This window comes from Halichoerus grypus, chromosome 7 (genome assembly GCF_964656455.1).
Source record: "Halichoerus grypus chromosome 7, mHalGry1.hap1.1, whole genome shotgun sequence".
NCBI lineage: Eukaryota > Metazoa > Chordata > Mammalia > Carnivora > Phocidae > Halichoerus > Halichoerus grypus.
The window spans coordinates 2,788,208-2,931,854 of NC_135718.1; the positions used below are offsets into that span (position 1 = coordinate 2,788,208).

The 143,647-nt window shown below is 47.4% G+C and overlaps 1 protein-coding gene, 2 long non-coding RNA genes, 1 other non-coding gene and 1 pseudogene across 7 annotated transcripts; 4 read left to right on the forward strand and 1 right to left on the reverse strand.

Annotated features, from left to right (window-relative positions):
• The first annotated feature begins 2,573 nt into the window (after positions 1-2,573).
• LOC118553644 (actin-related protein 2/3 complex subunit 3 pseudogene) lies at positions 2,574-3,412 on the forward strand (annotated as a pseudogene).
• Positions 3,413-7,032: 3,620 nt separating this feature from the next.
• LOC118553647 (uncharacterized) lies at positions 7,033-15,976 on the forward strand. Its single transcript, XR_004926133.2, has 3 exons — positions 7,033-7,414; positions 11,688-11,862; positions 15,761-15,976. It is a non-coding gene; the product is annotated as an uncharacterized LOC118553647 (long non-coding RNA).
• On the reverse strand, positions 14,822-46,662 carry GLRX3 (glutaredoxin 3). 2 transcript variants are annotated; one of them, XR_013449550.1, is made up of 11 exons: positions 46,523-46,662; positions 40,807-40,915; positions 31,717-31,791; positions 30,781-30,982; positions 25,506-25,678; positions 25,216-25,277; positions 22,657-22,714; positions 20,946-20,998; positions 18,320-18,359; positions 18,134-18,246; positions 14,822-15,062 (listed from the first exon to the last, which is right to left on the reverse strand). XR_013449550.1 is itself a non-coding variant. In XM_036120733.2 (11 exons), the coding sequence occupies exons 1-11, from the start codon at positions 46,609-46,611 to the stop codon at positions 15,012-15,014; spliced, it is 1,005 nt and encodes a 334-aa protein (XP_035976626.1). In that variant the 5' UTR covers positions 46,612-46,662; the 3' UTR covers positions 14,822-15,011. The 2 variants fall into 2 exon arrangements, 1 of the variants encoding a protein (XP_035976626.1); XM_036120733.2 differs by having other exon boundaries at positions 18,134-18,226.
• Positions 46,663-61,348: 14,686 nt separating this feature from the next.
• Positions 61,349-98,452, forward strand: LOC118553645 (uncharacterized). Its single transcript, XR_013449551.1, has 4 exons — positions 61,349-61,771; positions 83,698-83,805; positions 83,913-83,975; positions 97,894-98,452. It is a non-coding gene; the product is annotated as an uncharacterized LOC118553645 (transcript).
• Positions 98,453-100,666: 2,214 nt separating this feature from the next.
• LOC118553646 (uncharacterized) lies at positions 100,667-119,380 on the forward strand. Of its 3 annotated transcripts, none has more exons than XR_013449552.1 (4): positions 100,667-100,781; positions 115,376-115,591; positions 118,974-119,168; positions 119,264-119,380. It is a non-coding gene; the product is annotated as an uncharacterized LOC118553646 (long non-coding RNA). The 3 variants fall into 3 exon arrangements; XR_013449553.1 differs by lacking the exon at positions 100,667-100,781 and adding an exon at positions 106,293-112,526; XR_013449554.1 differs by lacking the exon at positions 100,667-100,781 and adding an exon at positions 113,860-114,455.
• The last annotated feature ends 24,267 nt before the right edge of the window (positions 119,381-143,647 follow it).

A 143,647-nucleotide genomic window follows, 5' to 3' on the forward strand; every position in this document is an offset into this window, starting at 1 on the left:
GATACCATAAGACGAAAGAATATTAGAATAATTGGGATCCCAGAAGAAGAAGAGAGAGAGGGGCAGAAGGTATATTGGAGCAAATTATAGCAGAGAACCTCCCTAATTTGGGGAAGGAAACAGGCATCAAGATCCAGGAGGCACAGAGAACCCCCCTCAAAATCAATAAAAATAGGTCAACACCCCGACATCTAAGAGCAAAACTTACAAGTCTCAGAGACAAAGAGAAAATCCTGAAAGCAGCTTGGGACAAGAGGTCTGTCACCTACAACAGTAAAACATTAGATTGGCAGCAGACCTATCCACAGAGACCTGGCAGGCCAGAAAGGACTGGCATGATATATTCAGAGCACTAAACGAGAAAAATATGCAGCCAAGAATACTATATCCAGCTAGGGTGTCACTGAAAATAGAAGGAGAGATAAAAAGCTTCCAGGACAAACAAAAACTAAAGGAATTTGCAAGCACGAAACCAGCCCTACAAGAAATACTGAAAGGAGTTCTCTAAGCAAAGAGAGAGCCTAAAAGTAACACAGACCAGAAAGGAACAAAAACAACATACAGTAACAGTCACCTTACAGGCAATACAATGGCACTAAATTCATATCTTCCAACAGTTACCCTCTATGTAAATGGGCTAAATGCCCCAATCAAAAGACACAGGCTATCAGATTGGATAAAAAAACAAGACCCATCGATATTCTGTCTGCAAGAGACTCATTTTAGACCCAAAGACACACCCAGATTGAAAGTGAGGGGGTGGAAAACCACTTACCATGCTAATGGACACCAAAAGAAAGCTGGGGTGGCAATCCTTATATCAGACAAATTAGATTTTAAACCAAAGACTGTAATAAGAGATGAGGAAGGACACTATATCCTACTTAAAGGGTCTATCCAACAAGAAGATCTAACAATTGTAAATATCTATGCCCCTAACATGAAAGCAGCCAATTATATAAGGCAATTAATAACAAAAGCAAAGAAACACATCGACAACAATACAATAATAGTGGGGGACTTTAACACCCCCCTCACTGAAATGGACAGATCATCTAAGCAAAAGATCAACAAGGAAATAAAGACTTTAAATGACACACTGGACCAAATGGACTTCACAGATATATTCAGAACATTCCATCCCAAAGAAACAGAATACACATTCTTCTCTAGTGCCCATGGAACATTCTCCAGAATAGATCACATCCTAGGTCACAAATCAGGTCTTAACCGGTACCAAAAGATTGGGATCATTCCCTGCCTATTTTCAGACCACAGTGCTTTGAAACTAGAACTCAATCACAAGAGGAAAGTCGGAAAGAACTCAAATACATGGAGGCTAAAGAGCATCCTACTAAAGAATGAATGGGTCAACCAGGAAATGAAAGAAGAATTAAAAAAATTCACGGAGGGGCGCCTGGGTGGCTCAGTCGTTTAGCGTCTGCCTTCGGCTCAGGTCATGATCCCAGGGTCCTGGGATCAAGTCCCACATCGGTCTCCCTGCTCCGCGGGAGGCCTGCTTCTCCCTCTCCCACTCCCCCTGCTTGTGTTCCCTCTCTCGCTGTGTCTCTCTCTGTCAAATAAATAAATAAAATCTTAAAAAAAAAAAATTCATGGAAACAAATGAAAATGAAAACACAACTGTTCAAAATCTTTGGGATGTAGCAAAGGCGGTCCTAAGAGGAAAGTATATAGCAATACAAGCCTTTCTCAAGAAACAAGAAAGGTCTCAAGTACACAACCTAACCCTACACCTAAAGGAGCTGGAGAAAGAACAGCAAATAAAGCCAAACCCAGCAGGAGAAGAGAAATAATAAAGATCAGAGCAGAAAGCAATGAAATAGAAACCGAAAGAACAGTAGAACAGATCAACGAAACTAGGAGTTGGTTCTTTGAAAGAATTAACAAGATTGATAAACCCCTGGCCAGACTTATCATAAAGAAAAGAGAAATGACCCAAATCAACAAAATCATGAATGAAGGAGGAGAGATCACAACCTACACCAAAGAAATACAAACAATCATAAGAACATATTATGAGCAACTATATGCCAGCAAATTAGATAACCTGGAAGAAATGGATGCATTCCTAGAGATGTATCAACTACCAAAACTGAACCAGGAAGAAATAGAAAACCTGAACACACCCATAACCAGTAAGGAAATTGAAGCAGTAATCAAAAATCTCCCAACAAGAGCCCAGGGCCAGATGGCTTCCCAGGGGAATTCTACCAAACATTTAAAGAAGAATTAATACCTATTCTTCCGAAACTGTTCCAAAAAATAGAAATGGAAGGAAAACTTCCAAACTCATTTTACAAGGTCAGCATTACCTTGATCCCAAAACCAGACAAAGACCCCATCAAAAAGGAGAATTACAGACCAATAGCACTGATGAACATGGATGCAAAAATTCTCACCAAAATACTAGCCAATTGGATCCAACAGTACATTAAAAGGATTATTCACCTCAACCAAGTGGGATTTATTCCTGGGCTGCAAGGTTGGTTCAACATCCACAAATCAATCAGTGTGATACAATACATTAATAAGAGAAAGAACAAGAATCGGCCTACCCCGCCCGGGCCCCCGGACCGGAAGCGCCGCGCTTGAACCCCAGCCTCCTCGTCTATCTTGAAGCACCAGCGCCGCCAAGATGCCGGCTTACCACTCTTCTCTCATGGACCCTGACACCAAACTCATTGGAAACATGGCACTGTTGCCTATGAGAAGTCAGTTCAAAGGACCTGCCCCTAGAGAGACAAAAGATACAGATATTGTGGATGAAGCCATCTATTACTTTAAGGCCAATGTCTTCTTCAAAAACTATGAGATTAAGAATGAAGCTGATAGCACCTTGATATATATAACTCTCTACATTTCTGAGTGTCTAAAGAAACTCCAGAAGTGCAATTCCAAAAGCCAAGGTGAAAAAGAAATGTATACGCTGGGAATCACTAATTTTCCCATTCCTGGAGAGCCTGATTTTCCACGTAATGCAATTTATGCCAAACCTGCAAACAAACAGGAAGATGAGGTGATGAGGGCCTACTTGCAGCAGCTGAGACAAGAGACTGGACTGAGACTTTGTGAGAAAGTTTTTGACCCTCAGAATGATAAACCTAGCAAGTGGTGGACTTGCTTTGTGAAGAGGCAGTTCATGAACAAGAGTCTTTCAGGACCTGGACAGTGAAAGGAGCCTGAGCAGACACTTTCCACAGCCGTGGGCAGCATTTTACAGCAAGATGTACACAGTTATTTGCCTTTATTTGATAAAGTTTTATACAGAAGAGAGAAGAGAGCATGTCTTCACTTGAAGAGCTCTTTATCAAGAATTTGGGTGAGGGAGGGAAGAATGGGTGATTTGAAATTTTCTGCAGTATTAAGCTCGTGCTTAATAAAAATAAGAATAAAGAAATTTCTAACAAAAAAAAAAAAAAGAACAAGAATCATATGATCCTCTCAGTAGATGCAGAAAAAGCATTTGACAAAGTACAGCATCCTTTCTTGATCAAAACTCTTCAGAGTATAGGGATAGAGGATACATACCTCAATATCATAAAAGCCATCTAGGAAAAACCCACAGTGAATATCATTCTCAATGCGGAAAAACTGAGAGCTTTCCCCCTAAGGTCAGGAACATGGCAGGGATGTCCACTATCACCACTGCTGTTCAACATAGTATTAGAAGTCCTAGTCACAGCAATCAGACAAAAAAAGAAATAAAAGGCATCCAAAACGGCAAAGAAAAAGTCAAACTCTCACTCTTTGCAGATGATATGATACTTTATGTGGAAAACCCAAAAGACTCCACCCCAAAACTGCTAGAACTCATACAGGAATTCAGTAAAGTGGCAGGATATAAAATCAATGCACAGAAATCAGTGGCATTCCTATACACCAAAAACAAGACAGAAGAAAGAGAAATTAAGGAGTTGATCCCATTTACAATTGCACCCAAAACCATAAGATACCTAGGAATATTTTAACCAAAGAGGCAAAGGATCTGTACTCAGAAAACTCAAGAATATTCGTGAAAGAAATTGAGGAAGACACAAAGAAATGGAAAAATGTTCAATTCTCATGGATTGGAAGAAAAAATATTGTGAAAATGTCTATGCTGCCTAGAGCAATCTACACATTTAATGCAATCCCTATCAAAATACCATCAACTTTTTTCAAAGAAATGGAATAAATAATTCTAAAATTTGTATGGAACCAGAAAAGACCCCGAATAGCCAGAGGAATGTTGAAAAAGAAAAGCAAAGCTGGCGGCATCACCATTCCGGACTTCCAGCTCTATTACAAAGCTGTCATCATCAAGACAGTATGGTACTGACACAAAAACAGACACAGAGATCAACGGAACAGAATAGAGAGCCCAGAAATGGACCCTCAACTCTATGGTCAACTAATCTTCGACAAAGCAGGAAAGAATGTCTAATGGAAAAAAGACAAATGGTGTTGGGAAAATTGGACAGCCACATGCAGAAGAATGAAACTGGACCATTTCCTTACACCACACACAAAAATAGACTCAAAATGGATGAAAGACCTAAATGTGAGACAGGATCCATCAAAATCCTTGAGGAGAACACAGGCAGCAACCTCTTCAACCTCAGCCGCAGCATCTTCTTCCTAGACACATCGCCAAAGGCAAGGGAAGCAAGGGCAAAAATGAACTATTGGGACTTTATCAAGATGAAAAGCTTTTGCACAGCAAAGGAAACAGTCAACAAAACCAGAAGACAACCAGCAGAATGGGAGAAGATATTTGCAAATGACATATCAGATAAAGGGCTAGTATCCAAAATCTACAAAGAACTTATCAAACTCAACACCCAAAGAACAAAGAATCCAATCAAGAAATGGGCAGAAGACATGAACAGACATTTTTCCAAAGAAGACATACAAATGGCCAACAGACACATGAAAAATTGTTCAACAACACTCGGCATCAGGGAAATACAAATCAAAACCTCAATGAGATACCACCTCACACAAGTCAGAATGGCTAAAATTGACAAGTCAGGAAAGGACAGATGTTGGCGAGGATGCGGAGAAAGGGGAACCCTCCTACACTGTTGGTGGGAATGCAAGCTGGAGCTGCCACTCTGGAAAACAGTATGGAGGTTCCTCACAAAGTTGAAAATAGAGCTACCCTACGACCCCGCAATTGCACTACTGGGTATTTACCCCAAAGATACAAATGTAGGGATCCGAAGGGGTACATGCACCCCAGTATTTATAGCAGCAATGTCCACAATAGCCAAACTATGGAAAGAACCAAGATGTCCATCGACAGATGAATGGATAAAGAAGATGTGGTATATATATACAATGGAATATTATGCAGCCATCAAAAAACACGAAATCTTGCCATTTGCAATGACGTGGATGGAAGTAGAAGGTATTATGCTACGTGAAATAAGTCAATCAGAGAACGACAAGTATCATATGATCTCCCTGATATGAAGAATTTGAGAAACAAGACAGAGGATCATAGGGGAACGGAGGAAAAAGATGAAACCAGAGAGGGAGACAAACCATAAGAGAGTTAATCTCAGGAAACAAACTGAGGGTTGCTGGAGTGGTGGGGGGTGGGAGGGATGGGGTGGCTGGGTGATGGACACTGGGGAGGGTATGTGCTATGGTGAGCACTGTGAATTGTGCAAGACTGTTGAATCACAGACCTGTACCTCTGAAACAAATAATACGTTATATGTTAAAAAAAAAAAAAAAAGATAGCAGGAAGGGAAAAATGAAGGGGGGGAATCGGAGGGGGAGACGAACCATGAGAGACTATGGACTCTGAGAAACAAACAGGGTTCTAGAGGGGAGGAGGGTGGGGGGATGGGTTAGCCTGGTGATGGGTATTAAGGAGGGCACGTAGCACATGGAGCACTGGGTGTTATACGCAAACAAGGAATCATGGAACACTACGTCAAAAACTAATGATGTAATGTATAGTGACTAACATAACATAATAAAATTAAATTAATTTAAAAAGAAGAAGAAAAAAAAAAAACAAGCCAGTCTGAAAGGCTGTCACAGACAGGAGGTGCCTAGGAGACACGATAATGAAGTGCTATGTGGGATCCTGGGGCAGAAAAAGGACATGAGGTAAAAACTAAGGGAATCTGGAAAAGTATGGACTTCAGCTAATAATGATGTATCAATATTGGCTCATTAATGATAAGAAATTCGGGGCGCCTGGGTGGCTCAGTCGTTAAGCGTCTGCCTTCGGCTCAGGTCATGGTCCCAGGGTCCTGGGATCGAGCCCCGCGTCGGGCTCCCTGCTCACCGCTCCCCCTGCTTGTGCTCTCCCTCTCTCGCTCTTAAAAATAAATAAATAAAAGCTTTTTTAAAAAAGTGCCTTTCCTAAAAATAAAAAAATAAAATAAAAATCTAAACTCAAATGGTCCCCACTGTTCCCCAGGCCCTCGGCTGCCCGCTTTGAGGGGACGTGACGGTTTCAGGGGGCTTAGCCACAGGAAGCCCCTGCGGGGAGCCCAGCCCACGGCGGCCTGCGGTCCCCTGCGCAGCGGAGTGAGGGGCGCGGGGTGGGCTGTCCGGACACAGTGCACGGTCCGGGGGAGGCCGCGGCCGCGTCCACAGGCGTCTCACCCGCACAAACGCACGCCCCGCGCCGACTGGCCGCCCGCGCTGGAGGCGGGTCATCCGCGGAGCCGGGGCCGAGGTCTAGTGCGCCCGCCCTGCGGGGCTCCCCTGCCGCCCCGACCCCCGGCGGCCCCCAGGGCCCAGCTGTCCGGCGCCGCACCACGACGTGAGCCACAGAGGACCTCCGCACAGGTGCGCGGGGCGCGCTCCCGGAAGCCAGGGACGCCCTGGACTCCTGTCCCGCGGGCGCGCTCACGGCGCGGCGCGGCGCGCTCCGGGCTCCGGGGGGCCGGCTGCTGCGCGCTCCTCGGCCCTCGCACGCCCCCTGGTGTCTGGTAGCCGCCCCGCAGGCGGCGCGGGCCTGTTCGGAGCGTGATGCGCAGCGCCCCCGCGTGGACACGCGCCGCCTCCGCCGGCCTGGAGGTCCGCGGCCGACGTGGAGGCCCCCCGCCGGGGCTGCCCTCGCGCTGACAGCTCCGACCCAGCAGCAGCCGGGGAGCGGGAGCACTGGCCGGGCCGTTTTGCACTCGCGGGAACTGAGGCTTGAGAGGTTCTGACTCTTTCCGGACGTGGCAGTTCGCGCCCCGGCCCGGTCCCTCCGAGGTCACCCAGGGCCTCTGCCCGGCCGCGCGGGCTGGAAAGCTCAGCATCACCGCCCGCCGTCACCCTCCCTGGGCCTGGAGGCAGACGGGCGCCCCTGGAGACCCTGCGACCGCGGCACGCTGGGGTCAGGGGCAGGGACCCCACATGGGCAAGGCTCGCGACCCGCTCGGACCCCGACATCTGGTTCCAGGTACCGGCGGCGGCGCGCTTCCCTGGGAGGAGCCTGCGGGCCAGTCGCACACGCGCGCAAGACCGCATGGGGGGGACGCGCCGGCTCCGGGACCCCTGGGGGGGCGCACTCTGACCGGCCCTTAGGGAGGGGGGCGCAGTGGGACTTACCTCCCCAGGAGGTGCTCGCACTGGCACCGACCCCTCCAGAAGTGGGGCGTGCCCGGAGCCGGCCGCTCAAGAAAGTTGGCGCGCCTGGATCGGGCCTGGGGGCGGGGGCGAGGGGCGGGGGCCGGGGCCTGCGCACTCCCTCCGCACTCGGACCCGGAGCCTGCGCACAGAGCTCGGCCGCCCGGCTGGGGCGCGCACTGTGCGCCGGGCCTGGAGGCGCCGACGGCACCCGCAGGTGGGGAGGGTGGGGGCGGGCGCAGGGCGGCCCTCCCAGCACTGATGATTCTAAATTCAAATGCAGTCCTCCAGGTCCTAGCGGGGGCATTTGTCAAGATAAGAGGACAGCATGCATCGTAAGGTTTCTTTCACTGGATTTAGAACTTCGGTGTTTGCGCACAGGATTAGAGGTTTGCTCCCGAAGTGCCGCCGGCTCCCCAGGCTGCCCCAGGGGCCTTGCCCGTCGGGGACCCAGGAGCTCCCGCCCGAGGCGGGACGGCGCTTGCCCTGAGCCGAGGGGCTCCCTCTGACCACACGCGCTAGGGCAGCCCTCTGCCAGGACTTAGCCTCAGCCAGGCCCTGGTCCCCCATCCCAGCCCTGAGCGCAACACTTGCTAAGGAGGATGACCGCTCCCTGTGTCCAGGAGGGGCAGGCGTGGAGCCTGATTGGAACCCTGGCTCAACAACTCTGGTTACCGACGTCGGCAAATGTCTGAACCTGATTCCCCACGGCAAAAACAGTACCTGGGGTACCCGTTGTGCTGGGTCCTCGGCAGTTTCTCAATGGTGCGGGCTGTGCGTCCAGCGCCCGGCCGTCCATGAGGGCAGCTCCTGTGATCATCAGTTCTCCCTCCTGATGGAAGCAGGGAAGCTAGTCCTGGCCCCGACCTCCTGAACAGCTCTGGACACATTCGGACCGTCCCTGGCCCGCGCGCAGGCCAGCCCTCCGCCCTGCCCAGCGCCCTCCTGCCCCCCGACTCAGAGAGGACGGGGCCTATTCAGTGTCTCCGCAAGCTGAAGCTGGACTCTGGAACCAGAGGACCCGGGGCCATATCCCAGGTCCACCTGGTACCATGGGACCTGGACCAGTTCTTTCACCTCAGTTTCCCCATCTGCAAACCGGGGTTGACGATGCCTACAGGTTGGGGTCGGTGTGAGAATTCAGTGGTTGACCGCCTCAGTTATTTAGGGCAGTAGCTGACGCCTTCACACCAGGTAAGAGTTCGCTGTTGTTCAGGGAATCATTAACGCAGGAATTCACACGGAGGACAGTGCGACCTTGTTGGGGGTGATGGGGTCGTTTCTCTAGTGAACAGTTTTGATCAAGTTCGGAGAGAAGGTTCCTTAGCAGGGCAGTGGTTACACTAAGTGGCTCTTGAACAGCATCTCCAGGACACAGCAGGCAGTCAGGGATTGATCCCCAGCCCTTGCCACTGCTCAGACCGCCCGCTCTGAAGCAGGGCAGTCCGCGTGGGCCTGGCACAGCCCTGCACTCAGAAGGGCCCACGCTAGCTTCGTGCTCTGTCGCCTGGAAATTCTGATTTTACCTTTGCACCTGTGTTTTGTATGTGAAGTGTAATGGGATAATGGAGCGTGCCCGTGAGAAGAAACGCGTGTGATGCCATGCAGGTCCCCCTGTTCTCCCCACCACCCCACCCACACACAGCTATGCCTGATGCCCCGTGAGCCCAAGATCCCAGCGGCCCCAGCGCGCGGGAGACCAGCGGGACTCAGAGCAAGTCCAGGTGAGCTTGTGACGCCTATGACGGAGTAACGGGAAGCATGCTGCCCCAAACCACCATGCTTTCCGTTCAAACCAGCACTTGCTTCGTGCACAGAAAGAAGGCAACAGCAGTCTAAGAAATAGATGACCAAGGAACCCTGTCCCTTCTGACTTGTCACCCCTGTGCTAGCCAGCCACGTATGGTGAGCCTGACGGGGGGAAAGAGGGGGCACCCCACTCCTCCTCCTCCTCCCTCATCACACACTGAAGGTGGAGCATTGAGAGAAGGTGCACCAATCAAGAAGTGAAACAGAAAGTTTGGTACCATGCAGCATTTCCAGCGTTCTAGTAACAACACACACGCATGCATGAGCTATGGGAAACAAACCCTGATGTCAGGTGTGCGCCCCGTACATGTCAAATGCTCCTGCATTTGCATCTAAAAGCACCATTGCGTGATATAAAGAAAAATGGATTCGTGCTAATAATTTTTAACTTTACTTAGAATGTTAAATTGCGAATTTTAAAAACTAAAAACTAAAAAAGCTTTATATTTTAGCACCTCTAAGGGCACTTTTTCCCTGCTTTTTATTTTAGGTTTGTTTTATTTTTTAAGATTTTATTTATTTAAGAGAGAGAGAGCACAAGCAGGGGGAGGGGCAGAGGGAGAAGCCTACTCCCTGCTGAGCCCTGCCGAAGGGGGAGGGGCTCAATCCCAGGACCCTGAGATCATGACCTGAGCTGAAGGCAGCCACATAACCAAGTAGCTACCCAGGCGCCCCTTTCCTGCTTTTTGAACGAGGGTCCCAAGTTTTCATTCTGCAGGGGGCTCTGGGAATTACGCAGCTGGCCCAGCGCTCAGGCCCCACCCAAGTGATGCAGCGGGCTCCTTCCCAGGGGCAGGACACGCCTTGGAGAGCATTCTCTTACTCAACAGCAATGCGCTCCCTTGGGAATGGAGGGCCAGGTTGTTTGGCACAGAGGCTGACCTGGAAACCCCCGCACTGTGCCCACGGGCAACCACCTCCAGCTCTCCTTCAGGAGGGAGGGGCTCTTTGAGAACATGCAACCTCCTTCCCTGTTTATGTCATGGTCCTTTTTGTAAAATACAACACACAGAACAATAGTATAAAACAGTAAATTTAACTCCTATAAAAATACCATGTGTCCCTTCTTCCTGAACAGGTGTCCACATCCAGGTCCAAGGCCTTGTTGAGAGGCTAGACTGTTGTCTGAGGGGAACACATGCTCCCAGAGGAACCCTTACCAGGACCACAAGGCAGGCGTCCCCCTGGTGACCCCCGGAAAGGGCAGGCTCTCCCTGGAGGAGTTCCTATGGGAGACTTGTAACTTCCTCAGATAAAATTCGGTGTTTCAAGGAAAGATTAATATGATCTACAAACGATAACCATTTAGATAAAGGTATGGGGGTATAGAAGCCTTTTACGGTCCCAATTTGCTATTTGGGTCCTGACAATTTTTAAAAAGCCACAATCCTCCTAAAATGGATGTAAAACTGCTATGTCATTTCAGAAGCCAGACTTCTGCAAGGAAACTCGCTGACGTGGCCTCCTGTGACGTGTGGCCTGCTCAAAGCACAGCCTCGGGGCTGGGATCAGGGTCCTGGCTCAAATTCTAGCTCCTGGCCCTGGAAGCTTGCAGTAACATAAACACACAGGAGTCCTTCCACAAAGGATGCTCAGCCCGAGATGAGCCAGCACGCAGGAAGCCCAGGCACCCCCAGCACACAGGCGTCCCCGGTCACCCTCCTGGTTGGGTGCCTCCCTGTCCCTGAGGTCCTTTGAATCTGAACATCTGTAGGTAGCAGACAAAGCTCCATGGCGGGGGAGGAGGGAAGCCAAGATTCTGAACCAGGGTGGGGATACCAGTTATGAAACCTTGTCTTTGGAACTACCCATTCCAGTGAAAGGCGCGTTGGTAAGTTATTTCAACTTCTGTCCATTCCCAGAACCCAACATCTGAAACAGGTATAAAAAAATGAATTTATCTGCAAAGAACCAAATTACTTTTCCTTAGGAAAAAAAAAGTTTGGATTTTGGTAACAATTACCAATTGTCAAATTTAAGAAAACGGATTTTAATTAAAAATTAAATCAGAAATCGTGTTTCATATTTCAATCTTAAGCTTTTAACTTCTCCTCTGACCACAGGGCAGGTCAGTCTGTATGATGCCTTCCAGGGAGACAAGGGATGATGACCTAAGTCAGGCGCTTCAAATGTACCGCAATTGTTTTACTGATCAATTAGACTTTTCATGACTACAGTGCAGTTTTAAGTTATTAAAATGAGAGTTTTCTATTTATAAAAACATGCTTTTAAAAATCAGTCTCAAATAAAAAATATAGATAAAAAAATCCATCTCAATTTCCCAACTCCTCAATTAGATTTATTGAAAATGGAAAACCACTGTTTTCATCCTTCTTGAGCAAGTCAGCCATCAGTCAAGATGGATGGGGCCTTGGGTTCCCGACTCCGCAAGGCTCCGCTGTCCCACGTGACACGAAAACGGCTAAGCTGCCATGTGGGCGAGCCAACCCTCCATCCTGTTCTCTTCACAAGGTACATTTACATTATTATAGCAACTTTCAACACATTTGCCTACTAGGCCTCCTTCAAGTCAGTGTTCAGACTTAGAGTCACTCGGTGCAGCAAGGAGGAAGGATTACCCAGCAGAAGGGCAGCTCCAGTGAGAGCAGCCAGCATTCCTCCCAGGCACATAAAGGCAATTTAATTGCACACCCTCACTGGGGAGGCCTCATGGCAGCAGTGGGCTTCAGAAGCCTTGGGGAAACACAATCCTGGAGGGGGACCCCAGCTCCAACCCTACGGCTACACCCTTGAGCAAGTTTGGACCTTCCTGCATTCCTCCCTGCACAGAATTCCCAACTCCTCTCATTGTTTTTTTTTCCCCATTTTTGGTTATGAAACAAAATCAGAGCTTAAAAAATGGGGGGGAGGAGTCCCTTCCTCCAGGCTTATCTCCCCAGGTGGATGCCAAGTCCCTAAGAACTCTTCCCTTGAAGTTACCTCCAGCCTGGACAAGAGGAGTTACCTGCCCTTCCTCCAGGCCTTTCTGGACGTGCAATCCTGAGGATGGGGCTAACAGGCCAGTCACACCGGCTACCCCTTGCACCCTGCAGATTTAACCGCCTGTCACAGCCCCTCAGGGCCCCACGATGAGCTCCATTTTATAAGGAAACTCAAGCACAGGGAGGCAGCTTAACAGGTAGAGCTGGGATGTGCAGAGGACCCTGCTACCCAGACGCACACCCCTACTCCTCCAAAACATCCAAACTCACTAAAACCCTCCCACAGCACCTACCTGGAGTCCCTCCCACCACAAGCTCCCAACAAAGCTTTTACGGGGCAACATCCCAATGACACGGTCACCTTACTTTGGGGGCTCAACGGTCTCTCAAGCACTGGGAACAACTTTCTCTAGGATTTGTAGATGGGAAAGAGAGAGGATTTCAATTTTAACAAAACATTACTACAAGGGTAGGCTCCATTTTTTTTTTTTTTTTTTTTAAAGATTTTATTTATTTATTTGAGAGAGAGAGAATGAGAGAGAGCGAGCACATGAGAGGGGGGAGGGTCAGAGGGAGAAGCAGACTCCCTGCCGAGCAGGGAGCCCGATGCGGGACTCGATCCAGGGACTCCAGGATCATGACCTGAGCCGAAGGCAGTCGCTTAACCAACTGAGCCACCCAGGCGCCCCCGGGTAGGCTCCATTTTTATTAGAATACTGGATCTGGGATTGCCTACGGAACTTGAAGTTCGGTTGGGCCCCAGAATCGCTTGCCTTGCTCCTAAAATATACCTAATAAAATCAGGTTAGGAATAGCTATAAATCAGTTTGCATGAACAAGATCTCTGACCTTCCCAATGTCTAGCTGGAAACACCTATTAGACAGAAATATGCACGCCTGCCACTCCCAACACTCCTGGAGCCAACCATTTACAGAGTTTAACCAAGTGACAACTCCCCGAAAACTCTGAACACTCACCCTAACTCAACCTGTGATACTCAAGGATGACACCACCAAAGTTTCACATCATGCAAAGCACCCACGGGAAGGGAAAGCCATCCTACAATGTGCAAGCATTTACGTTATCAGAACCACCACCCTAGACCAGAACAGTAGTTCCCAAATTGGAGATGGGCGTCTGTTAAAATGTATGCATCGTGTTTATTTAAATGTGCATAAGGAAAAAAACTAGTTTATCAAATCTGCAATGATAAAGATATTGTTGCTTAGGATAAGGTAAAGCTAAAAGCTGGCTTGTTGACAGGTGGCACTTGGAGACAGAGCACAAATCACGAAAGCACGATGCAATGCTTTCAGTGTGGGACACAGGATACAAGAAAATTACGAACTCCTCCTCTGTGGTTCACAGCATCCGTCAGTGACTTACTAGAGTTTGTTACGATTCCATTTCCATCTACATTTTAAAGGTTTCACTTAAGCAATGATTTGTTTTAAATGGAAAAAAGAAATTCACGGACCAGTGCCCAAAGGAGACCCATCTAATTACACACACTGGCAAGGAAAGCCCCCATGACAGATGTCGTCCTCCTACAGGAAGCATGAGGCCATGTCAGCTTTCAGGTTTTGTGCAGACTGCCCTCGGTCACATACACACAACAGAAGTCAGCATCCTCCTGCACACAATCAAACGAAGCAAGGGGACAGCCGGGTGCTCGAGCCCCGGTGAGAGGCTAACTTCCCTCTGGTTTCTCATGGAAACTGCTGACTTTTGCACCCCGTTCCTTACTCTACTGCCAGACACTTCTGTGGAGCCTCAACCGCCCAGACCGACAAGCTGGGAGAACCTAATGAGGGGGACATGTGTCACGGGCACTGAAGTCTAAGAACCGTGGAGGCGAATTCAGCCACCGGCTTAAAGTGCACCCAACAAAGGCCTAATGGGGCAACTATTTTTTAAACGTGTGAGATTCAGGATCTAAACTACTGTTGAAATTTTCATGGACCTCAGGATGTTCTCAGCCTATGTAAGGGCTAAATCAGCGCTTCTGATAGAATGATTAAATTGTGGTGCGTAACACCCTGACGGCACCCTCATGCCCCGTTCTTCTCCCTGTCGTGAAGAGCGTGAGGGCAGGAACACACTCAGGAGAGCCCATCTTCCTCTGAGCTGCCGCTTGCTAACACGCCCCTGGTACCTTCTGAAACGAGCCTCCAAATCTGCTGAGCCCTACGTCGCCTCTGCAATCTCACCGGAGCCACGCGCAGGGATGCGGTCGGGAACACATTTTCAGTTGAATTTTTCCAAGCTGTAAAGAGATCTTTGGCCATTGAGGGGAGCCACTGGTTTGGTATATGAGCTGTTCTAAGTATGACTGTGGATTTCAGACGCCATCAACCTTCTGCATCTTCTGAAGCCTGCCTATTTCTTAGCTGCTACAAGGTGCCCACAGAGTATGAAAAAGAAATTTAAAGTAGGTTAATTACTATATATTTAACATCACTATAAAAAAGACAGTTTTACACAAGTATTTTTAATCGGATTTGAAGATGTTTATTGCATACTGGTTTGATGAAAAACAAACAAAACATACATGTATTTAGCACGAGCTGGTGGGATACACCGAGCCTAACTGGGTGCGCAGCAGTCTGAGAAAGGAGTCGTGAGCGGCCCCGCTGTGACGGTTTCCTGCAGCAGTCAGGCACCGAGCGTAACAGTCCCTAGTTCTCTCCTTTCAGCACTGGCAGCAGCTCACCGTTGTCTCTCAGTTCCTAACAACGAAAACAGAAAGCAAAAATAACATGTATGCATAGAGATGAAAAATGGAAACCTCCGAACCATCCCAGATTGCACCCGAATCCGAGAACCAGAAGAAATACTGGACTGGAATAAAACTCCAGTCTACCAATACACTGAAACCAAATATCACGCCATAAAAACTGAGCGCACTATCAGATTACAAAATTGAAGTTAAAAGGCATTCAGAAACCAAGACTGTTCAGCATTAACGCACACAACAATTACAGCCTCCTGTCTAAACAGCAATAAACGGGGGGGACAACTGTGAGTAACGTGCAAACACAAACGTGGAAGAAAGCAGCAATGTGCTGTTCGAGGCCACTCAAGTGCGATGCACATTGACACCCGCAGCCCCACGGGCGGCACACGGGGTCACGATTTCAACCCAGCCCGGAAAGGCCACAGTACTAGTACAAAGTGTACACGGAAAGGCCAAAAACCGCTAAAAAGACGGAAAAATCCAGAAATATTTTCTCCTATCTTTCAAATTTAAAATTTGGACCACAGCTATCAAATTTAAAATGTGACAATAAATGATAACTGAGATTTTCTAGTTTGAGATAAACATTTAATTTGATGTCAGTTTTCAGGTTATTATTAAGCAGCATGAACATCAATCAATAAAAGCACTAAAATCCATCTGACCGCCTCTCTGGTTAAACCCTAACAGGTGTGATCCCGTCATACAAACTCAGACAACGCTCAGTGACGTCTTGAGATCTCCTACCATCGATCCGCTAACAAGCAGACATCCGACGCACAGAAGGAGCAGGCAGGACTTTTCTGACGCATGACCAGGAGGGCAGGAGGCCATGTGGCTCGTGGTGAGGCCCCCAGCCTGCAGGTGGCATCCGGGCGTCACAGCTTTCCTAGTTGTGACATCACAGCTCACCTGACTTCTCTCCGTCTGTGTCCCCTCATCTCAGGGTGCTGTGAGGATGGCCTAAGCACACGGGCAGTGTGGCTGGCACGGGGTGGGACCCTCGTCACCAGCGCTAGCATGAGCCAACCTGATCTAAACATTCCCACTCTCTGAACAGTCTGCAGGGTTGAAGCGGACACTGCCTACCACAAATTCGCTGCCGTTCTTCTCAGGTCACTGGACTGACTGAGTCGTTGAATCACTGGGTAACTCCTTTATTCAACCATTCAACAAAAAAGGCTCTCAGTGCTCTTAAAGGCCAGCCAGAATTAACTCAAGGGGAACATCACTTATGTTTCCAGTGAACTAAAGATGAAGAACTGAACTCTGCAGGAAACAGACCAAAGTGACAACCTAACTGTCCCCGGCTATCTTCTTGGGGGAAAATGTTACCAGCATCACACCTTTCCAAATGCGTGTTTTTAGCAGGTGAACAAGAGCGCTCTAACATCCCGTTACAGACCTACGACGAAGCTGCCCGGGAAGCTCAGCTTCAGAATTAGATGAGGCTGACGGACTGTTACCTCCCCGGAGTCAGCGACAGCTCCGGCGCAGGCTATGACACTCACACAGTACAGGCTCGGGAGCATTTGGGGTTGGAAGGCTGCCTGGGTCGTAAACAAATAAAAAGTATATATCACATAACAAATGCAGCTGTATTTTTGTTGCTTCCGGGCTATTCAAGAGCTACTATGTGAAACCTTGTTTTCTCCTCCAGGAATGAGACACTTTACAAGGAAAACTGCCTCTCCCTGTCCTGAGAAGTGTGAAGTCAAACAGGGAACGCTGCGGCAGCTGGGAGCTGCGTGGGGGAACAGCCGTGAGCGGCCTCTGCAGGGAATGGCGCTCGTGCCGGTGCTGACGAGACGTCCGGCCCACGGAGCTGGGGTCGCTCAGCACTGGGCTTGAGTCATCTCACGATATGAAAATAGAAGCTAAAACTTACTTTAAAACATAACTAGAAGCAGCGCTACTTACTACTTGCTTTCCACTTATGAAGTCAGACATCTGCCCTCAGAGAAAGTTCTCCAAGCGGCAAGGCAAGACGAAGGCCGGCCGGAGCACTGGACACTGGAGCAGCCCCACCTTCCGTGGAGGCCCGAGCTTCCCGAATGGAGCCTGGCATTCCTCCTCAGGCCCCGTCCTGGCTCCGCCCACTGCCCCCCTCCTCCAACACCAGGGTGCCCGGCTGGGCTGGAGGCTTGGAGGGAGTGGCTAAGAAAGAGCCATGGTGCTATCGGGCAGGCATGCCCAGAGAAAAGTCATGCCCGCTGAAAATTCACTGAGAGTTTATGGAAAGTAAACCAAAGAAGTAAGTTAATCATCAAAGATGTATTCTCCAAACATGCTTACAACCTGACAGACCTAACCAAGCTGCAGCATCTGAGACCAGAGGTGGACGGGCAGATGGCCCACCGCAGTCTCACACTGTTCTGTGGGACCAGGGCCCGTGGGCTCAGGTCTGTCACACAGCTGGCAGGCCAGGCAGCACTGGGTGTCAGGCCTGCCCCCGGCCTGGTCCTCTCCACTCCATCACGCAAGTGCACACAGGCAAAATCAAAGAACACGAGAAATAATACAATATAAATTTAAAAGGACAGAAGAACTTCAGGAGCAGGAGCAAAACATTTCTATAAACGATTCAGAAACAAGAGGGACCCTGAAGGACGCAGAAAACATAAGTATGGAACATGCCAGCTATCCAAAGCAGAACGGATGAGGAAAGAAAAGCTAAAAACATGGAAGACTTAGCAAAATGGGAGTAAAAATCAAATTTTGAGCTTGGCCATAATCAGAGCATCTTAGAATGCCAAGTTACAGTTTGGCCCTTAGTGGGCAGTCCCTCCGGAGATGAAGGAGGTCATGCAGAAGGCCCCACAGTAGGGGGATGATCTGACTGGCTCAGGGAAGGGGTGAGAACAGTCTGATCCACCAGGGGCAGTGAGAGAACACGGTACTACAGACACAGAAATGGCAACACAAGGTCAGAAGTGACTGGACAGGAGGCCAGGGAGGAAAGCACTCAAAGAAGCCCCATAGTTACTGTTCAATATAAAATGATAATTTTCAAACATGCCAACATTTTCCGTCTTTAGGATACCAGATGAACTCCGACCTTACCTTAACAATATCCAGACCTCCAACGAGCTCCCCTTTCACATACAGCTGAGGGTACGTGGGCCAATTTGAATAAGTTTTTAACCCCTGCCGAACCTACAGAAACAAAAGGAACTCTGAAACCTTACTATAAGACCCTAATGGGTAAAACTAAGGCAAAGGACAAGAAACATAAAATACAGAACTTACTTCTTCATCCTCCAATATATCAAATGTCTCGTATTCAACACTACAAAAAGGAGAAAACATTTTAATAGGCAATAGTTTTATTAAACAAAAAATTGTAAAACCTACTTGGTGTTTTAAAAACAGTCAAGAAAAGTAAACAGTTTTGTTGCTACTGACATTGACGATGAAAAATGGAAATGGCTTTACGTTTCAATCTGTCAGGTACCCCACAGAACAAGTCAGCCCAAGATACAAATTTATCTGGATTTTTCTCTAGACAACATTGGGTTAGAGAGGGGTCAGCAAACTGTCTCCAAGGGCAGGACAGTCCACGTGTGGGCCCTGCAGGCCACGGTCTGCTGCGGATGCTCCACCCAGCTGCACAGCACAGAACGGGCCTGACAAGGCAGACGTGAGTGGGTGTGGCTGCGCGCCAATAAAACTTTATTTACAGAGGTCGGCGGCCAACTGCAGTGTGCCAACCCGCAGATTAGACTTGTATCCAAAGTTCACCCAAGTCTATCCTTAATACTGCGTTTCCAGCCCTCATCCCTGGGGCTGCTGCCTCTGACCTACTAGAAACTGCTCAGGGAGCAGGAGGGAGCAGCTCTGAGGCCCAGGGACACCCAGGGACACCCACAGCTGGACTGGAGGCTCACTAGCAGGACAACTACACTGCCAACAAATGCCACCTCACGGAGCTGTGCTTCCCCACGTGAAAACAAGCTGATTTCAAAGCACACGTGCTGTTCTCGGTATGCATAAACCAGTGAGAGTGGTGTGGCTGCATGCATAATGAACACCATTTGTATAATGAATGCAAAATCACTGCATGGAAACCCAACCACCACAGGTACTCGGAAGGACGGCACTATCAGGTGCGATCAAGGAATTAGTATGAATGTCGGACTGATTCCCACAGGGAGACTGTGGAATAGGTGCAGTCCCAAAAACTGGCCAAAGAAAATGCCACATGTAAAAAATAAATTTCAGTTTTCATAAAACCAAAACCACCTTCATAGGGAAATCTTGTTCACTTAGTAAACAAGTTTCCAAGAAAATTGTCCATGGTGCAGAAAACAGTCAAAAAAAATAAGATGACAGGATAAATCACCAACTACCAAAAAAGGAATGTCTGAAAGGGAAAAAAAAAAAAAGACCCAATGGAAGTCTCCCTTCAAGGTGAGCTAAAGGAGGCAGATCCTAATCTGAACAGTGTGATAAAAATAATAAGTTACAGAGCCATCTGAGGGACCTAGGATGTCCTGGGCCTGAGTATATGTAGCTGTGCGCATGTAGTCACAATGGCCAACGCATCTCTGAACAGTTCTTGTAAAGAGATGCGTTGGCCATTCACACCTCAATGGACACTTGGCACACAGCCCCTCGAGGCATGTCGCTGGGCCAGTGAAGGAAAGTGTAAGAGTGGAGGGGCAGGAATACAAAGCCAGCAGTTTTTTCTCCACAGACTGATGGCTCTCAGCAAGATCACAGTCTGTTCAAGCTAAAGAGTCCCGCTCATCACAAGTCTGCAGCTGGGAGGGCTCCATCTCCAAAGAAGCCCCTCTGCTCTGGGATAACTGGGACTTGCAAATCCAAACAGCATTAGACAGATGGGGGCAGAAAGCAACGTTATGGAGACCTTCCACCAAACACACAGGCTGAGACGGCCCAATGCTGTGCTGTTCTGGCCTCAACCTTGCAGAGGGACACCTTGAGGGACACACTGTCACGAGGGACAGGCAGACTGAGCGTACCACGCCAAGGAGCTGTGACAGAAGGAAGACGGGGAAAGGGGGCCATAAAAGCTGACGACCAGAACCAAGCTGGCCTCCCCGACAACCTCGGGCAGGGTGAGCAAGGGGCAGGCGGGAGACCAGACTACAAAAGACTCTAGACTCTCCTCTGTAAAATGTCACAATCTGCTTTTGAAGAAATCAATCATTTTGCTTTTTATGTCCCTAGAGTTGTATTTAACATGTGCTACTCAACTACTTTCAACCCTGCCCATGAATATCTAAATATTTCAAAGTTACCTTCCCCATAACTTCATAGGTTTCATTAATCTATTTAAAGCTATGGCTAGGATACTTATAGAAGCTCTGGTGAGGTAAGAAATAAGAAAAAAAAAGCCAAAACATTTGATAAACTATAGAACATGGGTGAAGTATCTCCAACCAAGTGGTTTTGTTTTTAACCAGAAAAATCAACGCAGTTTTCTTAGCTGGCAGTGTTGCCACTGAGCAGATCAAAAGCATGAACACAGCCATTTAATTTCCCCCACTTCTCAGATGCACATAACGACCTCCACATGTGCTCTAGCCATTTCATAAACTGTTTAGAAATGAGAATATTTTTGTAAGGAAAATTAAAAGCCTCTGATACACTTTCCTTAAAATATCTTAATGCATCTTAGTTAAGGACTTTCTTCTGGGAAAGTAGACAACTAGTTATTTTAATGATCGCCTTCTAAGAAGCTCCTTTATGTTACCAATCAGTTGACACTCGTCAGAAAATCCTATTGTGGTCTCAGTTAAAGCATTCACAAAACACTGTAGCAAAAATAAATAAAAATATGTGGATATAGATATAACAACTGACAGGCATCAGTGGCAGAACACACCATTTGAAATCAGGATTTACGTACCCAGTATTATTTAGTATTTCCAGAATTTGTTTGCTGAATCCACATTTTGCTTCCTAAATTTATAAAAAGAAAAAAAGAAATGAGTAAAGATGTATTACATTTTCTACGCAGCCCCCCAGCATGGTCCCATGGAACATCGCTCACCGGGATGGCATGGACCCGCCACAGTGCACTTCAGGCTCTGACCACCAGAGAGGACACGTGTCCTGGAACCTGGCAAGCTCTATGGTCAAACGTTCCTCTGAGTGGAACCTCGACGCTCCACAAAGTTCAGTTCCTTCTCCATTTCACTCTCACAGATGACCTCAACTCACCTAACCTTTTTGCAATGATTGGGATCACATCTTCCTGTTCCCAACTAAACGGTCACTCCTATTTTTTAAAATTTATCTTTACATTACAGAGCACCGACTTTTTTTTGAGGTTACGGCACTGTGACACATTTTTGTCAGGCCCCAAATCCCAGCAATCCCATGGGAAAGACCAGGCACCACACAAACTTAACAGCACACAAGATTCTGCTCCCAAGATGTATCAATACTGGCTGGGCTTCCAGAAAAAACTGTGTTTTGAGAATAAAAATCTGCTTTAAATAATCACCAAGAAAACATAAAAAGATAACTTTATCCTACTAAGAAGTATTAATTCCTCTATTTTGTTTTAATAAAATTAGTGAACCAGTCAAAGAATCTAGGTCCTAACCTAGTGATCCCAGCATGCTGAAACCTTTATTACCAGTTCCCTAGTCATTACCTTCACTGTAACAGTTACACTGACTAGTTATGTTAACTAGTTGGTTTCACTATATCAGTTATATTAATTCTCACACTAGTTATCACAACCTCATTCTCAATGACTCATGAGGCGCACCGTCCATTCACACATGGGGCAGTGAAGCCAAGGAGGTTAAGCAGGCGGCCCACAGGCCTGGGCAGCACCAGGGCCCGGGGGGAACGTAAATGCTCATCTCCGTTCCATCAGCCTCACCTCTCAGGGCTTTAGCCTCCCCTGTTCCCAAACAGACCACACTGTCCCCCCTTGCCCACCTCCGTAACTGGTTGAGAATAAAGACAGGTAACAGAACCCACTGTCTGGAGATCTCTGTTTTGGTCCAAATATAAATGATCATCAGTTTTGCTCAAGCTGTTGGTGGGAGTGATCTATCAAACTTGATATTCAAAATGATGCCCAACCAATATGTACCTTCATCCAAAAAGCTACAGGAACCATCCCATTATAAATAAGAACGGCCAAACTATTTCACCATTCATCAAATGGTACTGACCACACACAATGCTGCGGGGTTTATTTCTCCATCGCTGACTTCTTAAAGGATGATCTAGGGCTGCACACTCCAAGAGCTTCGAGGCTCCCTGTACTCGGGAAGTATCTGGACCAAGCTGCCCACTACATGAGCCCACAGCCTGGAATGGTGCCAGGACAGCAACTTACAGAACCAGGACAGAGTGAACAGTGTTGACCAAGTTTGGCAGCAGAAAGAAATGCACCCCACTGAGATGCTGATGATAAAGTCAAGCAAAATGTAGATTACTTTGTTTGATCTCCGTAAGCACCAATTAAGGCCTGGATAACTTCCTGATGCCACTACAGCTTCATTAGCCATGGCTAGGAAAAAAGATTTAAGTGTCCCCTTGTTGCAGATGTTAACATCAAAAGAAATTACAAATAAAACCATTTTTGAGTTCTTTACCTGTTTGTTGCCTTTCATAAAGAGCATCACAGAAGCTTTATTTGTCAGTACTTTGAGCCTAAAGAGAGAAAATTGATATAAAATGGCTCAGCTCAATTATTAAACACCACTTTTGCTCCGCTTCAGGAGTAACATGCATATTTGAGGGATAGCAGGATGATAGTTCACAGCTCTGAGTGGCATTAAACAAGCAAATGTATTGACATTTTCCTTTATTTCATTCCCTCCCTGAGCCACCATAAAACACAATATGGCTTTTAAGGCAATGAATGTTCCTTCGAGTTGCAATTCAAGCCCATCAACTCACAGCACTAAAAAAATAATAATAACCAACTCAATAAGGAATTGTTCGAGAAGGGGCCTGTCTAGGGAGCCCACCCACAATTTCCAAAACCAGATCTCGTGTGCTCCCTTCACCACGAGGCCACACACAGCTCCACACTCCCTGGCGTCCACGAGGTCACTCTGGGAGGGGAAGTGCTCAGGGCTGCAGCACCAGCCACCACCAGCTGCTCAAATCAAACGCTCCCATCCTAACTTTGTTTCCCACTTTCTGCAAGATTTCACACCCCTGCTCTCACTTGCTGTCAAGAGCGCCAGCCGTCTGTGTCTAGCCTAAGGTCCAGTCACCCATCTTTTTTTTTTTTTTTTTTTTTTAAAGATTTTATTTATTTATTTGACAGAGAGAGACACAGCGAGAGAGGGAACACAAGCAGGGGGAGTGGGAGAGGGAGAAGCAGGCTTCCCGCAGAGCAGGGAGCCCGATGCGGGGCTCGATCCCAGGACCCTGGGATCATGACCTGAGCCGAAGGCAGACGCTTAACGACTGAGCCACCCAGGCGCCCCCCAGTCACCCATCTTACAACAGTCCGTGTCATGAGAATGGGCTGAAGACCCTCTGAGCCCCGTGGTGGTCACATCACCGGATCCTCCTCCCACTGGTGCTCTGGGTCACTCACAGCTCAACACCTCCTCAGAGAACAAAGTTATCACAAATGAAGCACACAATTCATGCTCACAGCTAAGTCCCGTCCACTTCGGGGGGAGTACGCTAGGCTGATTCTCAGAAAAAGAAGAATGTGGTGCTGATCATCATCCATCACCTACAGTAACCCAACAATCTGAATCCAGGAAACCCAGATACGTCCCTCCGTCCCACATGCAGAGACATCGCCAGACCCGGAACTCAGGCTCTGGCTCTCTGCACTCTGGCAGCACTTTAGATGATCACTCAAAATACAATGAATATAGATCTCTACAGAATCTAACTAGCCAGTTAAATTGTGGTGTCTGAGGCCACAGGAAATAGACACGGCACACTAGGAAGGAGAGAGCAGGTGTGATGAAGACAGGGACACAAACGATAGCAAGAGTGTACTCAACAGAGAAAAATGGACTGAAAGTAGATGCAAGCACACCCCAAGCACAGAGGACTTCGGAGGAGCACGGCCTCCACGAGCCACCCAGGGGATACAGCAAAGAATGCAACTGGGGGCACGCCTGGGCGGCTCAGTTGGTTGAGCATCTGACTCTTGATTTCAGCTCAGGTCATGATCTCAGGGTCGTGAGATTGAGCCCCGCATCGGGCTCTCCATTCGGTGCGCAGCCTGCATGAGATTCTCTCTCCCTCTGCCCCTCCCCCAAGAACGCAACTGGGAGCGCAGAGTCACAAGGGACTAGGAGTATCACTGTCGTATCAAAAAGGCAGGAAAGGGTACAAATCATTTGAGAAAATGTGGCACTTACAGGTCAGTTGGACATATATGGGATACTATTTATTAATCAAGGACAGATAAATGAGGTGTTTATTATTAAACAATTTTAGAAATTCTCAGAATGCTGAATAGCAAGAAAATTACAAGAGAAAGTTTCACCTCACGAACTCAAGCCCCAACTACGAATGGCTGATACGCTCATGTATTTCAAAATAAATTCTTCTTCAAACCTCTACATTAATTCAAATTTATTACAATAAAAATCCCTTTAAGCCTCCCTACAGGCCAAAGTCCAAAATTTCCATAAGATAAAATCTTTAAAAGCTGATTGAGATCCTTCGTAAAACAAAGACCAATTTTACAGCTCCAAAATCTCCTTGAATTCTAAGTTACCATGATTAGAAAGGCAGTGTGACAGCCCGCGGTGTTTACACACATACCACACACACAGCCCGCACTCCTCAGACGAGCGCCCCTCACGCTCAGTGTTCTGACGATGCCGAGCAGGGACTGCTACCTGGGACCAGGATTGCTGGATCCCGGCTCAGAAACGCAGAAAAAGAGTAAAACTGAGTCATGCCACTGAGAAAATGATAAAATGATATTTCTATAAAAACAAAGAATACCCTCCACCTAATCATTAATTTGGTGTAAAAATTTCCCCAGTGCAAATGAGACCTTCCCAAGTTTGCATGGCTAATCTGACTGCAAACAACACAATTATGACCTTGGCACACAAAAACAAATCCCTGATTTCTATATGGAAAGAGTAATGCAAAAACCAAGAATTAAATATTTTTAAAGTACTAAATGGTAGACTATTTGAAACTTTTAAAACACTTACCTTTCCTCTAATTTGGGAGCTTTAGGGCAAATTGTATCTAGTTCATCAGATGCTTCAAGCTCCTGAAATCAACACATGTGTAAGTTTAAGAAAATATTCACAACATAAATCTCCTTGGTTGTATGGTATTACAGAGTATCAAGATCTCATCAGAAATACTTTATATTCCAGGTTCATTTTTGTAAATGCAGAGACTCTTAAGTAATTTATACTCTAGATTCATTACTGTACTTAGAAAAGTGTGTTCTAAATGAAAATTCTTTACAAGGTACAGACTTCTCAGTTCTAACCTTAATTATATCAAGTCCTCCTATGAGCTCTCCAGAAACATAGAGCTGGGGATAGGTGGGCCAGTTGGAATAGGTTTTGAGGCCCTGACGAACTTCTTCATCTGAGAAGATATCAAAACTGCTAAACTGAATATTATGTTTGTTAAGGATTTCCACCATCTGCTTGCTGAAACCTGCATAAGAAAAAGAAAATCAAGAACTTAGCTTCTCTCTCTCATACCCGTGATTTCATATTCCTTCACAGCACACATTAGCTACTGACCATAGAGTTTGCCTCTGTTTCACCGTGACTTAATCAGTACACCTATACAGCATGTAAAGAGAAAACAAATTCCAAGAACCCCTTATTTGACGTTGAACTATACCACGTGTTCAAGTATGGCTTAGCGTTTAGCACACTTGTGAGTTTAAAAAAGTCTGTGTATATTTATGAATGTTCCTCTTAATATTAGGCACATTTTTTGTTGTAGGAGAAACAATGCTGGCCAGAAAGCCCTGGCACCTGCTCCATCCAGCAGGGAGACGAACAGTTGAGCCCTGCACAGGCCCCCTCCCCTCCCTGCACTTCCCCATCAATCAGGGGACTGACCTGGATACCCCAGACAGTCCCTCCCAGCTCTGCTGTCTGCGTATCTCTAAGAATCACCACTGGATGGAGGAAAAGCCCCAAAGCGGCCATCATTAGCCACTCCTTGCGCACGCAGACTGGAAACCCGACTGTTTGGTTTCTATTGCCTTGTATCAGGTCTGTGCGCTCGGTCTAGCACTTCTCCGTCTTTCGCCATCTCTAATAGAATAAATTAAAAGTCAAGGAGGAATGTGTTCTTTCAGTTGAAACTGGTACATTGAATTTCAAAGCTGTCTTCTCTGTTGTTATATAGACACTGTCAATAGACTGACAGTGTTCTTTCTCATCTGGTCCCGTAACCTGACAGTCTCTTTTTTAAAACTATTTACATTCCCTAAAGTATGTAATGTGATTTTTTTTACTGCACTGTAGTGACAATCTTATGTCCATGATTTTATTATACTTTTGTGACACATTTTTGTCCTGTACTTTTTTGACATCATTTTCTGATTACGACATTAGTACTGAAGTATAAGAGTGTGAATATCAGTCTTTTATAAATCTATTAGTCTTGTCTGAAAAGAGGATATTTTTCTTTCCATAAGCTAATTCTTCCCAATTGTTTTTCAATACTTTGTACCACTCCACTTTCACATTCCATCCTTCTTTTCAAACACAGTCATAATTCACTGGAAAATGACCTATTCTTCATGTGCAAAATTCCTGCAGGATTTCACAGCATCAGCATTTTGAAATAAAATCAAATCATAAAATTCAGTATAAGATTAATTTCAAGAATAGGCTTCACCTGATGCCATGCAAAAGCACCTTTACTCTTAAAACCTGGATGTATTACTGAGCTCCAGACATTTTTCAGATCTACAGTTTATTAAGATAAAGCACTGGTATTTATTTGTACAGCATATAAGTTGCTTTTCCTACAACTCAAGTGTTAAGTTCATGTACAGCCTGAAGTAAAACACTGATTCTGAAATTTTTTTCATTCATCTGGGAGTTCATTAGTAAACAGCTAACGGCTGATTGCTGATGGTTATTCTGCTGCCAATATATTAACTCATTTCTACTGTAACTGGCTGAGGAAAAGCTTTCTTTTAGCTTTAGGCAATTACATGCAGACTAGAAAGATTGATGGGTAATGTTTCATTTTTAAGGGTTAAAGTGGCAGACTGGAAATGTTATGCTTAAGGATAAAATAGTGAGAAGGCTTCCTTCTAATAACACAATATTTACACAATTTTTTTTTTTTTTTAAGAAAAGTGCATGAATGCAATAAAAATATTTACCAGTGGAAAAACCACGTTTAGCTGCTACAGAACCAGCATTTCGGTCTGCAGTCATTTGTACTCATGACAGGAGGCGTGAATAGTACACCTAACTGGGCCATTTCATCACTATCTAGTCACAATAAAACCCTGAAGCCCACTTATGAACCAACGATGCTTGTGTCTGATTTAAAAAGAAAAACCTGCTAAGATAGACTTTTACTGCAGAAGAAAGGTCTGTCCCGCGGTTCAAATACCCTGCTTTGCTAAAAGCTTTGTTAACTGAAACGGATACAAGAATTCCCAAATAACTTAATTAACCTGCATGTTCGAGGATTTAACATTCTGTTTAAAAAGATGGACATCTCAGTGCTTCTTGAAAATCTGCCTAAAACATGAGAGTCCTCTTTCCTGTCCTCCTGAGGAACACAGAATAAGGATAATCTAATTCTTTGATGACAGACACCCTATCAACGTGTCAGGCTCATAACACACGACACACTTCTGCCGATAGAGCCCAAAAGTGAAAGCGACGAAGACAGTGTGTGAAGCGTGCAAGGGTCGGGCTGAGACCCAGCGGGCTCCACGGCAGACCCTGAAATGGCTTTCAGGGTTTCCTTGAGAGAAAAGTTAATGTTATTCACTCACGGCTTTTGATTAATTGAAATCAAGGTGGGGGCCAGCTAATCAAAAATCACCATAGCTCCACTCCACAATGGGAGCCCAAGGGGGAACGCTGGGTGCTACTAACGGCAGGGCCTTCCAAGGGAATTCTGTACAAAATATGGAAATACCAGCCAGTCGCGTCCAGGAGCACGAACGGTCACTGCTTTTATAAAGGAGGCTTTGCCTACACCTCGTCTCTGATGTGCCAACACAGAGCAAAACCTCTTTTCCACTAAGCAGCTCAGAAAGGAAGCGGGTGAAAGTCAAGTATGCGCCTATGTGAGAGAACAGTTTAAAGATGCAGACAGTGTGTGTGGCAGGGCACAGAGGAGGGGAAACAGAGCCAGGGGCGCATCAGTGGAGCGAGTGGCCGGGAACAGCCACAGCAAAATACCTTCTACTCGATCCTTAAGTAAGTATTTTTTTAAAGAATACCTACATTCTAAAATAATCTATTCACCATATGTCACATGTTTATTGTATCTGACAGAAAGACATGCTGTTACAGAAATAAAGATATCAAGAAACAGAAAAGCCTGTTAAAAATGTAGTTCTAAAAATCATAAAGAATAGGGGCACCTGGGTGGCTCAGTCAGTTTAGTGTCCGACTCATGATTTGGGCACTGGTCATGATCTTGGGGTCGTGGAATCAGGCCCCCGAGTCGGGCTGCTCGCTCAGCAGGGGGGTCTGCTTGAGATTCCCTCTGCCCCTCCCCCCCACTCAATCTCTCTCTCTCTCTCTCTCTAACAGATAAAATCTTTTTAAAAAATTACGAAGAATAAAACAAGTACTTGTTTGGAAAGAAACTGTGACTGTTAAATCATATATATCTAAAAATCTCTTTTGAATTCCCTAATTATATCTTTTATTATCTGTCTATAATACTGTGTTTTTCAGATTGTTCTAACATGTTGTAAAGCTTCTTTGTTATTCTACCTTGTTATTTATAGTCTTCTAAATGCCAGTTAACATACAAATGGCTAGAAATACATTATAAATTAAATCTAATAAAAAGGTAAGCAGGAAAACGACTATTTCTAAGTGTAATTCTAACTTACTTGAATAATCATACAACGTCTGATCTGAAAAGGATCTCCAAGACTGACTCTAACCCCAACACCACCAAGGAAGGACTGGGTGCAGAGGGAGAGTTACTGACCTGTACCTACATCCCCAGGGCAGGGGCATAAGGTGGTGTCGGGATGCGGCTCATCTGCCGTGACATCTGGCTACCACGCTTCCCAGTGCACGACCTCCCCCTCTGCTGCCTTAGCACCCCTTCCCAAGCTGCACTTTTACCACCTGCCAGTCTTGTTAGGTTCTCATTCAGAAAGGAGTGAGAGAATGCTCCTGGTCCATCCCAAAGAAGAGAGTATTCTATTGGTTTTACTGTAGGCTTACTGCGTAGAACCCTTCCTACAGGTTCATCCACATCTGACAACAGTTCACCCACACTTCAGATTGCAAGGAAGGCACTGAATAAAACCCATCAGACTCATGTTGTAAGTCCCTGTTCTCAGGTCACCAAAGAAAGTAACAGAAATGATTTTCCTGCCTGATGGGAGAAAGTAAACCAGTCGTAACCACTATTAAAAACAAACCACCACAACAAAGATGGGCTGTTGCTATCTGGGGTTAACTCCAGTAGAGACCAAGTTAGTTTTTCAACATATAAATAGCAGGCATTATCTGACATGTAAATACTAGCAAGGATATTTTTCAAGTAGAACTGAGAGAAAAAGGAACCATTTCTTTACCTTTTTAAGACAGGACTCAACATGAAACTTTATTTTTAAAACTAGACTTTCATAATCTAATATGTAATTTGTTAGCCATATAGGGAAGAATTTACAATTAAATTTACACTGGAAGCTAGGTTATTTTTATAAAGTCACACTGGACATGCAGTAATCATATCAATAGCACACTCCATTTTACTGCTGCGTATCTTAATAAACTCCCTCCTGTATAGTTGAAACAAATACTCTCAGATTCTCAACAGCAGCATCAAGAGGCATTAAATGCTCAATTATGAAGCATAATAATGTTGTACTAGGCATAGTAAAAAGAAAATAACATAAACCCAATACCAGAGGGGTCAAATAAACTCTAAAACTCACTTAAGGACAAAATTACAAGCATATATGTACAGAAAATAAGAGTGACTATAAGCCACAGAATTCAGAATCTTTCAATTATTAGCACCTATAAACAATAGGTGAACACTGCAGTCACATAATTCAACGTTGGGACAAGAAGGAAGGCAAAAGCACAGGGGGAGACACAAGAATGCCACCAAAATTCTGTAAATTTTTAAACTGCTGAATCTGGACTACATGAATCAAGAGAGACTGCCAAGGAAGACAGGAAACTGTTAATAGCAAAATGAACTGAGCAGACAAAAGCCCATTCAGGTGACAGCAATGTGATGGCTGGAACCTAATCCCAACTACACTCCAAGGTGACCTGAGCAAACTCCCCCTCTTTGGGTACTTAGGTATATAAAACAAAAATCTTCAATCAGATGATTTCTAAGATGCCTCTGGGTTCCAACATTCTCTGTGTGTGTGGTGCAACCTAATTCTCATCACCTCACGACAGAATGCCAGTGGGACTTAGGACCTTCCTGATTTTCTAAAGGTATCTCAACACAAGTGTAAGAGGAACGGACAGCAGGAACAGAGATGGGCACCTAGCCGCACCCCACGCTGGTCAAGCACCCGTTCTGTCTGCGTCCTTGTGAAAGCAGCTTCTTACCGCAGCGCGGCTCCTGAGGAGTTCCTTTCATAAACAACATGCAAGGGGCGGCATGAGTTAATTTCTTCAGGCGAAGGTTGAGATCTTCTTTAGGATGCTCGTTACCACTGGGTGGGAAGGAGCCGCTAGATGCATGGCGCTGAACTTTTTTGGTCAACTCTGGGGCATGTGCACCATCTAATCGGTCAATTTTCTGAGAATTCTGAAGTTAAAAAAGTCGTTTAGAATATGTGTGGCATTCTTTCATCATCCCTTTTAAGATCCAAAATTTTAACAAGTATGAACTCATAGCTCTAGCCAATTTTTAAAGGGGTCAACACTATTGTATGTTCTTAAAAACCTGATTACCAATTGCCAGATGCATCTCAATTTTAGAAATACATAATTGTCTTCTTTTTTTCCCTTTTTGGGAACATACTAGGAAAACATCACAATACCTCAAACTCAAACCAGATCAGAGTCTAACCAAAAACAGAAAAGATTTCCCCACCCTCATGGGGATGAATCTATTACTAAGTATAAATGTGGTATTGGGGGGGAACTGTGGTAACACTCAGGGGTGCCCTAAAGCACAGATCTGCACCTGCTTCCTAAGAGAGTCATTAATCAAACCAGGACCAGCCAGATATTCCATTATGCCCAGGCACATGCCCTAAGCAACCAACTTTGACCCAACTCAGGGAACATTTTGGGTCTATAGCCAAGTATCCGGATTGTTGTCTAGAAGCCCCAACTCTGATTGCCCATGACACTTCTGCAGGAACCCCAGGCCAAGCTTCGGCATCAGTGCAAACAAGGAGACTATGAGAAGACAGGGCAAAGCCAGGAACAACCAGTGCCAAGTGTTCAGGGATCAGGGGAGAGGGTAAAGGAACCAAGACAGAGCCCCATGGCCCACGACAGAAGCAGGATCTCTTGTGCCATCTTTATCCTTACCTTGAAAAACAGAAAGGTGGGAACAGAACTAATTTCATATTTTTCAGATACTTCAGGAACGGCTTCAGCTTCCAACTTTAAAATAAAAGAATTTAAAGCTTGATTATAAAAAGGTCCTTTCTTACTACTTCAATATGTCAATCAGCTTCACATGCATCATCCCTTCAAATAGTTGATGTTTTTAAAAAGTATGGTACAAAAGTTTATGACACATTTACATTTAAATGAGACTCACTGGGCTGGCGTGTCATCCACTGAGTCTGCAGTGTCAAAACAGGTTCAGAGGTTTTTATTTTGTTGCACATTTCAAAAGATGCCTGGAGGCTGTGAATAAAATTTTTGGTGCACTAGTGACCTAGTAAATTTTCAATCATATGCAGCTACTACTATATTGAAATCCATAAATCACTGACCCCAGTTATGTCATGATTACAGTGTTTATTTTCTGCCCACAGCAATTCTTGCTGTTTGCTCTATTGACTAATTTCAAGAGGCAGTACATCATGACTGACAGTTGTAGCCTTCTGCAAATTATGAAGCAAAAAGGAGTATTTCTTCAATAAACTATTGATGTCTGATAAATTTTACCATTAACTCCTGCAAGGCTGCTGGACACTAAGCAGATATCTTGCTAGGTTATTTGCTTCTGGGTCTATTCATACATTTAAATGCATTTTAAATAAGATGACTGCATTCTGCTTGATAATTTCCTTGAGGCCCCTCAACCAGATATGATGTGCTATCTGACATATGAATTTTAAACATATTTAATAACTCAATTTCTAAATAATTAGAACACAATTCCTGTAAGCTATTTATGTAGGACTTTGTAAACCGTACACTTTGAGAAAAACCAAGACATAATATTATATCCTTCCCTCATAGGACTGTCAATTTAATATAAACTTTTTAAAACCAATAAAAATCTGTATTCACATTATACCTGTAGGAAATAAAATTTATTGATAAATTATATTGTTAAAAGATTTAAATATATATATCCTGTATTTTTCCAGGAATGAAAGATTTCCACTGGGCTTGAAACACTATTTTTATCTAGCGCTTTCCCCGATCCGGTATATATCTATCCAAATGAACCTTGACGGTAAGTGGGAGGCAGAGTCATTTGTCTTTGGTTTGTATCTTCCATCTCATATATTTCTTGGGTGCTCTTTTCCTACTTTATTTTTTTTTCTTTAAAACACCCTTTTGAAACAATATTTTTAATTACTTTCATTTTTCAAAATGTACTAGGTGAAAATCATATACATTTTAAATCAACATCAACTGTCCAATAAACCCAAAAAAATGAAAAAAAGAAAAAGCATTTGGAGAGAGCTATTTAGAACACACTTTTTACAAGTTTTTAAAACTTTTGTGCTGCTTTCTTTCATACAATTGCACACTCAGACCAAAGAGGAACAGAAAAGGCAATGATTAAGGCAGTTCATTATTTTCTCTCTTTCAAAGAATCTCTCAAGTGCCCACCACCTGTGGGCATTGGGTTAGGCTCAGTTACGATCCCTATCTTTGGTACTACTGGATTCTAACAGCAAAATAAGACAAATTTTAAAAAGGGGCAATACCAAGAAAGAAAAAAAAAAAAACCCACAAGATAATAGTCTTAAGCCAAACCAAACCAGGAAGCATCTGGACTCAAAAACACAGTCCTCTGTGTGGCCATAAGTTGACCTCTTCTCATGTTCCTGCTGGTTTCCAACAGTCTCCCTTAATGACAATTCTTCCAGGAAGCAAACAATCCTCTTGAAATTCCTAAAGCCAGGAAGATCACCGCATGCACCTCTCGAAAAACAGCTCCCAGGAAGATGAGATCTTAATAAGACAAAGGCAGTGGTGACAGACAAATCCTCCCGGGCACTGGCCAGGAGTGCCACTGAAGGCAAACCCATTCCCCCAGAACAAGGTTTCTGAGGTCCTAAAACCTTTGCACATTGAAATTCTTTGGGAACATTTTTATTGGATGTAAAACAACATGACAGTTCTATCAATAAAAATAGAAAATACTGAAAACTGATCTGCATTCAGAAAAGACCAAAGATGATCAGTAAGAGCGATCTTTCATGGAAAGCCTACCCTGTGCCACAAACCATGAGAGCCCTTTGCAGACAATGGCCTAAACTACTTAAAACCTGGAAAGGTGGGTAGTATATAATCAACTCAAACTTACAGGTGGCTAGGTAAAGATGTAACTTGTCCAAAGACACATAGTTAATAAGTAGTAGAGCTGAGAAACAAACCCAAGTTTGTTTGACTATAAAACCTATGTTTTTTTTTTTCACTATACTGTGGTATACTTTTTCTACTGTATCAATCAAAAAGAAAGATTAAATTTCGAGATAGGATTTATACATGACTTTAGCATCCACCAAACATGAACATTTCCAGAATGGAATCTCAGACAGAATGAATGCCTTCGGTGGGAACCACTTGCTTGCTGAACCACGACTCTCGAAGTCAGACCCTTCCCCTGAGGTGTGCTGTATGTCTGTGGAGTGGGGTGAAGAGAGGCAGGTGTTACCACAGCAAGGCAAATCCACAGGTAGGGAATTCACTCTCTCCAGGGTCACCAAAGACCACTACGACAGTAATGGCTAACAGCTATGATTAATCTAGGCCAGACACTGTTCTAAGTGCATTTTGTGTACTGACTCATTTAATCTGCCTGATAATGGATGCTGTTATCACACCTGACTTCCAGGAGAAACTGTAACTTAACGAGGTTAGGTAAGTCAGCCAAGATTACAACACTGTTTGGTGGAGCAGGGCAGTATGGCTCCAGAACCAAGCTCCACTCTACACTACCATGCTGCCATTTCAGCAAATCCAATGGCTACCCCTCTTTCCTCATTTTACTGACCTTTCAGTATCATCAGTGTGACCACACCCACCTTCTCGAGATACCACCTTCTCGACAAGCCTTCACTTGGCTTCCCGATTTTTCTTTTTCCCGAATTCTGAGACTCAGTCTCTCTGGCTTCTTCCTTCACATCTGGCCAACCTCTACACGGCTGGCACATGCCAGGACTTGATGCTGAGTGCACTTCTCTTATTTATGCTCATTCTCCCTGAGTGGTCTCATCCAGCCCTGTGGCTCTAAGTAACACCAATATGGCAACAATGCCCAAGTTAATATCCATGCCAGATCTTCCCCCATCACCTCCAAGCTACACACTCAACACCTGCACTCAGATCTCTACTAGGTATCTCCCACTAAACCTGTTCCTCCCCAGGGCATCTTGATCTCTATTATCCATCCAAAGGATCAGATCAAAAAGGAGACAATTTTGATTAATCCATTTCCCTCTCCGGATATCCACTCCATCAACAGGTCCTCCAGGTTCCCCCTCCAAAATATAAGCCAAATCAGAGCATCATCTCGATGCTCCCTCTCCACTAGACTCCAAGGCATCTCTAACCTGGCCTGTGAAATAGCCTCCTAATGAGTGTACTTGCTTCTAGTCTGCATCCTTTCTTCCCCCACTTCAAACCACTGCCCACAGGACAGCTGGAGGAATCAACTTAACAAGAGAAATCCAATTGTGTGTCACTTCCACTGCACTCAAAATAATACCCAAACTCGGGGCACCTGGGTGGCTCAGTCGGTTAAGCGTCTGCCTTCGGCTCATGTCAGGATCCCAGTGTCCTGGGATCGAGCCCCACATTGGGCTCTCTGCTCAGCAGGAAGCTGCTTCTCCCTCTCCCTCTGCCTGCCTGTCTGCCTACTTGTGACCTCTCTCTCTCTGTCAAATAAATAAATAAAATCTTAAAAAAATAGTAATAATACCCAAACTCTTCCAGTGCCCCCAAGGTCATCTGGCTGTTGCCTCCCTCTCCAACGTCCTGCCAGGACCTCTCCTCCTTCACTAGCTCCACTGGCCTTCTGCCGGCCCTCCGACAGTGTTCACTTGCTGATCCACAGCCTAAAAGTTCATCCCAAGCTCTCCCAATGACAATTCCTTTTCACTTTCCAGCTTTCCCTTACCAGATACACCTCTCCAGCCCAACCCGAATAAAGTACCCACCCGCCGCCAAGTCCTCCTCTTCTACCACCTGTTTCTTTCTTTTCAGAACTTACTACGATGTAAAATTACCTTGGTAATATGTGACTCGATGACCCTACTGTTCTATACTCCCAGTGACTAGCATAATGGTGGCATATAAATAAGTGTTAGATAGATAAATTCTGACACAATACTGAACAAATGCTGGTCACTATTGCTAAGCCTACAATGGGAATGACCACTGGCCAGGGTGGCCCTGAGAACAATTAAACCTCACATTCAGAGACATCTTGTTAAACTTCATTCTTTCTAACTCTGTGACATGATCTAAAAGGAAAATTTTTCATAATCAAATTCTTTGTCCAAAGAGATATTTAAATTAATGTTTTTGGTAGCTTTTTAAAAGACCTTTGCCAAACTTAGCCCAGGAAGGGCTAATAAACTTTGTTAATTATTAGTATTTTATTATCAAGACTGCATAAATAAAAACTAGGATATTTTTAAGATTTAGCTATTCTACTTGAATTATGTGAGAGGCATTTATAGAGCTCCCCCAAAATGGAATCCTACATATGTTCTCTTTAAGTGCCATTATTAGTATTATTAGTATCATGTCAGTATTCTCTGCTGCTGAAAAATAGGAATTCAGCTAACTGGTACCTAGCTACACAGCTGGCCGTTCCCTTCTGGAGATTGCCCTGCATTGTCTGTTTACACAAGCTAATTGTACAGACATTTAGAATTAAACATTTCTATAACCGTATAGAAATTATCTATACTGATTATATAGACCCTTAGAAATTAAATACTATGAACTGTATTTTAAGATGCTTACACATTCAAGATAAATCAAACTAAAACAATTCCTATTTTTTGAGAATCAAAAAATACAAATTTAAATATATAACTCCTTCTATACCTTTGCCTTCGTACCTGAAGTTACAATGGACATAATAAAATGCAAGTACAGCAGGTACTATACAAACAAGATCACTGCGAAATGAAACACAGTGGTACAAACCTCACCAACCAGGTGGCCGATAAGCCTGACTTTGAGAATTTACGTACTAAAGTGCATTATAAGGTAAGATGATTACCACAGCCTAACTGGATCAGAATACCAAGCTGGAAGAGGGGTGGGGGAGGCTGACATAGAAGGTGGGAGCCACCTACACAAAGGAAAGCAATAAAAAAAATGAAAACAAGGTAAGGTAAAGGTCCCTATTTCAAGTATCCCACCATCTAGTCAAGAAGCCAATCAAGGGGCGCCTGAGTAGGTCAGTTGGTTGGGTGTCCCACTCTTGATTTTGACTCACATCACGATCTCAGGGTTGTAAGATCAAGCCCCACACTGGGCTCCGTGATGGACATGGAGTCGGCTTGGGATTGTCTCTCTCCCTCCCCCTCTGCCCCTCCCCCCAAGTGCTCTCTCTCTTAAAAAAAAGAAAGAAAAAACAGCCAATCAAAACAGGGAATTAAATGACAGAACAGACAAAAACACAAGATATTCTCTAATAGTTGAACCAATGGCACAAAGTTTGGAGATGAAAGAAAAAAAAGCCACAGGAGTACACAGGAGACTTCATATAAAATGGATTTGAATTGAATCATCATGTTGTGCACCTAAACATACAACCTTCATTTGAAGAAAAATAAATAATAAATCTAATAATAAAAAACAAATTGAATAAAATTTCAATAATTAAATCATAATAAAACCAAATGTAAAGTAAAAATGAATGGCCACTCCTATAAAAAAAACGAAATTTGATCTGGACCTCGAACAGAACTAATGGTACCCAACTTTCCCATCACAAAGAGCCTTGTGCTTCTCTTCCTCCTTCCTATCTTGCCACCAGACACTAGATCTTGAAAGATTCTATCTCTCAAACAAGTGATTAAATGATAAATGTGTTTTCCCATTTTAGTTAAAGATAAAGTGCTAACAAACTGACTTAACGTAATTTGAAAAGGGCATGTAACATTTTAATTAGCCATTTAATTTTATTCTGAACAAATGTTAAGTTTTCAATAAGATTTTTAGCAGTAAGAATAACTTGTGTATCTCCTCTAAGCCCTTGGAGGCGGGCAAACCTCCACATGGGGCCCAGAGCCTCAGGAAGGTCTAGACAGGGTGGCCAGCGCAGGAGAGTGCTACCCCACAAGGCACAGACGTGGTGCCGGGGAGCATTCGAGCACTCTGTCACTACATCATCAGTACAGGCGAGAGCGTGCTCATTCAGATGCAATAAACCTAAGAGTCCTGCCTTTCAGCAACCTGTTCCAATGAGCAGGAACTACTCAGGCCAAATGTATGCTCACTTTTCTCAGGTATCGCTTTTCCATCATCTACAAAATAAGAAATTATGGTCACAAAACTTTACACTCAAACTCTTAAAAACATCATGTTTAAGATCACCTACATAATGATTTTGTAAATTTAAATTATAGAATCAATTGATCTCTATAATTCACAAGTCAAAAATGCCAGACTAGGGGCACCTGGGTGGCTCAGTCAGTTAGGCGTCTGCCTTCGGCTCAGGTCATGATCTCAGGGTCCTGGGATCGAGTCCCATGTGGGGCTCCCTGCTCAGTGCAGTCTGCCTCTCCCTCTCCTTATGCCCCGCCCCCAGCTCATGCGTGCATGCTCTCTCTCTCAAATAAATAATATCTTTAAAAAGAAAAAAACTGGGGCGCCTGGGTGGCTCAGTCGTTAAGCGTCTGCCTTCAGCTCAGGTCATGATCCCAGAGTCCTGGGATCGAGCCCCACATCGGGCTCCCTGCTCAGTGGGAAGCCTGCTTCTCCCTCTCCCTCGCTCCCCCTGCTTGTGTTCCTGCTCTCGCTATCTCTCTCTCTGTCAAATAAATAAATAAAATCTTTAAAAAAATAAATAAATAAATAAATAAAAAGAAAAAAACTAAGAAATCAAATTAAAAGACACAGAGGTGGCAGAACATCAGTTCCCTACCCTAGATGGCTCAAAAGCTCTCATTAACAAAAGAAAGCTCTCTTTAAATGAACCGCATCCTCTCTTACTGGGGCATGCCAACAGATCTCTCAAATATTTTACTTATTTACTCATCATTTAAATTACCTACCTTACAAACTCCATGCAAATTATCTTTGCCATTTAAAAGAAACACTGCTGGGGCGCCTGGGTGCCTCAGTCGCTTAAGCGTCTGACTCTTGGCTTCAGCTCAGGTCATGATCTCAGGGTTGTGAGATCGAGCCCTGTGTCAGGCTCCATGCTCAGTGCAGAGTCTGTTTGAGATTTTGAGATTCTTTCCCCCTCCCTCTCCTCCCCCTCTGCAGCTCCCCTCCACTCACATGCTCTCTAAAATAAATAAAATCCTAAAAAAAAAAAAGGGGGGGGGGAAAGAAAAGAAAAACTACTCCACAGAGTACATTTCCAGAAAGTAATGCCTCCTGGAAGAACTACCCACCTCATGCTGTCAGCCTTCCCACGAACAGCAGGTGCACTCAGGTTCAGGTGTCCCCGACAGATAAGGACTTCCCAACCCCTGGCTTACTCAGACACTTAAGCACTTGAACAACTTAAAATCTCACTGCCAAGTGTGGTACCAATGTGAGAAGTAATTCTATAGTTGCCTTAAATAAATCATTCAGATGGCAGCTAAGAACAATGTGTTACCTAAACCAGAAACATTATACACATAAAAGCAGACATGCAACAATTACCATCATCTTGACTAATCTTATGATTGAAATGTTTAATCATTCATTTCACTGGTAATCATTATCTTTTATCACTGACCAAACATGCAGTTTTAATGTCTCCTTCTATTATTTATATTGGACATTTTAGGGTTACATTCTAAGGTTACATTACACATTTCATTGGAATTTTAAGTGAGTCCTTAAATTTTAAAAATCTAACTATTACATCTATATTTGCTCTATCTTCATAAAAAAAAAAACACTGAAAGGAATCATGCAAAATTAATATAAGAAGTCCCTTCTTCACAGGGTGGGACACCAGGGCTGGCAGGGAAGGTGTGGGGGAGCATTCTCACTGTACACCCCTTTCGCGGTTCTGATTTTGAGACATCTACCTGCAATACCTATTCAAAGCACACTTACCTATATAGAAATTGCCTGAAAATTACAGCGCCTATTACACAGATGAATTAGCCTGTCAGAATTCTGTTTTCAGTTTACATAAAAAGTGGAAAATACAGAAGATACCACTTTTAGCCCCATAAATGGGTATATTTGCCAACATGTGCTCTGAACTCCCTAATTATAGTTTTAAAAAATAAGGATTTGGTACTTTTTGTTTCTTTAAATCCTAAGGATTTCAAGTTTTTGAATACAGCGTGTGCCTCCCTTCCCAAAAATGCATTTCTAAGGTTCTTGACTCCTATTTGGGCTTTGTTGCCTCAACCAAGACTAAGTCCTAATTGACAGCATTAAATGTGCTCAACCAAGTGAGCTCATCTACAGCCTCAACTATCACCTTCCTGGTACGTGCCCACCCAAGAGACACACTAGGAATGCGGAGTGTGCACAGCCGGGTGGAAACAAGGCAAGGCAGGGAGATGCTCGATTCCTTTCTCCTCTGCTTCCTAAACAGGTCAGAAAAGCTTTCAGTTTCTCCTATAGGTCTGCATTTACGTGATCCAAGACAGTTGCTTCTTCCTGTTCCCCTGGTTCCTAGCGGCCTCCACACACCCTTCCTTTACTCGCTTTCCATATCACACCTTGCTCTTCAATGAAGCAAGCTTTGTTAATATTTTTACTATATTCAAAACACAATGATCCACAGTGAATGATCTAGTTGCTTCTGCTGGCGAACATCCCCACTACCCATCCTGCAATTTACTAGTTCTGTCCTCCCACCACACACGTTAGGGAAAGTGTGGTTATTGTCACAGTATTTCATACTTGAGAAATGCAAAACAATTTTAAGGTTTTTAAGAATAATATACTGCAAAAATAATAAAAAATAACACCAATTATAAACATGTGGAATTCCAAATCCCTCCTCCCTTATGTTAATAAAATGCAGTCTGCCTCATAAAAGACGTGACACCAAAAATATAATACCTTCACAAACGAAACTTGAGGCTGTTCTTTGGCTAATTCTGCCATCACGTCGTTCATCTGAGCACACTGTGGAGCCCATGGCGCCCAAAAATGGACCACAAGGAGGGACCTGGAAATCATCAAAATGCAATCTTTTAAAGTTACAGTATCTTTAGAAATAAGGAAATACTGACATAGATTAAATTCTATTACCAAAACAATCTTTACAAGAACTGCCTGAAATGTTTTTCTACTGCTAGAATTCTATCGTATTAAACACAGACTGAAATATAAGGCTTATTACAAGGTCTTGGTAATCTTTTGGATGAGTTTTCAATTTAATGATATTTCTTGAGTGAAGACTTAGCTCCTATGAAGTGGTTCTAAATATTCATCCATCTCAACTAATAGTCATATAAATCAATTATGTTTTCAGACCCTTAGGAAAGCTGGAAACTAGATTTCTGCAGCCGAAGCACCACGTCTGTGACAAATGGCTACAGATGCATAGGTACTATGGGGTATTCACTTTTTAAGCACAGTACTGTGATGCTGGGCTCTAACTGTGACCATAGGAACAGGAATAAAATGTTGAAAATGGAAGGCACACAGGCAGAAAACAAGGGAAAAGAATGGAACTGATTTTCACAAAGACAGGCTTTTTTTATATTCTACCACAAAAGATTTTCTAAAAATTGATGGTATGAACAGAACAGTGGATTAATAAATTATTGACTAAGTTCTTAGGCATCTCAGTATGTACTTATCAACCATTTTCATATAAAATGGTCTTGGCTAAGATATCTTTTAAGTCTATCTTCATATTGAACTGAAAAACCCTTCTATAGGAGTCTAAGTACAAATTATAATTATCCCCAACCAAAAAAATCTGAAAAACCAGGAAGGAAACACACTGAAAAATATGTCACATAGAGAAAGGAACTAAGGACAACTAACCTGTGGGCAAGGAAAGGAGTGGCCAACTGTAAACAGTACAGCCACGAGAAGCATAAGCCTCCCACCCAGTGCTGGCGAGCAGAAGCAAAGGGAGGACTTCAGAGGTAGGAGGGACAGGATTTGGTGACCTTGGAAGCATGGTCTAGAGCCAACTCCAAGTTTCTGGCTCAGTGACTGATGACTAGTGGTGGCACGAGCCACGCATCATGTATAGAAGCTGCTAACTTGAGGGGAAAGGAAGCCTGAGGGGGCTGGGGGCTGTTAGTGATGGTCTGGAGCTCAGGAAAGAAGTCTGTGCTTCATCTGCAGATAGATTTGGGAATCAAGAAATGGAGCTGGCACCAAGCTCTCCTACCCTAGAGGATAAAAGACAGAGGTCAGAGCCTCTGGGCTCATCGACAGTAAGTTAGGACAGATGGAGGAAAAGGAACCCAGACAGTAGACCAGAAAATGGAGCCTAAAAAGCACAGCAAGGTTAAAGGGCCTCCCAGAAGTCAAGAGAAAGATGTCAAGAAGGAAGAACTGACAACCATCCAATGCAGCTGTAAGGGCCCCAGCAATGCTGCAGGGCAGAAGAAGCACGAGTCAGACTGCAGCATGCGGGGACTGAACCTAAGATGAGGCTGTAGGCTGCTAGAAATCTACACTTGAAGAGATCTGGCTGTGAACAGAGAGAGTCCTAGGCAGAGGGAAAGACAGGATCAAGGGATTTGCGCTCTTTTTAATACAAGAAAATCCTTATGTTTGTTTCATAGAGGGTAGTGCAAGTGGAGAGGGAAAGGATAAAGACACGAGAGGCTGAGGATGCAAAGGTCTTCGGGGGCGGCAGGAGGGGAAATCTAAGAGCAGAGAATTCACCATGAGGGAAGGGACAGCCTCCTCTGGGTCAGGAGTGAAGGAATCAAGAATGGGTAAAGCTACAAATAAATGTCAGATGTGTCCCGCATCAGGCTCCCTGCTGAGAGGGGAGTCTGCTTCACCCTCTGACCCTCCCCCTACTCGTGCTCTCAAATGTCCACAAATTGGAGAAACTGTTGTATATTTATACAACAGAATACTACTGGGCAATAAAACGAAACCAACTATAGATGCATGCAACAATGTGCATCTTGAAAACATGATGAGGAGGGCGCCTGGGTGGCTCAGTTGGTTAAGCGACTGCCTTCGGCTCAGGTCATGATCCTGGAGTCCCGGGATCGAGTCCCACATTGGGCTCCCTGCTCAGCGGGGGGTCTGCTTCTCCCTCTGACCCTCTTCCCTCTCATGCTGTCTCTCATTCTCTCTCAAATAAATAAATAAATAAATAAATAAATAAATAAAATAAAATAAAATAAAATAAAAAAAAGAAAACATGATGAGGAAACCAACCCAGACATTCAAGACCATGAGCTGTGTAACTCCATTTACATAAAGTACAAAGAACAGGCAAAACTAACCTATAGTGACAGAGAGTGGGTCAGTGGTGGGGATTACAGGAAAGGAGCTAAAGAACATTCTGGGGCTCTATATTGTTTTGAATGGTGGTTACTTGTGTATGTACAACTGTTAAAATTCATCACACCTAGCTATTAAAATCCGTGCATTTTATTATGGTATGTAAGTAATGCCTCATTTTTTTAAAAAAGCTGGGATACCACTTCTAACTAAACTGAAAAATGAGTTTTTAAATAATAATATTCCATGATAAAAAAAAAAACAAAAAGATTGAAGGAGCCAAGCATTTCCATATCCTACTGGTAAAAATTAAATTGGAACCTTTCAGAAATTTCTTACACACTGTCAAGTATCTATCCTAAGGAGTAAAGACACCTTCCAATTATCTTACACAGCCAAATAACAGGAAGAATCAATTCTTCAACAACACTATAGCTTTTTTAATGGTCCTATAACAAAATATTATCAAGTCATTAAAAATCATATTTCAAAGAATTTTAATGACATGGAAAAATGCTCACAATATGATATTTTTTAAAATTTAAATGTTACCAAATTTTTTAACAGTATGAACTGACCTATGCAAAAAAGATAACACCTGAAACTAATATACTATTGTGTATTAACTATACTCTTAACAGTTTAAAAAAAAGGAAAAAGGTATACCCACACAATTTAAATTCCATTACTACTAACATGGTTTTGAAGAGTAATTTAAATCCTAATTTAAATGTGCAATCTTAACTTCCATATTGTAAAAGAGCAATAACTAGGGGCGCCTGGGTGGCTCAGTAGGGTAAGTGTCTGCCTTCGGCCCAGGTCAGGGTCCTGGGATGGAGCCCCACATTGGGGTCCCCGCCCAGCAGGAAGCCTGCTTCTCCCTCTCCCTCTGCCTGCTGCTCCCCCTGCTTGTGCTCACGCTCTGTCAAATAAATAAATAAAATCTTTTAAAAATATTTTAAAAATAAAACAAAATAAATTAGCAATAACTAATACCCTGGGATATTGGCAAGATCAAACAAAAATATAAAAATATTTAAAAATAAAACCATATTAATAGTAATTGTACATTACCCACAACAACCTCCTATTTAGATGCTCAGCTCTCTAAGTACACACTGCCTAGTAGCATAAGGACATAAACCTGAAACAAATATAAATGCTGCTACCCTCTCAGGTTACATGTCTGCATGAAATAACCCAACTTGCATGGTGCACTGTTTGAGGAAAAACTTTAAAGGCCAGGTTCAAATCCTAACTAACATGATTTTAGACAATGTAATGAACATTGGTTGTACATCAACAAAATAATTAGTGCTCAATGAAGAGCTGTTTCTCTATTATTACTAGGTGTTCTGCTGCTGCAGTTACTTGTCTGCAGATAACAGCAGCTACAATTTATTAAATACTATCATATGCTAGACTCTTAAGTATTTTACAAATGGGTATTAATACCCCCACTGTATAGACCAGCTGAGGTTTCAGTGATATACAAACACCTGAGACGATTTAAGCAAAACAAAAATGTCTTTTTAAAGATTTTATCCATTTATTTGAAAGAGAGAGAAGGAGAGCACGAGCACAAGTCGGGGGAGGCAGAGAGAGAAGCAGAGCCCAGTTGAGCAGGGAGCCTGACACAGGGCTGGATCCCAGGACCCGGGGATCATGACCTGAGCAGAATGCAGACATTTAACCGACTGAGCCATCCAGGTGCCCGCAAAAATTTCAACTCACATAAAATTTTAAAACTGAGAAATGGTATTTAGGAAGTAGATTTTTAAATGATTACGGTAACAAGTACTGTTTAATGTTTTCCAATGCTTTCATTTTCACAAAATCGGCAGAGATTTATTCCTTCCAAGATGCCATCCATCATTTCCAGGTGCCCTGTTTCAACTAATCACTACGGAAAAGGTATGCTGTTCTCTGGATCACTTCGAGTACAGACCACCGGGAAAAATACATCCAAATCGTATGGACCGTGTTATTTCAAGGATTTTTACGATAAAAAATGAAACATAAAAACCAAAATGTGCAACACACGAGGCAAAACGGTCTTTCAGGTGACAGTAAGTTGAAACATTCAGGAAGGGCAGGTGCACACAAGCCCGGCTCCTTTCCAGAGCCCACCTCCGGCGCCGTCCCTACTTGGGCTGCCTATACGCAAGTGCTGGAAGAATCACAACCCACCCTTCATCAATGAGTAATGGTCATTTCCCCCCTTTTCCCCCCTAAACAATTTTCGAAGTAAACCTGAAATGTCAAACGGGCTGCTCTGGTTAACACCTTTAACTCCGTCACCTCCGTAAAGCGTGACCAACCAGAGTAGGGAGGTACCTGTCGCCCTGCTCCGTTTCCAACACAGACAACTCCCCGGTCCCACTTGCTCTCCCGAGCGGAGCACTACCTGCCTCTACTTCAAATTCGGGGGGCAAAATGCCACTGGCTGTGGTCCACAAGCGTGCCCCGCCCGGGAGCGCCACGCAGGCACTCGGTTCCGCGCCGAAGAGCCTACGGGCCAGCGTCCCCGCACGCGAGGCCAGCACGGCGCCCGCACCATCCCATCCACCCCCCACCGCCCCACCCGGACGCAGCCACGACTCTCATCCGTTTCACCGCTGGGGAAACTGAGGCCCGGCTCTGAAACTTGCGCAGGGCTTCCAAGGCTAGTTAGAGGCAGGGCTGGGGGCCGCCTCGCAGGCGATCGGACCCTGGAGCTCCCAGCCGTCCTCGGAGGGCTTCCGGGCCCGGCGGCCTCCGGGCTGCGGCGCCGCCCCGGAACACTGGCCCGTAAGCGCCCCCTCCCCCAGCACGGTCTCCGTGCCCGCCCCCGGGTCCCCTCTCCAGGGCGGCCCGACAGCTAGAAGCACGTGTGCCAAACCAGAGCCGACCCCAGCCGGCAGGTAAGCCGCACAGAGTGAGCACCGCCGGACTCCCCGGGCGCCACAAGCGCTCGGCGCCAACCGGGCACAGTCGCCCCAGCAGCTAGGCCTCCCTGAACCGCGGGCTGCTGACAAAGCGGGCCGGGGCCGGGCCTGGGTCGCGGGCCGGCGGGGTCTGCTCGCCCCCTCCCCCCCGGCCCCGGGGCTGAGTCACCGCGTCGCCGGAGGCCCCGGGGGCCGCCAGGCCGGACGGCGGGGCCGGGCCGGGGGCCGAGCTCGGCCCCCCATCCCGCTCCTCTTCTGGGGCCAGGGGGCCGGGATCGGAAGCCGGGGACCCCACAAGTCTGCCGCCCCAACAGGCCCCGCCGGCGGGGCGCGAAGGAGCCGGGCCGCAAGCCGCCGCCGCCCGAGAGGCCGCTCCCCGCGCGCGTCCCCTCAGCCCTGCCGCCCGCCGCGCCGCTCACTTGGCTCTGAGGCGCAGCAGCTCCTCAAACTGCTGGGCTGAGCCGACCTCCACCACAGCCGCCGCCGCCTCAGCCGCCCCCGCCGCCATGCTGCCGCCGCCAGACAGGAGCAATCGAGCGTGGGCGGCCGGCGGGGGCGGGGCCTCGGGCAGTTGCGCGCGGAAGCCCCGCCCTCCGGCCCCGCCCCGGGCCTGCGCCAGCCGCGAGCGCGGAAGCGGGGCGGGGCTTCCGGGGGAGTGCCCGCGCGCCGGGCCCGCGTGCTCCCGGCTCCCCGGGACTGCGCACCTACCCGGGGCTCCACAGCGCGTCGGCGGCGACTACAGCGGCTGGGAGAAGGGGTGCGCGCGTGTGCGGAGTGCAGGTGAAGTCACGAGGTCTGGCCGCTCAACAAGATGACATTTTAACCTAAAATGAAATTAAGTAAAAGGCGGGATGTTACTGAAAATGGGGGATCACATGCAGTAAGAGCCCCGAGGAACTGTTTTGTATCCCAGCTGTGGTGGTACGTATGCAAACCTAAACACAAAATCCATGGGACAAAACACATACACACGCACATGAATTCCAGTAACACTGCGGAATCCGAAGAAGAGGGGCGGAGGGCGTGAATGCCGACATCCCGGTTGTGGTTTTGTTCTATGGCTTTGCGAGATGTCATCTTTGGGGGAGAATGTACACAGGATCTCTCTGTATTATTCCTTACAACCGCGCGTGACACGAAATTATTTTAAAATGTAAAAAAAGTTTTTTTTTCAATAAATAAAATCTAGAGATTACTATATAAAAACGCAGTAGAAGGTGGGGGGAAGAGCACCTTGCAAAACAGGATGTATATACTCCGATGGCCATTTTAAACAGAATTATAGGTAAATAAAATAGCATAGCTATATACAGATGAACGTAGCATAGAAAAAAAGGTCTTCAGAAGGATATGCCCCAAAGTGTTAGGAGAGCTCGCCCCCAGAAAGGTGGGGAGTCAAAGGGAGGATCTTCCCTTTTTACATCATGTACTTCTTAGTATCATTTGCATTTTTTCAAAGAACATGGACTGGCTTTGTAATTTAAAAAATAATGAAATTGTAATGCACTAGGGAAATGTGCTATAGTGATTCTTTTTCAAAAAGCAGCAGTATTCACTCCCTCTAATGTGGCTGTTTTAAAAATTCTGACTTTCCCTTCAAATGGAATTTGCTGAGAGCAGCACACACCAGCTACAGAGCACCTATCTACTTTCAAAGAAGAATGTTAGGGAAACTCCCAGATTACATTTCCACTTCTGCCTCCTGCTCTCTGCAGCTCTCACTATTGACATCAACAGGCCTAACGGTTAGAAGCTGACCTCTGAGCTTTAAAATGCTCTGACTTTGGCCACAGATACCACTCCACTGGGCCCTGAGCCCAAGCAGTATTTGGCTGTTGTGTCTGAGCGACAGGTCTGTACCATATATACATGCCCGTGGTGATTTTCAGCCTGCCAAAGCCTTCAACATGTGTCTGTATTTATGTAAAAACATCACTGCCTACCTACACCTTGTAGCTAAGGCAACAACCAGACCCACAGCAAGGAAGGGGCAGCATCGAGACTCGCCCTAGGCTTTCTGCTACCACCTCACGCCCATCTGGTGCCCCACCACGGCACCCCATCCCACCCAGGTGCTGTTAATACCCTGTCCTCTCTCTAAGCATGTTGCACCCAAAGGGAAAAACTCATTATCGTATCAAACTGGTGTAGCCTATTGCAGAGTACTCTGGACTTGGCTCTCCCAAAGGCCCCTGTTGGTGCTCAAAAGCTCAAAGACACAGGAAAGCAAGATATTGGGGCTGATTTTGGCCAATGTCCCCAATGTGTGTTCATCCCAGGCACCGAACTTCTGCTGACCTCATATGTAAGCATCACGTAGCCATGTCCTATTCCCTCAGGGCATCCCCTTTGGGAACCCAGTGACATTTTACCTGAAGTGTCCCCTGGGTAGGAGCCTCTCCTAGGCTTCCAGACCCTGCTCATTCAGGAACCAGGAACAGCTCTCCCAGCACAGCCCTGAAAAGGACGTTAGGTTTCCCCAAGGGTGCTGTGTGGCAGCTCAGGGACCTGGAACATGGGGACCCATGCTTGGGTTCTGGGCTGTGAAGACTGAAATCCTGGTCTGGGAGAGCCAAAGTTCCAGACAGAGCTGCAGGGGGCCTTCCTGGCAGCAAAGCAGCTCCACCCACTTGATGTTGGTAAGTTGACCCCATTTTAAAGGAGGGAGTGTGTGAGAGAGAGATGGAGGTGTAATTATTTTTCCAGGTAATGACAGCTAACATTTACTGCTCCTAAATAGGCAAGGAAGTATTTTAGCTGTGCATTTTTAATGACACATCCTTCCTTCCCGGGGCCAAGTGTCACTCCCTGGCAGGGCACAGGGCCGAGTGCTGGGCAGACGCCAACGAGCCACAGTGGAGAGGAATACCCGGTCACTGTAGAGGAGGACTGTGGAGGGCAGGGAACAAAACCCCCGCCTGGCAGGGGTTTGTAAACCTCACCTCAAGGAGCCCAGAGACACAGGAGTACTGAGGGGGAGAGAAGGAGCCAGCGTTTTTAATGGGCAAAGCATGGCATTAAAAAGTGTTGTTATTCAAGTGAAATGGCCAATGTTTCCTTTCTTTTAAGAGAGACTCTTAAATTCCAATTACTCCGCCCCTGAAGACCAGTTGAGAATAACCCCAACTGGAGGGAATTAATCTCCTTAGGAATTTCCCTGTTACAAGATTAATGGAGCCCCCCTGCAGAGAAACAGTAAAACTCTAAGTACAGTAGATTTGCACCTGAAGGATACATATTTTAATTTCTGTTCTCAAGCTGGGATAACATCTTCTCCAGCTACTATAAAAAGCATAAATGAACACCCGCACGTCTGCTGAGAACCCGCGAACACGGAGCTCCCCAGGAGGAGTCTGTACCTGGCTGGGGATGCCCAGGAGCCCATTCCTCCCCCCCTCCCCCCACGGGCTCATGCTCTCTCCACACGCGCTGGTGGCCAGGGCTCCTAAGAAGGGGCACAGTGACCACCACTGGGTGCAGGGCTGGGAAGGACCCAAATAAGGCACTTCCAGAGAGCCCCGACAGGTGGACTAGAGGTGACCAAAATCCAGAGCAGAATCCCTGGGCCAGATTCTACGAAATCCGCCCTAATCCCTGTGCCCCCGCCCTGCCATTGCCCTGGTACCACCCTCTCGAGAGACCACAGCGCTGGATGCAGGATAGGGAGAACCAAAAGGCAGAGGGTCTGTGTCCTGCCCTGCAGAGCCCTCCAAGGAACTTCTCACCCCACTGTCCATCAGCTTTGGTGGCCCCTTCAAGAATGGGCCTTGGGGAGGGTGTCTCACAAACCATGTTGAAATATGCCGGCAGGTGGGATGCTCCAACTGTCCCCAACAGTCAGGGGCTATCCCAATGGGGAAATGGGAATAGGCTGTGAGGGTCTGTCTGTCAACCCTTAGGAACCCCAGCCTTGGATCTCGGCACCAGTCGGCCAATTTTGTGTTCCTTTCCTTACCAGAAACTGCTTTTATTGGAAGAACTCTATGTATATGCTGGCTGTAAAGGTTGTTTATGCTGTCATAGCTAGATTTTTATTGGTTGTATTTTTGCTGCACTTGTTTGAAAAATAATTATTTTCAAAGAAAAGGAGAATTACATATCCAGTAAACTAAATAAGACTCATGTTTATTAGGGACCCCTGACAGCTCCTCAAACGTGAAAAAAAGATTTCGAAGCAGTGAATGGACAATTTATGTGCAAGTTTATTTGTAAAACAGATTTCAAGACGTACTTCATCTTGGCTTTGCCAATAAAAATACATTCCATTTCTTTTCAGAAGTGTGCGTTATCTGATGGTTCCGCAGCAGTTCTCCTAAGATACGACTACATGGATAAGCATGTACCCACTAACCTAATCTAGAATTGGGTTGAATGTTTTGGGCTTGCTACACACACACACACACACACACACACACACACACAGAGACATGGGCATATCTCATAAGGTGCTCTCTAGAAGAAATATATTTATAAGAAATGTATTCACAAACCTTAATCCAATTACTGCAATCTCCAAAAACACTTTAGTCAGATAATTTTTAAACTCATGTTTAATTATTTATAATTTACCAGGAAAAAAATTCATCCTGAGCATTGACTGCCCATTTCCCTCCCCAGCATCAATCTAATCTCTTGTCTTCCACGGAGGGCCAGACAGCGTGGCCGGATCGGATGCAGAGCCAGTCTGCAGGCTGTAGGTGGCATCAGCTGCCTCCTCAGGCTGGGCAAGGAGCATCCTTTGTTGGTGGCTCCTTTATGCAACCTAGCGAGGCCACAATTCAGAATTTACACAAACTGGTTTCATGCCTGTAAACACTCTGCTGATCCACCAAAGAGGTGCTTTTCCCTGACCTGCCAACTTCGAGCACCTTCCCCCCCCAGCTTCTCAGCTGACATTCTGTAACAGTTACTAGGTCTGTGCTGTACAGGGAAGGCATGCCAGGGCAGGGCTCGGGGAGAGGAGGACGCCGTTGTCACTTGCACGCTCACACGCGTGTTTGTTTGCAGGTGTGATCACGGCAGGTGCAGAGTCCAGGACACCCTGTTGATGATGAGTGTTCATAATCACTGTGTATGTCTATACGCAGCTGCCTATTGTCCTGGGTCAACCTTCTACATTACAGTATTGTGTGTGCGCCCATGTGTGTCTGTGTATGTATTCTCTAAGTCCATTTGGTGTTAATTCTCTGCTCCTATTTATAATTCTTGCTTCAGTTTTGAGAAACTAAGGACACAGATGAACTTGATCTGGTGTCACAAACAAGATCACTTCTCAATCAGAAGTAATTCTTAAGGGGCGCCTGGGTGGCTCAGTCGTTAAGCGTCTGCCTTCAGCTCAGGTCATGATCCCGGGGTCCTGGGATCGAGCCCCACATCGGGCTCCCTGCTCCACGGGGAACCTGCTTCTCCCTCTCCCACTCCCCCTGCTTGTGTTCCTTCTCTCGCTGTGTCTCTCTCTCTGTCAAATAAATAATCTTAAAAAAAAAAAAAAAGTAATTCTTAAGAGAGCTAAGAAGTTTTAACCAGGCGAGCTCCTCGGGCTGTGTGGCTCCCACAGCGGACGTCTCAGCAAGCACCCTTCCAGACACTGGCTCCCCACCCGTGTGGTCTCATTTGAACGCATGGGCCTCTGTCCCACCAACCTTGGCATTCTCTCACGGTCTGCCCTGGCATGGAGATGTCACGGCTGTCTGGAGCGTCCAATGGGCACTGTGAGTGGAGCTGGCCCTTCCTGCCCATGGAAGAAATTCAGGGTACAGAGGTCTGGGAAACACTGGGAACACACACACATGTTCCTTAAACACACAGCTCCATGACGCACAACTCATAGTCACTGGTTCTCAACACACGGCAGATGCCATCCCAACCTGGAAAGCTGATCCGTTTGGCTTTAGTTAAATCAATGACCACAATCTTACCCTTGCCTAAATTCCTCAAAAGTCGGCCTGAACGCTTCCTGCACTTTTTTTTAATTATGTTATGTTAATCACCATACATTACATCATTAGTTTTTGATGTAGTGTTCCATGATTCATTGTTTGCGTATAACACCCAGTGCTCCATGCAGAACGTGCCCTCTTTAATACCCATCACCGGGCTAACCCATCCCCCCACCCCCCTTCCCTCTAGAACCCTCAGTTTGTTTCTCAGAGTCCATAGTCTCTCCTGCACTTTCTATTCTGTGAAACAGAACAATGACATTTTCCCCCAGGTGCAGGACAAAGGGACACCAGGATTCTGTTTTGTCATCTGAAATGTGTATTTGGACCTTTTCCAGAGTTGCTGTGTGAATGTTGGCCCAGCACAATGGCCTCCCGCTAGATCTGGTGGGCTGGTCAGGGCAGAAATGTATGATGCTCAAGGCACCTGTACTCAGCCGACTCGGGAGCCTCCGCAACTGCCTACGGCAGCTGCTCTCCAGGAAGTCCGGGGGCAGTTTCGGGAGGGGGGGTGGCAAAAGAATGACATAACTCTGGGTGCGGGGACCAAATCTGGGTTTGCTTCAAATCCAGAAGGGATTCCCTGTTCGGTGGTCTCCAAACTGGCTTGCCCCTGTCGGCTTTCAATGGCTGGGACGGTTTTCTTGTGAAATCACTACTGACTTTAAATTCCTTCCTCCAGAACCAAACAAGCAAAAAAAGAAAGGGAAAAAAAAGCACACCACTGATATTTACACGCTGCATGGGCCCTGCTGCCCTGTAGTATGTATATAACATAAATGAGTCAGTATTCCATGTTCTCATGACGAAGTAGCTAAGTTGACACCTCCATGGATGTGTCCTTCCATCAGGGGAAAGCAAACCTTGGGGTTAACTCCATCAGCAGCCTACATTAAGTCAGTATCTACTACTCATTCATATGAAGTACACTTCATTATTTCTTTAATACTTATTTAATTTATTGTTTATTTATTACTTATTTACTATTTAATTTATTATTTAATCAGAATATCTCACTTAAAAATTCCAATGCCAACACCCCCTTTAGACTTTCCGACCAAGACATACATCCTTTTCTCAGTTCGATTGTGTTGAACTACAGAATGAATAACAGGAGATAGAGGTGAAAGTCTCCTTCCTAGGATAAGACGAAGAGGTATGGGAGCCCGGAAAGAGTAGCCCTTGATGCCCCATGTCTGAGGGAGACGGCACCCCTAAGCCGCATCTGGCCGGTTCTGCAGACCCTAAGGACAGCTCTGCCAGGTACCGAGCCTGGCACAGGTCCGGCCGCAGCCGCCCTAGGGGCTGAGATGGAAGAGGACAGAGCTATCTGGCATCCTTGGCCCCTCCATGGGGGTAGCCCTGTCAGCCCCACCTTCTATTCTGCTGCGCTTTATTCCTATTGTCCCCGACTCTCGGGCTTTCTCTCAGGCCTGGGGCAGACCAGGAGGGATGCTTTCCGCTATTTGGATGAAAGCCCAGTTTTCTAGTTTTCCATGCATTTTTTTGTCCTTGAATCACAAGGAGCAGTGACTGGACCCCTCTTCAGGATGCACAGTTGGTTTCTGGGCACCCAGTTTTCTCTCCCCTTGAATCATCATTCCTCCACAGGACTGAGTTATTATTGGCCATAACCGTATTTACCTTACAGAAATATGTCCTTTTATGATGGGACATAAATATGAAATGACAGTGTTCTAGCATACCTGGTCACTAACACGGCAGGATGAAGCCGAATTCCAAAAGAATCCCAAGGCCTAACCATGTCCTTAAAGAGAATGTTCTAAGGGATGGTACAAACCTTTAACACTATTTAGCAATCTCTTCGGAGAGGGTCTGTCTCTTATTTACCGGAAGATGTAGTATATGAGCTTCCATGGTTTTGCTTTTGTTTTGTAATTTCAAATTGTATATAGTCAGGAAATATTGCATTCATGGGCAATCAATTTATTTTGATTGATAAAAAGGGGTTAATAAAAACCCCCTTAGAAATAACAAGAAAGGGCAGTAATATATCTCTCATAGTGCCTTCTTTCATGGTGCATAAAGAGAGCAAGCTTCTTTACTTCTCCTCAATAAGTCTTTTCCTTTATTTTCTATACCTAGTGAGTCATTTATAACCCTTATTACTTCCAACCCACACACAGTCATATTTCCACATGCAGGGGGTTCTCCTCGCTAGGTCGTGAGAGCTGAGAGGCCAAAACACCCTATAATTTATATGAAAATACATGCCAAAAATGGATTATCAAATGTAACCAGTGTGACTTCGTACACTCGCAAATAAAAGAAATTTAGGATGAAATAGAAAACATCATGCTAAAAATTCAATCTATTGTTGAGACATAGCGTAGCACAGAGAGTATGCTGGTGTCTGGCGCTTGGCAAACATTGCCAAGTGATTAGGAGCAGAGATAAGTTAAGATGAGATACAATTAATACTTCCATTCAAACAGAAAGCTATTATTGACTTTATAAGGCACAGTTGTGGGTTTTTAATATTTTTATTTTTTTACAGCACCTGTGAAGAAAATGCAAAACGACAGACCATGAAATGCTTGCCTTCTGTACGTAGCAAGTGTTTACACTTACGTTATGGGATGGATTGGGGCACAAACATTATATAGCATCACATACATCTCTAATTTGCACTGGTCATAAAGTCTTGCAGTATTAAATAATTATCTATTGTTGGTCACCCCTGAAGAGCACATTTACAATGCCAGGAAATAATTTAGGGAACTGGCTTAGATCACAAAATTCTCCACGTAGAGATATTATTTTGAAAGTTGAAATATGGTGGGTTATTTTTTTTTTTTTTGCCTCAATGAAGTATTCCTGGATCATTATAAAGACTGCATTTAGAGAAATCTTACACCAAGTCTTGCCATAAAAGAAAATAGAGCCTGAGCTAAAAGGGCACTGGAGCAAAACCATGACCCGCAGGAAAACAAACATGCACTGATCTTCTGGAGAGAGGTGCATCTCTTAGATTTGAATCCTCTAGGAATAAAACAGCCTGTCCACAGTGAGAGACCCTTACAAGTTGCCTGTTCACTGTAGAGTTGAAGACCAAGGCTGACAACGAGGGCCAAGAGATAGGAAAGTTTGTCATTCCACTTAACATCCCAGCAACAATAAATGTCGTCAGCTGATAGCAGCCCTGAAAAGGCAAGAAGCCATGGCACCTCTCTTGAAGGCCTCCTGGCCACGGCTGGAGCAAATAACACATTCACTCATTCATTGGCTTTGTTCTGAATCCCACCCTGGGTCCTGCCTGTGCTGGGTGGTGGGGACATAGAGATAAACACACTCCTAGAGCTTCCAGAGAACGCAGGGACAGCCACTGAGTTCACGGATGACAGATCTACATTTACTCAGAGAACCTTCCACTTTGTAGACAATGGAATGTTTCTGAATGGGTGAACAGGTGCACAAGCAAGCGAGCCTCAGTCGCCCATCAGTACTGAACCTTTGCCCTTCTAGTTCTGACTTTGTGATGTGCCCGAAAATGGTCTCACTTGTAAGATGGCTTCTTTCATGGACGGAGAGGAAAGCATCATCAAGGCTTCCATATGAAGCACATATTCCATGTTAATTCACCAAGATGAACATTTGTCATATGCCAGCTCTATGCAGAAAACATCCAAGTCCAGATGGACGCAGATGGGAAGATAGGGACAGCATGACAGAAAGAAGGTGGCTTCTGTGAAGGACCAGGCCAGTCCCCGCAGGTGGGGGGGAGGTCCCACGGGAGCTGTATCTCGAACAATGAGGAGAAAGAGAAAGGCGGGGAGAGAGAGGCCAGACGTGCACAGGGCCCCTGGTCAGTGAAGGCACCAGGCGGACCCAGGCTGCTAGGGCAGGAGGGACACAGGGAGGCAGAGACCTGCCAGGCTCTCAGGGAGGAGAAAGCCCCTGACCACACACTCCCATGCACGAGCCACTTCGGGCACACGGGTGGGAATGCAGAGTAAAGATGTACAACAGAGCTGCACCTTGCAAAGGCCACCTCTGGGGGCCTGCACTTTACAGCAGGGGGCCTGGAAACTGAGCTGTGAAACCAAGGCCCTTGGGGTGAATAGCAGACTGGAGCCCTTGGCGGGGGGGTTTCTTACTTGTTTGATCCAACTCGCCTGGTTTTCGGGAAGACGTGCAGCTTAATAAGGAGGCTTTCCACAGGAAGGAAAGGCTACAGGGCAGCAAAAGGGTAGGCCATCCAGATGGAGCTGTGTCAGAATTCAGGGCTGCCACCCGGGCCTTCTGCAGCCCTGGGCACCGCGGGCAACGTGTCTGAGCCTGGTTCTTTATCTGAACACGAAGATGGCCCAGCAGTGTTGCTGTGGGGATTCGCTGACGTCAGGGATGCCAAACGGACTGCTCTAGGCTCCAGGGCCTGTGTCCTGCTGCAGGCCTGTCCCTGGCCAGTGGAGAACAAGCACTCTGCGGGGGGGATACAGAACCCCAGTCGTAAAAAAGAAAACTAACCCCTTGCGGCCCCTCTGAGACAGTTCAGTCGACATCTGAACAACAAGAAACAAGCCATTGCAGATTAGGGGGAAGTGTTTCCAGGCAAAGATGATGACCATTATTGTTATAATAATATCTAAAAACTGCAGATTTCAAAGAAAAAACATAACCCTATACTAGTGCCCAAGGAAGTGTCAGGAATTTCTTTTAATAAGCAGGCAAGAAGGAAAAGAAGGGACCTTTATTAAACACCTACTATGTGCCAGGCTCTGTGCTAGAGGCTTAATATGTTTTGCCTCTTTACATCCCAGCAAGATAAGCAGAGGTAGTAATTTTTAAAAGAGGTCATTGGAGGGACCTTGAAAGGGGGGATATTTAAGTCAATGGAAAAACAGGCATAGCTTTGCAACAAAACTGTTACTCAACCCCCTCCCTACAACACCACACACACACACACACACACACACACACACACACACACACACACGTCTCCCTTGGCCAGGCTAAGCTGAGCATGTTTTTCTTTTCTTTTTTTAAATATATATTCTATTTATTTACTTTTAGAGAGAGAGTGCATGAGTGGGGAGGACAGAGGGAGAGGGAGAGAGAGAGAATCCTAAGCAGGCTCCATGTCCAGCGCAGAGCCCGATGCGGGGCTCGATCTCATGACCCTGAGATTATGACCTGAGCTGAAATCCAGGGTCGGACACCTAACCGACTGAACCACCCAGGCCCCCCCTGAGCATGTTTTTCAAACAATCTGCAGCCACTCCTTGAAGCTCTCTCTTTCCTGGAAGGCAGGGGACAGGAGCAAGCTATTTTATTCCTACGGTACAGATGGGGAAACTGAGGCTCAGAAATGAACAGTTGCCCCAGTGTACATCACTAGTTAGGTTCTGCAGCCGTAAGCAAACCAAAGCTCCAGAAACGTCCAGCGCTCAGATGGGGACAGACCAGAGGTGGTCAGGCCGCTGCAGCGAGCTGACCACGTACTGGGCATCCTGCATCATGCCCGCCACTCTACAGACAGTATCTCACCGAAAACTCACAGCACCCCATTGAGGTAGGCACCTCTCTTAGCATTCCACCTTTATACACTGAGAGGGACGGGGAATGAGAAGTTAAAGCAGCCTGCCTGGGAGCTGGAGATAAGCAGGGTGGAACTGGAACTCAGGTCACCTTCCTCCTGAGAGCCATTTCCCTGGAAGGCGGTGTGAAAGTGATGGTAAGTGGTGCACCGAAAAACACTTTACTTTTACTATTTAATATATTTACTTTTTTATTGTGGTAAAATATACATAACATAAAACTCACCATTTTAAACATTTTTAAGTGTACAATTCAGTGACATCAAGCGACCATCACCACCATCCACGTCTGGAACTCTCCACGTCTTTCTAAACTGAAGGTCTCCACCCACGAGCCACTGACTCCCCAGTCCCCTCCCCCAACCCCTGGAAGCCACCATCTGTCTGTCTTGGTGAGTTTGATTATTCCAGTACTTCATATAAGTAGGATTATACTTTGTCTTTTGTGACTGGCTCACTTCATTGAGCATAATGCCTTCAGGATTCCATGTTGTAGCAGGTGTCAGAATGTCCTTCCTTAAGGCTAAATAATATTCCATTGTATGGACGGACCACATTTTATTTATCCATTCATCTGTCTATGGACACTTGGGTTCTTTCCACCTTTTGGCTACTGTGTCTAGTGCTGCAATGAACATGGGTGTTCGAGCCCGAGCTTTCAGTTATTTTGTGTTATGTACCCAGAGGTGGAGTTGCAGGATCATAATTTTATTCTTAAGTTTTTGAGGAAATGCCATATAGTTTTTTGTATGTTTTTAAGTTGTTATTTAAACTCTAGTTAGTTAACATACAGTGCAATATTGGTTTCAGGAGTAGAATTTAGTGATTCATCACTTACATACAACCCTCAGTGCTCATCATAACAAGTGCCCTCCTTAATGGCCACCCCCCTTCAGGTCTGGGATCATGACCTGAGCCGAAGGCAGACGCTTAACGACTGAGCCACCCAGGTGCCCTGCCAGACTGTTTTTAATAGTGCTGCACCATTTTACATTCTCACCAGCAGTGCTCAGGCTTATAATTTCTCCACATTCTAGCCAACACTTGTGTTTTTATGATAGGCCTCCTAATGGGTGTGAGGTGGTATCTCACTGTGGTTTTGATTTGCATTTCCCTGATGATTAGTTGATGTTGTACATCTCTTCAAGTGGTTATTGGCCATTGTATATCATTTTTGGAGAGATGTCCATGTAAGTCCTTTGTCCACCTTTAATCAGGTTGTTTGTTTCTCTGGGGTCCAGTTGTAGGTGTTCTTTATGTAGTCTAGGTGTTCTTTATGTATTAACTCCTTATCAGAGACATGATTTGCAAATATTTAATCCATTTTGTGGGTTGCCTTATCACTGTGTTTATAGTGTCCTTTGATGCACAGAAGTGTTTAATTTTGATATAGTCCAAATTATTTTTGTTGTTGTTGACTCTGCTTTTGGAGTCATATGTATGCAAGAATCTGATGTCATGAGGATTTTCCAGTTTTTTTTCTAAAAGTTAATGTATTTGCTTTAGTATATTAAAATGAGCACTATAAACATCATTTAACAGATGTTTTATATTATTTTTAGTTTAAAAAATTTACGACATTAAACAAATATACCAAGTTAAGTAATAGCAGAGTTTTGTATACATCTTGTAATTGGTACCCAAATGCTTGGTGTTTGGTAAATAGTGCATTACACTAAATTGCAGTCTATTAGATATATCTATTTCTGTACACAGTGTTAAAGAAAAAATTATTCATGACACTTGACATGAAGGTAAGGCAGACTTTATTCAGGGGGACCACTGTGACAGTCTTTTTTCTAATAGTTAATGTATTGTGACAGTTATAGGAACTACTATATTGGAGTTTTGCAGTAGGGGAGGAAGAATAGGATCAATTCCCAATACAAAGCAGACTGGGAATTTATAGCCAAGGAGTGTGATATGGGCAGGGGAAGGTCGGTGGGTGAAAAATTACTAGGAGGAAGCATCTGGGGTGAGGGACAATTCTTTCTAAATCAGCCTAACAGGATTCTTGCTGAAGGCAGGCCGGGTGATCAGACATCACCTGGGGGAATGTGGGGAATGAGGAGCCCCATCAGATATTGAGGCTGATCTCGTATCAAGGATAGGGGATTCTGGCAAACTGACTTAGCAGGATTCTTGCTTAAATTGGACAATGCAGAGACTAACATGGAAGCCCAAAAGTCAGGGACTAGTTGAGAAGAGAGTTCAGGGGAGCCTAAGCGCAGTTTGGTCAAGGAGAGTATCTGTCACTAGATTGTAGGCTAAGCTTTCCCTCATGACCCAACGGTGGACTCAGCATCTGAAAGAGCAGCGCCAAGTACAAAGACCAGTGGTACTGAAATCAGACGACACGGCACATCATTTAATCTAAACTGCAAGTCCGAAAAAAAGGTTTTTAAGGTAGAGGTAGTCATACAGGTTCATGATAGCACCTTATTTTCAATTCTGAAATGCAAACAGTTCTAAAAATTCGTTCTTCCTAAGTTTTGTGCAAACTCACATAAATATGAGACTAGTTAAAGCCGCTGTGTATCCCACTTAGGGTGAATATCTGTGAACATTCACACATTTTGCCACAGAAATATTGTGTTTGATTATAGGATGTTATCCCAGGCCCCGCTGATTATCCCAGGCCCCGCTGAAGGTGTTTCACACGATATAGACACTGCCTTTCAAAAAAAAAAAAAAAATCCTAGGGATTCTTAATTCCAAAAACACATCTGGCCCCAAGGTCCCCCCCCCCCCCAGTTTATTGAGATATAACTGGCATAGAACATTGTAGAACTGTAATGATTTGATATACATTTATTTATTATATTTGATATATATTTATATTGCAAAATGATTACCATAATAGGGTCAGTTAACACATCTGTTACCTCATACAGTTAATTTTTTTTTTATGCTGAGAACTTTCAAAATCGACTCTCTTAGCAAACTGAGGTAGCTGAGCTACCTAACTCGCCAAAGATCATGCGGCAAGTAGTCCAAGGGAGGGGGGCTCACTCGTTTCACCAGAATGGTTCAGAATCGGGCAGAGCAACCAAGGACGTCTTCACTTGCAGCAGGACACTCGGTGACTCAAATAACGGAAACAGCCAGAAGTCTGGAGCCTGGTAGGCACTTAGGTGTGGGTTGGTTCAGAAGCTCAAAGTGTTCGGGCCTCGGGGCTTTCCTCCTTTCCAGCAAGTTTCCCGCCAGCCGTCCTCATGGGGGCAGGAAGGCTGCAGCAGCCCCGGGAAGCTGACGCTTGGGCAGGAGAGGACGCAGCGCCCACGCACCCTGTCTCTGTCCACCACTGTGTCCCGGCGCCCTGCCCTCCGCAGACCAGCTCTACTCCCCGCTGGCCACAGCTCGGTGACCTGCCGCCGCTGGCCAGCCACTGCCAAAGTCTCGGCTCAGACAGGTGTTTATTAATAGGAGTGTCGTACGGCCCGGTCTGGGCAGAGATGCCTGCTCCGGGCCCGGCTCCCTGAGGACGCGAGCGCAGCGGAGCCACGGGCGGCGAGGCCTCCACTTCCCCTCTGCAAAGCCCTGCAGCCTGCCGAGAAAGCCCCCCGCCCAGGGCAACACCCGGCCAGAGACCCGGAGCCGCCCCACGGCCGCGGCCGCCCGGAAGTGAGGCCCCCTCCCCGGGACTACAGCTCCCAGAGACCCGCGCCCCAACAGCCCACGCGGACTGGCTCGCTGCGCCATCCATCAGCCACCAGCCCTAGGAAGACGCTGCTGACGGCGCTCAACGACCAATGACGAGAGCGAGGAGGCGGGAGCTTCTCCCAGCCGATCCACCGCCTGTAGACGAGGCGTGGCCAGACGCTAAAGGAGTAGGTTCTTCGGAGTGGTCGGAGAGGTGACAGCCTGGCCCTCCGCGAAATGATGACCTGGGACAGAAGCCCCCTCTGGCCCAGAAGACTCTGATCTTCACTGCGCGGGCCTGCAGCCCCCGCGGGGCCACGCCCAGTCGGGCTTCTCCCCGCCCCCGTCTTTCATTGGCTCCCCCGGGACACGTGGGGAAGGAGGCGTGGACATAGTGGCTGGGACCGGCGTCCGGCGTTCGGTGGGGATGAGAGGCCCGCGGACTCGGGCTTGGGGCCGCATGGACACCCTGGTGCCGGCTCCGTGGCGACGGCGGAGGGCGGAGGAGCTTCAGGTTCCGGGGGACGCGGTGAGCCCCCCGGGGCCTGGGCGTGAGGAACGGGATGGCGGAGTCCCTGGGCATGCCCCATTGGGCCTCGCGTCTCCCCGGGGGCCTTCCCGGGAGGAGGCCCGCCCGGGGTCGCGCCCGCGCCCTCCTGGCGGGGTGGATGAGGCCAGGGCCAGGGGGCGGGGTCAGGGGCGCGGCCGCGGCGCTGCCCCCCTCCGCCCCCTTCCGTCCGCGCCTGCGCGGAGATGCGGGAGTTGGAGCTCTTGTTCCCCACTGTCCGAAGGAGCGGACCCAGTGTCGTTCGCAGTGTCCCTGACCCTAGCGCGGGCTCGGGGTGTGCGCGCTGCTGCTCCCGAGTCACGCCCCCACGTGCAGGCGCCGGACTGGGCGGGGTGGGGCTGCGGGGTGAGCGGACACGCCTGGGTGGAGTGCTTTGAGCGGAGAGAACTGGGTGAGGCGAGGTGACTGGTGGTGGGGGCCCCCGATCAAGGTCCGGCGGGAGCTGGACCTGCGTGATCGGGCCTGCGTAAGACTGGAAGGGAAGAAGGATGGGAGACAGGGAATTGCTTAGCCTTTTAGGGAGCTGGAGGAAGTCCCGTCGGGGTGGAGCAGCGCTCTGTGACTTCCACCTTTGCTTGCGAATTGGCTGGTTCTCACCCCACCTTTATTTCTCGGTTCCTTGCTAAGAGCACCAGGGAGCCGCCAACATACCCAGCATCTGAGTTCTTCTGTTTCTTCTGCACCTACAGTCTTGATGAGCCCGGAATCTGCCCCCTGAGTTAATGCAGGCACTGTTTTCTCAGATGTTTTGCACAGCATGACAGAAGTGGCTAGTCTCCTTCCCTGCATGAGCTTCCTCACCCCCCACCGCCTGACCACGAAGCCACTGTCACTTAACGCCCTGTCACAGAAGCACCCCACTTCCAGGGTCCATGTTACCAGGGCACAGGTTAAGCTTCGGTAACGGAGGCTTCAGATCACATTGGTCCAACAAGCTGGAAGCTTGGTTCTGCTGCTCATAACGTGTGAAGGTGGGCAGTCCAGAGCAGTGGAATGGGGACCCTAAATACAGGTGTGGGGCTGGTGCTACCAGATCAGAGACATCCAGGGACCCAGATTCCTCCAGTCTCCTGGCTCCTGTAGTCCCCAGTGTTGTCCTCTTATGCGAGGTCAGCGCTAGGTCATCATTACATTGCTCACATTCCATACACTGGGAAGTAAATAGTAAAGTGACATGATCATACTGACATTTTAAGAGCTTATTCTGGGAACTCTGGGGAGAATGAAGGGTATGGTGGTCAGAGTGAAGGCAGGGAGGCAAGGAGTGTCTGGATTATGAGAGGTGACAGGCTTGGACAGAGAGGACAGTGAGACAGTGAATGTCAACAGAAGGCTCTGTATGTTGCGGGAACAATGCACAGGTCTTGCTGATGGAGTGGATGTGGAGGGTCCTGGAAGGGGAGGAGTCTGCGCTGGCTCCCAGGGCTGGGACTGGAGCAGCTGGGTGGGCATGGTGCTGTTACTGAGAGAAAATTGGTGTGGAACTGCAGGAGAAGAGGAGCTCTGCTTGGGACACGTGCATTTTCCGTCTTTGGGACGGTTCACAGAGGTTACAGACACTGCTAGGCATTGAGTGGTTACCAGGTGGGTTATCTGCATTTCACAATAACCTGTTACTGTTGCCAGATGACAAGTGAGGAAGCTGAGGCACAGAGAGGTTAATCAGCTGGCTTGAGGATACATAGCTAGGAGGGAAATGGGGCTTAGACCCCACCGTCTGCGTCCAGAGCCTGTCCTCTTAGCTATGGGGCTCTGTAGCCTCCTACATGGGGTTTCGCAACAAAGTCCTAAATTGCCCATAAAATGATGAAAAGTGTGATGCCACAGGCTGTCAGGGACCAGGCACCAGAGGTCATTATTGATCGGAGAGGAAGAAAGGCTTAGAAGAGAAACCTTGAATGATCTTTCAGATTGCAGTGCTGAAACTAAGTGCCCAGCTTGAGGCTGCAGTACTTCCCTGCTGTTACCCAGGAGTAGTGAGTTCAGTGTCTAATTGCCAAGGTGTGTATGGCCTCTTAATCTGATAAAGTCCTTGTTTATATTGTGTTCTGCCTTGGTCTTTGATCTAATAATCTAGATTGAGTTCAATAAATTATCCAAGTCCTTGTCCCGAGTTTTCTGTTCTCTCTCTCTCTCTCTCTCTCACACATACACACACACACACACACACACGCACGCACACACGCCCCCTTCCAGAATTTGGTATATGGAAAGTGCAACCCATTTCCTACCTACAGATTAGTGACTCTACACTCTGTGCATGAGAACCGCCGGTGGAGTTTTAGAAACTGCAGCTGCCAGGACCCATCTCTGTAATAGCTTCACAAGTGGTTCCCAGGCAGAGCCAGGGGTTACCTCCTGTAACCCCCAAGGGTCCCGACTGTGGGAAGGGCACCTTATGTAGTGACGTGTGGAAGTGTTGGTAGGTAGACAAGTTCTGAGCACCTGTTGTGTAGCAAGCAGTGTTCTAGGCTCTGCAGAAAGAAGAGTGAGATCCTTGGTTAGATTGACCCTGAGACCTGGGGGCGTCCAGCGCTTGGCTCTTCCAGGCCCCCTGCCCACGGCACAGTCACCACACTACGTGTTCCAGAAGGAAAGCGCGTGCCCGGGACACCTAGAGTCATGCATACTCTGCCTGTACCAGCCGTGAAGACGCTCTTTCCAGACGACCTCTGTAAAAATCAAGTTCTCTGGGAGAGCAACACCACAATGTCTGGGCTCACAGTCGAATTGGTATCTTTTCCGGTTTCCTCTGGGTTGATCCAAGATCCCATTTTCCAGCTTTTGATTTCTAGGGATAAGTGGCCATTTCCTCTATTGTAATTTCCTTTGAATCTTTGTCAATATCCTGTAGAAATAACATATCAGGATGCATTAATGAATTGGCTGTTGACAGGCTTTTTTGCTTATCACTTGTTTTTTCTTTTTGAAAACATTTTCACCTTAGTATTTCTTTTTTGACATGTACTTTTTTTAGTTAATGAAGTATAATGTACATACAGTGTTACATTAGTTTCAGATATACAGTATAATTATTCAACAATTCTGTGTATTACTCAGTGCTCATCACAGTAAGTGCACTCTTAATCCCCTTTATTTCACCTTTCCTCCCAACCAGTTTGTTCTCTTTATTTAAGAGGGTTTTTTTGGTCTCCTTTTGTTTGTTTCTTTGTTCTGTTTCTTGAATTCCACATATGCAAAAGCATATGGTATTTGTCTTCTTCTGACTTATTTCACTTAGCATTATATCCTCTAGGTCAATCCTTGTTGCAAATAGCAAGACCTCATTCTTTTTTTGTGGCTAAGTAATATTCCATTGTGTATATATACCACATCTTCTTTATCCATTCATATGTGGATGGACACTTGGGCTGCTTTCATATCTTGGCTTTTGTAGATGATGCTACTGCAAACATAGGGGTGCATGTATCTTTTTGCATTAGTTTTTTTTTTTTTTTTTTTTTAAAGATTTTATTTATTTATTTGACAGAGAGAGACACAGTGAGAGCAGGATCACAAGCAGGGGGAGAGGGAGAGGGAGAAACAGGCTTCCCACGGAGCAGGGAGCCCGATGCGGGGCTCGATCCCAGGACCCTGGGATCATGACCTGAGCCGAAGGCAGACGCTTAACGACTGAGCCACCCAGGCGCCCTGCATTAGTGTTTTTTATTTCTTTGGGTAAATACCCAGTCATGGAATTACTGGATCATATACTAATTCTATTTTTAATTTTTTGAGGAACCCCCATACTGTTTTCCACAGTGGCTGCACCAGTTTGCATTCCCACCAGTGGTGCACAAGGGTTCCTTTTTCTCCAATCCCCACTAACACTTGTTATTTCTTGTATTTTTTATTTTAACCATTCTGACAAGTTGTAGTTTTGATTTGCATTTCTGTGGTGATTAATGATGTTGAGCATCTTTTCATGTGTCTGTTGGCCATTTGTATGTCTCCTTTGGAAAAATGTCTATTCATGTCCTGCCCATTTAATTGAATTATTTGGGTTTTTTGTTGTTGAGTTGTATGAGTTCTTTGTATAGTTTGGATATTAACCCTTTATTGTATATATCATTTGCAGATATCTTCTCCCATTCAGTAGGTTGCCTTTTTGTTTTATTGGTGGTTTCCTTTGCTGTACAAGAGCTTTTTATTTTGATGTAGACTCAATAGGTTATTTTTGCTTTTGTGACCCTTGCCTCCGGAGACATATCTAGTAAGAAGTTGCTACAGCCAATGTCAAAAAGGTTGCTGCCTGTGTTTGCTTCTAGGATTTTTATGGTTTCAGGTCTCACATTTAGATCTTTAATCCATTTTGAATTTGTTTTTGTGTATGATGCCAAGAAGTGGTCTAGTTTCATTGTTTTGCATGTAGCTGTCCAGTTTTCCCAACACCATTTGTTGAAGAGGCTGTCTTTTCCCCATTGCATATTCTTGCCTCCTTTGTCATAGATTAATTGACCATATAACTGTGGTTTTATTTTTGGGTTCTCTAGTCTGTTCCATTGATCTCTGTGTCTGTTTTTGTGCCAGTACCATGCTGTTTTGATTACTAGAGCTTTGTAGAATATCTTGAAATATGGGGTTGTGATTGCTCCAGCTTTGTTCTTCTTTCTCAAGATTGTTTTGGCTATTCGGGGTCTTTTTTGGTTTCTTACAAATTTTAATATTATCTGTTTTAGTTCTGTAAAAAATGTTCTTAGTATTTTGGTAAGGATTGCATTAAATTTATAGATTGCTTTGGGGTAGTATGGACATTGTTAACAATATTGGTTCTTCCAATTCATGAGCATGGAATATCTTTCCATTTGTTTGTGTCGTTAATTTCTTTCATCAGTTTTATAGTTTTCAGGGTACAGGTCTTTGACCTCTTTGGTTCAGTTTATTCCTAGGTATTTTATTATTTTTGGTGCAATTATAAATGGGATTGTTTTCTTAATTTCTCTTTCTGCTACTTCATTATTAGTGTATAGAAGTGCAACAGATTTCTGTATATTAATTTTGTATCCTGAGACTTTACTGAATGTTTTGATGCAACTGTGGAAATTTAGATGTGAGTAAATTATGAAGTTCCAATCTACCATTTTCACCAATTTTTGGTATTATGAATAGTTGCCTCTAAAATCAAGGGCTGAGGATATCTTATATCCACTCTGCTCTGTTTTATAACTTTTAGACCTGCCTTTGCTAATACTTGAAAAATTATCCAGTAAATTTAGCTAGTAGTCCTTGTCAGCAAAACCACTTAGACATGTTGATGGCTTTAACTCCATTCAAGTAACCCTATGGGGTCTAACTTGTAAAGAGAGAAAGTCCAGAGTTAAATTTGCTTGTTTCACCTTGTAGGATGTAGATTTTATAGCTCATCTGCTAAGCAAGATCCCAACTGTGAGAACCTAAGGGGTATTGGCGGTGGTGCTGACCTCAGCAAAACCCTTCACTCTGCCTTTCTGTGGTCACTCTTTTCATTCAAGATAATTGCAACCCATGCCTCAAGAAACAAGTTATTTAATTCTCTCACTCATTTGTAGTTTTAAGGTTCATCTGTTGAGCTACTTTTACTGTCTGTTCTACTCAGTTTAATTGTATTCAGCCATCTTCCTATCTAGATGAAGGGAGCTTACCAATAATTCACCTTTGGTTATATCTCTAATACACATGTTCACATTGCCACCTGCATATAGCCTCGATCATTTCTAGTTTTTGGCAGATTTCCTTACATACAACACAGAAAAGTCAAAATGAGGTAACGGTCAGTTGGTGGGCGTACTTGACCATGCTTGGGGGGCTCTTTCAGGTATCTGTTGGGCTCCGCAGTCATGGCTGGAGGACCATGATGTAGCTTCTGCTTCTTCAATTATCAGATGCCCAGAGTTGAGCAAGGCATGTAGTAGGTGTTCGGCAAATACTTTCTGACTGGTTAACATGTTGAGGGTGTGTGTGTGTCCAACTGAAAAGAAACAAAGGGAGGATTACACTAATGCATAAAATCCTTGGTGCTTTCAAAGTATCATTTACTTAGGGAAAACTATAACTCAGCTGGCAAAGCCCCAGCAGTGTGCCCCATCATCACCCTCACGGTCATGACTGCAGCTCATGTCTTTTCAATTTCTCTCGTGTTTATTATCAAAACAATGTTGCTTAGCTGCTTTTTTTCTTTCAAGTGTACAAAGAAGTGATTTTTTGGTAAACTTGCAATTGTGCAACCATAACCCCCAGTTTTAGAGCCCTTCCATTGCTTCATTTGTGCCCATTTTGCAGTAACTCCATCCCCCCCCCCCTCGCCCCGCCCCAGCTCCAGGCAACTGCTAATCTTTTTATTTTTCTAGATTTGCCTTTTCTGGACTTTTCATATAAACAGAATCACATGTGCTTTTTCTTGCAGCTGGCTTCTTTCACTTAGTGTGGTGTTTTTCAGGTTCCTCCATGGTAGAACATGTATCTGTAGCTTGTTCCTTTTTATTGCTAAATAATACCCCATTGTACAAATATACCACATTTTGTTTATCCATTTTTCATTTGATAGACATTGTGTTGTTTATCCTTTTTGGCTGTTATGAATAATGCTGAAAATTCGGAAAAGTCACATGCAGATGTTGGTTCCCTTTCTCTTAGATACCGAGGACTGAGTGCCAGCGCGTGTTGCCAGGGGAGCTGGATGCTGTTTTCCATAGTGGCACATTCTGCATCCCCACTGGCAGCCCATAGAGGGCTCCAGTGAGTCCGCATTCTCTGTTGTCCTCTGTTGTCTGATACAGTCCTAGTAGGTATGCAGTTGGGGGTCTCACTGGGATTCTAATCTGCATTTGCCTAGTGACTTGCTGTTGAACATCTTTTCATGTGCTTTTTTATCACTCATAACTTTTTTGGTGAATTATTCAAAACTTTTGCTCATATTTAAAAACAGCTTTGTTTATAATTTACATACCATAAAGTTCACTCTTTTAAAGTACACAGGTCAGTGGCTTTAATATATTTACAGAGCTGAGTAAATATCTCCATAATCTAAATAAAGAACATTTTCATGACCAAAAAGAAACTTGGTTCCCGTGGGCAGTCACTCTCTTTCACCCTCCCCTAGCCCTTAGCAACTACCTATTGACCTTCTATCTCTATCAGTTTGTCTATTCTAGACAATTCATATACACGGAATCACAATATTTGGTATTTTGTGACTGGTTTCTTTCAGTTGGCCTAATAATGTTTTTGAGGTTCACCCCTATTGAAACATATATCAGTATCTTATTCCTTCCTGTTAGTAAATAATATGACATGATATGGCTATACCACATTTTGTTTATCTTTTATTCAGTTGATAGACATTTGGGTTGTTTGTACTTCTGAGATTTTATAAGTAATGCTGCTGTGAACATTCACATACAGGTGTTTGCATGGGCATATGTTTTCATTTCTCTTGGGTAGTTATTTAGTTGTGGAATTGCTGGGTCATATGGTAACCAGATGCTTAACATTTTGAGGAATGGCCAAACTGTTTTCCAAAGCAGCTGTGCCATTTACGTTCCCACCAACATGGAATGAGGGTTCTAGTTTCTCCACAGCCTTGCCAACACTTGTTACTGTCTCTTTTTGATTATAGCCATTCTAGTGATTGGGAACTGCTATCCCAATGTGTTTTTTATTTGCATTTTTCTAATGACAAATGATGTTAAATGTCTTTTCATGTACTTACTGGCTTTTTGTGTATCTTTGTTGGGGAAATCACTATTAAAATCCTTTGCCCACTTAAAAAATTATGTTGTCTTGTTGAATTGAAAGACTTTTTTATATAATCTGGATACATGTCTTTTAACATATAGATGGATGTGTAAACATTTTCTCCAAGAATGTGGCTTGTCTTTTTACTTTCTTAATGGTGCCTTTTGAAGCTCCAAAGTTTTGGATTTTGATGAAGTCCAGTTTATCAATTTGTTTCTTTATAGATCATGCTTTTGGTGTCATATCTTAGAATTCGTTGCCTAAGATCACAGAGATCTTGTCCTATGTTCCCCTCTAAAGATGTTATGCTTTTAGCACTTACATTTAGCTCTCTGATCCCTTTTGTGTTAATGTTTGTGTATGGTGTGTAGGTAGGGCCCTAAGTCTCTCCTATTGCGTGTGGACCTTGAATCGTGCCCAGACCATTTTTAATGAAGACTGTTTTCTCCATTGAGTTGTCTTGGCACCTTTGTCAAAAGTCAGTTCACCATAAGTGTACGGGTTTATTTCTGGATTCTTAGTGCTGTTGCATTGATCTGTATGTTTATCCTGTGCCAATACCACACCGTCTTGATTATTGTAGATTTTTTTAAGTTTACTGTAAATTTTGAAATCTTTTTCTTTTTTTTTTTTTTAAGATTTTATTTATTTATTCATGAGAGACAGGGAGAGAGAGGCAGAGGCAGAGGGAGAAGCAGGCTCTCCACAGAGCAGGGAGCCCGATGTGGGGCTCGATCCCAGGACCCTGAGATCATGACCCAAGCTGAAGGCAGATGCTTAACCCACTGAGCTACTCAGGTGCCCCTCGAATTCTTTTTCATACATCGTTTGGTTTTTAGTGCTTCTTTGGTTGTATTTTTCAGTCTTGTCTCCCCAGTTAGACTGAAAGCCCACTGAAGACCCAGCTCTGTCATTTCAGATCACCAGCCTCCACACAAGTTAGTTCAGGTTTTTGGATTTCATTTTTCTCATCTACAAAATAGAAATAAAATTTCTTACCCTTCCTATGTCATGAGGTTGTTAAAAGGATCAAATGAAGTAACAAGTGTGGAAACGCTCCTAAACTGTAGTTTTTATCATTGTGAGTGACCTTTATTAGCCCCACCTGTGGTGAGTAAATTTGTATACCTGCTTTCCTAAGATCCTTCACTTTAATCAGAGTGTAACTTCGGTTTATAGTGGACTTCGTAAATCTCGCAAGCCTGTGCTTGATCCTCAGTAAGTCTAGTAAGTTCATTCATGTTTTTTACTTTAATTGGAAGTATGAGTGTGGCTTTTTTTTTTTTTTTTTTTCTCTGTTGTCTTCCTCTAGGTCGCTAGCCCGCCAGGAATTAAGTTGTCCCTCTTGCTTTTGACTATGGTCTTAGACTGCTCCTCTTCCCTAAACCTCCCTGTGTCCCAGCCAGACGGGGTGGGGGGTGTGGGCTGGGGAGCTCATGTACGGTAGGATGACACATCTTCCAAAAAGTGGTCACAGCTGAGTGAAGCACAGCATCAAGATGTAAGATCCATGTGGTTAAAGTTTTAGTATGCCCTGAGAGCATGGAGCGGAGAGGAGGAATCCTAACTTCAGGTCTCCGTAGTGGACACTGTGTCAGGTTTCAGTGTCCTCAACTCCCAAGAAAGCGACCCTCCCAAGAGGGCAAGATTGTTTTCCAGATGACAGTGTTATTGAAGAAGACTCTGTGCTTGATGGAAACTGTGTTTTCTCTCTAAATGACAGTCTGTAGGGCCTTATTAATCTTGCTGTTCCAGCATTAATGGTTCTGTATTCGGGGCTGGTGGACATGCTCCTCCCGCGAAAGTAAACTGTCTTTGCTGAACTATCCAGTCTCACTCAGCAAACTGTTTCTGGTAACTGGGACTCAATTAACCAGCATTACACATTGCTAATACAAATGATCTTTAGAAAAAAAGGCCATTAGTCAATAAAAATCCCCATAATACCTTCAGAATGAAAGATTAGATGTGTGTGTGTGTGTGTGTGTAGAGAGAGACTCACCATTAACTGCATTCTGAGTTCCAGTGATTTACATCGGTATTCTGGCTGGAGTATGTATGCGTAACTCGTGTACTAGTGTATGCATTAAAGATGCTTGATTCAGGGCGCCTGGGTGGCTCAGTTGGTTAAGCGACTGCCTTCAGCTCAGGTCATGATCCTGGAGTCCCGGGATCGAGTCCCGCATCGGGCTCCCTGCTCGGCAGGGAGTCTGCTTCTCCCTCTGACCCTCCCCCCTCTCATGTGCTCTCTCTCTCAAATAAATAAATAAAATCTTAAAAAAAAAAAAAAAGATGCTTAATTCAAGGTGTTTAATTTTTTAAGAATTAAGCCATTTTCTTGTGCAGATTAGAGAGAATACAGGGTGTTTCTCTGTTGAAGTGTTCAGGAAGTTGGCATCTTTTTTCTTCTCCACACTCCTCTGGGGCATAGAGTGGAGGAACAGGTTTCCAGAGGTGGCCCAGGCCTGTGCTCTGTGGGCTTGTGCCCCCTCTGCTGGCTCACCAGTGTGTCCCAGGTGCGTCATGAACACATCCCCAGTCTGGTTTCCACAATTCTGCCAAATCGGGAAGCCTGTCACACTCCTCCCTCCCCCCACTTACCCAGCTGGGCCCCCATCGCTTCTAGTATCGGAGAAAGTCCACGGCAACAAAGGTGGGCTCGCGCCTCCTCAGTGGAGGGCGCCTCGTCTTTGCGGAGACCTGCCAGGGGTTTTGTTCTGTCATTGAGGCGACACAATACATATTTTATACTTTAATTTGTGCGTCTCATCAAGTGTCTTTTCTTAGCCACCTGTGTTTCTGTTCCAGCTGTTCTCTAGTGAGGCTGCTCTTCGGGTGGTACTCAGTTATTGTTAAGTAAGGGGGTCTTTGTGTGTACTTGGGATTTTAGTTGTGTTTATTCAGTGCAGGTGTCTTCTTAGTTGGGTGGTGAATCTTCACCTGCCTTTATGAAGGCTGACGTATCCTCTCCAGGAGGGAGTAAAAGTGAGCCATGGAGCAGAATCCTAGAGTGAAATGTGTCTGCAGCCCTCGCTTTCCTTTGGTGCAAGCCAATCCCCAGTAACTGGACAGTGTGCCACGTAAGTGTACAGGGCGATTGGTGCAAGCCAATCCCCAGTAACTGGACAGTGTGCCACGTAAGTGTACGGGGCGATTGGTGCAAGCCAGTCCCCAGTAACTGGACAGTGTGCCACGTAAGTGTACGGGGCGATTGGTGCAAGCCAGTCCCCAGTAACTGGACAGTGTGCCACGTAAGTGTACGGGGCGATTGGTGCAAGCCAGTCCCCAGTAACTGGACAGTGTGCCACGTAAGTGTACGGGGCGATTGGTGCAAGCCAATCCCCAGTAACTGGACAGTGTGCCACGTAAGTGTACGGGGCGATTGGTGCAAGCCAATCCCCAGTAACTGGACAGTGTGCCACGTAAGTGTACGGGGGATGGCATAGCAGCCGCTCTCAGGAATCCGCCGTAAGTAGCAGGAAATACGAATAATTTAATCCCCCCCGCTGGTCGGGAGCCCCCAAGCAGGTAACCCCCACGTCCCCTGGAGGAGCCCGGCTCTTACCGACCACCTAGGTACCAGCATGACTCCCCCTCTCGCCTGCCACCGGGGGTGGGGACCCAATTCCCCAACCGCCTGAGCCACTTAAAGAATGTCAGCTTGTCGCCACGGATGATCACAAGTCTGCTGACCTGAGTGTGACAAATGTCATTTGACCCCACACAGAAATGGTTTAGAATGCACTTCCAGTGTTTTAGGTTTCATCCAGAAAGCATGGGTTCTAGCTCAGAGTCACGTGTCCGTGCCCTTTTGCTCTCCTTTCCGGCAAGTCTGATGTTGTTCAGAAACAAGCAGGGAAATAATACCGCTGGCAGCCCGCTGTGTGTAACTGTTGGGGGAAGCTCGAAGCCTGTGTGTAGAATGACGTGGGGCGTATTTAATATTGCCACTTTTTCCCTTCAGCCCAGATTGTGGGAAGTTGGCAGTAAGCCAGTTTTACACATCGAGCTTGTGTTGACAGTGTAAAGATTGAGTACATCCTGAGTAACCGGAGATCTAGGTCCTCGGTCTTCCTGGGTGTTTTCTCGGACTTGGGCAAAGGTACAGAGGCTGCATTCTTTGCAAACGTCTTGAAGATGATTAGTAGGATTACTGCGGTATCCGGGAGAAGAAGGATTGGATGTACTCCGATAGACCGGAAAACCACACGGGTGCCAAATTAAGGTGAACGAGGGCGCCGAGGAGAGCCCTTCCATGCAGAGAAGAACACTCAGAAAGCACCAGGGCTGGGGCAGCTGCTTCACACGGAGAAGACTCGGGGGCAGTGCGGGATACCCGCCTCTCTTGGACCTGCCACGCCATGTGGCCACTGCGCCTGTCCCACTAGGGTGGGTTTCTTCTGTGCAGACACACTGGCTGAGCCACGGAAGGCGGTCATTCTTCTCTCCACGGTGGGGGCCACTTGGCTTTGCAAGTATTTTTTATGGTTTATTTTAAGAGGGATATTGACAGTTTAGAAACTCTGGAGCAGGGTGTCTAAGGATAGGAAGAGTCTGGAAAACATCTCAGGTGTGGGATAGTGAGAGGCAGTAGGAATGGTTGGTTGGAGAGAGGAAAGCTCACAAGTACCTGAGTGTGATCTACAAACATCTGGAAGGATGTTTATCTCCTGCTCGAGGGACTATTTATTTTATGTTGCTCAAGAGGGGAAAATTAGAATTAGTGGGTTGAGATTATGGGAAAGCAATTTGGCTTAGATCAGTATTTCTAGAAGTATGGTATACGCACCACCAGGGGTATGAGAGATTGTTTTTTCTTCATCTTTAAAAATCTTTATTTCAAAGTAGTTATAGATTTACAGAAAGGTTCCCCCCCAAAATAATATAGAGAATTCAGGTGTGCCATCAGCTAAACAGCTTACGTGATGATAGTACAGTGAGCGAGCGCACTGTGAAATTAGCCCTGGTGAAGCGCTGCTAACTCTGCTAGACCTTCTCCTGTCTCACCTGTTTTCCCACTAACAGCCCTTCTCTGACCCAGACGGGATCCAGGGCCCACACTGCACGTAGTTCTTGTGCTTCTCGGTCTCTTCCAGTCTGCGTGTGACGCTAACCAGTGCTCATGACCTTGACACTTTGAGTGAATGGTAGTCAGTTACTCTGTAGAGTGTCAGTCAGTCTGGGTTGTCTGACGTTTTCTGTGATGAGATGAAGGCCACGCGTTTGGCATGAAGACCACAGAGGTGACGTTACGCCTTCTCAGTGCATCAGATCAGGGCTGCGCGGTGCCAGTCATTACTGCTGGTGTTGACCTTGTCCCTCCATGAAGGTCATTTCATCCACTCTAAAGCCACTATCTTTCTCTTTGTAATTAGTAAAAACCTTGGAGGAAATGCTTTGAGGCTGTGCCAATATCCTGTTTCTCCTTAAACTTTTGCCCAGTGATTTTAGCATCTACTGGTAAATCTTGTTTGAAATAACTTTCACTGTGGCATTTACTTAATGGTGGTTTTGTATTTTCCTCATTCCTTTATGCTTGTTAATTAGAATTTGACTGAAAAGGAGAACACTAACTCTTCTCCCCTAATGATGTATTCATTTGTTGATGTCATGGTTAGACTCCCAGGTATTTACTTTATTCTCTGGATTACAATCCAGTGCTGTTGTTACTTATTTTATTGCCCAAGTTGTTCGGCTTTGGCTTTGGCCATTGGGAACTCCTTCAGGATGGCATGCCTTTGTCTTTTTGACGTGTCCTCATCCTTTTTAAAGAAACTTATTTTGGGTGACACAAAATGTCTCAGGCTCATCTTATGCTTTCCCTGTTCCATGCCTGAACCAACGCCTCTCCATGAAGCCTAGATTCCTTCAACGGGAGAATGGTATTTAGAAAGCAGTATCTACGTGCTAGGTATAGTCTTGCTACCACGAGGATGCCACCATGACAGCAGACATAGCTAGAAAATGTATGTATGGGTGTATGCATACGTCCTAGTGTGTAAGTATTCATATTTATGCTTCATATCATGTGCAAATCCACAGCCGTATGTTTTCTCTGCCGCTGTCTGGATACCTATTGAAAACTGCATTCATGCTAATACTTTCAGTCCTGATCCAGCACCCCTGGGTTCTTTTTTTTTTTTTTTAAGGATTTATTTATTTGAGGTGGGAAGGAGGAGAGGGAGAGAGAGAATCTCAAGCAGACTCCACACCCAGCATGGAGTCCGATGTGGGGCTTGATCTCACGACCCTGAGATCACTACCTGAGCCAAAATCAGCAGTCAGCTGCTCAGCCGACTGAGCCACCAGGCGCCCCACCACTAGGTTCTTTAATAGCCTTCTCCCTTCCCTTATTTGTGACTTATCTCTTCAACAGAGAGAAACCTGGCTCTCCTTATTTACAATATGTTTACTTATTTATTCAATCCCAGTATACCAATAAAATAGTTTCGAAATTGCTAATCTGTGAGAAACAGATTAGCTAACTAGAGTCAGTATTTGTATACAGCTCTTTTTTGTCCTTAGACTTAAGAGTTTCTAGTGAAAATAGTATTTTCCAGAATTACTGAGGATCGTTCTGTATTTCAGTGTGGCTATGTTATTTGTCTGTAAAATAGTTTCATTTGTTACCATTTGTGTTCCATTTGGGTCTGATGTCCTGGTTGATTTAAATTTGGTACTTATTTTCGGGTATGTGAAGTGTTACTACGGTTCTAAGACTAGAGCTGTAGAATTTGCATCAAGTGTCTGCCCCCACTTTATACCTGTCGTCCCCCTTCTGTCGTACCTTTTCCCACCCACTCTCCATGGAAACCAGTGTCTTCAGTTCCTGGCACCTCCTCCCTGTATTTCCTTTGTACAGATGAGCAGATGGGTGCAGGTGTTCTCATCCCCCTTCTTGCATTGCACATCTTCTTTTGCACTTTGTCACTGTACGTCCTGGGAATCTCTGCGAGCCCATGCACACAGGTCTTCCCCTATTTTTTACAGCTGCCTGGAGCCGCGTTGCTGAGATGGGCCGCGCTTCTCCAGCTGCTCTCCAGCCTGTGCCTGTTTAGGTGGTTTCCAGTATCTTCCAGCTTAACCAGTGCTACAGGGAGTAACCTCGTGCATTCTTTTTTCCCATGTCGTTGTAGGTATGCCTACCCGACAGGTTCCTGCAGGCATAATTTCTGGGTTAAAAAGTCTCTGTAGCTTTTGTTAGGTATCACCAACTTTCCTGCAGGATTTGCAGCCCGGGAGACACCTGTTTCCCTACAGCCTCGCCAGCAGAGTCCGCACCACGCCTCAGCGTTTTGCCGGTCTGACAGATGACAAGTGCCCGGTGGGGTCTTCTCGTTTGCTCTTCTCTCAGTGTGAGTGAGCTTGGACTTGGAAACTTTTTTGTTAATTGTCTGTTCATGGCTTTTTCCCATTTTTCTTTTGTGTGTTTGGTCCTTTGTCCCTCATTTTCTAGGAGAGTTTCATATATTAAGGGGAGTGGCCCTTTTCCTGTGGTATGTGCTGCAAATATTTTCCTCCAGTTTGTCAGTTATCTTCTGTTTTGTCTAGGGCTCCGTTTTGTTTTGTTTCATTTTGCCCTGCAGACATTTTTATTTTTATGTAGTCAAATTCATCAATTTTTGTTTCATTGCTTCTGGGTGTGGAGTCATAGTGAGAAAGTCTCCCTATACTAACGGCTCACCCATGTTTTCTTCTAGGAATTCTATAGTTTAATTTTCTTACATTTTTAGATCCTTAATCCATTTGAGGTTTATTCTTATATATGATACAAAAGACACATCTGATTTCATCTTTTTCCAAATGGCTACCCAGTTGTCCCAGCACCATGTATTAAAAGGTCCATCTTTATCCCAGTGACTTGTGATGGCAAATTTCCATATATATTCAGGCTTATTTCTGGACTTTTTATACAGTCCCATTTGTCTATTTGTCTGTCAACAGCACCACCCTTTTTACATATAGAGTCTTTATAGTATGGTTTTATGTCCAGTAGTTTTAATCTTGTTTTTTCATTTTTATTGATAAAAATATTAGTCTAGTGAATTTTTCTCTGATTACTGCTTTAAAGGCATCCCATAGATGCTGATTTCCGCCCCCCCGCAGGGTTTTCTTGGCTATTCTTGCATGTTTGTTTTTCCACGTGACCTTTAGTATCAACTTGTGCAAGTCTACACCGTAGTCTATTGGTATTTTTACTGGCATTACATTGACTTTATAAATTAACTTAGGGGCAACTGTCATCTTTCTAATGTTAAGTCATCCTAACCAATAATAGATGCTTTTTCATTTGTTCATTTCTGCTTTCGTTGTCTTGCAAGAATGTTTTACATTATCCTTGTATATATAGGTTGAGTGCAATTACTATTAAACTTATTCCTAAACATTTACTCTTCCTTGTTGCAATGATCTAAAATGGGGTTTTCTCTAACACCTTATTATTTTATATTTCAAGGCAATTTTTGTATGTTAACTTTGTGTCCTACTATTCAATTGATTCTTTCATTGTTTGGGTTAGTTTTATCATTGATTCTCTGGGGGTTTCCAGATATATATTATGATATCTGCAAATAGTGATAGTTTTACTTCCTTACCCATTCTTATGCCTCTGCTTGATTTATCTTTTGTAATTATATAGGGTAATGTAATACGTCTAGGGTAGGGCAGTGGTCAGCAGAAATGGAGACTGGGCATCCTTGCCTTGATTTTAGTGGAAATGCCACTAGTCTTTTCCCATTAAATAAGATACTTGCATTAGGAATAAAGTATGTATATTTTATCATGTTAAGAATATATCTCTCAATTTCTGTTTTCTGTAATTTTTATAAATGGGTTTTAAATTTTGTCAAAGGGTTTTTCAGTATCTGGGTATCATGATCATATGTCTTTTCCTTTGGTTTATTAATATGAAGAATGATACTAGATTTCCTAATATTGAACCCAACTTTCATTTCTGGAAAAAATCCTACTTGGTCATGGTGTGTGGCTTCTTCCTGTGGTGTTAGATTCTGCTTGTTAATGTTTTATTTAATATTTGTGCATTGATATTCGTGAGGGATACTGGTCCGTGGTTTTCTTTCTTTGTTCTTCTTTATCTGGTGTATCAGTATTACACTTCTTCATAAAAGGACTTGGGGACTTTTCCATCATCGTCAGTGCTGTTTAGTAGTTTATGTAGAGCATTGGAACTCTCTGGTCTTGAGCATTTGGTAGAACCCCCTGTGAAGGTGTCTGCCCTGGTGCTCCTTGGGGAGGTGCTGCACGCTTAGGAACCTTTGTCTTCTCTGACTTTCATCTGGTTCGGCTCTAACTGCAGTGGAGTCAGTCTTGGTCGTGGCCATCTGAGCTCCTCGGGGAGTTGTCCATGCCAGCGACATGTTCAAGTCTGTTTGCATGAGGTCTATAAAAGAGTCTCTTAGGATTTTTAAAATTTCTTGTTTCACTGGTCACTTCCCCTGTGTCATCTCTTATTTTCTGTATCTGTGCTTTCTCCCCTTTTTTCTTGATCAAGTAGCTGGTAGATTGTCTACTTTGTTAATTTCTACCCCCACCCCTGCAAAAAACTATAAGACTTAGAATTACGGGTTAGCTCTGATGTTTTTAATGGAAAACCTCCCCTCATGAGTCAGCGTTTCCCACCATTGTTTCTTCCTTGCATTTTCTTTTGGGTTACTAACAAGCTAAGACTCATTGATTGATTGATTTTATTTTTTCATTTTTATTGGTAAAAATATTAGCATAATGAATTTTTCTCTGATTACCGCTTTAAATGAATTCCATGGATTCTGATACATAGTGTTTTCTGTGTAATTATTTTTTTAAAATTCTATACTTTTAGTTTGTATTTACTCTTTCACTAAAAGTCAATAATAGGTTTTTTAAATATCCAAGTGGAGATGACTTTGTTTTTGTTTTTGTTGTTGTTGTTGTTAATAATGTATACTTTTATTGCACTGTGATCAGAAAGTATTGTTTGCAGTATTTCTACATTATGGAAATGGTTGATGTTTTCTTTGTGACCTAATATATGACCATTTGTAGGGAATGTGCGATAGATTCTTTTTTTTTTTTTTAAAGATTTTATTTATTTGAAAGCAAGGCAAGAGAGAGAGAAGGAGCTGGGGGAGGGGCAGAGGCAGAGGGAGAAGCAGGTTTCCCGCTGAGCAGGGAGCCCGACACGGGGCTTGATCCCAGGACCCTGGGATCATGACCTGAGCCGAAGGCAGGCGCTTAACTGACTGAGCCAGCCAGGCGCCCCTGTGCTGTAGATTCTTGAGAAAAATGTGTATTCTCTATTATCAGGGTACGGACTTCACTGTATATCTATGAGCTCTACCTTGGTTGATGGTGTTGCTTAGATCTGTCTGTGTACTTATTTCTTGTGTACTTGCTCTGCCTTGTATGGAGATGGTGTATTAGGTCTCCCATTTTTAGTAGTGCCTATGTATCTCCTTGCATATGCTGTCACCTTTGTTTCGTAAAGGTGGTGGTTATTTATTTATTTATTTTTAAAGATTTTATTTATTTGGGCGGGGGGAGCACAGAGGGAGAAGCAGACTTCCCGTTGAGCAGGGAGCCCGACGTGGGGGTCCATCCCAGGACCCTGGGATCATGACCTGAGCCGAAGGCAGACACTTAACCGACTGAGCCCCCCCGGCGCCCCAAGGTGGTGGTTGTATTACTTGGTGTGTAGATGTTCATGAGCATTATGTCTTCGTTGCGGACTGTGGCTTTTAACATTAAATATATCCCCTTGTGTTTAACCCTTTGTGACGTGAGTTCTACTTGGTCTCCTTCTCTCTCTTTGATTCATTTACCTTGGTCCGGCCGTTTGCTTCCTGGCCTTTCTGACTGACTTTATTTTAGGTACGTCTCTTGTGTACAGGATACAGTTGGGTCTTGTGCTGTGAACTCAATTAAAAATCTTTTTCTCTAAATAGGTAAATTAAGTCCATTAATATTTATTGACATGACTGATTTATTTGCTTGTAACTATCATAATATTTTATAATATGCATATTTTGTTGTATTTGCCATTCCTTTAGGAGATCTGTATTCTTTGCTTTTATATTTTTGATTTCGGATTTATTTATTTTTTTTTTTTAAAGATTTTATTTATCTGAGAGAGAGAGAGAACGAGAGACAGAGAGCATGAGAGGGAGGAGGGTCAGAGGGAGAAGCAGACTCCCTGCTGAGCAGGGAGCCCGATGCAGGACTCGATCCGGGGACTCCAGGATCATGACCTGAGCCGAAGGCAGTCGCCCAACCAACTGAGCCACCCAGGCGCCCCTTGATTTCGGATTTAGATAGATTTGTATTTTCTAGTCATTACCTATGTATTTAAACCTATTTTTATGTCCTTAGTAACCCGTTTTGTTAAACTCTTTATTGTCTGATTTGTTTTTTTCCCTCGTATTCTTTAATGCACACCTGTTGCTTACACAGTAATGACCTATACATTAATCAGAGTTTTTGCTCTTTGCCTCTTCCTTCATCTCACATTTAGTTGAATAATTTCTGTTTTGTCACTGTATGTAATATTTGCACATCAGTCTTCCAGCTTAATTGCACCTTTATTTTGGTCTAATATATACATCTAAATATTTTTAAATGTGTCTCATAAATCCTTTTGCTGAAATTCTCCCACTCATCACTAGGCAGATAAAGTTTACCCTCACATAGAATCCTCAAGAAGGGCCGACTGAGTGTAGTATTCTCCAAATTCATGGATGTTAAAAACTGCTTTTCTGTAGTCTTGGTAATTGAAGGATGGCTTGCTGGATTTAAAATTCTTGGTTCATACTTGCATTGAATTTATAATGTTGCTCCATTGTTGCCTTGCTTGTGTGTTGGTTTTGAAAGTCTGCTGTTAGTCTACTTCCTTTGCGTATTCATTGATTGGTGTCACGGGCCTTGAGGACTTTGTCCTTACCTTTGAAATCCCATAGTTTCATTAGGCTGCGTCTCAGAGTTGATCCTTCTGGGTTATTTTTCCTGGGTACCCAGTGAGTCCTTTCCTTTGAAGATTTGGGCCTTTCTCTATTCTGGAAATTTTCTTGAAGAGTTAAATGTTAGCTTTGCTATACTGTTTTGTTTTCCTCTTTTAGGAAGTCTGATTTATGGACATCACTCCTTTGTCTTCTCTCCCCGCCACTTGCTTTCCTCCCCTTTCCCATCTTTCTCAGTGTCACTGTCCTCCTCTTGGTTGTGGTCCTGTCTGTCCTCAGTGCCCTTTGTTAGTTTTCATTTGAATTGATTCTCCTTGGGTGCTCTGTAATTGATTCCTCATTTCTGAGGTAATTTTGTTTTCCTTCCATAACTTCCCTGAGTCTGCTCACCTCTCCCCTGCTTTCTCTGTTTTTGTCCTTTTCTGTTTTTAATTCTTCTACATTTCTAATTCAGGGTGGTATATTTAATTATGTTTTGGGGAGTGTAAATTCCAATTTTCTTTTGACTCGTGGTAGTTTTCAGGAGGACATTTTTATGGTATTGAGTGTTTAAAAGATTGCGAGTCTAGCGGCAGCCTCTTCGGTTGGTTTGGCCAAGTGCAGGGGCCACCGTGGCAGCTGTTGGCTGGCTGCTCGGCTTTGGTGAGGACAGGCCAGGGTGAATCTAATGATATTCCTCTTTACTCCTAGGACCCTACACTTTTCCTCTTTCTCTTTTAGCTTTACCACTCAGTTGCCGAAGGGTGCTTCTCCCTTCCTCTTTTGTCTGTTTTCTTCCCCGGAATGCCTCTGTAAATGGTGTCTGTCCCCTTACGCTGCATGTCTGGGCCTTGAAGTCCCTTCCCTGACACAGGCACTCAGGCATGTCATAGCTTCTTCATGTTCATATGGACTTTCTCACCCTTCTGCTGTGCTCCTCTCTGTCTTGTGGTCTTTCCTTCTGCCCTGGCTCACCGGAGCTCGTGACGGCCAGTGTGAGCTGGGGGCACAAGGGGCCTACACCAGGACCTGGTGGCTTTTCTCTTACCCTCTTCTTCGTATTTCACATTATCTTGCTTCATGTTATGCCCGGGGTGTGGTTTGTTGGAGAATTTGTAGTTTCATTTGGGGAACCATAAGGAAGTCAGTGACTGCATAGCCAGCCTTGTCTTCAGCCATCCAGAGGTCAAGCACTCACCCAAGAAATTCTTCTCAGTGGGCTGAGGGGCTCGGAGCTCAGCATTTTCCAGTTTAATCCTAAAATTTCCATGTAATCTTTAAGGCATATTAGAGAACAGTAAAACTAGCACTCTAAACCCATGATATAAGGCTTCTATATTGAATAAATCCATTAAGAAAAAAAAAAGTCAATTTAGAAAATACAAATAAATAATAGTACGGATAAGAAACAAATTTGGTAGAAACCATGTCGATGGTTTGCAAGAAACCAGAGAGGTGGAGGGAGCTGCAGTGTGTAAGGGCCATGTTTACTGACCTGGCGGGAGCTGTCCAGCAGCAGGGCCCACAGGCTGGCCCAGGGAGCAAGGGATGGACTTCACGACCCTTTGCAAAGGTCTTCCGGCTTCTCAACTTTGTGTCACTGAAAACATTGTTACCCTTCAAAATGCACAAAGTCTTGGGATTTTGAGAGTGAATAATTTTTTTTTTTCCTTTAGCGTTAGAGGATTGCTTTTGTAATTTATCTTTTTTAGTTCATGGGAAAGCAAAAAGCAAATGCTAACTTTCCCAGAGGTTATCAGTTATGGAGTATATGTGCAACCTGAAAATAAGTGAAATTAATGTGCTCTTCAGTGTCAGTAAGACAAAGAATTATTCACATGTGAATTATTTACATTTTATTGAGAAAGTATGGAACTCGAAACTAGGCAAAATGTGTTGAAGCATGTAACTAGTTTCCTGAACAAAATTGATAGATTTTGTATATTTTCAATATCAGTAAACCAGTCACAATAGTTTATTATAAGAGTTTTGACCAAAATTGTTTCAAATGTCTATTTTAAATCCATAAAGCCAAGTAAACCCCAAACAGTGCTAGAAATAATGAGGTTAAATGTAATTGATGGAACGTGTTCCTGAAAGATGATGTTTAAAGTCACCCCTCAGATGTCCTATAAACTCACTCAGCTCTACAGGGGTCTGTGTTTGCAGCTTAAGTTTGCAGAAAGCAAATCCAATTAGTGTCCTGTGCTCCCGGAGCCATCCCCAGTGAAGTTTCGTGTCTTTCAGAAACGGGCATGCAAGAGAGTAGAAGCGGCCGGGCCGGAATGGGGCTGCGGCCCCGCGAAGCTCAGCGCCCTGGTGTCCTGGAGTGGCGGGGGGCTGCCACGTGTGGGGGTAGGTTCCCGTTCCCACCAAACCAGCTGTGACCCATTTAAATATTTTAATAAAAAGTGTAAATAATGACTGTCCTGATGCATCTGCGGCTGTGATTTGTTAAATAGATTCCTCAGAACGGTGGAAGGAGCTCAGCCCAGCCTTGCCCAAGATGTATTGCGGGGGAGTCTGTAAGTGCATTCACCTTCTTGCTGTGACATAAAAGACAGACTTGCTCTTAAATATTAGATCCATAAAACAAAGTTAATAAAAACGGCAATTACATTTCTAAGGAATGAGGGATGTAAATAAAAAGATGCAGATTGAGTTAAGCTTTTCTTGGCATTGTGCTGGGGTGCAAACTGATTTGTTTCCAGGTTCAGATTGGAAATAGAAATGAAAATACACTTAAAATTTTTTCTTAACACAGGGTTCAGGGGAGGGAACAGGCCACTGGATACAGTTAATAGAGATCATGTGAGGACATCTTGAAGAGAAGCCCTGACCTCAGTTAATTATCCGAATAGGAATGGACGTTGTTTTCTCCTTTCCCTGGTTAAGCTTTCTTTGGTGTTCCCATAAACTTCACAGAAACCACAGATTTCAGAAGGAGAAATGCAGTGTTCACAACATTAATTCAAAGTAAAGGAGGTCTAAGATGACCAGAGTCAGAGTCTCAGTTTCCTGAGAATATTGGGCAGAATATCGTAAAGAATACACTGGCATAATAATACCTTTGTTATTAATTTTGCGCTTACTCTAAGAACAAGTTAATGTCTTTGATAACCTCTGTAATTCTTGTTTTTTTATTTTAAATTTAGAATCTTAATATTGTAGTAAAATAGAATTACGCTTAATTGCCACATAGAAACCAGGAGAGAGAGTGTGTGTGTGTGTGTGTGTGTGTGTGTGTGTGTTTAGAAACCAGGTGTGTGTATGTATCTCTGTATATGTGAGTATTTCTTAGGTTGCCCTCTAAAGAGGTTAGAGAAACATATTGCTCTGCTTTTGATCAGCAAAAGATTGAGTTGATCCATCCTAAGTTTTTGAATAGGCATATCGCCGGCTACTGTGTTTTACAATGAGAGGCAATGATTTTGTTTTAAATGAAGACCTAATGCTGTGTCAGTTACTGCCCACGTGAACCTGATTCTCTGAAGTCATTGGAGAAATACAAAAACAAAGCTTAGTGTCCGACTCATTCCACGAAGGTGTGCTTTTCATCCTCTTCAGGAGAATGTCTGCATGTTACGCTGCATTCCATGGTGTAATCCTGAACAATGGTGAAGTCAAAGATCTAGCAGTTGGAACTTACTGTATTTTAGGTTGATTCCTGTAAGAGCCACATATGCCCTAGAATACAAATACATAATGTTTACCTTGAGAAATGTGGCCTCATTATGACTAAAGTGTGTTAGTGTGGTGACTAACTGGTAACCTTCCTTGTTCTCATCCCATTTCCATGGACTGTATCTTTCAAATCCCCCCATCTGTTGGGCAAACACTTGGAACGTAATATGGATTCTTAATGCTCTGAGACGTTGTGTTCTGTCATGAATGGCTTAAAGAAGAAAATTTGGCTCAAGCAACTGATTGGATCATTTTAGCTAATATTCTGTTTGAACAACAGTTTCTATTTGATTAGGATTTTTCCTTCCTTTGTAACTCCCCAAGCTTGCCTCTGTTCTGTTTCATAGGAAATGAATCTGTGAGCAGAGAACCTATATTGATATGTAAATATATCATTTTTTCCTTAGTGCTCGATATTCTTTTCATCTAAATTTCAGAAACCGACTTTAAAAAATCAGTTTCCCTTTATCTGTAGTTATTCTCAATAAAATTTCACCCAGGCTTGGGTGATTTAATATTTACACCCACTGTTACAAAAGTCTTATGTAAATAAAGATTGAAATGTGAATTTGAAAAGTCACACCTCTTGATATTTGAACAGACTATAGGTGCATATATCTTCTTTTTCTAATAATATGGCTAGTTTCTCTCCTAAGCTTTTAAAATAATAAGACACTATTTTTATATTCTGGAGCATCAGAAGGTTCAGTGCTAAATAAAAAGCAAATAGTATTTTTAGAAATGCGAGATCCCAGGGAGAAGTGCTTAACAGTAAATCACCGATGGGCAGCAATTCCAAATTTCAGAAGACTTTATTAGACACACAGCTCCATTCACAAATGTGCACCTGTGTGCATTAGTGTGCCCCGTCCTGTACCATTGTTCCTAGAGCGGACCCAGGGTGGTGACCTGGGCTCAAAGAGAAGCAAAGGTTGCATTGAGGGGTCTGTGGAGCCCTAACAGGAGACTTGCCTATGAGTCTCAGCTTCTTTGGTGCTTCGCTCACCATAACCTCCCTTGGTGCTCCCCTAGCACCTCCTTTGGTGCTCCCCCCATCGCCTCCCTTGGTGCTCCCCCCATCGCCTCCCTTGGTGCTCCCCCCATCGCCTCTCTTGGTGCTCCCCCCATCGCCTCCTTGGTGCTCCCCCTATCGCCTCCTTGGTTCTCCCCCCATCGACTCCCTTGGTGCTCCCCCCCCATCGCCTCCCTTGGTGCTCCCCCCATCGCCTCCCTTGGTGCTCCCCCCATCGCCTCCCTTGGTGCTCCCCCCATCGCCTCCCTTGGTGCTCCCCCCATCGCCTCCCTTGGTGCTCCCCCCATCGCCTCCCTTGGTGCTCCCCCCCATCGCCTCCCTTGGTGCTCCCCCATCGCCTCCCTTGGTGCTCCCCCATCGCCTCCCTTGGTGCTCCCCCCATCGCCTCCCTTGGTGCTCCCTCCCATCGCCTCCCTTGGTGGTCTCCCCCATCGCCTCCCTTGGTGGTCTCCCCCATCGCCTCCCTTGGTGGTCTCCCCCATCGCCTCCCTTGGTGGTCTCCCCCATCGCCTCCCTTGGTGCTCCCCCATCGCCTCCCTTGGTGCTCCCTCATCGCCTCCCTTGGTGCTCCCTCCCATCGCCTCCCTTGGTGCTACCCCCCATCGCCTCTCTTGGTGGTCTCCCCCATCGCCTCCCTTGGTGCTACCCCCCATCGCCTCCCTTGGTGCTCCCCCCATCACCTCCCTTGCACCTAGTTTTCTGGTGTGCTTCTGATCCGGCAGGTCCTCCTCTGAATCCTCACACGGCTGTCAGCTCAGTGCCTGAGCACCTGCTGTCTCTCCTGAGCTTTTCCTCATTTTTAACATGGATCGTTTCTCATGCATGCAGGGTCATGGCTTCTCAAGTATGCGGGGACGTTTTTAGTTGACCTCCCCGCCTCGTTTTCCAGGTTGGCACGTGGCCCCCTCGCTGTGTGGTCTGTGCTGGCTGCCTTTGCAGTGACCACGGCTCCGACCCGCCACGAGGTTCCTGCCGGGGTGTGCGCGGCTCCGTAGAGGCGCCTCCTCTTAGCCCTGCCTCATCCTGCTCAGGTTACTGACAACTGCAGGGAGACGGTCCCCATCCTTGTGGTGGGACGTGGTGCTCCGTCCTCCGGGGTGTCCGCGCTGCCCCTCTCTGCTGCCCCGTCCGGGGCTGCGAGCCCAGAAGCAGTGCTGATGGCCGATGGCCGCCGTCCGCGGGCCCCCTTTCCCTCACATAGGGTCCCTGGCATAGGGTCCGCCGCGGCCGCAGGGAGGGTGGAGACCGCGCCGTCCTTTGCAGATTCTGACCCACTAAATGAAACCTGACAGGGCTTCACAAGCTCTCTAAGCAATTGAATGAAGCTCCGTGGTGGTGGTGGGGGGTTGCAGTATAAGGCAGAAAACTCTAGGAAGGACAGATTGCCCTCGTTTGCAGAGGCAGAGATGCTGGGTTCCTGCCACCATGTTTTCCGAGTGGTGTCTGGTCTCTGACACAAAGCTGCCCAGTGCAGGAGCCCTTCAGGAGCAGCGCCGCCCTCAGATTTTATTGGGTCAGCATGATGGTCAGCTGCCTGTTCTTTCTCAGCTCTGTTCCCCAACGTTGCTCTGCTCTGTCTTGTGGAGACTCCTTGGCTTCTGGTTTCTGACCGTGGACGCTGGAGTGGGCGGGGGGTGGGCTGGGAGCCAGAGCATCTCTCCCTCTGCCCCCTCCCTCCAAGGTGCCAGCTTCTACAGAGTTGTCCCCGTGGTCCCAGCTCCTGCGGGTGGCACGGGCTCCCGGGCTCTGGGCCATGCTGCTGCCTCCCTTGGTCCTCCCCACCAGGGGAGACTGCGGCTGTCTGGGGCGGGGGGCAGTATCTGGTTGCCTGCCCTCCCCCACGTGGCTTTTCTGCTCTTCCATTGTTAGTGTGCTGGAGGCCACATTAAATTCCATGTGAGGTACCTAGATTCCTCTCTGACTAGACCCTTTTGGCCTTAATTACCTAATGAGTGGACGAGTCCTCCTGGGAAAAAAAAGAAAGAGATTGCTCTTTTAAACCTGGGCCTCTGGATCTTTGTTGCTCACCCTCAGGTCTCTGGGTGGAGTCCAGCAAGCTTGGCGTTCAGGAGTGTGGGCAGAACCTGCCCCAGCTCGGAGTCACCTGGGCTGTGTGGCGAGCCTGGGTGTTAGATTGAAAAAGAGTCAGGCCCTTTCATATTGCTCACTTGTGTGTTGTTCTGTTATCTGGGGTTAACTGGGTTTTATTACCCAGACTGGTAGTGAATTGCCATATAAAGGCCAATGTGCAAATCATGATGTTTTGGTTTTATGGACCCCCCTCCCCCACATACACACACCAACAAGTTAATTTTGGATAGCAGCCCGTTCATTAGCGTTGAGGGCAAATACTAAGGGAGAAGTCTCAATAAGCCTCTATACTACTCACTTTTTTTTTTTAGATTTTATTTATTTACTTGAGAGAGAGAATGAGAGAGACAGAGAGAGCATGAGAGGGGGGAGGGTCAGAGGGAGAAGCAGACTCCCCGTGGAGCAGGGAGCCCGATGTGGGACTCGATCCTGGGACTCCAGGATCATGACCTGAGCCGAAGGCAGTCGCCCAACCAACCGAGCCACCCAGGCGCCCCATGCTACTCACTTTTTGACATTGAAACGCACTGCCTGACCGCGGTGAGGAGGGGCGGGAGCAGAAGTCGAGGGCAGGGCATCCAGGGTTTGGTCCATGCCTGCTGGCTGGTGGCCCCGCAGGGACAGCAGGGGTAGCCCACGTGTGATTATTCTGATTCTAAAGGGATACACTTGTTTTCTTTGCACTTTTTATCTCCAAATGGGCGACCTTTAAAGTATTTGTTTTATTTTATTTACCTATCTGACTTCCTGGTAATTGCTTCCTGCATCTGTAGCATCTATAAACAAAGCTCTGGAGCAGGGACCGCCCAGAAGCTGGTGTGCACGAGTCTGCCTTTCCCCGGGCCTGCGTCACAGCAGGGGGATGGGTGTTGTGGTCAAGCTCAGTGGCCCAGGTGTCAAGCCGCCGACGAGGCGGAGATGAAAACGTAATGTTCTGACACAGATTAGGGAAGATCGATGTGCAGTGGTTTGCTCTTTGTGTCCTGTTTCAGCAAGAGCTAGTCCTTGTCAGTCCTTTATTCTTACGTCCTGAGAGGAGAAAACACAATCAGGTGGGATCAAGGGAAATTTCATTGATTCTTCTGTGAGAATCAAATTGTACTTGTCCGTTTTCCCCAGGTTTGTCAAGGATCCTAGAGTTCATTGAACCCCGTCCATTTACAGATAAGGAGAGTCAGGTCCGCCGTGGTTGATGGGCAGGTTCCCGGCCCGCTCTGCTCCTCTTGGCTGGTCCGCGTGCTTGTGGCCAGACTGCCAGCCTCCCTGCCCCGCGCTGGGTGCACCGAGCGGCCGCTGTGAGGCGCTGCAGCCAGGGTGTGGGTCTTCGCGGCATCACACCCGGACGCAGGGAGAGCTCCCTGGCGAAGGCACAGCGCTGGATTACTCAGACGGAAGAGCACGCTGGCCGGGGGAAGAGCCCGGCTGTGTTGGTACAACCAAGTGTGAATCCCAAAATAGAGGCGTTTGAGTAGACTTGCTTACAAAATCTTCAGATTTAGCTTCTGACGGTAAATGTTTTCTCTAGAGTATGGGAACCAGGAAAATAGTTTTGTTTGTTCTTTTTTTTAAAACTATGTTATTGAGATCATTTCCAGGCTCTGAAGGAACACAGAGCCTTCAGATGACTAGAAAAACAAAACGAATGCTTCGTTCTCTATAAATAAAGTGAGTGAAACTATGAGGAGATGGTGCTGTGGATTAAAAGCACTTTAAGGAAAACATCATGTAGACTCGCTGGGAGCCCGCTCAGCTGCGCAGATGGACGCTCACCGCCTTCTGCTGCGGGTGGACCATGGTGTCAGGTACACGGTCAGCCTGTCGGGAGTGCAGGCAGAACACAGAGCAGTGCGTCCAGACACATCCCTGGTGGCCATGGCGAGGTCCTCCTTTGTTGGGTTTGGTCCTGGAATGGGCCGGGCAGGGGGGCTGGGGGCTAGGGGTTGGAATTCTAATGCCCAGAGGCAGATGTGACTGACCGGTGGAGGTGTGGGAGCCAGAATCTGGACCCTTGCAGAAAGTTCTGAGTCTGGGAGATCTGCCTGTACCTTAAGGACATTAGAAATTAAAATACCAGGCCATACACGGGTGTGGGCTCCAAGCTTATTCTGTCCCAGTGGTACGAGAACCGAAAGGAAAGCATGAACATAAAAATAGATACAGACTCTTGAAGTCCTTTAAGGCCTTGGACAGTGGCAAATGCAGAATCATCTTGCGGGCACATCTCCACCGTCCAAGGCACACGGGATTCAGAGCTGAGACCGTCTGCGCAGAGAATGTCACATCAGAACAATATAAATAACATAACATCTACCACTGCGGGCGGGGGGGGGGGGGCACATCAGGAATTATAACAAACAGGAGAACAAACCTCCAAGATTCTGAAATGTATTATCAAAGAACTTCACTATATGAAGTTCACTATAAAGTTAATTATTTTAAATTGCAAAAACAAATGATTAAGAAGAAGTAGAGCCAGGGGCATCTGGGTGGCACAGTGGGTTAAGTGACTGACTCTCAGTTTCAGCTCAGGTCATGATCTCAGGGTCATGAGATCGAGCCCCATGTTGGGCTCTGTGCTCAACGAGGAGCCTGCTTGAGATAATTTCTCTCTCCCTCTCCCTCTGCCCTTCCCCCTGCTCATGGACTCTCTCTCTCGAAATAAAAATAATAAGATTTAAGATAGAAGAAATAGAGCCATAATGAAAGGAGAGGACAGTGTGAAAAAAGAATTGGAAGGTCAAAAAAAAACCCAAAAATCCTTTTAAAAGTGAATGATACAATCATTGAAGTGAGACATAGTTAAAGACAGAATTAGTGAACTAGATTTATCTGGGGAAGTCATCCAAAACAGCATGAGATGGAAAGATACGGAAAGTATGAAACTGTGATTGGGAGTCAGAGGAAAGAATGGAAGGTCTGTCAGGAAATCCAGAAGGAACGAATTTACAGAACAGGAGAGGAAAGGATAATGAAAAGACCTGACTTGAGAAGACTTATGGCTTTTGAAAAGATAGTGGCTGAGAATTTCCCAGAATTGAAGAAAGACGTGTAGCCAGACAATTTTGAAGCAGAAGAACAAGGTGACAGAGATTACCTGTCAGATGTCAAGATACATTACAAAGTTGTGAGAATTCCAACAATGTGCTGTTGGCCCAGGGATAGGGAAATAGACCAATGCAATAAATTTGAGGGCTTTAAACTTGGGTATATGGCAGCTCAGTGCATTGCAGAGATGGTATAGCAAGTCATTTGAGAAGGACAGGGTCCTCTAACTGTGCTAAGATGTGTGGCCATCTATATGAGGGAAAATAAGATTAGATCTCTACCTCACACAAATCAATCCTGGGAGGTGGGGGGAAGGTTAAAGACCCTAAATGTGCAAAGTACAAAATCTAATAAAGCCACAGGGAAAAGATTGATATATTTGACTATGTACATAAGACACATTGCATACCAAAATTCCTCATCGCTAAGAAGATCCTTCCATAAAGCAGGGAAGACATTTGTGACATACCAAATGGAGTGTAGCAGATACGTGGATAAAGTCTATGAATTGGCAATTCAGAGAAGAGGAAACCAAACTAGCCAGTAAACGTAAACGGACGTTAAGCCTTGCTAGTAATCAAGGGTATCAACTCAAAGCATCAAATTAGCAGGAAAAAAAAAAAATAGTAACAAAGCTCCAAAGTGTGGAGAAGGATATGGGACATCCTCTATCCTCTGGCCCTAGTCCACCTCCCCCCACTTCAGTCCTACCCACTTATCCCTTCCCCTGATCTAAAAGGAATTGTTTGCCAAACCTGAGCCCTTTAAAGATGATCCGTAGGAGACTGAGTATGAACAGTGTGCTGAGTCGCTCGTTAGACGCTGATGATGGAAGTGCGGGCAAGAATGTGGAGTGAAAGGATCTCCACCTCGTTGGAGGCCGTGCACCTTGGCTTTGTGACTTACAGAGCAAATACCTACTAAGGGTGGTGGTAGGTGTTCCCTGTGACCCAGGAGATTCCTTCCTGAGAAGGCACCCTAACAGATGCCCAAAGAAACATGTACAAAATAATTACAGTGACATTGTTTGCTTAGCAAAAAGCCAGAAACAACCCACCTGTCCAATAGGACAATGGGTAAGTCAGTTTGGGTATATCAATTCGGTGAAATATACACAGTAAAAATGGATGAATTAAGGAAATGGCAGAAGACCGTGTATAGAATGATGCCATTTAGATACAATTTTAAACATGTAAAACATTGATATTAACTAAAAGAGTAAAAGATGGTTCTGAGAATGAGAGACCTCAAGTTTAGGACTATGAGCTTATTTCTCCTTAGGGCGTGAGGGCTCAGGATATGCAGGGTGTTTCATTCGTATCTCAAATGTGCTCTCTCCCAAGCTGTGCGGTGTGTTATATTTTTGTCCATAGCTTTTTTGTTCTCCTGAAATCATGGCGGGTGGGACGTGGGCGTGATGTCTCTGCAAATCCATCATGGTGAAGGGGAAGGACAGTAAAGAGGAAATTCTGTGGAGCTGCTGGGGAGACATGACGGATTATCCAGGGTGGGATGATGCTTTGACTACAGGCCCCAGAAGACCTTGGCATGACATCTTTGATGTGCTCAGGGGACAGTGCCTGTGTGACCGTGTGGGCCGGCTGTACGAACCCCAGGGCCAGGACGACCAGCGCCGGTGGGAGCCCCCCTGCCCCCCACATACAGGAAGTGCGGCCACCAAAATTGACTCCAGAAGAGAATATAAACGGACCAGTAATAGTGATGAGTGAGATGAGCTGGGAAAGTGATCCAAAAGCTACCACCACAGATGGCTTTATAGGTTAAAAAAAATCCTGTGTGAAGTAACACATGGGTGAGTTAACATTAGAAAAACTACTACATTGATCAAAGGAGGAAAAAAAACCCAAATGATCATCTAAATTGATGCAGAAACAGCATCCAGTTACTCCAAATCCCACCCATGATAAAAACTCAGCAAACCAGAAATAGAAGTGTTTATCCTGGGGAGGTTTGGGGTTTGTCCTACTTCATGGAAGCATTTCCGTTGACGAAGAGGGAAGCACGGGTTCGCTTGCTGTCTCCACTTCTGTCTAGTGCACTGAGTGTGCTCGTGTGCCGGGCTGCCTGACTGTCCAGGGAGGGATGATGCTTTGACCTTTGGCGCGTTAAGACAAGAAAAAAGAAGCAATGGTGTGAGAATTGGAAAGGAAAAACATAAACTGTTATTTCCAGATGATAGAATTATCTACACAGAAAATCCAAGAAAAGCTACAGATAAAGTGCTAGGACTAATATTCATCATCCTTGTTGGATATAAGATGAACATTCAAACATAGGATGGATGAGTGAATAGAGAAACTGTATATATACACAGTGGAATGTTATTCAGCCATAAAAAAAGAATGAAATCCTGCCATTTGCAACAATACGGATGAACCCCGAGGGCATTATACCGAGTGAGATAAGTCAGAAGAAGACTCGTACTGTATGACCCCACTTATGTGTGGAATCTTTTATTTAGAAAAAGAAAAAGTGGCTCGTAGATACAGAGAGCAGGTGGGTGGATGCCAAAGGTAGGGGATAGGGCGTTGGAGAAATGGGTGAAAGGGGTCAAATGGTGTAAAATGAAAATTAAAACAAAAATTTAAAAAGACAGCAGCAGCCCCGGTAAGTGGGTTCTTTTAAAGTCCTCAGGCTCCTCATGGGGGAGCCAGCTTGTGACATCAGCATCCCCTCCGAGCGCCAGATGCCCCTCCACTAGAGCCCGGATCCACGAGTTCGAGCTAAAACGATTTTATGTAAAAGAACAGCCTGATAACTGGATTTTGGAGAGTCTGGCCTTAGTGCCTGCTTCCAAAGTCCACGAAAGCTGTCCGTGCAATTTGTTTTTTAGTTTTAAACTCCAGGCTTTTCCTAGAATGCACATTCCTCCACATACCCTGTTTTTAAAATGACCTGTTTGTGTCCAGCTCAAAGTATTCCTCTGTGATACTCCCGATCCTCGCACATCTGGGATGTGAGTGTTGTAAGTCGCCCCGCTTGGGCAGGTGGAGCTGTGTCCAGCTCGAGCCTCAGCCTGGATTCAGCCCTAGATCTTCTTCCCCAGCACGAGCACCTGACTCAACCTCAGAAGCATGAGCAAGGTTATGGGCTGCCACCTGGCCGACTCCACCTCCCCTGACTTCAGTCCTACCCACTTACCCTTCCCCCTGCTCTAAGTGGAGTGTTTCTCCAACTTGGTCCCTTCGAAGATAATCAGTGGGAAACAGGTTATAAAGTTTGCTCACTGTTGTTCTAAGTGGCTTGCTTGAAGCTGTTACTGAGTACTGCCAAGTACTGAGCTTTGTTCCTATTGTCCACTCCCACCCCCTAGAAGGGTCCTACATGGATGAGGCTAGGGCAAGTTCCAGGGCCTTTGAGCTATGGGAAAATCTGGAACGGAGGCAAAAAAAAAGGTCATCTCAAGAATCAAGTGTCCTTTGCCTTGATGTGGGCCCTGCTCGCCTCAACTACTTCAGACACATGCTGACAATTAAGCCTTGAAGGAAGGCCAGGAGTAGGGCAGTAGTGGGGTGGTCTGCCCTCAGGAGAACATACCTGGAGAAAAAGCTGGCCCCAAGAAGTAGGCTCTGGAAGAGGAACAGGGGCTTTGGGTGGGGACATCCTATTGGCCCTGTGGATTCTTTACCCCATGGAGAGGTACAGCCGAAATGGGCCAGAGGGGGGCCCTCTGCAGCATGAGGCCCAAGGCTGTGGGTGCACTGGAAGTGTAGCTCGGATGGAGGGAGAGATAGATGAACTCTACTCAGTGGTAATAATTAGGAAACAAGTCGCATTCATGATATTTCTTCCTGATGTGAGGAGCAGCGAATCTTCAGATAACTAGAAGAACAGAACAAAAGCTTCTCAAAGAGTAAAATCTGTTCCACCCCGAGGAGAGGGTGAACTGCGTTAAAAGGCAAGTTAGTACTTTCAGAAAAATATGAAGGTCTGGCTTTGAGTTCCTGACCAGTATCCTTTCAGTTGGGCCTGCAGGATTCCCTTCAGCATTTGTCGCAGGCTAGGTCTGCTAGCCACAGCTTGTCTCTGTGCACCTGGGGCTGGCTCAGGGGCGCCTTCGTTTCTGGGGGCTAGTTTGACTGGATCTAGAACTCTCGATGGACCATCATTCAGCACTTTGCATACGTCCTTTCACTGCCTCCTGACTTCTGTGTTTCTGATGGGAAGTCAGCTGTTAATCTTCCAGAAGATCCCTTGTATGGGACACAACGCTTCTCTCCCTCTGCCTCCAAGAGGGTCTGAGCTTTGACACTACTCTGCTGTGTCCAAACGTGGACACCTTTGGGCCTGAGGCCTCTTTGATCCTGATACTAGAAATGAATAAAAGCTGTGTTCAAAACACATCTTTCTTTGGTGGAAAACTGATGGAAGTGTATTTTATCAAAGTGATGTGTTCCTACTGTATCTTACGAGATGACTTTTCAAGCCTGATCAGGCAACAGGGCATCGTCAGTGAGCACGAGCCTATGGGCACAACTAACCTCTTCACTCCTGTCGAGTCGGAGACACGGTCAGTGCCCAGACCCCGCTGTCACACGGGCCTCTGGGGGCTGGCGTGCGCCACAGGACGCTGCAGGGTCCGGGGACCGCACTCCCGACCTCTCGGTCAGGGATAGACAGGCTCCTCCTTGGGTGTCACTGTGGCTCTGCGCTGCGAGAGTGACGTTGACAAACTGAAAGGTGTCGAGAGGAGTGAATAGGACGGTGTGGGAACCTGACAGGGCACTGGGAGGCAGGCTTTAAGGAGCAGTTTCTGCAGGTCCTTTTGTGCTTGAGATCCTGGATCTCAGTTTTCATAGTGACATGGCTCTGTCTATGTAATTGTTAAGAGTCTGGTCATTCTGGCTCCAACACATCTTCATATAACCCCATTGCATGGGGAGGGTGGGGACGGGGGCTAGATGGAGACCTCTCAGTGAAGACCTTCTTAAAAGGAAAATTTGGTTTTTGAGCCACATACTGGTGGTGCTATTGGCAACAGTGATGACGACGACGACGATGATGATGAAGTTAATTAAAGAGCATTGTCCAATCCCCTCCCCACCAGCCAGTCTCACTGTCCCTCCCCTGAGAGAGGCCCCGTCCTCTCTGGAGTCTGGCCTCCTGAGCCTGTCCACTGCATTCCTTCTCCCACAGCCCCTGAGAGGGAGCTTCCCAAGCTCTATCTGACCTCATCACTGCAGCTTCCCGTGTCTGGAGCAGTGCTCCCTCACCCAGGCTCCTGCTGCCGAGGCTCTCACGACAGGAGCTTCCTGGCCAAAAACATTTGGGAAGTGCTAAATCCTTTCCCCACCTTTTGGAGATTTGATGCATAGTAGGTGATTAAAGAACCCAAGAATCACAGTAAAGACACTTGTTTAATTTTATTCAATCCAGTGTTTGGAAAACGTCCCTTTTATGAAGGGATGCTTGTTACACATGCATTTCTGAGACTGTTTTGGGAAACACAGGCCCGATGAATAAATTCAGCACCTGTATTCACAATCTGGGCGCAGCCTGACTATCCAAATAGATCCTCTGTCCCTGCCTGTGTGTGCCGTGAACCCTGCCTTCTGTCATCCCAGATGGTTTCTCTGGTTCTGGAACATTCTCACCTGCTGTTCTCATTGCCTGGGAGGCTCTCTCCCACCTTGTAAGATTCTATTCTGTCTTCTTGGTCCACTCAAGATACCTCTCCTACGTGAAGCCTTCCAGACCCCTCCTTAGGTAGAATCAGCAGTCTCCAGAGCATCCCGTTCTGGTCCACCTGAATGATTCATCTTTGTGACACATGTGCTCACAAGCCTGGGTGCCACCTCCCTGACTCTTTGCCAGTCCCAGGTCTCTCAGGCTGGGTCCCCTGGCTCAGGACAGCACCGCCTTCTAGGAAATGGACACCATCATGGACCAGACCACTGCCTGGCCCAACCCAGCCTTCCTGGCCTCCACCAGCCTAGGGAGCCCACTGGCATCATGATGTGGTCTTGGAGAGCAGGGCTCCCCTGCTGGCTCCTGCCATTGGGCCACAGATCCACTGCTCTCTGCCCGGATCATGGCCAAGTGGGATAAAGGTTTCTAGATGCTGGACATCACCTCTCATTTCACAGTGGCTCAGTGTCTGGCCACCTGTCTGCCCCTAGCCATCTGGTCCTCCCAGTTCCTTCTGTGGGTAAAGGTGAGGAGGCATGAGGACTGTTACAAACCTGGGTCACTTCCAAAGCCTGGTCCGCCTGAGAGCGGCCGCTACAGCGCCTTTGTGTTGGATCCCTACTCAATATTTAGACATCATTTAAAAAAATTCTGTTTTATGAATATATAAATTATATTTTCACTCTTTCTTCCCCTCATAGCACTGTAGGGGAGAAGAAAAATAATGTTTATTGAGAACATTCTATGTAACAGGCACTGTAGGAAGTGCTTTAAATATCTTTTTTATTATATGTTATATATAGTCTGTAAATGTGTATTTACCTCAGAAATAAAACATTCTTTACAAGTGGTGGCCCGTCATTTTAAATGCAGTGCTGCGTGTGGGTGAACAGACAGCCTCGGTAAATCCATTCCCGTGATGTGTTTTTGTGTCATTGTAGGGACATCTCAACCACACCGAGAGCCAATAGAAGGTGCAAGTTGGAAGGTTCCGTCCATGTGCCAACGAGGGCCGCCCTCATGATGGACCTGAGTGCCCACCTGTTCAAGTCACAGCCCGTGTCCCCTGTCCAGGAGATCCCACCGCCTGCTGTGCGAGAGCCAGGAGGACCCCGTCACCTCAGAGGAGCCCTCAAACCGTTGTCCCCCGCTACACCTTTCAGATGTATCTTTCTTGACAAGGAAATCGTTTGCGTCATTTAAAAGTTAAAAAAAAATGTCAGTATCACATTTCCTGTGAGGTTTGAGAACCGTGTGGCTTCTGGAACCACGTATCCAGATGTAGCCCTGTTTTCACACTTTCCAGTTGTTTTGTGGATGGATTCAGGGCTGCTTATGTGTTCTTTTTTAATTAAAAGACTTATTTTTATATTTAAAATGCTCTATAATCTTACACTGAATTTCACTGAATGCTGGTATCCAATCTGTTCTGTGTAATTCCCCAAATGAAGTTATCAGGCACAGGGCCTCTTTTATATTAAAATGGACATTTCTCATTTCTCTTGGGTTTTCCGTGCATCGTCTGATGGCGTCCTTTTCCCTGGTCTGAAGGTTTCCTGAGATGTCCTAGCACTTAACAGACAAGGTCCCCCAAACCGCTGGGTTACAGGGCGGCGCCCAGGTTCTTTACCCTTCCAAAGCCAGAGGGGGACAGAGACCCCGCACTCCCCGTGTTGTTCTCGTGTCATCCCCAGGGCCCTGTTCTCTGCCGGTGGCCGCCCCTCAGCACCGACGGTCTGAAGAGCCAGTCCACCCATGGCCACGGCATGTGGTCGTGGAGGGATTTCATGCGGCACGGAAGGGCGGAAGCCGCACCATCCTAGCGGGGATGTGGCTTATCCGGAATCGCAGGGCACGCTGGTGTGTTGCACGAGCGAGATGAGACTTCTGCCCCCGGCACCTTGGGAGGTCACCAGGCGTTCGCCCCGGGTCAGGGCGCCGACCGCCTGAGACGAGGCGGCCAAGGCCCAGGGCAGCGAGGCTGAGATCCGTGGCCTTCAGTGTGCTGTTCGAGAGCTTTCGTGGGCTCCTCTCTTCAAGAGGAGACACATCTTCCCTCTCCGGGAGACCGGGAACTGGGGAGGTCTTAGGTTCACAACATCTCTGTGTGTGTGAGCTCCACCCTTGCCCCAGGGCCGTGGGGACAGGAGGTGGCCACACACGGACTCGGGGCCTGTGGTGAGGGAAGTAGCGCACACGTCGCCCGGCCGCTTAGTGAATGGAAAGCGTGTCCTGCAGAGACGAGGCCCCACGCGTCTCCCTGCCCGCGGGGAAGCACGCCGAGTGGAGCCGGCACACGGGGTGCGGGGCTGCGTCCCCCAGCGCCTCGCCGCGTCGGCCCGTCCCCGGCGTCTTGGAGCCTCGGCCCGTCTGTGACCGGGGGTGACGGCCCACGGGGCTTGCGGGGGGCAGGAGACACGCACGGACGGCCTTGGTGACGCTCGGGGGCCGCCCCTGGCCCGTTGTGCAGCCCCCAGGCCCCAAAGCAGGCCCTCCCCCGGAAAGCCAAAGGATACGGCAGGTTAGGGCCGCAGTGACAAGGACAGAGGTGGGGCTGACGCTGGAGCCGGCAGCGTGAGCATGAATTCCTCGGGCTCCCAGATGCGGAGGGAAGGCTCACCGCGCAGGAGCGTGTCGGCCGGGCGCTTGCGACATGTGGCCTCCGTGTTGCCTCACCACGTGTGGTCCGCTCAGGCCGGGTCGCCGCAGACCGCCGGGCCCGACCGGAGCCCCTCCCAGCCCGCAGCCCCTGCCCGGCCGCCGCCCGCGCCCTCGGCTCCACCCCCGCCCGCCTCGGGCCTGCACTCGGAGCCGGGAGGGAAGTCGACGTGAGGCCGAGGCAGTGGCGGGCTCCGGGTGTCCGCGCGCTGCTTGTTCGCTGCGGAGGAGCGCGGGAGGCGGAGCGGCGGGCGCAGACGCCGCGGGCCGGCGCGGAGGGCGGCTGTGGGGCGCGCGCGGAGGGCGGCTGTGGGGCGCGCGCGGAGGGCGGCTGTGGGGCGCGCGCGGAGGGCGGCTGTGGGCGGCGCGGAGGGCGGCTGTGGGGCGCGCGCGGAGGGCGGCTGTGGGCGGCGCGGAGGGCGGCTGTGGGCGGCGCGGAGGGCGGCTGTGGGGCGCGCGCGGAGGGGGGCTGTGGCCGGCGCGGAGGGCGGCTGTGGGGCGCGCGCGGAGGGCGGCTGTGGGGCGCGCGCGGAGGGCGGCTGTGGGGCGCGCGCGGAGGGCGGCTGTGGGCGGCGCGGAGGGCGGCTGTGGGGCGCGCGCGGAGGGGGGCTGTGGGCGCGCGCGGAGGGCGGCTGTGGGGCGCGCGCGGAGGGGGGCTGTGGGCGGCGCGGAGGGCGGCTGTGGGCGCGCGCGGAGGGCGGCTGTGGGCGCGCGCGGAGGGCGGCTGTGGGGCGCGCGCGGAGGGCGGCTGTGGGCGGCGCGGAGGGCGGCTGTGGGCGCGCGCGGAGGGCGGCTGTGGGCGGCGCGGAGGGCGGCTGTGGGGCGCGCGCGGAGGGGGGCTGTGGCCGGCGCGGAGGGCGGCTGTGGGCGCGCGCGGAGGGCGGCTGTGGGGCGCGCGCGGAGGGCGGCTGTGGGCGCGCGCGGAGGGCGGCTGTGGGCGCGCGCGGAGGGCGGCTGTGGGGCGCGCGCGGAGGGCGGCTGTGGGGCGGCGCGGAGGGCGGCTGTGGGCGCGCGCGGAGGGCGGCCGTGGGCGGGGGGCCAATCGCGGCCGGCAAACGTCGCCTGGGGCGGCGGCGGGGACCCTGTCCCGGAGCGCGGGGCGCTTCGTTTTGTCGGCTCCGGCTCCGAGTCTGCCCGTTTTGCCAGAAAAGGTTGTTTATGAAGTCTGTAGGTAAGTGTGGGGGTGCCTTTTCCACCTTCGGGAGGGAAGGCCGGGACGCCCAGCGCGGCAGGCTCGAGGCCCGCACGTGGTGCTGGGACTCCCTGGAGGACTGTCCGGGTGGCCCCACGCCTCCGCCCGGCAGCCACCCTCCCGGCCACCAGAGCTGTCGCACCCCAGGTCCGGAGCAGTCGGCCAACTGGCAAAACCTGCACACGCGCCACCCGTGAGGCCCACGGATTGCGCCCATCGCTTTAAAGTGCTTCATCTGTGTTCTCCTTTTTTTTTTTTTTAAATTTTACTTATTTATTTGAGAGCGCGCGCGCTAGTGGGGGGAGGGGCAGAGGGAGAAACAGAAGCAGACTCCCCGCTGAGCAGGGAGCCCGACGCGGGACTCGATCCCAGGACCCTGAGGTCACACCTGAGCCGAAGGCAGAGGCTTAACCGACTGAGCCACCCAGGCGCCTATCTGTGTTTTCTTGTCAGAAGAGGAGGGAAAGACCTGCCCTTGTCCCTCGAGGAAGCCGACTAGCGTTTGTGTCTGCGCGGTGCCGTTAGATACATTTTCAGTTTGGCCTTTAACTCACAACCCACCATTGTTTGTATTTGGTGCAGGGACAAAAATATCGGCATGTCCCTCTTATCATTTCACAAAATGAGTTTATGGTGGCTTCAAAACCGACAAATTCTAAAACTCATTTCGGAAAACTCAAAGGTATAGTAAGTGGTTAAGGAAGAGATATTAACATCATTCGAAATGTTTTGCCTCCTTTTAAAATATAGTTTATTCACAAATTTCTTTCTAAAACATTTAAAATTATGCCTCAAATCCATACTGAGGACAAAAAATTTAAAACTATACATCAATGAAAATGAAATACAAATATGAAAGTCCCCCAGGACCCCATCATCCCAGTCCCACCACTGATGGTAGCATGTGTCCCTGTAAAACTTTCCCCATAAACATATATGCCCATAGACGGTGTACTTCTGATGTTAACATCATGCGCGTGTTTTCATGTTCATGAATGTGTACGGGGTCCTCTCCTTAAATGGCTGCACATCGTCCCCTTGAATGGAAGTGCCCCAGTGCCTTTGTCCAGTCCCTCTGGAATGGGTGTGTATGTTCTTCTCATTCCTTCATCCGTTCTATCTACCTGCTATTACAAAAATTGCTGGATAACCATTCTTATACGTTTTTATAAAGTTTTCCAATTATTTTCATAAGAGAACATTCTACAAGTTGAACTGGTGGGACAGAGGGTACAGTCTGGTTTTCTGCCCTCTAGAAAGTTGGTCCCAAGAGCCCACCTCCCTTCTCTTTCACCAAGAATAGGTAGAGCCTACTCTGTTCTTTCTTTAAACTTGGAACATTATGAACGTGCCCAAAAGTTGGCAGAAGAAACAGTACAAGGGACTCCTTCAACCGCGTTCATCTCTGGCAGTGCCCAGCCCGTGGCCAGCTCTGGCTACCCTCCTGCTCCGCACACTGGAAGCAGGTCCCAGATGTAATGTCAGTTCACCTGTAATTATTTCCGAGTGGCCCTCCCAGAGGCATTTAAAGAGCATAACCACAAAAGATTATTAGTCCTCAAAAAAACATTTACAATAATTCCTTCTATTATGAAATCTCTAGTCTCTGGTTAAATTCCTGCGTACTTTATCAATTTCATAAATGATTGATTTGGGTTTTTTATACGACTTGTTTCGAATTGGGATCCAAATAAGGTCTACATATCCGATGGGCTGATGAGTTTTGTCTCTTCTGATCGAGGGTCTCCCACTTTTTTCCCCCTTGGACTGTATTTTCAAGAAGCTGGTTTGTTCGTAGAGTTTGTCAAGATTTTGCTAATCGTGTCTCTCTTGTGTTTTACCTAGTCCTCTGACCTCTGTATTTCCTATAAAGTGGTAGTTGATCAGAAAGCTTGATCAGATTTGATTTTGATTTTTTGGCAAAAGTTCTTTTTTGATCCTTGCCTTTCTGATCTTTGCTGCTGACATTGTTCTTTTCATCTGGGTATCCTGCATTCCGTTTCTGATACGTTTATTGGTCATGTGCATATCTTCTTTTATGAACTTCCTGTCTTTGCCCATTTTTCTATTGGGACCTGTATCTTTTTGTTATTTATTTTTAAGACTTCTTTATATATAAAGGCTAATAAGTCTGTTTTTCTCTCAAATACAAATATTTTTCCCACTTTATAATTTTTCACTTTCTTCTCAGTGATGCTTATGGTCCCCTTAGCTGCATGTAGGACTCTCCTGTCTGTCGGCCTCTTTTTCTCTGGTTTCTAGCTTGAGAATTACTCAAGAAGGGCCTTCCTTTCCCCCAAATTCTGTACAGTGTTTACATTGATATGTAATTATGCATCTTCAACTTTGCATGATTTTTATTTCATTCTTAACATTTAAAACTTTGCTCTACCTAAAAATTTTGGGGGGCAGAGGATGATATGTCTAGCTCGATTTCTTCCCCAGATATTAATCAGTTATTCTAACCACATTTTTCTCTACTGATTGTAAATTCCATTTCTACCATATATGGGATTGCTTCTGTGCTTTCTCTTCTGTTCTTTGATCTGTCATTCTCATCTGGTGGCTGTAGCACTGTGTGTGTGTGTACATGGGGGCGGGCGCATGCATGTATGTGGCTTTTTTATTAAAACATAACACATGCAGAAAAGTGAAAAGTCAGGGTCCAGGCCCAGTGCACATCCTCATGTGGACAGCCTACTTCTCCATCAGCCCCTGTTATTTCTCAGAATGCTCCTGGCTTTTTTCACACGCTTATTCATGCAAATCAACCTCAGAATCATTTTATCAGATTTCAAAAATAAAAGCCACATAAGACATCGATTAGATTTCTGCTGAATTTACTGATTAATTGCAGGATAAGCAGTAGCTTTCCAGTCTTGAGACTTACCACTCAGAGACACGGAGTATTTTACCATGATAAATACTTTTTATGTATCTAAGGGCTTCCTTTTCTTTCTGTTTTTGGTTTTTTGTTTTGTTAGACAGGTCTTGCGCTTGTGGCTCAACCCTAGGTATCTTTTTTCCATTACATTTTCTGATTATAACTGTTTTACCAGATCATTTCCTGGAATATTGCTGTTTAAAACTGAACAGTGCATTTTTTCCCTCAAATGCAATGAGAAGGAAACTACTCTGTACTTAGTGACACTGTATGTCAGTGTACTGAATGGTCATTTTTAACAATCTAAAACCCTTTGAGGGAATAATTATCCTCACTCTACTATTAAGGACAGAGGCTTGTCCAAACTGGGCTTCTCCGACCCCAACAGCTGCCCCTCCAGACCCATGCTCCTCAAACTGCACATGGGTCTCAGGGGTAGGAGGGTCTTGTTAACATGGGGACACTAGGTCTGGGAGGGTCCCTGAAGTCTGCCTTTTTTTTTTTTTAAGATTTATTTATTTATTTGAAAGAGCGAGAATGAGAGAGAGAGACAGAGTACATGAGAGGGGGGAGGGTTAGAGGGAGAAGCAGGCTCCTCGCCGAGCAGGGAGCCCGATGCGGGACTCGACCCCGGGACTCCAGGATCATGACCTGAGCTGAAGGCAGTCGCTTAACCAACTGAGCCACCCAGGCGCGCTTAAGTCTGCCTTTTGATAAGCTCCCAGGAGATGCCGCCAACCACGTTCTGAATATCTGGGCGTCCCTGAGTCATTGAGGTTGTGAGAAAATGGGACCTTTGTGGAGGGGTGGGGAGCTCCCTTGTTCTATGTGGAAAGTACTTCCGATTTTCTGGAGAAATTTGAATAGTATATTTAGCCAGACGAGGCAGCCCTCAAACCCAGTACATGAAGTAGTGGTGTCTGGTGGATCGCAGGGCTGGGGTAGGTGCCTGCCTGGGACTCCCCTGCTTCTCCCATCACTGACCCTGTGCCTCGGTTTCCTCTTCTGGAAAAAGCAGTGAGCGATGGAATGATGCATTTGAGGTGCTTTGAACGGGGCCTGGCAGTAGTGACTGCGACTGCATACCTCTGCATGGGGCCTTGGAGCCCAGCGCCCTGGTCCCAGGATGTCAGTGACAGGGTGTAAAGCTGGGCCCTCTCTGCCTCTGACGTTGACCTTGACCCTGTGGTGAAGCCCCCTCCCCCACAGGGGCAGGCCGTGTGGAGAGCACCATTCCAGACGTCATCCTGGGGCCGCTGGCCTCTGCTCATGTCTAGTACTCGTGATTTCTGTGCACATTTTAAAGCACCTTTAGAAACTTCTGGCCCATCAGTTCCTTACAAATCCGTATGCATATTTGTTGAGGATTTCCGGCCAGCCATCACACAGGGTCTCGTACTTCTGCAGCCTGGCAGGAAGGCGGGGCTGTCTGGCTCAGACTTAGCAGGGCTCAGCAGGGCGGGCGCTGAGTTGCTCCTCGGGGACAGACTTCCAGTTGGAGAAGATAAAACAGCTCTGGGGATGGGTGGAGTTAACTGCTGTGCAACAGTGTGGACATGTTTCATGCCACAGACGGGGACGCTTAAAAATAGCACAATTTAAGTCCTGTGTATTTTACCACAATAAAAAAAACAAATCCAATCAAGGCTTACAACAACTCAGTCTTTTCCCTCTCTGTGAGAAATGGAAGCATTTCTTCCTCTCGTCTCCCGTGATCATCGGCTGTGGATGGTCCCGACACTAATCACTCATTCTCCAGTTCCCCTTCTTCCGCCAGCCACTGGAAACCCCGGAATAATTTGGGGACTCAGGCAAGCCCCCCCACCCCAGGTTCGATGGGCAGATGGTCAGAGAGAGTTGGGGATGAGTCTTCGATCCCCACGTTTGGGGATCTGGAGCCAGAGTGGGAAGTAGGTTGGATTCACTGAGCTGTTTCTGAGCAGCCCGGGCAGTGGGCTGCTCGGCAGCCGTGTGCACGTTCCCTAACTGGAGGTGGCAGGTGACTGGGTCCCTCACTGACCGATGGGGGTGGAATGCAGAGTGTGCGTTTGTGCTCCCCACCTCCCCCGGACTCAGCAGGGGCTTCTGTCTGACCATCCCTTTGCTCCACTGTATTTTGGGCCTACCGTCTCCTCACAGAGGCACGGTCAGCTGTGAGCCGCCTCAGGGGGGATGCCTGTGCGAAATGCTCCCCACGGGGTAACTGCCACTTTTGAGCCGTGCACGTGTGGCTCCCCAGGTGCCCTCCCTGTCCTACTGGTGACAGTGCTCCCACTTCCAGCTTCCCGGTGGACGGGAGAGTCTGGGAGCTTTGGAGGCTGGGGAGCAGCCCTGGGAATGGCTTGCTCGGGTCAGTCAGGGTTAATTGTGCATTTACAAATACACAGTGACTTTTTAGCTGAAATTCAGGATAGACAAGATTTGGTTAGTGACATCTCAATTCACTTATGTGAAAATAATTACACAAATACAAACTTAAATCACATTTAGTTATGACCTTTATAAAAAAAAGAGTAAAATTATAGGAAAAGATGGAACCATCAACCACAAATGTATATATCAATTAAAGTGATCTTTTTGGTCGTTCTTCTGGTGAGACCCACTTAGTCATGTTTCAGGAAAGCCAGTTGAGTGACGAGCTAAATCTTTTAATTTTCAAAAACATTCTTGACAAGCCTCTTAATAACTAATTTGAATTAGCAAAAGAAATCTCACCTCAGGGCTCATAAATGCCTTTGCCAGTCCCTGAAAGTTGTCGATCGTGAAAAATGACCTGTGGCCGTTTGCGCGTCTCCTTTGGAGACGTGTCTGTTCATGTCCTTAGTCCATTTGCAAATTGAGTTATTAGCTTTGTGCTGTTGAGTGAGGTACTGGAGTCCCTTACTTATCTTTGAAATTAGCCTCTTATCAGATGGGTGATGCGCAAACCTTTCCCGCCCTCCTGCAGGATGCCTTTCTGCTGTGCCGGGGCTTCCTCTGCTGGGCAGAAGCTGTTTAGGTTCACGTGCTCCCACTGTCGATGTTTTCTCCCATTGCCGGTGCGCTCGGTGTCCTACCCACACCATGTGATGTCATCCCCAGAGTCAGTGTCCCGGTGCTTTCCTGGTGTTCTCCTCTGGAAGTTCAAGTTTCAGGCCTTACCTTTGGGTTTCCAGTCCATGTGGAGTGGATTTTTGTGTGTGATGTAAGATAGGGCTGCACTTTCATTCTTCTGACCGTGGTTTCCAGTCCCCTGAGCACCGTTTGTTGAAGAGACTTCCCCGTTGTGTGTTCTCGGCGCCTCTGGTGAAGGCCCCTTGACCGTATATGTGTTTGTTTCTGGCTCTCTGTTCTGCCCCACGGGTCTCCATGTCTGTCTGTATGCCGGGGCATACTTTCTTGGTGCCTGTGGCTTTGTAATGTATTTCGAAGTCAGAAAGTGGGATGCCTTCAATGGGCACGTGAGAAGGTGCTGCACGTCACTCATCATCAGGGAAATGCAAACTCAAACCACGATGAGATCTCACCTCACGCCTGCTGGGATGGCCGTTCATAAAACAGCAGAAGACAATGAGTGCTGGTGAGGATGTGGAGCCACCTGGAGCCCTCGCGGACTGTGGCTGGGGACGCGAACGTGTGGCTGCTGTGGAGAATAGTACAGAGGGTTCTCAAAAAGTTAAAAATAGAGCTGCCACATGACCTGACAGCTCCACTTCTGGGTATATGCCCAAAAGAGTTGAAAGTGGGATCCAAAGTGATATTTGCACTCCCACATTCATAGCAGTATGACTCACAAGACATGGAAACAGTCCTAATGTCCATCAACAGATACATGGATAGAGAAAATGTGGTCCATACACACAGTGGAATATTATTCAGCCTTAAAAAAGAAGGAGATCCTGCATTATCTGACAACCGGGAAGAAGCTGGAAGACATTATGCTGAGTGAAACGAGCCAGTCACCGAGGGACAAATACTGCACGATTCCACTTAAGGGAGGCGTCTACAATAGACTCCGGGAAGCAAACGGTAAAATGGTGCTTGGGCATGAGGAGCTGTTGCTCAGCGTGTTCAGCTCCAGCTGCGCAAGACGGATACACTGGGGAGCTCTGCTCCCAATGGCGTACCTCTAGCCAGTAATACGTGTTGCACACTTAGACATCTGAAAGGCTAGAGCTCATGTTAAGTATTCTTACCACAATAAAAATTTAACCCCCCGTGCAAAACAAAAAACTGACCGGTCACTGCAGCAGCACTCTGGAGAGAGGGTTGTGCTCGCTCTCTCCGTCTTTCCCTTTAGATCCAGACACTGCTGCTGCTCCGGGAGGGTCCTCTGTTCCCTGGTCACCGCTGGAGGGTTTTCTCCCACTCCCCAGGGCCAGCAGCTTCTCCCTGAGGTTAGGGCAGCACCCTAACAACAGAAGAGGGGGAGACTTCTCACAAAGACCCTTTGTCTCCCCAGATGGTTCCACTTACAGCACGGTTTCACTGGCATCCCGGGTAATTGATAGATGCACTGGAGACCTGTGGTCCCAGAGTTCAGGCTGCAGAGAAGCCCACGTTGGCTGCCGCCCCATCTAGACTGTAGAGTCCCACAGCTGGCCGTGTGTCCCCTCAATCCTCACGTCCCACAGCAAAGTCCTGACACAAGTGGAAAGGCTCTCACCAGGCCCCAACGTGCTCCAGGCCTCATTCTAGAAAACACCTCCCTGGACATAGAGGCTAGACCCGGAAGATCTGACTCAGTGTCCCCGAAAACCCCAAGAATAGCAGTTGTGGCCTCCACAACCTCCAGAAGTCCCACAGCAGCTGAGCAGTGTTTACAAGCTGTCTTGGTCTGCACCAGTCCAAGAACCTTTGGGCCTTAACAAGAAGTGACATTTTGAAGCAATTCGTATAAATTGTAAGATCGTATGATCTGCCCCCAGATGTGGTATTCGGATATGGTGGCAAATGTTTATTACACAAATGATCTCCACCAATATCTGACTGGCATTTTAGCAAACATGCTTGGAAAACGTTCTTAGGACATGTATTCTTTCCTCAAAATTAGTGCAAGAATTGTCAAACACTCCACTGATACTTAATTTATCTATGAGGCTGTTGGGACTCCTCTGATCCTCAGGTGTCCTGGTCTAAACTCCTACTTCAATCCTGTATTCTTGTAGGAATACTCGTAATATGGGAATAGGCGGTGGTATCTAGGATTACACCGGCCTGATGAGACCGTGCAGACCGGAGGCCAGGCCTGGGGCGCGGGCGCTTAGTCACTTCCTCTGGGGCATTTTCTCCTTCCACTGCCTGTCCTGGGGAAGCCCTGGATGTCAGGGGGCTGTGGCTAGTACTCCTGCCTCCCGCCGGGGCTCAGACCCAATGACTGACCTGGGTGGGGTCCACAGACCCCTGCTCCCTCACCGTCAGGTGCTCAGACTGCAGAGCAGGTGCCCGAGCTCTGGGTGGGATCAGGCCCCGACCTCTTCTGCAGCTGCTTTGCCCCGGCTTCTCCCATCTTGCCCCTACTCGCACAGGTTTCTCCCAAGGGGCCTGTCCACGCTCCCTGGCACAAGTGCCCTTGCCTTGGGCTCCTTCCCAGTGGACCTGGCCGGAGGTCAGGACAGAGCAAGTTCTGGTGGGTGGGAAGGATGCTGTCGGCCGGGCAACGAGAGGGTGGACAGCAGGGGATAAGCGCTTGTGATTGAAGGAACCTCAGCTGCTGCTGTCATGATTAACTTAATTTAAAAATCTAACACAAATATAACCCAGTGCTAACACTTAATTCTGGTGAGAACGTGCATGTGTGTGACGCACTGTATTTTTCTTTTGTCTTTTTGTATTTCTTAAGATGTTCTTTCACAAATTAACTTTGAATAAGGAGTGCATTGGCTTCGTAGTACAACCCAAGGTCTGCAATGAGAGCTGCGCCTGGCTCTGTCTATGCAAGTCCTAGATGCTTTGCACAGAGCAGCTCAGGGAGTCCCCGCACAGTCCCCTGAGGCAGGAAGGGTCATCCGCTCTGGAGACAGGGAGGCCAGGTGTCTGGCTGAGGCCACGGCGCAGGTCGGTGCTGAGGGCAGGGCTTGCCCCCTGGCTGAGGGGCTCCGAAGCTCCTGTTCACACAGTTTTGCTTGCCGCATGCTCTCTGTATTGAAAACAGTCTCTTAGAGTAATTTTTAAAATGGAATCTGAGTGCTAACTCATGTTTCTTTGGTAGCTTATTTGAACTTAATTCAGATGTCCCCTATGTTATTTGAGGTAGAAAATGTCATGTGTTGATTTTCAAGTTTCTTTAAAACATGTTACAAAGCTTTACTAGGATTGCATTTTTCTTTTCCATAGTTTGCCTTTATTTTGTGGGTGAACTGACTTTTATGTTTCAACGATGATGACAAGGTCACCGTGCTGTTGCCCCCATATCCAGTCACACTGACTCAGCCATCTGCCTAGGATGGCCCCCACCCTGTCTACACAGGTCCTCCTCCCAGACGCCCGGAGGGGGGGCTGCTGGTAGCTCTGTTAACCTCCTATGGCCCTGAGGCAGGTGCTCTCATCCATTTTGGAGATGAGGAAGTGGGTCCTAAAACCGAATGGTGTAGCTGAGCGAGGTTTGCACTGGGCTTGAAGGGGAGGCAGGGAGGGTGCATCACAGGGAGGATGCCAGGGCTGGGAAGAGCTCCCTGGCACCCATACAGGTTTGGGGCGCATCTGCAGGGTCAGTTTGAAGTGATTTTAATGACCTTTGAAAGCTTCAGGAGCTCAGGCCACCATGACGCCTGCCATGTGCTTGGCCAGTCGGGCTCTGTGAGGTGTGTGAGGGTCCTGAGGAGTTGGGAGCACCACTGAGCGTCCCCTTCCTGCTCCTGGGCCCTGCGACCACAGATTCCAGAGGTCCGTCTTTCCCAGCTCAGAGTCCACCACCTACCACCTGGTTCTGAACCGCCCTGAGTGTCTCCTCTGTCTTGATGACTCTCTCCTGGGTGAGAGCCTCGTGTGCAGGCTGAGAAAGCACAGAACGCCTACCATGAGATTTGAACTCACTCCTAATTTTATCACCGATAGTCCCTAAGTGTTGCTATGTTTGTCTCTTTCTCAGCTTTGGTCCTGAGCAAAGTCCTCAAAGTCTAAAAACCCAGACTCATCCCAGCCGAGGGAATGATCTCCCTCCCAGAATTGGAAATGGCACATACTGCATGTGGCCTGAGGAAGACTTGTCACTCTGGCAGCAAAAACCCCAAACAAACAAGGCCGACTGCTAAGTCAGAAACTGTCTTGGGGGCGCCCTGGGTGGCTCAGCTGGCTGAGCACCCGACTCTTGGTTTCAGTTCAGGTCATGATCTTGGGGTCATGGGATTGAGCCCTGCATTGGGCTCTGCTGGGAGTCCTCCTGAGATGCTCTCTTGCCCTCTGCCCCTTCCCTGCTCATGTTTGCTCTCTCTCTCTCTCTCAAATGAATGGATAAATCTTAAAAAAAAAAAAAAGAAAGAAAGAAAGAAAGAAAAGAAAAAGAAAAAAGAAACTGTCTTTGGCCGTAGCGTGAGCCGGGATGCCTCTGCAGGTTCCCTGCCCAGACCCGCCTGCATGACAGTGGGGTGCCTGAGCATCTTCCAGGAGCTGGGGAATAGCAGCTCCCTGGGCAGGGCCCCTGACCCCAATGTGGGGAGATCTGGACCTGCCCGCTGTGTTGCACACCAAGCTCGGGGAGTCACTGCCCGGCCTGGAGGGCACGCTCAGCACAAGGGAAAGAAACAAGCAGCAAAGACAGAACACAGAGTGGAGGAAAGGGAGCTCCCACCCGCTGGGCTTCCTGCCCCACTGGCCACTGGCGGGTGGGGCCAGGGCGGGAGCACAGCCATTCCAGCCCTGACCTAGCCCCATTGTCCTACGGCGTTGAGACAAATCATGTTGCACTGGAGGGGAGGACCAGAAAGCCAGCCACCAGCCTTGAGCACAAACTCCTCTGGGCTTCTAAGGCAACAAGAAGGACGGTCTGATGTATATCCCCATGGTTGGGAGGAAGGAAGTACGCTTGTTCTTTAGGAAAAACTGCCTTATTTCCGTGGAGCTAAATCAGAAAAAATACTTCCAGTGGATCTTTATGTAAATTACATTGATGGGGGGTGGGGAACATCCCTGACTTGGGGCACCAGAGGCCAAGGCCAGGGTGTTGTAATCTGAATGCATGAAGGCATGTCTCCAGGAGCCAGGTTGATGTGGCCACCGTGTCGGCGATCTCAGCTGATGCAGGGACAGGAGTTAGAGGAAGTGGGTCTCTCTCTCTCCATTCCCTTTGCCCTCCCCCAGCTTTGTGGCGATCTGCTGCCTTTGCAGTGGGGGTACCTGGCTGTCTGGGCTGCTCACTGAGGGGAGGTCAAGGTCCTTGAGGAAGACTACAGGTTGCAGAGCTGTGGGCCCTGCTGGGGCACTAAGGCAGTCTTCGGAAGGGCTGGGCTCCTGGAGGCCCCGGGTCGCCCCCAGGCCTGGCTGCTTCCCCATCATGCACCCAGGCCCTTCATGCCTTGACAGACCCTCAGACATCCTGAGCGGACACTCGGGATGAGCAAGAGCCGACTGCCTTTGTTCCATATGCAATAGTAAGGACGCTAACAAAATAGCAGTAGTGAGCTCTTAGGTGCAAGCAGGACTTCTCTGGCACATCGCCTTGATGGCTCCTGATCCCCACGATGACACCACGGGCCCGTCCCAGCCTTGTCCCCACTTTACAGATGAGAACAGCAAGCCAGAGAAGCTGCGGGATGCACGCACTGGCTGTTCCCGGCGCCCACCTGGATCTCAGCCGGAGTCTGGGCCGACTTCAGAGGCGCATGGCGACAAGCCAGGTGGCCATCCTCTGTGCAGGCACCTGGGTAAGGATGCGCGGGCCTTTCCTGGTGATCAGAAAGCTGTAGTGCGTGTTGTTTAGAATGCAGAGCGTTAAGGTGTACAGACACACAGCTGAGCGGGGTCTCACATGGCCCTCCTCCCCCCGCCCCTGCAAAGGGAAGGGGACGCCCCCGGGAGATGGAACTGCCTCTCAGGGAGACCTTAGGCCCCACGCAGTGCACCTCGGGGCCATTGTTTCAAGCTCACGAGAGGGGCTGGAGCAGGTGGGGCCTGGCGCCTCCAGAAACACGGCCGGCCCCCGGCAGGGGGGCTGGCAGCGGGCACCACCCGTGGCTCACACGGAGATGGCAGCTGTACATATTTAAGAGGAGCATGGCCGGCTTCCTATCTGAAGGATGTTTCCCCGGAGAGACCACCACCATTTGATCTATTTTTGATTAAAATGTAAAAATTAAAAATTAAATCAAATGGTAATAGAACTCCTTGGGGAAAACACACTTCGGTTATGAAGTATTCCCCACAGTAACCTTGAGACTCTTACAGCAGCATTGTCTCATCCGTAGGTGGTCTTTTTATGACACACATAATTAAAATGAATTGCAGTGAGAACCACCAAATGCCTCCTTCAGAGGTGTGGACTGCGGGCTGGCGCTTCTGGAACAGGTGCTGGTCGGGGAGGCACCAGGCGGACGGGACAGATGGGGCTGCCCAGCCAGGACGGGACCCTTCCCCCTGCCCGTCCCCAGTGCCGCCTCATCCCGCCCACATTGGCCAAGGATCTCACCTGCTTCTCCTGCCCAAACAGCCGATGCGCATTTCGAGTCATGTCACCCAAGTAGGCGCAACTGGATTTCCTAGGAAAATGTGTTTGCAGAATCCAATATGCAGCTTATTTGTATCAGGCTACTTTGTCAGTCTGCCTTGGAAATGGGAAAGCACCTTTCAGAGGTAGAGGGTGGCTGCCTTGAATTTGCATTCCCGACCCCGCGGCTGACGGATACGCGGCACTCTGGTTTGAAGGGATGTGACCTTCTGAGGTCGTGACTTCATCTCCATTAGCGTGGGGTGTGACTGGACATGCTGTGGCTGCCTAATGACAATTTCTGGTCTGCATTCATTTTTTGAAACCTCTGCTTTGGATGAAAATGCCACAGAATAACAGCATTTCCTCCCTAAAGATCTTTTTTTTTTTTTTTAAGATTTTATTTATTTATTTGACAAAGAGACAGCGAGAGAGGGAACACAAGCAGGGGGAGCAGGGGAGGGAGAAGCAGGCTTCCCGCGGAGCAGGGAGCCCGACGCGGGGCTCGATCCCAGGACCCTGGGATCATGACCTGAGCCGAAGGCAGACGCTTAACGACTGAGCCACCCAGGTGCCCCTAAAGGTCTTAAGCTTTAGACAGCTACCAGCGACGCTGTGCCATGGTTTCTAGGCAAACAAACATGCAGGGGTGCCAGGCCCAGAGGTGCCGATCCAGGGTCGGGGGCACAGGGCCTGTGCCGGCCCCATCTCAGAGCACACTCAGGTGGGGCCCCCACCTTTCTGATTACCTGCTGGTGTCAGCCTGCTGATATGTGACACATGGTGATTTTCCTTTCTGTTCTCAAAAGTTGTGGCAGCCAGTGACAGGCGTAATGATTTGTGATGGAAGTGCTCTGATGAGCATGCAGCACAAGCCCCGGGCAGGACAGAAGAAGCCCACCTCAGAACCTGCCCTGCTGGGAAGCACCTTCAGGGTCCCCAGTGGCCAGGCCTGGCCTGAGGATCAAGCTGGTCCCTGCCCTCCAGGGAAACCCAACTCCCTGGGTCGGGTCCAAAACTTTCTTCAGGGGTGGGTCTTATTCACCTCCACGGGCCTGCGGGCCCTGGCCGTGGCTCTGTGGGAGCCATCATCACAGTGAGTGTGACCATCTCCCACCAAGCTCAAGGTCCTGAGGGGAAAGAGCTGCAGGTAAGAGCTGGGTGCCTGGAGTCTGCAGGCTGAGAGGTGCCGCTCACGGGAGGCCCTGGGAGCTCTGCCCCTCACATGGCTGATGTGCCGTTGGGTGCTACGGACTGCGAGGGCCTGCTGGGTTGGGTGCCCGTGAGCCCCAACCCTCAGAGTTTCAAATCTATCATGTGCAAACTAAAAAACTGCCCACCATCTACAAGCTGCAAGCGGGTCCTCCCTGCAGGAGGCTGAGCTCTGCACTGCCCTGGGGCGTCAGTCCTTCCTTTTGGTTTAAGCAGTGGGTGGACAGATGCCCTGGTTATGAAGAGGGAGGGCTCAAGCAGCTCGTAGTTCAGAGGCAAGGAGATGCGGGGTCTTCGGGACGATCACAAGTCTCAGCTGCTCAGGGACCCAGAAAGCAAAGGGCAACACAGGGGCAGGGGGCTTTCTCCCACATGCACATGGGACCCAGCACATGTTATAAATGACATCTTTTTAAAAATCTGTTTTCCAGTGGTATTTTCCGTGGCTGGTATTTGGGAGGAGTTTTAGATCTTTATAGATGTGTTTGATCTGGCCGGCTGGTACACCTTCTTGTTCATTTTTAATACTTTCTTTTTTTTTTTTTAATTTTTTATTCATTTGACACACAGAGACACAGCGAGAGAGGGAAAACAAGCAGGGGGGATGGGAGAGGGAGAAGCAGGCTTCCCATTGAGCAGGGAGCCCGATGCAGGGCCTCTGGGATCATGACCTGAGCCGAAGGCAGACGTTTAACAACTGAGCCACCCAGGCGCCCCCCGTTTTTAATATTTTAACAAATTAATTCTCCTGGATTTTCTAAGAATACCAACATGTTTATAATGATAACTGATTTTGGTTTAAGTATATTGGCCCCTCAACTCCCTTGTTTATTTATTTTTATTTTTTACTATTGGCAGGTGCTTTCAAAAACTTTGTGTTGTGGGAGATTCAAACCTGCTTACATGTAGAACCAGAGACTGGGCTCCCCTGTGCATCGTCCAGCTTCATCAAGTGCTGACTCAGCCCATCTTGCTGCTTCTCTCTCTGTGAGGACTTCTGTCCTGGGGTAGATGAAGCAAAACCAAGGCCTTGTTTTATGTCATCCTAAAGACTCCAGCATGTATCTTTAGCAGGTGAGGATATCTTGGCCGCACTTTTAACTTCCCTACATCTCACAAAACCGTGACTCCCTCGTATCATCTGACACCATTCACACTCACTTTTCCTCCAGGTGATGAGGTCGGCCCTCCTTCCTTCCTAGACCTTCTTCCGTGGCTGGTTTCCTGCCTGTCACACCAGTTAGACGTAGGCTCTCTACGTCTGGTTGGAGTGATGAAGATGCGTGTGCCTCTGAGTAGTTATGGGTCTGAGAAGGCAGGAGCAGATACAGAACAGAGTGGATTTCAGGCATCCGGGGTGAGGGGGTAGCACAGCTGTGGGGAGAGCGGAGGGGCCGGTGCTGAAGGAGTCTCCGTGCTGAGGGGCTGGTTTGCGTGGCTTGGGCAGCTCCAAGGAGAAGCGCCAAGAGGCTCCAAGGCTTCAGCCTGAAACACACCAGCCCTGAGATACACAGGGCCAAGACTGTTCTAGAAAACGGAGAGTAAAATGGATCACAGAGTTGCTTCTGAAAAAATGAGCTGAAGAAAGCACTTACCCATTTATAAACTCTTCTAAGAATGTAGATTCAATCCAAGTAGCAGAGTTTTTGTTTTCTAATATATTTCCTTGGTCAGTTAACATAGTTCCATCCAGACTGCTCTGAGTGGCTAACACTTGCAGAATGATTTTTCCATCGACCTGGTGACCACGCAGTGTCTGACTTAGCACAAACCCTGGTCCGGCCCTGAAACTCAGTGCCTGTCTCATGTCTTCCCCCACCCCACCCCGTACCCGGTGCTCTGTCTCATGTCTTCCCCCCCCCCACCCCGTACCCGGATGCCCACAACACTCTGCCTGGTGGGGGGTGTGTATGTGTGTGTGTGTGTGTGTGTGTGTGTGTGTGTGTGTGTGTATATGCATGTGAGTGTGCATCAGTGCAGATCTGGCTCATCATTTTAAGAGGAACAATAATTCTCATAGCCAGTATACTACTGAGAGACACTGAGGTTACTTTTGAATTTTGCCTATGGCAAAAATGCTAAAATTCATAGGCTAGAGTATGCAACTCTAATCTAGATAGTTTACTATAAAATTAGCAAGAATTTTTTAAAAGCATAATACTTAGTGCTGGTGAAGATGTGGAAAAGGCACTCAGTCACTCTTGGTAGCTGTAAACGGTGTTACGATCATTTTGGATGACAATTTGGCAAATTCTATTAATACGTAAAATGCTCCTGCTCTTTGGTTAATTTGTGGCTTTCCTGGGAAGTGAGTCTATGTGTAGATTTGTGCCCAAAGGTGCCTTTTGAGCCTTGCTCCCCAGACCTCCGAAAGGACCTCCTGAGCCCAGACTCCGTATGTGGAAACTCTGGCGTCCCGAGAGGCTTCAGCATGTGGAGGCGTGTGTGCTCGGAGGTGAGAGCACTGGCATGTAGGGGTTTGCTGCTTCGCATTCTGTCTCCAGCACAGCTTCTCCCGGGCAAGACGTCAGCTCAGGAGCGCTGTCTCTTTCCAAGTGAAACCGGTGTCGCAGACTGCCCTGCAGGGGTCAGAAGGAGGTGATGCCGTTTGGGACCGTGCAGCACCTCCTGCCCACCTCAGAGGTCTGGGGGTGGCCATGGGGTCCTCACCAAGGCTTCGCATCCTTTTGTATGTTGGCTCCTGCCCAGGAGTGTTCCCCTGAGTAAGGGGCCCTGTGCAGTTCCCCAAAGCCCTCCTAGCCCTCAGTGCCCCCCAGACGCTGGGCCTCCTGCTTCACCACAGTGGCCTCTGCATTCTGTTCCTTTGAGTAAGGTGCAGGGTGGGGCAGGGGAGAATCACCAGAGGCTTTTATTGCTGTCTCACTTCTCTTTGGAAGAATAAGAATTGTGAGAATTTGACACCACTACTTGGTGTCCGTGAACCAAATGACCCACTGCCTCAGCTGCTTTGCCAAAGGAGCCTTGGCATGGCCTTCACCTTGGAGAGAGTCAAATGTTCACACGTGCCTTGCACAGCAGACAAGCAGATGTTAGGATGCAGTTATGGGAGTTCTGTGGGCTGCTTGGCAAGCCACTGGCTGGCACAGGGGCATCTCTAGCCCAATAGGGAGTGGGGTCTGGGGCCCCTGACCCCAGGCCTGCTGATGCTGCTGGCAGCCAGATTTCCCAGCATTCCCTTGAAGAGGTGGCCCCCAGGCTCAGACTGCTCCAACCGCAGCTCCTGGCGTCCCCACGGATACGTCCACTCTCATAATCATCCCAGGAGAAGGGAGAGGGGCAGAGGATGGGGGTTCCTTCCTGGAGCACCCTCACAGCCTACCATTGGCTTTGGAGCCAGCGTCCCCCAGTAGGCCAGTTTGTTATCCCAAACCTCGTGCCCTCGATGCTGTGTACTTTGCCACATCTGTCACTGGATCATGCCATTAGCTCTCCGGGGACAGCAATTCATGGTCATCCCAAGTGCCTGCACCCAAACAAAATAGTGTATGAGAAGCCATGAGGTTTCTTAGAGGTAAAGAGGCATCCTTATCGTCCGCGGTTTACGAATGAGACAACAGGCCCAGGTTGTAAGCTGCCTTGAGGACTCAGCCATATGGGACAGAGCAGCACTGGTCAGGGCTTCTGTCTCCATTCCTGGCTACTAGGTGACCGACTCTCCCAATCTGTCTGTGACTGAGGGTCTCCCGGGACACATGGTTTTCGGTGCTAACATGGGGACTTCCAGGTAAACTGGTGGCAGTTACTCACTGTGCCCAGCCTCTCCCAGGCTTCTCCTGGGTCCTCCCTGCCAGCTGGGACCCTGTCTCCGAGCTCAGAATCCCGCGGTTCATGCCTTTCTTCCAGGTTGCCTCACCCGCCTCCTCCCCCTGTGGAGGCCTATCACGGGAGAGCACACACAGTTGATGCTCAGTGGTTGTGTCCCAAGGAGCACTGAATGGGTGGCGGGCAGGGCCTGCAGATGATAGTCAGGAGGGCAGCCTAGTGCCAACCTCGTGAACTGGGCAGTCTGAGGCCAGGGCGGGGGGGCAGGGAGGGACTGGGGCTGCGGCTGGGCACCCTCCAGGCCCTGGACCTCGCCCATACCTCCCGACTGCCCTGGCTGGTCTTTGTATCCCATCATTTAAATTGAACAAATGCTAATTAAGAAAATAATCCCCCTGAATCATTTTCCTCCCAGCCTACATGCCTGTGTCCAGAGGCCAAGTCTGGAGGAAATGTTAACACAGGCTAATGAAGACCTTGACTGTGACTCGAAGGACTACCCTGCTGGGGCAGAATCCTGGGCAGGAGATGGCAGCCAGCAGATGCATGCTCCTGACTGACTTAGAACAGAAGTGGGGGCCTGTGGCGAAAGTCGAGGGGTCGGGGGGATCTTTCCTAGACCTGTTATTCTCTAGTGAATGTATTTCTCTTCCCGTGACCACATGCAACTGAGGATTTATCCTCAATCAACAAATGAGAAGTTCTGAGCCAGAAACCCGAGTCCGTGCTGGTCCTCCACCTGGGGCGCTCCCGCCACCCGCTGGCCCAGACATCTGGGGACCCATGCCGTCCTGCTCTGCCCATACCTGCTGGAAGCCGGGACCGCATGTTTCTCCCTGTCACCAAAGAATTAAAGACAACATCTCGGGTAGGAAGCTATTGTGGAGGGTGGAAGTTTCTGGCCAGGCAAATAAATTGGATTTAAGTATATTACAGTCATAATCTTTTTCTGCCTCTCTCCAGACGGTCTCTGTACATGGAGAAATGAGAATGTATTCGCAGACAAAGCGTGACCTGAGGGAGAAGCCTGCCGGAATCTGGATTTTCAATAACATAAGACAATAAAGCTTAGACTTCTAACCTGCTGCAATATGGTCAGAGTATAAAGAGCTTAGCTCCTAATAAAAGGGCAGGGCTTCCCCTCATATCTGAAGATCCGGACCCCCCAGAAGGACACTTCATAAAGATCGTAACGGGTTAGCCTGGATCACACAGACACGAGGCCTTGTTGACCGATTGTCTGACAGTTGTCACCTATGGATCTGATATTAATAAGTCCCGTGTTGATTTCCTCAGGGTATTTTTGTCCCTGTAATTGCACATCTTCCTGTTGTGACCCTACACTGGGTGGCATGTTGCATGCACGTTGCACCCTTTTTTCTGGGGTTTGCCCACTGTGATATGGCACCTCCCTGAGTGGGGGGGATGAACTAGCAGCAGCTGGACAGTGGCAAGGGCAAGCTCGTAGAATACAGGACAGAGCCACCTGAGCCACCTGCTTCTCCCTGGGAGCTCGAGTACTCTGACACCTTCCACAGGAGGAGAGCGGGTGAAATTCAGTATCGTCAGCCATCCTTCTGTGAATTTGTTTGCCTCTCAGAGACTTTGCCAGGGGATTAATGGGTTGCCAGGTGGTTCCCCTGACAGCGTAATTGAGGCAAAGTACGTGAATCTACTGCATGAATATAATTGCATGAATGAAGTGAGGGACAGTAGTGGAGCTTGGTTAAAAATCTCTGACACATAAAATGCCACTGAGCCTGCAACAGAGAAGTGGAGAATTGGACCAGCCAGCAGCCCCTCTGGCTGTGCATCCTCTCCCATGGTGCCGATGGCATTGCCCTGACTCCTGCCCCCTTCCGTTTCCACCCAGACTTTCTGGTGGCCCCAAGGCAGGTCCATGCCATGCTCTGCAGTATCATCTGCACTTTAAAATGACATTGAGGCCAAGTATTCCAGAACATTTCAATTCTGTTCACTCCAGGTGCTGCTTTATTCCCCTGGCTGCACCTCAGAAGAGCCCACCCCTCTCATGTGGGACACATCTCTGCAGAAGTTTTCATTTCTGGGGTGTACCCAGTGGGGAGAGGCAAGTGTGGGATGCTGGATGCTCTAGGACAGGACTGTAGACTCTGCTAGGCTCCTTCCTTCTCTGGGAACCCTGCCCTGGTCCACGTGGAGAAGGACGACAAAGGCAAGCACCTACTGAGGTAAGGCACGTACCTGTGTGCAGCCATGCCATACTTTGGGAACTCAGGACACCTTCTGTAGTGATTTACACCAATCAGGGAGCCATGTCTGTTTCTCCCTTTGATTGTTAAAGACCATTGAAAATGTGGCATATTCACAGCAAGACACAGCCATGGGGAGGCTGATGATGAGAAAGGGGCCACCCCTCAGGTAAAGTGCTGGATAGGGTGTCAGAGGGGCTTGGAGAGGAAACTGCCCACCTTAGAGCCAGGCTCTTGGGGCTGCCGGGAGCTGGTGCTGAGCCACAGACCAGGCCCACAAAAACCATCTGGTGCCCTCCATCCAGTATGGGAACTGCCCCTACAGATGCTTATGGTCCTGTGACAGGAGGTCCCGGGGTCTGTGGGTGGTGCCCATGACCTATTGATCTTGGAAGACCAGAGCCCAAGACCCAAAGTGGGTTCCTGGTCAGACAGGCCTGATGTTGGAGGTTGGTATCAGACATGCTGCTCACTAGCTCCATGACTGTATCTTCCTGAGCCTCAGGTTTCTCATCAGAATATGATAATGACATGGGTGCCATTGAGTTTATCAACTGAATTAATCACAGCCTTTTAAGAGAGGGTGGTCCTCAGCTTTTACAGGGCATTGTTACAGGATTAATTGTTTTCCTCCCAAATTCATATGTTGGAGTCCTAACCTCCAGTACCTCTGAATATGACTATATTTGGAGATAGAGTCTTTAAAGGTAATTAAGGGTAAATGAGGTCATAGGGTGGGCCCTAATCCAATGTAACTGTTGTCCTTATAAGAATAGGAGATCAGGACACGGCACAGAGGGAAAACTGTGAAGAGACAGGGAAACAATGGCCATCTACATACCAAGGAGAGAGGCCTCAGGAGAAACCAAATGTGCTGACACCTTGATTTTCGACTTCTACAGTCCACAACTGTGAGAAAATAGATTTCTGTTGTTTAAGCTACATAGTATGTGGTATTTTGTTATTGTATCCTGGGCAAACTGATGAAGACAGGTTTGCTCACAGCTGCCTCTGCCCTTAGCCCAGAGAGAGTTGGCCTTTTATTCCTGCTCAGAGGCCTCTGAGCTTTGTGACAGGTGGGCAAAATACTGGTGTGTTAGAAACAAGCATAAGGGAAACTCCTATGGACCTAGCCCTCTTGTAAATAAAATCTACAAACTGTGGACCAAAACAAACAACCAAACAAAAAACAGCTCTACCCAAGTCTCTGGTCAGCCCCTAAACTACACATGCTTTTAGGCAGATTCAGAGCAGTTAAAATAAAAGCAGATCTGAACTATGATTTGACCTGACATGAAAGAGAGTTTGCAGTTTAAGTTCGGTCAAAACAAAAACAAAAACAAAACAAAAATATCAACGTTCTCTGGAGGACGAAAACAGCTTACTAAAACAAAAAATCAACATTCTCTAGAGGATTAAAACAACCCAGAATCTCTGCACCATAACATTCCCAATACACAACATTCCAGGATACAATCTAAACTTGCTTAAAAATGTGATCCAGACTCAAGAGAAAAGTCAGTCAACTGAGAACAATCCTAGATGGTCTCAAGATGTTGGAATTAAGAAGACAAGGATTTTTAAGGAGCTATTATAATTGTATTAGATGAAATAAAATATGCTGGCAGTGAAAGAAAAGAGAAGAAATCTCAGCTAAGAAATAGAAATTATGAGAAAAATCGAATAGAAATTCTAGAACTGAAAAAATGTAATCGCTAAAACTAAAAATTCAGTGGATTGGCTTATTACTAGAATGGAGACCACAGATGAAAGAGTCAGCAGACTTGAATATAAAAAGTATCAATGTCCAATCTGAAGAAGAGAGAGAAAATAGATTGGAAATAATGAACAGAGTGTCAGGAAAACTATCAGAAGGTCTAATATATGTGCAATTTGCGTCCCAAGTGAAGCAACAGAGATTGTAGCCGAAAAAGGATCTAAAGATATAGAGGCCAAGAAATTTCCTAAATTTGGTGAACACATAAATTTGAGTTTCAAAAGCTCAGTGAACCCTAAGCAGGATAAATATATATAAAACCACATCTAAGCCTCCTAATCAAACTGCTGAAAATCCAAAGAAAGAGAAAACCTTTAAGGTAGTCAGAAAAAAACTATACACATTGTACCTGGAGGAAGATGATTTGGAAATACAGCAGACTTCCCGTCCAAAACTATGGAGGCCAAAAGGCAGTGGAACAACATCTCCAAAATGCTTACAGAAAAACCTGCCCACCTAGGATTCTATAATCAGGGACAGTATCCTTCAAAAATGAAAATATTTTCAGATTAAAGAACACATAGAAAATGTGTTGCTATTCCTGAGAAATGCTAAAAGAAGTACTTGAAGGGAGGTGATAACAGTTGGAAATTCAGTTTTTAAGGGATTAGTGAAGAGTATCAAAACTGGGAAATATGTGAATAAACATAAAAGACTTCAAAAATCTTAATTTCTTTAAAATACATAAGGCTGTTTAAAACAAAAAGTTACAACATTGTCTTCTGGAGTTTATTATGTATGTGGATATCATACCCATGACAACTATAGCATGAAGGACTGGGGAGCAAATGGACCTATACAGTTATAAGTTTTCTACATTTTACATATATTAGAACAGTATCAACTCTAAGTAGATTGAAAAGCTAAAGTTGTATATTATGGATATTTTAATCCCTAAGCAACCACTAATAGTGTAATGTAAAGAGATATAGCTAAAACACAGTAGATTAATTAAAATGGAATTTTAAACAATATTCAAATAATCCAGAAGAAAGAAAATGAGGAACAGAGGAACATGAAACAGAGAGAACAAACAGAAAACAAATAATAAATTAGCATACCTAAATCCAACCATATCACAAATTACATTAAATATTAGTGAACTGAGTATGCCATTTACAAGGCTCAGATTGTCAGAATGGATTTTGAAAAGCAAAACCCACATCTTATACTCATTAGGAGGCTACAGTAAGAAAAAGAACAGAAAATAACATGTGTTGGCAAAGGTGTGGAGAAATCAGAACCCTTTGCACACTATTAGTGGGAATATAAAATAGTACAGCTGGTATATAAGCCAGTATGGCAATTCCTCAAAAATTAAAAAATAAAATTACCATATGATCCAACAATTACATTTCTGAGAACATACCCAAAAGAAAAAGCAAGCAAAAAGAAAGCACAGACATGAAGAGACATTTGTACATACATCTGTTCATTAAAGGACTATTCACAGTAGCCAAAACATGGCAGCAACCCAGATGTCCATCTGTGGATGAACAGATACAGAAAATGTGGTAAATCCATACAATGGAATATTATCCTTAAAAGGAAGGAAATTCTGAAGCAGGCTACAATATGTATGAACCTCAAAGACATCACGCCAAGTGAAGTAAGCCAGCCAGTCACAAAAGACAAATACTGGATGATTCCACTTATGTGAGTTACCTAGAATAGTCAAACTCATAGAGATGAAAGTAAAATGGTAGTTTCAAGGGGTTGGAAGTAGTGGTGGGGGTGGAGAAATAGGAGTTGTGTAGTGGGTATAGAATTTCAGTTTTGCAAGATGAAAACATTCTGGAGATTGGTTGCAGAACAATGCGGATATATTTAGCACTACTGAACTGTATACTTAAAAAGTAATTTACACTTAAAAATGGTAATGGTACGTTTAAGATGGTAAATTTTATGTTATGTATATTTTACCACAATTAAAAGTAAAAATTAAAAATAGCAAGACCCAGCTGAAGTAGTTATTTTAAATATATTACTTTAAAATCGTTATTTTAAATATGAAAACCCAGATAGGCTGAGCATAAATACAAGGGAAAAAGGTATATCATGCAACCAGTAAGCATAAGAACACTGGAATGGCTACATTAATATCAGACAAAATAGACCTCCAGACAAAGAGCATTAAGAGATAAAGAGGGACATTTCATAGTGATAAAAGGGTCAATTCATCAGGAAAACATAATTATAAATGTATATGTACCTAATAAGTAAAAATTCTATAATCTTAGAGACTTTAACAGCCATTTCTCAGCACTTGATAGAAATAGAGAAATAATTTCATTTAAAATATGGGTGATATGAGAACATTATCAGCTACCTTGATCTAATTGATATTTCTACCATACCTGCAACTTCAGAATACATGGTATGTTCTGGAAGATGGATGACCACACACTGGACCACATAACAAGTCTTACTAAATTTAAGGAACTGAATTAATGCAGAGGATGTACACTGACAAGTATGGAGTGAGATTAGGTATCAAGAGCAGGAAGATATCTAGGAAAACCCCTGTGATAAACAGAGTGATGTATAAACCCACCACCCCAAGTTGTCCATGTCCTAATTCCTGGAACCCATGAATACATTAGGTTACGTGAAAAGAGAAATTCAGATTACAGATGGAATTACGGTTGCTAATCTGCTGATTTTAGGATAGGGAGATGATCCTGGATTGTCTGAGTGGGCCTGGTATCCTTACCAAGGTCCTGCTAAATAGAAAAGGGAAGCTGAAAAGGAAGTCAGAGTGATGTGATGTGAAGAGGACTCAATCTGCCTTTGCTGGCCTTGAGGATGGAGGAAGGAGGCCACGGCCAAGGATCACGGGCAGTCTGGAGCAGCCAGAAAAGACACACACATGGATTCTCCCCTAGAGCCTCTGGAAAGGAGCCCAGCCCTGCAGATGTACTTTGACTGTCATCCACTGAGACCCACATTGGCCTTCTGACTTACAGAACTGTACGATAGTTTGGGTTGTTTTAAGCCACTAAGTTGTGGTCATTTATTACAATGGCAATAGAAAACTAAAAAAATCCTTGATTTCAATTCACCAGGGTTGTTGCAATAATTGGACTTAATTAAAATAAAAATTAAGGAGGTTATAAAATAAAGGGAGGTCTGGCTTGGAGGAGAGCTGAATCTGTGTCCTTTTGGGCCTTCCTGCCCCAACCCTGGATGGGTGTGGAGACAGTGTCCATACTGTTCACTGCGGACTGGACAAGCAACCCCCACACCCACTCTAGTGCATTGAATAGTGTTCCCCTAAAAATTCATTTGCACTCAGAACCTCAGAATTCAGCCTTATTTGGAAATAAGGTCTTTGCAGATGTAATCAAGGATCAAGACGAGATCCAACTGGATCAAGGCAGGCTCTAAGTGCAAGGAGAGGGTTGTTATCAGACCCAGGTGGGGACTCAGACAGAGAAGACCATCTGAAGATGGAGACAGAGTTTGGAGGGAAGAATCTGCAAATACAGGACGCCAAGGACTGTGGGCAGCCGCCAGAAGCTGGGAGGGAGTCGTAAAGTGACGGAAGGAACCAACCCTACCGACACCTTGGTTTTGGACTTCCGGCCTCAGAGCTGTAAGAGGGTCCATTTCTCTTGGTTTAAGTCACCCAGTTGGTGACAGCCTGTTGCGGCAGCTCCAGGTCACTAATACGCCCAGAGTGTCGGTCCCTGGAACCATTACGACCAGAAGCAGGTGCTCAAAGGCTCCAGGGAGCACCTGGTGAAAGGACCGGCTGACAGGAGTTGGGCCCCAGGAATCAGACCTGCTTCCTTCTTGTGCTCCTCTGGATTCATTCTGCCCCCGTGAGACTCCTGAGGCACGAGGGGTCTCCCCTCACCTCCTGGGCGCTGGCCCAGGCCCTGAGATGAGAGCTGCTCCTCCTGGGGCCTCACACCTGCTGTGATAAATACGGCTGCACCCCCTCAGAGCCCTGCAGTCACCCAGGCCTCGGGACGTGGCCGTGTGGCCTCTGGGCCCACGCCCTGGCTGGCAAAGACTTGCCCAGAACCCGCGTCTCCCTCCGGCCGGGTGGTGTGTCTGGGGGCGTTGGAGGGCGATGTCGGCAGGCTGCAGAGCTGCCCCTCGGCAGGGCGGACCGGCCTGCGTGCCCGGCGCGTGGCCCCCACTCACAGCACAGCCAGGCGAGGCTGCGGCGCCCAGCGGGGCTGGGAGGGCCTGCCCGAGGAAGGAGTTCCTGGCATGTCAGCCGGGAGGGAGAGTCCCAGTCTTCGCTTCGGGGTCGTTTCGGTTTCTTGTCAAGGCGGACAATGGCATGTGAGCAGGGCAGAGTGCCTGAAGTGGAGGAGACAGCTGTCATCGCGAAAATGCAGTTGTTCTCAGGACCCTGAGTCCGGGGTGCGTGGGCGTCCCCCTGACTCGGGACCCTCGGGGTCTGGGAGCCATCACTGAGTGCTCAGTCCTTGCGCTCTGCCGCTCTGAAGCACAGGCTGTGAGCTGTGTTTGGCCAAAGTCGCGCCCCCAGGTGGTTGCTCACAGAGGGCTCTGCTCCCTGGAGCACCTTGGGCCTGGGTTCCTGGCCACGGGCACCTGTTCCTACTCAGTGGTTTCAGGATTCATGGGACCTTCTTTGTGGCCAACAAGCATCAGAAGTGAGGAAGGCCCCAGGCACTGTTCTCAGTGCCCAGGAGGTTGGAAGGAGAGGTGGGGGGCCCAGTGGATCTCACACCCAGTCCAGGCTCCCTGGGTCACCTGCCCAGGCCCAACAGGCCTATTTCTCATTGTTGCCCCACAAGGAAATGCTTGCATGCTGCTGACTGCCGAGTCCCTGCTCCTTTTGTATATTTCAATATGCAGAAAGAGGTTTTTATTGCCTTAATGGGGTGTCTAAATTGCCTGCTCCACCTCTTGCTGCAACAGCCAGCGCTGGGGCTCTGATCCAAACCTGAACAGTGGGGTCGTTTGTGCAAATTTTTGGGAGCTGTGAGAGGAAAACATTTCAAATTAGGGAGAACATTCCAGTGATTGGGAGCGCTTGGAATCCCCAGCTTACCAACACAGCCATTCCTAAGTGCATTTTAAAAGAGAGGAAAAAATCTCCTCTGCACATCCCTTGGAATTGCCCAGTGGAGAATACGCTGCTGAGGACTGTGGACATGTCCCAGATGCTTTGGGAGAAGGGCTTGAGGAGCTCCGAGGTCAGCACCATCTGTGCAGCATTGTCCAAGCAGTGTGCGGTGAGGAAGCCCCGACCAGGCTCTGGACACAGCACGGTGTCCCCCACGCCAAAGACGTCACAGCAGCTTCCCAGTGTGAACCGGCGCCGCTAACTCCGAGCCCCCCCCTTCCCGGAACGGGAGCTTGAGGAGCCAGGCACCTGTAAATGCGAAAGGCTCATCCTCACAGCTTTGCGGTGGCTCCTGAAAACGTCCATGGAGACCACTGCCCTGGAGACATAGATTCCGAAACCTTGTGTCTGTCTCGGAACATGGCAGCGTACCGATCAAGGAGTCGATTTGAAAAATTGAATTTTAAAAACCAGTAAGGAAGATCAGGGGTGCTTGCCGTATATTTGTCTGCTAGGGCGGCTGAATGAAGTACCACCCACCGGAGGTCTTCAACAGGAATTTATCTTCTCCCAGTCCTGGAGGCTAGAAGCCCGAGATCAAGGTGTCGGCGGAGTTGGTTCTTCTCTCCTTGCTTTGCAGATGGTCGTGTGTCCGCCGTGTCCTCGCGTAGTCTGTGCTCCGTGCACACGCGTCCCTACTGTCTCTCTTGTAAGGACTCCAGTCCTACTGACCACCTAGAACCTCAGTCACCCCATCTCTAAAGACAGCCCCATGAGGGCTCGGCCTTTGCCCTGGGCAATATAAGGGGGCCACATTTCCATCCATAGCACACTCTTGAATTTCGGGCTTGAATTTCGGTTACGGTTTGTGCTTTGGTTTGGTCACAGGTCCCTAGAAGAGAGCCTTCCTCCATCACTCCATGACAGGGCGCGGAACCGATGAGCCCATTCTGAGGCTGCCTACATGCCGGCCCATCTTTGATCCTCACAGCACCTTGCAAGCCCGGCGGTGAGCTCCTGTTCACAGAGGGCAGCACCAGGGGGCAGGGAGCAAGGCCGTTTGCTGGCACTGGCTAGTCGTGCCAGGCCTGGAGACAACAGACGGATAGAAAAGACCATGAACTTCCAGCCACCTCTTCCATGTGTCCTCCATCACCAGGAGCAAGAGTTTCAAGAGTGGCAACAAGTTGGTCCTATTATGAGCTAAGTATGCTCCAGAAATACGATCTATAATTGTCCAGATTTAGGGAAGTCACGGATGCGAGTGGCCGTTTCCAGCTGCCCATTCCCACAGTGAGGGTGGGGCCGGGTGCCTTGGAGAGGAGACCGCCATGGGCTTTGTCCTGCGGGTGCAAGGGAGACAGCCCAGGGGGCCGGGGTGCACCTGAAAGTCAGGGGTGGCACAGGGGGAGGCCAGCCGCCCTTGGACGCGGTGCCGCCAGTCAGCTCACCCATCCAACGGGAGCCGAGCATGTCCCCCATGGATTGTGAGGAGAAAGGATCCATGCGGGCAGCAAGAGTCAGGTCCAGTGTTGCTATCCGTCAAGCCCGTGGTCGACAGGGACTATTGTTCTCAAATCCCTGCTCTGCTGGCAAAGCCCCAGCTGCTGCTGCTTGTGCACATTCAAGGTTTGTCTCTACCGAGTGCTCGCACTGGGCACCCCGTCCACGAACTGCCTCTCTGGGCTGGCGCGGAGTTGGCGGGGGCCCTGGGCGGCCTCCAGGAGCTCGCTGCAGGAGAGGGAGGCTCCCTGCAGACAGAGGTGCCACCATCCCCGGAGATCATCGTGACGGGGCCTTCTGCGCGGGCACGGGACCCCGAGGAAGGAGCTCTCTGGGCCGGTGGGTGCCGGCGGGGTGGCCCCCCGGGACAGAGAGGGGCCCGTGGAGCATGGGGCCGAGGGAGGCTTTTGTGTGGCCGCTAGGAAGGAGCAGACCAGAGTTCAGGGTGGGCGCTGGGGCCCCGCCGAGGGGGACCACCTGACTAAGGGGTTTCTTTCCATTGGGAGGCCCGCTGCATTAGTTTCTTGGGGCTGCCGTAACAAATTACCACAAATTTGGATGGCTTAAAGCAACAGAAATTTACTCTCTTTCGGAGGCTGAAAGTTGGAGATTAGTGTGTCGGCAGGGTACTTCCTCTGCAGGCTCTGGGGGGAGGGTCCCTGTCTTTCCCTGGTTTGTGGTGTTGGCAGGCACGCCTTGGCTTGTAACTGCACGCCTCTGACCTCTGCCCCCACCATCGTCCCTGTGCGTTCTGTCCTCTCCTCTCCTTATAAGGACACCAGTCACTGGATTTGGGACCCACACTAATCTGGCCTAACCCTGTCCTAACTAAATACACCTGCAAAGATCTATGTCCAAATCGTGTCACAGTCCACAGTTCTGGGGGGACGATTCAACCCTATCCAGAAGTTTGTCCCAGATTGTTGTGACTTTGTTGTTCATTCCCCAAGTCATGCCTATAATGCCCCAAACAGCATGTGATATTTACAAGTCACAAGTGTTTTCTGGAGAAAAGTGCTGGGGAAGGGAATTCTCTTCAGGTTAACGTCTCATCTCATTCCAGCTGGCCCAGCCCTCAGATTCCCAGTCTACTCGGGTTGAGTCAGCAAACCTCCTGCTCCCCCACCTGGCAGACTTGCTCGGGCGTCCCGAGGGGAGCAGGTAGAGCAGCCTACCCAGGAAGGTGAGCAGGGGCTTCCTCCCCTGGGCAGGAGAGGCGCTGCCCCACGGCTAAACTAAGCCCTGAGACAGTGGGACCGTTGGAGGCCTCCGGCCTCAGACAGGCTGCTGCCCCTGCAGGACTGAGCCGCCCGGGTGTCCCTTGCCTTTCTCACCTCAGTGTATTCACTGTGACTCTGGACCACCTGAGTTAGATCAGGCTTATGTAGTAGGACTCAGCAGGACTCATTTGCCTGTACTGGTTGGAACAAACTGGGAACCACTGAAGCAGAAAGGGGCTTATTGAGAGACTTGGAGATGCCCCTATGAGCCACTGAGCCACTAGGAAAGCAGGAGCGGGCCAGATCTGGATATGAGATCCAGGGACATGCATGCCCACGGGTCCCCTGGCTGTGTCCCCACTGGCTTCACTTGGCGTTTCAGCCACTGTCTTCCTTCACTCTCCCTGCAAATTGGCTTTCTCCAAGTCCAGAATCCTCAGGGCAATGGCTCATTGGTCTGGTGTCCCCCAGTCATTGGAGACCAACTGGGGACAACCCACGGGAAAGCGAGGGATGGGCAGGCAAACCTGCGGAGGCCCGCTACATGCCTTGATTCCATGATGAACACTTGGCTCCAAGAATGGCATTGGAAACCTCTAGGCTAATGTTTGTCATTTGGAAATCATTTCCTGGGCAGGGCTGGGTGAGTGCCTCTCCTGGAGCTGAAGTCAGATGCTAGCACGATTTGGCTGACACTGTGCGGTGTTTGTGAGAGCTGCTATGGCCCTGGGTCCACCAGCTCCTCCTGCAGCCTCAAGGCAGCTGTGACCAGGGAGGGAAGGAGTGGATGCTTTTCTGTACCCTGGAAGCCTATGCACTTGGAGGGCCCTTCCGCCTGTCTGACCAGCTTGCTCTGAACCAGCCTGACAATTTTCCCTACTCCCTGGATTGGGGGTTCCAAATCCATGAGAGACAATGCGGCTGTCATGGAAGTCAACCTCACATCTCCCCATGCTTTTCAAATGCAAGAGGACCCAGCCAACGCCTCAGAGAAGAGAAAGGGAAATGAGTGGAGGTGCCAGGCTCTCTGAAAGACAGCGGACAGGCAGCGCAGGCTGAGAAGTGCTCTCCGAAGAACGAACGAGAAGGCTGGGTGGAAATGGACCCAGAGGACCTCTGAGAGCCGCCCAACACCCCTCAGTGGGGGCAGGAGCCTCAGACGGCAGCCATCTTACTCGAATCATCATAAGTGAATTGAAGAAGAGGGTTTGTTGGCTTGAACCAGAGGGTCTGGAGGTATTGATAGCTTTAGGCATGGCATGACCCACATCAGAGGGTGGCATGCTTCAGCCTGAGGGCCGGATCGGTTCTGCCGCCTGTTCTTGTAAATGCATTTTTACTCGAACATACCACAGCCATTTGTTCAAGTATTACCTGTGTCTGCCCTCCCACAATGGCAGAGGTGAGGAGTCCTGCCAAAGACCATCAGCTGGCAGAGCCTAAAATAGTTATTCTCTGGCCTTTTCCACAAAAGGTTTGCTGGTCCTGGCTTGAGAGCTGTGTTGCCCAACACGGTGGCCACTACCCACGTGTGGCTCTTGTCTTCTAGATGCATGAACTGGGTCTAGTCTGAATTAGGAGGGGCTGTCGGTGTACGCGAGGCACAACTTCAGAGACAGTATGAAGAAAAGGATGTAGAGTAGCTCATGGAGAATTTTTACTATTGATTGCTTAAGATGATATTTTTTAATATGTTGGGCTAAACAAAACATACTACTAAAATTAATTTCACCTTCTGCTTCTTACACTTTTCACGTGGCTACTGGAAAATTGTCTACTGCATCTGCAGCTCCCGTTGTGTTTCTGTCAGATGGCACCGAGGTAGACACCGGATGACGTCACGCCTCCTGTCCGCCTCTCCGGTGGGCTTCCTGCACGTGGCAGACGAGATGGCTGCTAGCGCCATCCTTTCAAATTGCAGGTCACAGTCCGTTAAATGGGCCAGGAAATCAATGTAGTAGGTCATGGCCAGAGTTCTTAAAAAATGAAGAAGAGTAAAATCGAAAATGTTTACAGTGCCTTGCACACTACAGATGAGTGTTGGCTTGCAAAATGTGTTTCAGTTGTGTGTTCTTTAGTGCATCAGGGAGTGCCTTGATCTGTAAGATGTACTATGATTTTTATGAATAAGAAGAAGACATACAGCCAATCACACCACAATGAATGGCGGCAAACAGCAGACTCTTGAAACACCAGAATCTGTCACAACAGCTTCTTGGTGCTTTGAATTTCTCTTCCATCCTGAGAGACGTGGCCATTTCTCCTGCCTTTGGCTGCATGGCTGGGTGCATTCTAGTCCTTCCTTTTGCACGTGTCTCAGTCACCAAACGACCCAACTTCAACTATTTGTGGGAGACTTCCCTTCTTAAGTCTCAAAAAACACTTGGTGGTTGTTTTGGAAAAAAACAAGCTTGTGGCCTCAAGGTCATTCTCCCTGTGATGAATATTTGCTCCCCTAATACTGAATCTGGTTTTTGTGACCTAATGCCCTGCTTTGGCATTTTTCTGCATACTCAAAATCCTTTCATTTTGATGTGGAATCATAGCAACTCCCTGTGAAGACATTCTAACAAAAATGAAATTCAACCCATGTGGTCCCAATAAGACGGACAATCCCGGTGACGTGAGGAGGGCCCAGGGAGCTTTTGACTGCAAGAATACATTTTTAGAGATGCCAAAAGGTTAGAATAGACAATAAGTAATGTGTAAATATGTGAGTAGTGGTCCAATGCAAAATGCATTTCCCGTTGTGGGTTGTGAAAAGCGTCGAGAAGCACCAGGCACGTGGAATGCTCCCCATGAGGAATCCCAGCCTTCCGTAAGCACTTGGGGCTCAGACCTCCATGGGCTGGAGGCTGAGTCACATGTACCTTCCCCTGAAGTCAGCGGGACCCACACCACCTAGGATTCATACAGGAACAGTAGCAGCTGGGGCTGCTGAGCCTGGGCCAGGCAGACACCTTCTGTGGGGTGAGCCATGTGGATTTCAAGACTGCACCTCCTTTACTGTTTTGTTCCCACTTCATCCTAACCTTGGCCGGAAGGAAGGTGGGATGCGGCATGCTCATCCATTACTTCGTAAGCCACATCTTACGTTCATTTGTTCTTTAAGTCATTCAGGAGATAGTCACTGAGCATCTACTGCGTGCAAGGCACACACGGGCTAGCACCAAAGAAGAGGGCAGAACTCGGTATGGGGAGAGGGAGAAGCCCAAAGGGAAGCTGCCAATCCTGGAATGTTCTGCTAGGCGTGGGGGTTAAAGAGCATCACTGGGCTGAAGGCACCACAGTGAGTGGAGATCCTTTGCAGAGAGATACCGGGGTGTTAGCAATGCTGTGCAGAGGGAGGAGGGAACATACAACAGATTAGTTGACCAACCAACCAACCAACCAACTCATCAGCCGCCAAGTGCTATCAGAAGCCCTGTGTGCCCCACCCCACCCATTCCCTGCCCAGCTACTTCTCATGCTGAGTAGCTGAGGTTCGTGGGAAGGGTTCCGGGTATCTGTGCAGTAGTAGGAATGGCTCTGAGACCAACCAGCCTCCTGTCCTCTTTACTGTGTCCCCACACAACCGTGGGGCTCCTCTCCCCCGTGGGACTCATCTCCCCAGTGCCCCTGCTGCCTGCAGGTTCCCCCTGCACGTAGTTAGCTGGCCTGCAGGGTGCTGATGGCTTGGGAAGCTCACAGGTCTGGGCCAGTGGTCCACTGTGCCCTGCTCCGTGCTGTGGGAGCCACTGTGACCCCAAGCATGGACACATCTGGGTTAGCTCTGGTAGTGAAGCCCGAAAGTTCTTTGAACTGAACACATAGTTTCTCTTGGGGACACACAGAACTGGCAAAGCTTTATTTCCTGTTTCTCCTGGCTAGCAGTGGTACTTTCTGCCCCGTGCCCGGCATATTTCTCACATGCCTGCAGCCTGAATGCTGCAGCTTCAAGAAGAGGCTATGGGAGCTACGACACGTCTTTGGTAGCAAGGGTTGAGCACACAGCTTTATAATGAGGTTGGAAAGTTTGGGGCTATGCATTTAATGAATTTTGTATTAAGATCTAACACAGCTGCTTCCGTTTGCATTTCACAGCATTATTTAGAACAGATGTTTAATACTTAATGAATTGAATATTTAGATATGGCGATGCATTTGACACCTACCATTAAAGAAGAGAGCTTCAAATGCAGTGAAGTCCTCCTCAAGCAGTGGTTATGGGGTTTAGGCAGTGAACTCTCCAGATGGGCCGAAGGGGAATGAAGATCTTGAAGGAGATGCCTTCCTGCACCCCGGCTTCCTGTGCTGTCCCCAGGGGCTCCCTGAAGGGCTCCGCAAGCCACCTCCATCCCAACTGACTGTCAAGGTTGCTCCCCACCGACACTCCACCTCCTTCAGGTGAAGCATTGGGTAAGTTTTCCTCTCCAACAGAGATTGTTCTAGAAAGGCATCCATCCCTTCCAGACTAATTCAGGAAGTTAAAACAAAGTTATGGATCTCCAAGAGCCTTCTGTATATTATGAAGTCTACTATGCTCCATGGAACACTGTGGTGTGCTTATTATAGTTTATTCCATAAGTAGATGCACCTTAAGAACAATTTATTTGAATATTAATACCTCTTAAGGGAGACATCATCAGGCTGTCTAGAAAACATTATCATGGTAAAGTTCTGGGGAAAATATCACATAGCAAGTCCACAAAACCAATAAAAATCCCCACCATGTGACCCATGTGATGAAAAACACGGAGTTTCTCCCTGCTGTTGCTGAGTTGCCTCGGGGGTGGGGGGTACACACACCTGCCCCCCCGAGCCCCCCAGGCCCCCTGCCCAGGGGACTGCTGGCTCGCTGACTGGTGCCCATAGAGACAAAAGCCAGCCAGGGCCCAGCTGGGTGGCCGGGTGGACCCCCCCTTCCTGGTGATGGCTGCTGGCCTCAGTGGGGCCCATGCATGGCGGGAAGGGCCTCACCAGCTGAGCAGCCACCTGGGGTGGCAGGTGGAGGGTCGGGGTGGGAACCCAAGGAGGGCAGGAGTCCACCAACAGCCCTCTGCCAGGAAAGTGTCTGGCCTACACTTCTCGACACAAGAGGCTGGAGCCTGGGCCCCCTGGGGTAAGCTGCAGCCTCGGAGTGGCGTCGGGCACAGAGGAAACATCTCGGAGGCACGGGTCGCTACCATGGAAGAAGTCGCTGCCGGGCTCTGTCTGGGCTTCAGATTCCTCATCTGCACAATTAATAATAATAATAGTAGCAGCATCCTCATAAACACAGTAAATATGATGATGAGTTGTGGGACCGACACCTGGCCCGTGGTGACATTGGGGTTCTGCAGTGGGGCCCCCTCCCACGTGGAGGGCCCCACTGCTCGCTGCCCACACCTTCGCAGTCACCTGCCTGGAAAGAGGCAGGCCAGCTGCAGCCTCAGCCGATAGCCTCATTTGGAAAATGGAAATGTGCATCCTAACCCCATTTGTCACGTTATCAGTGCCCGTTGACAGCCGCATGCACAATCCAAAGGAAAGATTTAGACCTAGCAGGGAAAAATCAGTTAAAATTGACATATCCATTAGAAGATTTTAGAACTGAAAACATATTCTTCATGGAGTGTTAGGATGACTTCTTAGGTGATGCTAAATCAATAGCTCATACCTGGGATGAATTCATTATTTTGTTTTATGAGAACTGTCTGGTTCCTAAATTCTCTCCTGTTCCGCCTTTTCAGAAGTGCCCCAAGAAAGCCGCAGATGAATCTTGAAGACACCAGCTGCAGTTGCAGCCTGAAACCCCGTCAGCCATGTCGTCCCCCACCCCGGTCCTGGGTGTGATGCCACCCCGGCAATTTGGTGACAGACGCACTCCTCGCCCGTGTCTGCCCCTGCGAGCCTCGGATGCATCACAGGCCGAGGCCCCTTCAACCTCCTCCGGCTCTCGTGGTCCCTGGGCCCTCTGGTCATCACCATGCGTGAGAGACTCACACGGCGCCACAGGAGGGGTGGCCATGCCCTTGGCCAGGTTTTCCACGTCCTCTGACCCAGGGCAGCGGAGGGATGCAGGGGCGGGGCCAGTGCTGGAGGGGAGGAATGGCAGCAGCAGACCCCAGACCACCAGCCTGCCACCCCTGGGCCTGTGTCGCCCTGGTCCCTGGCCCCCCCACGACCGAGCCCCGGATTCAGCAGCTACGAGAGATTACCACCCTTGAGGGGGAAACAGAGGTTTCCTGATGACTTTTGTGTCTGAAGCAACGCTCTCATTCACATCTAAGGACATACCACATCTTGGAAAAACATGGACCTGGGTATAAAATATAAGCCCTGGGAGGAAGCACCTCTGCTGCTAAGTATACAAGAATTCTCAGGGCAACAGCCCCGGATGGCGGCCGAGAGTGTGGGCCGGGGAACCCCGCTCCGGAGCTAAGTTTCGGCCGGCGCCCGGTCTAGCTGTGGCTGGGGCAGGCGGCGCCCACTCCGTGCCGCTTGGAGGTGGGGACACAGTCCGTCCACCTCGTAGGGCTGCAGCAGAGCGGTGAGCATCCGTGAGTGACAGCCACCACCACCACCATCACAGCTGCTGTCTCTGGCCCCTGCGACAAGGAGAGGGGCGCACCGCTGGTCAGCGGCTGGAGGTTTGTGACAGGCCAGTGTCCCCGGGCCAGTGCCCCCTCTCCAACACTGCGGCTCCGTCCTGCCAGCCCAGCCCCAGGCCCTGCTGCGAACACCAGCGCTGCCCGGACTCCCCCGTGGACACTCCATCCTCCAGGGTCAGGTAATAAACCCGACCGAGGTCACCCCTCCCGTGGAGGGACCTGCAAAGCCTTGTGTCTCAGGGCTCTGTCAGGCCGTCCTAGACACGACCCAGTGAAATCTCAAGAAGAAAACCAAAAAACTAGGTCAACACAAAAAGCCAGGAGAACTTTTGTTGTTCTTTTGGGCTGCTTTACCCCAAGACAGCGCCTCCTGTCCGCCCTCTGCCCACTCTGACCTCCGCTAGCTGCGCTGTGTCAGCAGAGGTCAGGGAGACCCAGGAGGGAAGGAGGCAGCAGAAGCCACCACAGGTGGTGACTGGCAGTAACCGCTGAGCCAGGAAGGCTCAGGAAGGCCTGTTGCGGGGGGCGGGGGGAGGGTCCCGGTGCCACCAGCATCCGGCTCTGCGGCCTCAGCAAGGTACTCAGCGTCCGTGGGCCGGAAATCCTCATCGCCGTATGAGCACCCCACCTGCATGCCTTCCCGTAGCTGCAGTAACGACTCACTACAAACTTATTTCATTTAAATTCAGTTTAAATCAACAGAGATTTCTTCCCGCACAGTTCTGGAGGCCAGGAGTGTGACATCAAGGTGTGGCGGGGCCGTGTCCTTGTGCAGGCTCCAGCATAGGGTCCTTCCTACCTCCCGGAGCTTCTGGAAGTTGCTGGCAATCCCCGGGGCTCCTCGGCTCGTGGCCACAGAGCTGCACTTGCTGCCCCGCTCTGTGCAACTGTACTCGTCTCCCGCCGTGTCCCTCGAGAAGGACACACGATGGCGTGTAGGGCCCACCTGGATAATCCAAACTCGTCTCAAGAACCTTAACTTACGGTAAGTTAGGACCTTTTGCCATAAAGGTAATAGTTGCTTGTTTGCCATATAAGGTCACATTTGAGGATCCAGAGATTAGGATATGGACACACTTTTGGGGGGCACCATTCTGCCTGCTCCCCACCTCTCAGAGTGAAGTGGGGATTAGACACTGGGTCACCTGGCTCCTGGCCAGACACCATGGTCGTCACGGTTCAGCCTGCATGAGGCTGAGCCTCCAAACCTGGGTGTGAAATCACGGGGACATCGCTCCTCACTACACACCTGGCTCTGAGCCCCAACATTGCCCTGGGAGGCAGGGACCCCATTCCTGTCCTTGGGGCCTGCTAGGCTGTGCTGGTCATGCTTTTCTCGAAGTCTCACTTCTAAGAACCATTCTAGACCCTGGCCAGCTTTGGAACCGAAAGTCTGTCTGTCAAAAGTGAACAACTCAGAATACACGTGAAGTGCTATTGATTTCCGCCCCAACCATGTTCCTCTTACCTGAGACGCTGGCCGAGACCCACACGTCATGATGATTGTGACGAGCCGCCTAGCAGCAGGCCCGCCTCTGAGTTCTCTGCAGCAGGAACAGGTGACGGTGCTCTCTGTCTAATACATCCTTAAATTATCCTCTCGGAGGACAAGGTCTATAACCAGACGCTCTCAGTAGTGATAGCATCGATATGGGGCCATTCAGAGTTGATGAGCTTGCCATGTTGACTTAGGGGAATGTATGTGTGTTTTTCCGGTTGTGCACTAGCGTGTTTGCCGTGGTTTTGAGCCCTGCCCTTTCCAGCCCGGCAGGCAGACATGGAGGTTATTCATGGCAGCAAAGCTTTTTTAAACAGCAGGAAGAGATGTCTGGATTTGCAGAACCCTGGGCTAGCAGAGATGGGCTGTGGGTTCCTTTCCTTTTTTTCTCCTTCTTCCTCCTCCTTATTGGGTCCCTAAATAACAATTGCTCATTGCAAAAATTCATCCAATTCAGAAATAAAACAAAGTTTAAGGTTCAAAGCAAAAACTTCCCATCCTCCCCCTCTGCCTCTGTCCCACTCCCTGGGGCCAATGATATTAGCAGGTCTTCTCCGTGTCAGCACAAATACCCACATTTCTCTTTTTAGCTAGTTTCATTGAGATACAATTCACCCATTTAAAGCATTCAATTCCATGGTTTTTAGTCCGTTCACAGAGATGTGCCACCCTCACCTCCATCAGACTTAGAACATTTATCAACCCAAAGAGAACCCTGTGCCCTTTAGCCATCATCCCCAACCGGCCCCCCACATCTGCCATCCCTAAGCAAACTATTGTTGGACGACTTTCTGTCTATAGATTTCCCTGCTCTGGACATTTCATGTAAACGGAATCATACAATTTGTGACATTTGGGGCCTGGCTCCTTTCACGGAGCATCCTATTTTGAGGTTCATCCATATTAGAGTGCGTGTCAGGGCTTCACTCCTTTCTATGGCTGAGTAATATGCCATCGTATGGAGAGACCAGTTTGTCGATGCATCGTGTATGTGCAAATACCCACACTTCTTTATCTGTACGTTTGCTTTAGACGGGATCCTACGTTCCTGCAGCTCGTGGGTACTGTACCATGCTGGTACGCGCGGGTGGAGCCTATTCTTTCTCCTGGCCCCAGAGCGCCCCTCGAGGCACACACCTTCCTTTCTGTGATGCTCAGGTTCCATTTGGTGGCCAGTGTGCCACGTCTGACCCACCACGGTGTATTGTTCTGCTTGCTTGGTGGTCAGAAAGCACATGGGATCTGCAGCCTGGCTTCCGTGGAAGAGCTACAGGACGTAGCCGCTCTGCGTGCCCTGGCCGTGTGGCCTTGGACACTGCCCAGTGGCTCTGAAGGGCCTGCTGCCCATCACCTCGGTGGCCGCACTCCTGACCATGTCACCTGCCCGCTGCCTGGTGTGGGACACCTGGCCCCGTATGCACGGGGCTGCAATCTTCACTGAGGTACTCCCCAGCTGATCCAGGTGTAGTTGTCCCCATTGGTCGTTAGGCTGAGCCAGGTAATAACACCAACTCCCAAGTCATAGTGACTTAAAATAATCCAAGCTCTCTCTTGCTCACACTGAGTCCAGGCGAACCCGGATCCTCCAGAGGGTCCCAGGCCAGCCCACCTCCGGCAACAGGCACCACAGGGTCCAGAGAGAGAAGCAAATGGCCCATGACACTAGAACTTGGCCCTTAAAGTGTTTGCCAGGAAGTGAAACATGCCAGCTACCCTTGCACGGCCATGACAAAGGTCAAAGGGATGTGCTCACCTCTGAGCCTGGAAGATTTGCCAAATGGCACCCAGGGCTCCCTTGGGTGTCAGCTGGACTGTGGTGACACCCAGGACATGCGTCCTTGGTGCCTTTTGGTTAGACACAGCTAGACTGTCTTGTATTTTGCCTTTCTCACCAGAGCTAAGAGGAAATGCATCACCTTCTAAATATGGTATAAAGTTCCTATGTGACCCATTTTTAAAAGAAAGTAAGAAAAGAGGGGCACCTGGGTGGCTCCGTTGGTAAAGCGTCTGCCTTCGGCTCAGGTCGTGATCTCAGGGTCCTGGGATCGAGCCCCACCTCAGGCTCCCTACTCAGCAGGGAGTCTGCTTCTCCGTCTGCCTCTTCCCCTGCTCATGATCTTTCTCTCTCTCAAATAAATAAATAAAATCTTAAAAAAAAAGAAAGGAAGGAAGAAAAGAGACGTGTTGGCTTTAAGATAAGCCAGGAACAGTCAGAAGCATCACTGTCTGCTGGGCTTCTCCTCTCACTTGCACCACTGAGCTGGGAAGCCCTCCTTCCTCCAAGGACCTGAGCCCCACTCCTTGGGTGGTTCCAGGAGCCATCATCCGGGCCATGGTTGACCAGATGGGGGAGGGGAGCAACCAAGATGACCCAAACCACCCCTGGATCCATCTTTTTTGGAATGGAAGCCGGGAAGTCCCAGTGGGGACCCTGTCACCCGGCAGAGGCTGCCTTGCACAGGCCCCTAGCCGCTGGGGTGGACGGGGCCCCGTCGCCCATGACAGTGCCACCGCTGTGTAGGCTTCTTATGGACAAAGCAGCCCCTCAGACGTCCTCTTCCTTGCTTGCTGACCCAGAAACAGGGGCATCGGTGGGAGCTGCTCTGGACCAGGGTGGGGCCTGGGTGCCCTTGTCCCACCCGAGACTGTCGGCTTGTCTCAGCCTCAGGGCCTTTGCAGAAGAGCATTCATTTCCTAGGCCTGTGTGGCCAGGTGCCTCAAACTGGTGGCTTCCAATAACAGAGACATGCCCTCCCGCAGCTCCGGTCGGCAAGGCCACCCTCCCTCTGAAGGCTCCGTTGTGGACATCCCGTGTGGCCTCTGTTGCAGCTCCTGGCGGTGCTGACGTTCCCTGCTTTCCTCGGCTTACAGCTGCATCTCTCCCATCTCTGCCTCTGTATTCTCTTCTGGTAATGACACTAGTCATTGGTTTGAAATACAGCTTTGTACACTCACCCAACTATGCCCAGTTTCACTGCTAGACTTTTGATCATGTTATCCAGTTGGCCCATGGAAAGCTATGCCTCCAACTGCAGAGCCTAGCAGGTCGGACTCCCCATGCACGGCCCCCCACATCATTATTAGCTGCTCCCCTCTCCCTCCCCCTCCTCTCCCCTTCCTCCTCCTCTTCCCCTCCCACTTTCCCTCCTCTTACTCTTCCTTCCCCTCCCCCTCTCCTCTTCCCCCACCTGCTCCCCCTACTCTTCCTTCCCCTCCTGCTCCTCTTCCCCTTCCTCCTGCTTCTCCTCCTCCTCTTCTTTCTTCCTCAATTTTGCAAGCCTGAGAGGTAAAAATATTAATTCACTGTTTTATTTGACTATTTTTTATTTGGTGAGATACTTTGTATCCTTTATCCACTTTTTCCCTATTGAGGTATTTAGGAAGTTTTTTTTGTTTTTTTTTACTTTTATTTTTTTATTGTTATGTTAATCCCCAACATTACATCATTAGTTTTAGATGTAGTGTTCCATGATTCATTGTTTGTGCATAACACCCAGTGCTCCATGCAGAACGTGCCCTCCTCAATACCCATCACCAGGCTAACCCATCCTCCCACCCCCCTCCCCTCTAGAACCCTCAGTTTGTTTTTCAGAGTCCATCATCTCTCATGGTTCGTCTACCCCTCTGATTTCCCCCCCTTCATTCTTCTCCTCCTGCTATCTTCTTCTTCTTTTTTTTTTTTTCTTAACATATATTGCATTATTTGTTTCAGAGGTACAGATCTGAGATTCAACAGTCTTGCACAATTCACAGCGCTTACCAGAGCACATACCCTCCCCAGTGTCTATCACCCAGCCACCCCATCCCTCCCACCCCACCCCCCACTCCAGCAACCCTCAGTTTGTTTCCTGAGATTAAGAATTCCTCATATCAGTGAGGTCATATGATACATGTCTTTCTCTGTTTGACTTATTTCACTCAGCATAATACCCTGCAGTTCCATCCACGTCCTTGCAAATGGCAAGATCTCATTCCTTTTGATGGCTGCATAATATTCCATTGCATATATATACCACATCTTCTTTATCCATTCATCTGTCGATGGACATCTTGGCTCTTTCCACAGTTTGGCTATTGTGGACATTGCTGCTATAAACATCGGGGTGCACGTACCCTTTCGGATCCCTACTTTTGTATCTTTGGCGTAAATACCCAGTAGTGCAATTGCTGGATCATAGGGTAGCTCTATTTTCAACTTTTTGAGGAACCTCCATACTGTTTTCCAGAGTGGCTGCACCAGCTTGCATTCCCACCCACAGTGTAGGAGGGTTCCCGTTTCTCCGCATCCCCGCCAACCTCTGTCATTTCCTGACTTGTTAATTTTAGCCATTCTGACTGGTGTGAGGTGGTATCTCATTGAGGTTTTGATTTGGATTTCCCTGATGCCGAGCGATATTGAGCTCTTTTTCATGTGTCTGTTGGCCATTTGGATGTCTTCTTTGGAAAAATGTCTGTTCATGTCTTCTGCCCATTTCTTGATTGGATTCTTTGTTCTTTGGGTGTTGAATTTGATAAGTTCTTTATAGATTTTGGATACTAGCCCTTTATCTGATATGTCATTTGCAAATATCTTCTCCCATTCTGTCGGTTGTCTTTTGGTTTTGTTGACTGTTTCCTTTGCTTTGCAAAAGCTTTTTATCTTGATCAAGTCGCAATAGTTCATTTTTGCCCTTGCTTCCCTTCCCTTTGGCGATGTTTCTAGGAAGAAGTTGCTGCGGCTGAGGTCGAAGAGGTTGCTGCCTGTGTTCTCCTTTAGGATTTTGATGGACTCCTGTCTCACATTTAGGTCTTTCAACCATTTGGAGTCTATTTTTGTGTGTGGTGTAAGGACATGGTCCAGTTTCATTCTTCTGCATGTGGCTGTCCAATTTTCCCAACACCATTTGTTGAAGAGACTGTCTTTTTTCCATTGGACATTCTTTCCTGCTTTGTCAAAGATTAGTTGACCATAGAGTTGAGGGTCCACTTCTGGGCTCTCTGTTCTGTTCCATTGATCTATGTGTCTGTTTTTGTGCCAGTACCATACTGTCTTGATGATGACAGCTTTGTAATAGAGCTGGAAGTCTGGAATTGTGATGCCACCAGCCTTGCTTTTCTTTTTCAACATTCCTCTGGCTATTCGGGGTCTTTTCTGGTTCCAAGAAATTTTAGGAGGATTTGTTCCATTTCTTTGAAAAAAGCGGATGTTATTTTGATGAGGATTGCATTGAATGTGTAGATTGCTCTAGGTAGCATTGACATCTTCACAATATTTGTTCTTCCAATCCATGAGCATGGAATGTATTTCCATTTCTTTGTGTCTTCCTCAATTTCTTTCATGAGTATTTTATAGTTTTCTGAGTACAGATCCTTTGCCTCTTTGGTTAGGTTTATGCCTAGGTATCTTATGGTTTTGGGTGCAATTGTAAATGGGATCGACTCCTTAATTTCTCTTTCTTCTGTCTTATTGTTGGTGTATAGGAATGCCACTGACTTCTGTGCATTGATTTTATATTATGC

What these genes read in the sequence shown, in the direction of transcription:
- GLRX3 (XM_036120733.2), bottom strand. Translation starts at nt 46,611, where the DNA reads ATGGCGGCGGGGGCGGCTGAGGCGGCGGCGGCTGTGGTGGAGGTCGGC. An exon ending in GAGGACTTGATATAATTAAG is followed by an intron (nt 25,278 to 25,505) that starts GTTAGAACTGAG and finishes TGTTGATTTCAG; the next exon opens with GAGCTTGAAGCATCTGATGA. An exon ending in ATATATTGGAGGATGAAGAA is followed by an intron (nt 18,227 to 18,319) that starts GTAAGTTCTGTA and finishes TTGTTTCTGTAG; the next exon opens with GTTCGGCAGGGGTTAAAAAC.